The sequence below is a fragment of the Pan paniscus genome, chromosome 6 (assembly GCF_029289425.2).
Source record: "Pan paniscus chromosome 6, NHGRI_mPanPan1-v2.0_pri, whole genome shotgun sequence".
NCBI lineage: Eukaryota > Metazoa > Chordata > Mammalia > Primates > Hominidae > Pan > Pan paniscus.
In genome coordinates, this window is record NC_073255.2 from 37412887 (window position 1) to 37522997 (window position 110111).

General features: G+C 37.7%; 1 protein-coding gene across 1 annotated transcript; it reads right to left on the minus strand.

The window, feature by feature from the left end:
* Positions 1–2050: 2050 nt before the first annotated feature.
* LOC103784145 (protein C-mannosyl-transferase DPY19L1) lies at positions 2051–106450 on the minus strand. Its single transcript, XM_063605678.1, has 13 exons — positions 106353–106450; positions 105565–105675; positions 84126–84184; positions 69961–70098; positions 67757–67877; positions 67229–67322; positions 47276–47333; positions 30594–30685; positions 26625–26724; positions 23777–23854; positions 14528–14594; positions 12172–12231; positions 2051–11643 (listed from the first exon to the last, which is right to left on the minus strand). Exons 4-12 carry the CDS (start codon positions 70033–70035, stop codon positions 12185–12187), a joined length of 732 nt encoding a protein of 243 aa, XP_063461748.1. The 5' UTR covers positions 70036–70098; positions 84126–84184; positions 105565–105675; positions 106353–106450; the 3' UTR covers positions 2051–11643; positions 12172–12184.
* Between the last annotated feature and the right edge of the window lie 3661 nt (positions 106451–110111).

Here is a 110111-nt window from a genome sequence, read left to right on the forward strand (position 1 = left end):
TATTTATTATTTATTTTTGAGACAGAGCTTTGCTCTGTCGCCCAGGCTGGAGTGCAGTGGGGCGATCTCTGCTCACTGCAACCTCCGCCTCCCAGGTTCAAGTGATTCTTGTGCCTCAGCCTCCCAAGTAGCTGGGATTACAGGCACGCGACACCACGCCTGGCCGATTTTTTTTTTTTTTTTTTTTTTGTATTTTTAGTAGAGACAGGGTTTCACCATGTTTGTCAGGCTAGTCTCAAACTCCTGACCTCAGGTGATCCGCCCACCTTGGCCTCCCAAAGTGCTGGGATTACAGGCATGAGCCACCGTGCCTGGCCTCGAGATGTACTGTTTTAGAAAGATCTGTCCTCACAGACGTGTGGAAGAAGCTAGGAACGAGGGAGAGAAGAAATGAGGAGAAACAGGCCTGACTCCTCCCAGGTGAACCTCCTCCCTTGGCCTCCCAGGCCCTCACTCCTTCCGTTCCCCTCATTTACTAGGAGAAGAATTCTGTGTCCAGAGCACCCCAAAACCTGAAGGCAGAATGCAGTCCTGGATTGTTGTGGATCTTGGCTGCGTTTAAAAAGAGACCTTGCTGAGCCTATGTCCTGAATAAAATAAAGGAAATGGGCTCCTGGTTTCCAAATATTTCTTTAGATGGGAGACTCTTTGATCAAACGAAGTCCTGCCCTGATAAAATGAGGAGTATGGCAGCAAGGGGGCACTCCCCCAGCACGTGGAGGTCCAGGCTCCCTCACTGAGGGCTCTGTGACTCAGGGTTTCTAGCACTGTAGCTGGCTCTCCTGCTTCAACCGAGTTCTTTTATGAGTGTATCTGAATATTAAGCTAACACTTGTTTCATTGCTTTGAACAAGGTGTGCTTTTGAGAAGCATGGTCAATACAGCAGGATTGAATGTTTTTATGCCCCTGTAGCTTAATAAGGAGATCATAATTCATTTAAAATGGATTGACTCCCATCCTAAGCCTGACCAGCATTCCATTCTTATATTAAAGAAATAATCCAAAAGGAAAAAGAAAAGTTATAAGCATGAAGTTCTCTGTCACAGCATTTTACATAATAGTGAAAATTGGGAACCACCAACAGAGAACTGAGTTACACACTGAAGCATAATACTAAGTGTGATACTCAGTGTGATGTTGGCCAACTAATAAAACAAGCAATGTGAGGCTGGGTGCAGGGGCTCACACCTGTAATTCCAGCACTTTGGGAGGCCGAGGTGGGTGGATCTACCTGAGGTCAGGAGTTTGAAAACAGCTTGGCCAACATGGTGAAACCCTGTCTCTCCTAAAAATATAAAAATTAGCCAGGCGTGGTTGTGGCCGCCTGTAATCCCAGCTACTCAGGAGGCTGAGGCAGGAGAATTGCTTGAACCAGAGAGGCAGAGGTTGCAGTGAGCTTAGATGGCACCACTGCACTCCAGCCTGGGGGACAGAGTGAGACTATCTAGCTCACACCTGTAATCTCAGCACTCTGGGGGGCCATGGCAGGTGAATCACTGGAGCCCAGGAGTTTGAGACCAGCCTGAGACTCCATCTCTATTCAAAAAAAAAAAAGGCCGATGTGGTGGCTGGCCAGGTGTGGTGGCTCACGCCTGTAATCCCAGCACTTTGGGAGGCCGAGTCAGGTGGATCACCTAAGGTCAGGAGTTCAAGACCAGCCTGACCAACATGGTGAAACCCCATCTCTACTAGATACAAAAAATTAACTGGGTGTGGTGGCGCATGCCTGTAATCCCAGCTATTTGAGAGGCTGAGGCAGGAGAATTGCTTGAACCAGGAGGTGGAGGTTGCAGTGAGCCAAGATTGCAGTATTGCACCCCAGCCTGGGCAGCAAGAGCGAAACAGTCTAAATAAATAAATAAATAAATATTAAAAACAAACCAATCATTGTGAACGCTGGGGGAAGGTGGAAAAGAGAAAAATGCAGAATACAAAATTAGACAAAGGCACGAGGCACCCGGGAGAATAGGAATCGAACTTGCTTCCATCTTCATTTCTTCTCTCTTCTTCCTGTATTTTTTCTCCATTTCTTCCACAAGAACTGTGAGAACACGGGAAATGAGTTGATTTATTAGGGTGATTTACTACAGTGATTTTCTTCTGCTTTTAAGTTGTTACTCTTTGGGAGGGCAGGAGCTTAGAATCCAAGTGCAATAAAAGGTAGAGAAGATGCTGTGTGTGGGTAAAAGCAGCGCGGAGCTTCCTGGGCCATCTCAGCTAGACCAGTGCCTTTTTTTTTCCCACTGGGACCTGAATATATCTCCATCACCTTCCTGAATGCACTGGGGTAACCATCTGGTTTTGTAACAAGCTGTGAGGAGCCTGGCATGTAGTGGGCACTCGATGAATACGGTGAGAATAACAAAGCATTCCTTTGCAATGCAGGACTCAGTTGTTATGGCTTTCAAAGGCGGCAATGTAACTGACATACTGAGATCATTAAACAGCACAGGAACTAAGAAGGCAAAAGAAAGCAGTGCTTTCAACTATTCCTGTTTTACAGAGTACTTGTTGAAACTGTAAAAAGATATTTAGAACCACAAAAACTAGGCCAAGGGTAAGAAAAACTCTTCATACCCAAGAGAATTCAGCTGACCAAATTAAGTCTGATCCAGAATAAACAGCTCTCATCTGGAAATCTAGCAGTTCCAGAAAGTACTGTCCAAGGGGAAAAAGACCCACAACGTTGATCTGCATAATTATATAACCCTTTAACAAAGAGACAAGAAGCGCTATCATGCTGGAGTGCATGGGGAAAATCAAATGTGAGCATGAGCAAAGCTGGGCTCACTTGAGAAAATAACAGGTCTCAGCCCTCAAAGAAGAGGACTTTGTTACTGAAGAGAATCTGGGCTTATGTGCCCTTTCTCATGAACTTGACCAACCTCAGTGTGTTTTCTCTGTGTTCACCCAACATCCAAAACCAAAAACAAGGTTTCTATTACCAACTCCCTCCAGCAGAAATTACTTACAAATAGTCATGTGAGGAGCATTGCACATGAAGGAACACATTGGAAACTAAACTGAAGCTTGGCTATTACAAACAGGTCAAGACTATTCATGTTGGTGTTTTACCAAGAAAAGCATAATCACTATCCCCTTAAAAGCCAATTAAAACATCAAATAAAAACAAAATCTGGCCAGGTGTGGTGGCTCATGCCTGTAATCCCAGCACTTTGGTAGGCCTAGATGGGCGGATCACCTGAGGTCAGGAGTTCGAGACCAGCCTGGCCAACATGGCAAAACCCCGTCTCTACTAAAATATAAAAATTAGCTGGCTGTAGTGGCGTGCGCCTGTAGTCCCAGGTACTCGGGAGGCTGAGGCAGAAAAATTGTTTGAACCCGGGAGGCAGAGGTTGCAGTGAGCCGAGATCATGCCACTGTACTCCAGCCTGGGTGACACAGCGAGACTGTCTCAAAAAACAAACAAACAAAAAACCCCTAAATGCTAGATGGGAAGAGGAACTTAAAACATAACTTTCTTTCTCCAACATATGTAAAAATCCAGGCTTGAAATTGAAAGCGGGGGCTTGAAGAGAGATCTGTACACCCATGTTCACAGAAGCATTTTCCATAGAAGCCAAAGGATGGAAATAACCTAAGCAGCCATTGACAAATGAATGGATAAACACAATGTGGTGTATCCATATGAGAGGGAAATTCTGACCCATGCTACAACATCAATGAAGCTTGAAGACGTATTTCATGAAATAAGCAAGTCACAAAAAGACAAACACTATTATATCTGATTCTGATGTAGAGCAGGTGAGCCCCAAAATTGGGGCTTGCCCCAGGACTAAGGTTCTTGGCTTTGCCCAAGAGAGAATTCAAGGGTGAGCTGGCGGTGTCAGCAACTTTTATTGAAGTGGCAGTGCACAGCAGCAGTAGCAGAGGCACTGCTCCTTGTGGGGCAGGGCTACCCCCATAGGCTGTGTGCCCAGAGTAATAGCTCAGAGGCAGGTCTGCAGTCATATTCATACCCACTTTTAATTATACGCAAATTAAGGGGCAGATTATGCAGAAATTTCTAGAAATAGATTAACTTCTGGGTCATTGGCTCATGCCATGGAAATGGGTGGTAACTTCCAGGTGTTTTCATGGCAATGGTAAGCTGACAATGGGTCTGTCTTATGGAAAGGTGCTTTCGCCTCTTCCCTGTTTCAGCTAGTCTTCAATCTGGTCTGGAGCATGAGCCCTGTCTCTGGAGTCGAGTCCTGCCTCCTACCTCAATTCCACTCCTATGTGGCAACCAGAGTAGTCAAATTCTCAGAGACAGAAAATAGAATGCTGGTTACCAGGAGGTAGAGGGAGCCAGAATGGGAAGTTAGTATTTAATGGGTACAGAATTTCCATCTGGGAAGATAAAAAAGTTCTGGAAATGGATCGTGGTGATGGTTACACAACACTGTGGAGGTACTAATATCAACAAATCGTACGCTTTAAAATGGTTAAGATTGTAAATTTTATGTTATGTGTATTTTACCACAATTTTTTCTTTTTTGAGACAAGGTCTCACTCTGTTGCCTAGGCTGAAGTGCAGCAGTGTGATCACGGCTCACTGCAGCCTTGACCTCTGGGGCTCAAGCAGTCCTCTTGCCTCAGCCTCCCCAGTAGATGGGACCACAGGCTGGCACCTCCATGTTTTTTTTTTTTTTTTTTTGGAGAGATGAGGTGTCACTGTGTTGCCCAGGCTGGTCTTGAACTCCTGGGTTCAAATGATCCTCCCACCTCAGCCTCCCAAAGTGCTAAGATTATAGGCACCAGCCACTGTGCCCGACCTACCACAATTTTTTCTTAAAAAATTCAGGTTTGATTCCACAGAGCCTTTGTTTAACAATGGGAAAGGTTCTAATTTTATGTCTTCTACTTTTCCTGTGGATATTATATGTTATTCTCTACATGTGTTAATTTCTGGTAAAAAAAAATGACTCTGTTACATTCTGCTTACAACAGAGAAATGTCTTCTACTTTTCCTGGGATATTATATGTTATTCTCTGTATGTGTTAATTTCTGGTAAAAAAAATGACTCTGTTACATTCTGTTTAAAAAAGAGAAATATAGGCCAGGCGCGGTGGCTCACGCCTGTAATCCCAGCACTTTGGGAGGCCGAGGCGGGCAGAAAACGAGGTCAAGAGATCGAGACCATCCTGGCTAACACGGTGAAACCCCGTCTCTACTAAAAACACAAAAAAATTAGCTGGGTGTGGTGGCAGATGCCTGTAGTCCCAGCTACTCAGGAGGCTGAGGCAGGAGAATGGTGTGAACCCGGGAGGCGGAGCTTGCAGTGAGCCAAGATCGCGCCACTGCACTCCAGCCTGGGCAACAGAGTGAGACTCCGTCTCAAAAAAAAAAAGAGAGAAATATATATTTCTCAATACATAGGAGTCCACCTAAAAAATTATAAAGAGGTTGTTCTTTCCGTACCCCCCTCTGTGAACCTCTTGTAACACCTCATGACAATAATGAGAGTAGTTATGCAGGTCAAATTCCTTACCGATAATGCTCCATCTTCTAAGCATCAGTGAAAATTAATCTTTTTGTTTCATTCACTCATCCAATAATAAGTTATTACTAACATATATTGAACAATTACTATACTATGTGCCAGGAAATGTGCTAACAACTTTAAATGCATAATAGATATTTAGTTACTCTTAGTAGATAGTTTTCCCAATTTTTGGAGGAAAAACTTGAGCCGAAGTAGAACTCAAATTTAGATCAAGCTGGGCACAGTGGTGTAAGCCTGTAGTCCCAGCTATTCAAAAGGCCTCCAAGGCAGGAGGGCTGCTTGAGGTCAGGAGTTCAAAGCCAGCCTGGGCAACATAGCAAGACCTTGTCTCAAAAAAAAAAAATAGGATCATACCTAACATACATAATTCATCACACTCAAATGGCCATAGAGCTTTAGAGCTGGGAAATACAATTAGCGATCTTCAAGTTCAGATGCCCTCATTATTGTTTACCTTCTTCTATTATGAAAAATTTCAAATATATTCAATAGTAGTCAAAGAGCAAAATAAACTTCTTTTTACACTACAGTAAACCACTCAGTGTCAATAATTATCAATGTACGGCCGATCTTGTTTCATATTTACCCACACTTATTTTCTTCCATCTCATATAACTTTTTTTGCTGTATTTTTTTTAACTTTTTATTTGGAAATAATTTCAAATTTACAAATAAGTTGCAAAGATGGAAATAATAAAAAGAACACCCATTACCATTTACCCAGATTCACCTGTTAACATTTGTACTGCTTATTTGTACATGCTATGTCCCCCTGCACAAACACACACTCACACACACTTTTTTCTGAACTATTTGAGGCTACATTATAAACATCATCATCTTTTACTCCTAAATACTTAATGTGTATTTCCCAAGAAAATGACATTCTCTTATGTACCATGGTACAGTTATCAAATTCAGTAAATGTAAACTAATTCAATCATTTTATTTTTTCTACCATTTCTATTCCAATTTTGTGAATTGACCCAATAATTTTTTTTTTTCTATAGAGATGGGGTTTTGCCATGTTGCCCAGGCTGGTCTTGAACTCTTGGACTCAAGCAATCCATCCACCTTGGCCACTCAAAGTGCTGGGATCACAGATGGGAGCCACTGTGCCCGACCCCAATAATGTTCTTGACAGCATTTCTTTTCCCTCCATTAGAGGATCCAGTTTTAGGTCAGGTATTGCATTCAATTGTCAGATTTTATTATTTTTTTATTTATTTTATTTATTTTTATTTTATTTTATTTATTTTATTTTATTTTATTTTTGGGACAGAGTCTCAACTCTGTTGCCCAGGCTGGAGTGCAGTGGCGTGATCTTGGCTCACTGCAACCTCCACCTCCCAGGTCAAGCGATTCTTCTGCCTCAGCCTCCCAAGTAGCTGGGATTACAGGTGCGTGCCACCATGCCCAGCTAATTTTTGTATTTTTTTGTAGAGACAGGGTTTCGCCATGTTGGCCAGGCTGGTCTTGAACTCCTGACTTCAGGTGGTCCACCAACCTCGGCCTCCAAAAGTGCTGGAATTACAGGCATGAGCCACTGCACCCAGCCTGTCAGTCTCTTTTAATTAAGAAAATTTCGGCCTGGCACAGTGGCTCATGCCTGTAATCCCAGCACTTTGGGAGGCCGAGACGGGCGGATAACGAGGTCAGGAGATCAAGACCATCCTGGCTAACATGGTGAAACCCCATCTCTACTAAAAACACAAAAAAATTAGCCGGGTGTGGTGGCGGGCGCCTGTAGTCCCAGCTACTCAGGAGGCTGAGGGAGGAGAATGGCGTGAACCCGGGAGGCGGAGGTTGCAGTGAGCCGAGATTGCATCACTGCACTCCAGCCTGGGTGACACAGTGAGACTCTGTCTCAAAAAACAAAAACAAAAAAAAAAAAAAAAAGAAAAGAAAATTTCCAGAACCTTTGTCCTTTATGACATAGACTTTTTGGAAAAATAAATTCCTCTTTCTTCTTTTAAGATGTTCCTTGTGTGGAGGTTGTCTGCTGTTTCCTTATGATTAGATTCAAGATGTGCACATCTTGACAAGGTGACTCTAGTCAGTATACTGACTAGGTGATATTGTGTCCTTTTCAGGGTATCACATCTGGAGGCATATGATGGCCAGTGTCAATACTGATCACCAGTTAAGGTTGTTGCCTGATTCATCCCTGTACAATTACTGTTTTTTTCCTTCTTAGAGATAATTAACAGTCTGTGGGGCAACACTTTGAGATCAAGAAATATCCTGCTTATCATCAAAATTTCCCCTAGATTCAGCATCTGTAATTAGTTACCCACTGCTATTATGCCAAATCTTAGTAGCCTAAAACAACAGATACTTATGAACTCAGACAATTCCTATGGGTCAGGAATTTGGCAGTGGCTTGGCTGGGTGGTTCTGGCTCAGGGTCTCTAATGAGGTTGCATTTAAGCGCCAGCCAGAAGCTGCAGTCATCTGAAGGCTTGCCCAGGGCTGGAGAATCTACTTCCAAGATGATTCATTCACATGCCTGGCAAGTTAGTGCTAGAACTGAGAAGGCCTCAGTTCCTTATCACAGGGAACTTTCCATAGGGCTACTTGACTGTCATCATGACATGACAGCTGGCTTCTCCTAGAGAAAGAGATCTCAGAGAGAAAGCAAGGAGAAAGCAGTGCCTCCTGTGACCTACTCTTGGAAGTCATACACTGTCATTTCCACCATATTCATTCTATTTGCCCACTTGATTCAAGGGGAAAATTAAGCATTAACTTTTTTTTTTTTTTTGAGACACAGTCTCACTCTGTCGCCCAGAAAATAACTAGAAATTGCTTTAAAAATTATTTTGATTAGAAATTAAATATCATAAAACTTAACCTTTAAAAAAATCACAAATAGACAATTTATAAGATACATTAAAAAGTACTACATACTTCTAAGAAAAATTTAGCTTTAAAAGCATTGATCAGAAAATAAGAGAGGTGAAAACAACAGAGCTAAGCATTTCCCTTGGGTATCAGAAGAGAGGAAACAAAAAGAAGTGAGAATAAGGACAGGAATTGGTGACAAAGAGAAACACAATAAAACCAAAGAGGACTAAAAAAAGGTATAACTTTAAAAATATTAAAACAATAGACCTCTAGAGCAAGTCTAATGAAGGAAATAAAAGATGCAAACAAAAAGCAAATGAAAAAGGGAGAAATAACTATGGACTCAACATAATTAAAATAAGAAGAGTAGGCTACACAATTTGCTAATAAATTGTAAAACCTAGGTAAAATGGATACATTTCTGGAAAATCATAAAACAACAAAACTGGCACAAAAAGAAATAGAAAACTTGAATAGAACAAAAAGCATTCAAATATCTGAAATAGAAATCAAGTATTTTCCCTCCCAAAAAGCCCTAGAATGAGATGGTTAACATGGATGAGTTATTAAACTTTCAAAAAAATCTTTTCCAAGTTGCCAGAAAGTAGGAAAAATAAAAAAAAAAAAGAACACCAAAAACAGACACAACAGCTCTTAATAGGAGACCAATATTAATTCCAAATCCAAATAAGGAGAAGTCAACCAAAGAACAAAAGATCACTTCGCAAATATGCATATACACAAAAATTCCAGTAAGAATTTTAACTGACTAAATTCAAAAGGCATTATCCATTTGATGACATATATAAAATGGGCAAAATTCCTCTAAGGACATAAACTACCAAAGTTCACTCCAGATGAACTGGAGAGCTTCCTAATGAAATTGAATTTGTAATAAAAAACCTACCCACAAAGAAAGCTCCAGGCCGTGAGGGCTTCACTGCCAAATTCTACCAAACACTTAAGGAAGAGATAATACCAATTCTACACAAAAATCTCTCTGAAAACAGGAGACAGAACACTTGCAAATAATTTTAGGAGATGACATTACCCTGAAACCAAAACCAGACAAAATCATTACGAGAAAAGAAAACTACAACAAATATTCCTCATGAATAATAGACGAAAATCCTTAAAAATATTAGCCAACCAAATACAGCAATATAGAAAAGAAATACTACATTTGAGCAGGTGAGGTTTATCCCAGGATACAAGCTAGATCAACACTCATATATCAAAAAATGTGTCAACTTCCAAATATGGCCAAGTTAAGAAACTGATATCTCCCATTCTCCAAAACAACTTTAAAGTTGGACAAAATTATTTAAAAAAACACTCATATAGGGTTCTAGAAATTAACCAAAAGGAAGCAACAACGTGGGAAGCATTGATTCATAAAAAACTGAGAAACTCTGGGTAAAAACAGTGGGAGTCTGTGGCATTTTTACCTAGTTTGCTCCCATCCACCTCGGCACCACCCCCATCTCCCCCATACTGTTAGTGAAATAGTTCTTTTGAAGGGGGCGGGATGGAGTATGACTAGTCATAAAAATAACCTTTACTACTGGAGCAGGCTGACCTGATTTGGGGCAGACAGCTAAAAACCTATACTCAGAGGCACTATCAGTAAAAGTAGAGAACTCAGTAGGAAATGAAAGGCTGGGTAGCCTTGCCACTCTCTTCCTTTAACCAATGTCAAAATTAAGAATTTATGAGCCAATGCCCTTGATCAAAGTTACGTATTTCTAAAAATACTAAAGTTACAACTAAGTTATTTCTAATTTGCAAATAACATAGCTTATAGCATTTTTTTGGCCCTGGCATAATTTTAGGCTGTGACAGAAAATGACAATAATCGCTTTAACCTGAATTAATACCTTAACTGGTTCATGTTCCCCAGTGAGTAAAACAGATTCCATAAATGCAGGACTAGGGTTATTTCACTTGTCTTCCTGCTCGCACTCTGCATACGGGCTGACTCACCCACCTTTCAGCTCTCATCCTCAGAGCTGACTTCCAGGATCCTTCCCTGATGCTCCTCCTGTGTATTCCTGCAGCACTCTGTACTTCATTTTTTATCATAGCCTTTATTACACTGTATTATAACTGCTAAGAATTGTTTCTATTTTCCGAATTTTCCGCTAGACCATACCTTAATCAGTTTTCTATCTCTAGGATACTTTCTACTATCAGACACACAGGACGTACTGAATGAATGAATGAATGAATGAATACATTTTCAACTATAGTTTTAAAGTTTTAAAAATCCACAGATTGTAGACCACCCATTTCATGGTCCATGTGTTTTCAATCTTTTAAGCAAAAACAACCCTTGTTCTTATGAAAACCTGTATGAAAGAGATTAAGGTTAAACTGCCCTGGGTAAAAGAGAGGCTAGGAGACAGGGGAGTAGACAGCCCTCAGGGAAGAGTCCTGGGAAGTCCTAGGACTTCACATAACCCAGTTTCAAAACCATAGCATTAATCTAGTACAGAAAGAAGAAAATCACCTATAAAAATAAATTATAGGAAAAAAGGTAGTTTATTTTTTCCATGTTGGTTCTTGTGCTGCTTTTTTAAATTAAATCTTTGATAGCCTCCTGACTTAGGATGTGCTGATTAAAACACCAAAATAAAATAGGCAAAGCAATTATGGACAGGGAGAATCCTTAAAATTATAAGACAGACTTCTCCATTTTATCTTCCCTTCTACTCTAATACTAAAAACAAAAATCTTCTTTAAATAAGACTAACTTAGATTAAATTATCTATAAAGGCTTATAAAAGCCTTTTACAAGTAATGACTTGAAAACTGGGGAGAAAAAAGAATGAGACTATAATACGATCTCCAGTTAAGGCTCTAAAGATGGTGTCTTTACCAGTTACAAAGAAGCTAGAGAAAAACGACTGTATAGACCTTAAAATTCGATCTTTAATCTCTAGAGTTTTCCTGCTTTAAAATTTTAAAATTTTAGTGATAAAGAAGGACCAATAAAATAAGAGATTGTTTTAAGAAACTAATTTTGGAGAACAAAAATCTATATACAATTACATTTACTTTCTATTATATTAAATACATAAAATAATAGGTGAACAGACTTCATCCTAGAATTTCATTTAATAGTGATACTTGAATAACTCAGTTTATTCTTAGCTTATTCGATTCTTTTCAAGTCTTTCAAGTTTAAGCAAAAAATGCACTTACGTCATCTGCAATACCAAAAATTTTAGATGTCAAGTATTTAAGTATGACAGTTCCAAATAACCAAAAACATCCTTGAATAACCTAAAAAAAGAAAACAAAAATAACTTTGATGCTTCATATTCCACAGACATAGGCTAGGAAGAAAAAAATAAATGCTTTAATCATACATGAAATACATATTACTATCTACAAGAGAAAATGCTAGAAAATGCATCTCAATTTAAAATCAAGCATTTTGCTCAAAATCAAGGGACAGTAACTAAAAATAAAAATATAATCATACAATCTTATCAAAATTAATATATTTTATAGAAGATTTACACAACCACTGCAGTTAAATTCCCTTTAACAGTTTCTTATACATGCACTGTTTCTCAGATGAAACATGAGTAATAAATAAAACTGGAATTTTTAAACTACATACCCAGGATTAACTTTAACTTGTTTCATAAAAAGGGCAATTTGGTACATTAAAACTGAGCCCTAAAATACTATAAAACTGTTGGATCCCCTGAGTTACACAGATCATTTTCTTAAAAGTAAAACATAAAACCAATGATATATTTTAGAGAAGAAAAAACATAAGCATTAAAATAGATTGATTCTCACCCATAAACTAAGTTCAGATACATTTATTTTCAGGAAATGTGGTTTCATTGCCAGAATACCCTGAGTAGAGAAAAATAACATAGTATACACAGTTAATACTTACAGACATAAATTCAAGTACCAAAAAATTCTTCTAAATAATAAGATTCTCAAGTACCTAAAATTGAGCACACAGTCAACTTTCCACATACCATCCACATGCTCATGTCTATAGTCAGTGACTTCAAGGTACAGCCCTATTATCCAAAGTCAATTAGGTGAAAGCGTGACTTTTTAAAGTTGAAAAAGGAATCACCATATGTAAATGTCTATGACTGATTTGACATATCTGATTTATCTCTGAGCCATGAGGTATATAACATTTTCAGAATTGCATATAGGCATAAGATTTTCCTTTAGCTAAAAATTACTGACTCTTAGGGTAAACAACAAATGAAATGTTAATGGATCAACTAAATACTTCTCTTGTCAAATCTTAAGTATTTTCAGGTAGTAACGCTCCCAAACTGTATTACCCTTGGGGAGCTAAAACTACTTCAAACATGGCAAAAATATGATTAGAGATCACAAAATAAATACTTGAAACCAAATTAAATCTTTTTGGAAGTTTCTGAATACCTGAGAATACAAAATGTGATACAATTCAGGTTTCAAAGTGATTAATTATAAATATATGCAAATATGTTTGTAGTTAAATATGCACAAACATGCTGTACTCCCTGTTATCATTTATTTTTATACACCAAAATATATGGAATATACATAAATATGCTTAATTCATATCTAAGACGCACCTCAGTGTGAAGCATCTGGCAGCATACCTGACATACAGAACTGAAGAGAAATTTCCTACAAAAGGCACTTAAATTAGATTTTATTTATATGTAATATTTGATTCAGTGGTTTCCTTGTCCATAGTACCAAGATTCATGTACTTTATCCTGGGTGATAGCAGTACATGACAAAGTACATATGTAAAATATACAACTGAGTACTTTGTCACTTTGACACAGAACTGAAGAACTACACTTATTAATCCCGAAGTTATGATTTTTCTTGTTGTTGTTGCTGAAAAATACAGCATTATGCTAATTGCTAATTTCTGTAGCTAAGTATACCCAAGGTACAACCTGAAAAGGGTGGTGGCCCAGACTGGGAAGAGGCATATTTTTAAGAAATGGGTTTTTAAATAAATATTATTTGTAAAATAATGAAAATGGAAGTTTCAAATGTAATGGCTTCTAGAAATTAAGAAACCCCAAATGATCTGAGTAACTTAATTACTCAAGAAGTAGAATACATTCCAATTATGACAGTGCAATACGCTTTTAAAGTCATCGGGAAACTAAAGCACATGCACTTTAAACACAAGGAATAACAAGTTTGCAAAACATTTTAATGGAAACCCACCAAAAAAAAAGGCAGTCTTTAAATTTCAGAAAGACTTTTAGACTTACAAAGTCATCCTGCCAGCCGGGCGCAGTGGCTCACACCTATAATCCCAGCACTTTGAGAGGCCAAGGTAGGCAGATCACCTGAGGCCGGGAGTTCGAGACCAGCCTGACCAACATGGAAAAACCCCTCTCTACTAATAATACAAAATTAGCCGGGCATGGTGGCATATGCTTGTAATCCCAGCTACTCAGAAGGCTGAGGCAGGAGAGTCACTTGAACCTGGGAGGCAGAGTGAGCCGAGATTGCACCATTGCACTCCAGTGTAGGCAATGAGAGCAAAACTCCATCTTTAAAAAAAAAAAAAAAACACAACAACAACAACAAAAAAAAACAAAGTCATCCTGCCAAATGTAGCAGAAGGAATTAGATGACCTTCCATCAATTTGTTCTAATTCTGTAAAATAATCTCTCCATAAGCTAAAGCTGTTCTTGGTAGTGATTTAACAATATAAAATTGAATCATCACCTTACTTAAACCTTCTGAATAAGTCCATACAAGTAGACAAGGGGCAAAAAACAAAACAAAACAAAACAAAACAAAAACCCTAAGTAACCAAGGCCTTGATCTTCTGATCACTGTGGAATGAAGAGGGGAGGCTGTTGTAAGACTGCAGTTTGAGGAAAGGGGTTCAAAAAGTGGAGCAGGAGTAGGATAAAAATGGAAAGGAGGAAGGGAGAAGAAAGCATATAAATCTTTCTGAAATGATACTAATTTTTCATTTTTTTTTCCTGTTTTAAAAGTGAGTACTTAAACACCATCACATCTAGAATATTAAGTAAGACACTTAAGATGGTTCCTACAGAAAACCCTCATGAATCCTAAGCCAGTGAAGAAGAAATTGTTAAACCATTAATTTCAAAAACAGCCATATAAGTAAGGAATATTTACCCAAATAATTACCGAAGAAGCAGCATAATAATAACATTGAGTTCCCAAACATCACAACAAAACAAAGTGCAAGAGAAATCTGGAAAAAATCCAAGAAAAAAATATAAGTAATGCACATAAAACAAAAAACCTTTGTTTTTTATTGTGAAAATTGTACATGCCCATAATAAACAGAATTCAAACTGTTCAAAAGGGACTATAAGATTAAAACAGCCCATTATCCATCCCACACTTCAAGCTCCCAGAGATAACCATCAACAGTTTCCTGTGCATCCTTCCAGACAACATGTATAAATTCTAGTTTATATATTTTGTTAAAACACAAACGGACACTTACCCCACAAGCTATACTATTTCTTGCTTTTATTCGTAATATGTTTCAAAGAGCTTTCCATATGCATGCAAGCCAATCTAATACATTCTGCTTAAGAACTGGAAAAAGTATTCTATTCCACAGATGTACCCTAATTTAACTAGTCCTCCAAATACTGCGAAACACTTAAGAGCTTTCCACTTCTATTTTGTTTTGTTTGGATCTTCCTAATAAAAACACTGCTATGATAGACATCCTTATGTGTATACCTTATGTACATGTCAGTACATTTATGAATAAATTACTAGAAGTGAAACTGATGGATCAAGGATATCCACATTTTTAAATTCAATACAAATATTGACAAATTGGCCTACAAAAAGATTGTGCCAATTCCCTTTCCCACCAACTGGGCAGGAGAGTTCCTATGGATATATATTCTGGCAACACTGTATTATTCTTTTAAATATCTGCCAATCCAGTGGGGAAAAAATGTTACCTCATTGTTTCACTTTTCCATTCTTTTAATAGTAGATGAGACACAGCACCTTTTATTCTATTTGCTGGTTATGTTGTCTTGTGTGTATGTGTGAACTGCTTATTCCAACTGCCCATCTGTCTATTGGGCTTTCATTATTTTCCTTAACAGCTCTCTTCATATATTACAGAACATAGCCCCAGTATCCAGAATATAAAAGGGACTTAAACAAATTTACAAGAAAAAAAAAAACAACCCCATCAAAAAGTGGGCGAAGGATACGAACAGACACTTCTCAAAAGAAGACATTTATGTGACCAACAAACATATGAAAAAAAAAAGCTCATTATCACTGGTCATTAGAGAAATGCAAATCAAAACCACAATGAGATACCATCTCACACCAGTTAGAATTGTGATCATTAAAAAGTCAGGAAACAACAGATGCTGGAGAGGATGTGGAGAAATAGGAACACTTTTATACTATTGGTGAGAGTGTAAATTAGTTCAACTATTGTGGAAGATAATGTGGCGATTCCTCAAGGATCTAGAACTAGAAATACCATTTGACCCAGCAATCCCATTGCTGGGTATATACTCAAAGGATTATAAATCATTCTACTATAAAGATACATGCACACATATGTTTATTGCAGCACTATTCACAATAGCAAAGACTTGGAACAAACCCAAATGCCCATCAATGATAGACCAGATAAAGAAAATGTGGCACATATACATTATGGAATACTATGCAGCTATAAAAAAAGGATGAGTTCATGTCCTTTGCAGGGACATGGATGAAGCTGGAAACCATCATTGTCAGCAAAGTAACACAGGAACAGAAAACCAAACACTGTATGTCCTCACTCATAAGTGTCAGTTGAACAATGAGAACACATGGACACAGGGAGGGGAACATCACATACTGGGGCCTGTTGGGGGTGGGGGGCTAGGGGAGGGATAGCATTAGGAGAAATACCTAATGTAGATGACAGGTTGATGGGTGCAGCAAACCACCATGACACGTGTATACCTATGTAACAAACCTCCACTTGCTGCACGTGTATTCCAGAACTTAAAAGTATATGTGTGTGTGTATATATATATATACACACACATATATATACACACACACATATATATAAAGAACACAGCTCCTTATCAAGTAAACATATTGTAAATATTTTTCTCAGTTCATTTTTGACCTTTGTGGTATTTTTTGTATTATGGTTATTTTCTAAATATTTATGTTAGCAAATGTATCTTTCATTTCCTTTAGGTCTTTGGATTAAATGTATCTGTCATTTAAAAAGGCACTAAAAATAAAATAATCCATATTTTCTTCTAGAAGTTTTATTTTTGATCCATATATATCAATTTCAATGTGAATTTCAGAATCAGCTTAAGTTTCAAAAACTAAAATTTTTATTAAAATTGCTTTATTCAATAACATATGTTGTTTATAGTTATATCTGTTCAACATTGAATCTTTAGATCCCAAAGCAATACATGTTCCTTCCATTTCTTTAAATCTTCTTTTACATGCATTAGCAAGTACGGTTTTCTTTATACAGATCCTGCATATTTTCTTGAGTTTATTCTAAAGCATATTATTTTTGCTGCTGTTGTATCAAGAATCTTCATATTTTCTGATTGTTTGTATATAGAAAAATTATATTAAATATGCATCAATGAATATGATTTCATTGTTTCTAGTAGTTTATTTGGATTTCTCAAGTATTCAAAACGATATCAACTACAGACAATGATATTTTTACATCTTCCTTTGAATTATTTTTTAGTCAATTGTATTAGCTGACATTTCTGCAACAATATTAAGTAATAAGAGAGGCAGTAGGCATATTTACCATGCTTCTGGCATTAATGGAAATAGGAAATTGTTCTATGGCTTCATCATTTTATGTGATACTAGTTTTTCTTTTGAGGTGTGGGTATCTTAAATTTCAATGAAATATCCATCTATTTTTACTTGATTATGGTCTTAAACACCAAAAATTGATGTTGACTTTTATCAAATACCTTTACAGTATCAAAGGTATTATTATATTATGGATTTTTTTTTTTTTTTTTGAGACAGAGTCTTGCTCTGTCACCAAGGCTGGAGTACAGTGGCGCGATCTTGGCTCACTGCAAGCTCCGCCTCCCGGGTTCACGCCATTCTCCTGCCTCAGCCTCCCAAGTAGCTGGGACTACAGGTGCCCACCACCACACCCGGCTAATTTTTTGTATTTCTAGTAGAGACAGGGTTTCACTGTGTTAGCCAGGATGGTCTCCATCTCCTGACCTCATGATCCACCCACCTGGGCCTCCCAAAGTGCTGGGATTACAGGCGTGAGCCACCGTGCCCAGTCTATTATGGATTTTTTCAAACTTCTCAATGTGATAAATCATATTAATAGAATTTCTAATATCAACACATTCCTGAATTCCTGGAATGAGGCACTTAGATACAAATTTAACTATGTAAAAAATCTGAGCAAAACTACAAAACTTCAATGAAAGTAATCAAATAACTTTATAAATACATGAAGTTATTCCACGTATAGGAAGATTCCATATTGTCAAGATGCCAGTTCTTCCCAACTTGATCTATAGATTCAGCACAATCCCAATCATGAGCCTAGCAAGTTACCAATAAAGTGATTCTGAAGTTTATATGGAGATATAAACAACCCAGTATAGAGCCAACTCAGTACTGAAGAGCAAAGTCAGAGGACTGACACTACCCCACTTCAAGACTTACTATAAAGTTACTGTAATCAAGACAGTGTGGTATTTGTGAAAGAAGACACGAACAGATCAAGGGAACAAAACATAGAGCCCAGAAATAGACTCACATATATAGTCAAGTGATATTTGACAAAGGAGCAAAGGCAATACAGTGGAGCAAAAATTGTCCTTTCAACAAACGGTGCTGGAACAATTAGAGATCCACATACAAAAAAATAAATCTAGACATAGACTTTACACCCTTCATGAAAACTAACTCAAAACAGACAACAGATCTACATGCACATTGCAAAACTATAAAGCTCCTAGAAGATAACACTGGAGGAAACCTAGATGACCTTAGGTATGATGATGACTTCTTAGATAAAACAAAAAGGTACAATTCATGAAAGAAATGATTGATAAGCTGAACTTCATTAAAATTAAAAACTTCTGCTCTTTGAAAGATAGGACATGATTGAGAGAAGATATCTGCAAAAGACACATCTGATAAGGGATTGTTATAAAAAACATACAAAGAATTCTTAAAACTCGACAAAAAGAAAATGAACCACCCAAGGAAAAATAAGCAAAAGATCTGAACAGACACTGCACCAAAAAAGATACACAGATGGCAAAAAAAAAAGCATAATAAAAGATGTTGAACCAAATTAAAACAATGAGATACCATTACACATTTATTAAAATGGCCATAATCCACCATGACACCACCAAATGCTGACAAGGATATGGAGCAGCAGGAACTCTCATTTATTGCTGGTGGTAATGCAAAATGGTATGGCCACTTTGGAAGACAGTTTGGCAATTTCCTAAAAACTAAGCATACTCTCACCATACCATCCAAATATCACTCTCCTTGGTATTTACTCAAATGAACTGAAACATCCATGTAAAAACCTGCATACAGATGTTTATGGCAGCTTTACTCATAATTGCCCAAACTTGGAGTTAACCAACAAGTTATTCAATAGGCGAATAAATAAACAGTGGTACATCCATATAATGTTAATAAAATGTTAATAATAATCAAGATCGAAATGAGCTATCAAGCCATGAAAAGACTTGGAGGAAACTTATTTGCTTTTTACTAAGTGAAAGAAGCCAGTATGAAAAGGCTACATACTGTATGGTTCCAAACACATGACACTACACAAAAGGCAAAACTATGGAAACAGTAATAAGATCAGTGGCTGCCATGGGTTAGGGGGAAGGAGGGATGAATAGGTAGAGCACAGAGGAACTTTATGGCTGTGAAACTGTTCTACAAGATACTACATGGTTGACACGTCATTATACATTTGTCAAAATCCAGGCTGATTGTGGTGGCTCACATCTGCAATCCTAGCACTTTGGGAGGCCAAGGCAGAAGGATCCCTTGAGCCCAGGAGGTCAAGGCTGTGGTGAGCCATGTTTACACCACTGAACTCCAGCCTGGGCAACACGGCAAGACCCTGTCTCAAAAAACAAAACAAAACACAACAACCACCCATAGAAAAGTGAGGCCTAACGTAAACTACGGACTTTGGGTGATTCTGATGTGTGATGTAGGTTTATCAACTGTAACAAATGTACCACTCTGGTGCGGGATGTCAATAGAGGGGTAGGTTGTGCATGGTTGGGGGCAGGGGGTATATGGGAACTCTGTACTTTCTGCTTAATTTTGCTATAAACCTGGCTGGGTGCAGTGGCTCATGCCTGTAATCCCAGCACTTTGGGAGGCCGAGGTGGGCAGATCACATGAGGTCAGGAGTTCAAGACCAGCCTGGCCAACATGGTGAAATCCCATCTCTATTAAAAATACAAAAATTAGCTGAGTGTGGTGGCACGTGCCTCTAATCCCAGCTACTCGGAAGGCTGAGGCAGGAGAATCACTTGAACCTGGGAGGCAGAGGTTCCAGTGGGCCAAGATCGTGCCACTGCACCCCAGCATGGGTGACAGAGCGAGATCCGTCTCAAAAAAAAAAAATTGCTATAAACCTAAAACTTCTCTGAAAAATAAAGATTTTTAATTAAGAAACAAAAACCACAGTGAGATATCACCTTATACCTATTAGGATGGCTACCATCACAAAAGCAGAAAATAAATGTTGGTGATTACATGGAGAAAATAGAACCTCATGCACTGTTTATAGGAATGTAAAACGTACAGCTACTATGGAAAAGTTTGGCAGTTCCTTAAAAAATAGATTTACCATATGATCAATCCAGCAATTCCACTTTTGGGTACATACTCAAAATAATTGAAAACAAGATCTCAAAAAATATTTGTTCATAGCAGCATTATTTACTATAGCTGAAACATCGAAGTAACCCAAGTATCCGTGGACAGACTGAATAGATAAGCAAAATCGTGTGTGTGTGTGTGTGTGTGTGTGTGTACACACAATGGAATCCAAGTATCCATGGACAGATTGAATGGATAAGCAAAATCGTGTGTGTGTGTGTGTGTGTGTGTGTGTGTGTGTGTACACACAATGGAATCCAAGTATCCATGGACAGATTGAATGGATAAGCAAAATCGTGTGTGTGTGTGTGTGTGTGTGTGTGTGTGTGTGTACACACAATGGACTATTATTTAGCTTTAAAAGGAAGGAAATTCTGACATGCTTCAACATAGAAGAAACTTGGGGACAGTAGGCTAATTGAAATAGGCCAGTAACAAAAAGACAAATACTGTATGATTTCACTTACATGACATACATAAAGTAGTCAAAATCACAAAGACAGAAAGTAGAATGGTGGTTTCCAGGGGCTGGGAAGATGGAAGAATATGGACTTTAATGGGTATAGAGTTTCAGTTTTGCAAGATGAAAAATGTTCTGGAAATAGATGGTGGTGATGGTTGTAAAACAATGTGAATGTACTTCATATCACTGAACTGTATAATTAAAAATGCTTAAGGTGGTAAATTTTAAGTTACATGTATTTTACCACAATAAAAAATGGAAAAATAATTTTTTGGGAATAATTCTATATATTTTTTCTTTTTATAACTATAAGAATTTAGAAATTTATAAAACGATAATGGAAGAAGATAGAAAATAGTAAGTCATATAATAAAGTATGTATCATTTACCCAAGGTAGGTTTTACTGCTAACTACGCTGTGTAATTTTATAATTTTATAACTAAAACTTTGAGTCAAGGCCCTCAGCCATAGTTGTCTATGTGACCAGCCAACTCTGAAGGCTTAACATTTAATCTGATTTATACTATAAAATAAAAAACTATTTTAAATAGTTTGGGAAAAAATAAGCCACATCTAAAAAATGCATAATTACTGTCTAACACATTCATGAACAAGGATGTAAAAATCCTATCAAAATGACAGCAAACTGAATCCAGCGACATGCAAAAATTGTGTTTAGCCCAGAAAAGCAAGTTTATTTAACGCTAGAAAATTAATTAATGTTAATTTATTACAGTAACAGATTAAAGTGGGGGAAATACACAGAATCATGTAAACAGATGTATGAAAGCATTTCATGAAATTTAACATTTATTAATTTCTTTTTAAAAGTGCTCAAAGCATGATGAGGACATGTTAAAAAGAAAGAGAAGTCAGCTTGAATAGTTGGACAAGTGTGGAACAATTGGAGCATCAACATAAGTAACAAAAATAATGGATTACACTGCACTGACTAAAATAGATGTCATTTTCTTTTGGACACAAGACAAACTGGTAAAAGATCTGAATTGGAATTTACAACAGTGGAAACATGAAGGGCGTATAAACAAACCAAAAGATGCTCAGCTTCATTATGAATCAGAGAAAATGCAAATTAAGGTTACAAGATACCATTTTACATGAACCAGATTAATAAAATAAAAAAGGATGCAGAATAATATAAGCTGCTATATATTGCTGTTGGAAGTAGTCCAATCGTTTTAGAAAAACAATTTGGTATTTATAAAGTTGAACATGTACATAATTTACCACCCAACAAGTTTACTACTAGGTAAACACCCTAGAGAAACTCTCAACATAGGTGCCCTAGGAGATATGTGAAGAATGTACGGCATTATTTATAACTAAAATAAGAAGTTGGGGAGAGAGGAGAGAACCTAAATGTCCTTCAACAAGAAAATGAATAAATGAATTACGCTTTATTTATATGATGGAAAATATAAAGCAGTGAAAATATTTGAATTCTAGTTACATATAAGTAGCAGAAATCTGAGTGAAAAAATAGTACTTATAAAATGCCATTTGTATAAACCTTACAAAGAATGTGAACATTTAATAATAAAAATTTATACTATTTAGTAATCCACATATGGTAAAGTTATAAAGAAAAGCAAATTGATTACGATTCAAAAAGTCAGAATAGTGGTTACCTCTAGGAGCAGTGAGGGGATGAGCTCAGGGCATACAGGACTTAAAAGTAACGATAAGGTTCTATTTTCCATTTGGAGAGTAGGCTCCCGGTTGTTTATTTTATGACTGTGTTTATAACTTCCTTGCACATTATAAATGTTCTTTTATATGTATAAATTGTTAAGAAAATGAAAATGGGATATTATGACAGTTGTAAAATTATCAGGAAAAGAAAACATCAATATAAAAACAAATGAGAGAGAAGACAAATGTTTGTTTTTAAAGGATAACCATTCAAGAACATCAACCAATCGGCTTTAGGGTCTTTATTCTAGCTGTTCCACCAACCTAGGTATCAGTTTCTTTGATATCTACTTGGCTAACTCGTTCTCCTTCTTCCAATCTTTGTTCTACTCCCCCTTTTCAAGAAGACCTGCCCTGACCACCTCATTTGATTTTTCCATCTCCTACCCCCTGATCTTGGTGCTCCTGATCTGTCTTACCCTTAACTTTTCTTTCTTCTAAAATCTTTTTTTGTAATTTTTTATAGAGATGGGGGTCTCACCCAGGCTGGTCTTAAACTCCTGGGCTCAAATGTCCTCTTGCCTCAGCCTCCCCAGGCCACCATACCTGGCCTAAAATCCTTATCACCTTCTAACACCCTACAAAATTTACCCATTTACTATGTTTATTATTTATCTTCTGTCTTCCCTCCTTCCCCCACTCTGTTAGAATGTAGTAATATGAATGCTGGTGTATTCCATATGCCTGAATAGTTGACACTCAGCAAATGAACTTTTTTTCTTTTTTGTAGAGACATGGTCTTGCTATGTTGCCCAGGCTGGAGTGCAGTGGCATGATCATAGCTCACTGCAGTCTCAACCTCCCGGGCTAATGCGATCCTCCCACATCAGCTTCCTAAATAGCTAGTACTACAGGCATGCATCACCATGCTAGGCTAATTTTATTTTATTTTAGTAGAGATGAGGTCTGGCTCTTGTTGCCCAGGCTGGTTTCAAACTTCTGGTCTCAAGTGAACCCCACCTTGGCCTCTCGAAAGTGTTGGGATTACAGGCATAAGCCACCATGTCACGCCCTTCTACTTCATTTTAACAGACAGCTCCTGGATAATATATCAGTCCCATGTTTCCGTTTCATAAATTATTTCTTTCACTGATAATGCATAAGTTGGGAACAACTTCAATCAGATAATATGACCCAAATTAAATTTTTGTGAGTAGTCTATCAAAACAAGGTCTGTTGATTATATCACAATGTTTGAACAACATTTGTTTTAGTTATGAAATTGTTACAACTAGTTTCAACCATGAACAAATCAAATATTAATCAGGAGTTTAAGGGCAAACTAAATGGAAAAGAACAATAAAAATATTATTACCATGTGTATATAAATGATCTTCCATAATTTACATAGATAAATGTATCCAACAACGTACACTGCAAATAATGATGCAATCTGAAATTTAAAAAGAAATTAGAAGTAAAAAAGATGAAATGAATAGCTACAAGAATGAAGAATATATTTATTGTTGTTTCAACTGATTTATATCTACACACAGAGTGAGTTCTTTTGTTTTCCTTTTATCTGCCAATTTATTATTAAATATAGTCAATATATTAGTATAGAAAATATTGGTTGATTTTTCTCTCTGACACACAGCTCTCTCAATCATGTGAATTGTCTACTTTGTTGATTGTCCAAAACAATAATCATTTTAATTTCAGGTCAACCCTACTGTCAACACGTACAATTAAAAAGTGCCTTGTCCAATCAAAAAAGATGAAAATGTAATTATAACATGACAACTAATACATAATTGGGGAAGGTACATTTAACTGAAAAATAATTATGCAATGCATGTGTGCATAAAAATACGTTAATTTCTGCTTGCTAGTCACTCTTTACAAGTATCTCCATTAGCGTTCTTTCGTTAATACAAATATTCAAGAGTTAGTTATAATCAAATTGATCAATTTCAAATTAAGAGTACTTTCGCTGCTAAGGTATTTTTAACTTTCTTTTCCATTTGGAAGAAAATTATATGTTATATATCAATAATTCTAAGAGTACTGGAATTAGATGAATTGATTAAATGATGATACAGTATCTCTTACATGGAGGTAATATGTCAGACAATGCCTCTACACCCTTCCTCATAGAGAAAGCAATTCAAATTAAATTCTTCCTATCTTACTACAAAAGCATAGCATAAACAGACTGCAAAATAGCTGAATACTTAAACTATAACTTGTTTCATTCATCAAGTTTTTTTATCTCTAAAGCAATCTACAACAAATTTTTTCATTAGTGAGAAAAACAACTAAGTTTCCCTTTATTCAGAGTTACCCATGGAGAACACTGCATTTCTTAGGGTGCCTGATATGACATAACAACTGTGGGGAAGTGTGTGTTATTATTCAATGTAAGCCCCACAGGGAGACAAAATACCTCCCCTGACCCTCACCTCCACAAAAAAGCAGGCAGTCTCCACTATCAGGAAGCAATGAGAATGCTCCCTTTTCACCCCAAGGGCTAAGCAACACACAGTACATTTACAGGGTAGAATTTTCAAGAGCGAATCTCAGAGACAATTTTAAACCAGAAACTGATTGAAAATGTCATCAAACTAAGTTAGACAAAGGAGTCTACAAGACAAGATCAAAGTAAAAAGTAAGTACAAATAGAGCCTATTTTAAAAAATAATGATAAAACCAACTAACCTTACTGACACCTACTAAGTACCAGGTACTGTGTTAAGAATCATATACATTACTTCATCTGGTCCTATCCGCAACCCAATAAAGTAGGTTCTTTTATTATCTGTATTTCAGAAATGAGAAAACCTAAACTAAGAAAAGTTAACTACTTTATCCAAGTTAAGAGGCTACTGAATAGAATTAGGACTCAAATCCAAGTCTAACTTCATTTCTCAAGCAAGACGTTCTAAAAAATATTAAAAAGCGGCCAGGCGCGGTGGCTCACGCCTGTAATCCCAGCACGTTGGGAGGCTGAAGCTGGCAGATCACGAGATCAGGAGATCGAGACCATCCTAGCTAACAAGGTGAAACCCCATCTCTACTAAAAATACAAATAATTAGCCAGGCATGGTGGCACGCGTCTGTAGTCCCAGCCACTTGGGAGGCTGAGGCAGAAGAATCACTTGAACCTGAGAGGTGGGGGTTGCAGTGAGCCGAGACTGCGCCACTGCACTTAAGACTGGGCAACAGAGCAAGACTCCATCTCAGGAAGAAAAAAAAAAAAAAGCAACTCTTCAACTGCTTTATACAAATATACCAGTACAATAAAAAAAATAGGCAGGGGAAAAAAATGAGTATGTAACTCATTTTTTTTTTGAGAGTATGTAACCCTCTCTCAACAAACTATCTCCATTTACAGTGGGCATGAGTACATGGAAAGGCAACAGATAAATTTCCAGACTGGTAGAGAGAATTTTATAAGAGATGAACTGGTTAGCTATTTATCCTCTAATCCTATGTGTCTGTATTCTACATGCAAGAATGTACACAACTATTCATAAAAGAAACATTTTACGTAAGAGAAATACTATTGTTAACTTAAGAGAAATACCTGAAGTTATAGCACTAGTCCTCTTTTCAGCACTTAACGATACTGAATAACAAAGATAAGCATTCTTACAAATTTGAGTTCAATAAATGCATTATGTTAGGAAGTAAATAATTAACAATCATTTATAAATAATCCTACATATTTCTCTACCCTGAACTTTCTTTTGTTCAACATTCCTAAAAAATGTTTTAGAAAAACATTTTTCCTGTTCCTGTTTTAGAAAAACATTTTTCCTAGAAAATGCTTTAGAAAAACATTTTTCCTAGAAAATGCTTTAGAAAAACATTTTTCCTAGAAAATGCTTTAGAAAAACAGTTTTCCTAGAAAATGCTTTAGAAAAACATTTTTCCTAGAAAATGCTTTAGAAAAACATTTTTCCTAGAAAATGCTTTAGAAAAACATTTTTCCTAGAAAATGCTTTAGAAAAACATTTTTCCTAGAAAATGCTTTAGAAAAACATTTTTCCTAGAAAATGCTTTAGAAAATCATTTTTCCTAGAAAATGCTTTAGAAAAACATTTTTCCTAGAAAATGTTTTAGGGCTTAGAATCATAGAACATCTCAGTTATAATTTTATGCAAATAAGTTCATAGTCAAACATGCTAAGCTTAAAACAGCTTAAAATATAATCACCTCACCTGAGTAAGAAGTACAAACTGAGCAAACTGCCAAGGAAGCATGAAAAATACATTGGAAATGCAGAGTGCAATCAAACTTCCTCTATAAAGTTTTGTAGCCCTTGAAAAGATAAAATAAGTGTTAGTAAGTTTAAACACGAAATAGTCTAGCATGGCTCCAAACTGCTGCAAATTAGAATCTCGAAATATATATGATCTGGTTATAACACAACCTAAACATAAAATGCACCAATGGGTTAGAAATTATACCTCCTGATACTCAATTACAACAATTTTCTTTGAAAGGTAAATACCCATTATTGCTAACAATAACACAGAGAGAAGGAGGGTGGCTGGGTCAGTATATCCATGAACATTTTTTTCAAATTATATTTTGGTGAATCCAAGACTGAATATTTAAAAATACTGATTCAACAGATTCATTAGTTAGAAAGGCAGAAGATGCCTATGAAAAGATGATAGCAGCATATTCTAAGTGCTAAGTATTATGCAGATAACTACTGCAAGAATGCAGAATAAGAGCTAAGCGGCTGAGATTTTATAAGCATGTGAGATAAAAAGTTGGGTCTGGCACAGGTAGGATAACACAGAAAACTTAAGTGGAGGAAAAGATATGGGGGCCACTCTGAAGCAATCTTTAGAGATCTCATTTTGGTACTGACTTGTAATTTAGGAGATTTTTAGGAGGGTAAGATGATTTTATCCTCTAAATCTGCGAGCCAACGCAAAGCTCCCACACATGTCCATCTTCACAGAAGTGGAGTGTGCATGTTAATATACTGAGGTGATGAAGTGTAGGCAGCTCGGATACAGTAAAGACATCCTGGTTAGATAAACCTACCTGGAGCATAGAGCACCATTATGAAATGCCTTTCTTCACTTCCCCAAGTATCCCTTCTCTAAAGGACATACCTCTCTGCTATTTTAATCCAACAAAAGTACTTTTAAACTCCAGATAACCTTTTAATGAGTTATGAAATCAACTTATGGAATAAAATTCAGCATTTAAAAATGGAGATCAGCAGAGTGAAACAGAATATATATGACTATATCCTATTTACGAGGGGTTCTATTCTGTAAAACTTTTGTTTCAGTTGTGTGCATACATGTATGTGTATACTAAGCCACAGTGTAAAACATATTTCTTATTTCTTATAGATCATAGTCCAAAAGTTTGAAAGCCGCTGTCTAAAATAAAGTACTTCTCTACTGCTTTTGAATACTAAATATGATTTTCATTTTATGGGTAACAAGAGACATTAAGATTCCTGAGCAGAATTTAATACCAATCTGGCAGTTGGGTAAAGAATGCACAGGAATGAACAGAAAACAAAGAAAATCCAGTTGGTGATCAAAATAGCTCTGACCCAAGAAAACAGAATCAGAAACATAAATATTGCCAAGAATAATAAAAAAAGGCTAAGAACAATCAAGAAAAAGCTAAGCTCTGCTAGTATTAGGTGACTATATAAACTAAATTTCTAAAAATGCTCAAAATTCAAAACTGGACAAAACCAATTTGTTAAAATATACCACTAACCTTATTTATAAATGATTCCTAGCATTAAGGAATAGTCTCTTTTCCGGTTTTATAACAGTATCCTCAGCACTGCAGCCTGCATCAACACTGCTCAGCTTCTTCTTGGCTCCCCCAAGCCATCACCACCCACCACCTCCCTCTAATGTCATAATATGTCAACTACAGGTAGAACTCAAGAACTAAAGGAAATGGCTGCTCTTCCAAAGGAGGCAATGGCAGTAATAAGGATGAAATATCAGAAGATGAAGATGGCCAATAGAGAGAAGGTTACTATCCTTCAGAAAAAAGACAAGATGTCTGCCAAAGCTTCAAGAAAGGAAGTTTAGCAGGTTTTCCCTCCAAAAAAGACTGCAGTGTCCAAGAAAGCAAAATGAAAGCCCACACTTCCAAGCAACCAGTCATAGCCACAGCAGGCAAGCAGGGAGCCATGACAACTAAGGGGCATAACCAGGAAAGCCATCGCAATCAGAACTGATAAGCTGCCAATGAAGATGGCGAGGAAGATCAAGACGAGATGGATCTGAACCAGGAGTGGTGAAAGCAACAGCTGATTCAGCTTCAGATGGCCAGGAATATGAGAAAGGAAATGTCAACTAGAATATGAACAGAGACAATGAAAAAGGCTCTAAAGAAAAGAAAGTTCTCTAAAACTTTTCAGCAAAAAGTAAAGACAGGTATGAAGAGGTGGGTAAGTCTGAAAATGACAATGATAAGAGGCTAAAGAAGACATAAAAAGCTTCCCACAGAAGCACCTGGAGCCAAAAACAGAGAAGGACCCAATAGAAGGCAGCCCTTGAAGGCAGGAAACAGCAACTGGAGAGGCCCCATCCTGGTAGGCAGAATAATGGCCTCCAAAAACATGTGTCCTAATCCCTGGAACCTGTGAACATGTCATGTCACTTTTATGTACCACCACAGGATACATAAAAGTGGAAGAGAGGCTGAAGAGAAGGTTGGAGTGAACTGACAAAGAAGGACCCAATCCAGCATTGCTGGTTTTGAAGATGAAGAAGCCACAAGCCAAGAAATGCAGGCAGTCTCCCAAGAAATGAAGGCAGCCTCCCAAGAAATGCAGGCAGCCTCTAAAAGCTAGAAAAGGCAAGAAAATTGATTCTCTCCCCTCCCACTCTGTGCCTTCAGGAAGAGTGTAGTACCTCCAATACCTTGATTTTAAAACTAAGGAGCTAGAAAACTTCAAGGTAGTAGATCCCAGTTTGTGGTGACTGGTACACAGCAACAGGAAACTAACACTACCTTCTCTGGTACAGATGGACTAAAAGAAGCAGCACTCAGTCCCCGGAGCAGCATCCCCATGCCCACTTAGGGACAGATCGGATCAGTGAGTGAAAGAAGAATCAAAGGTTTGCCTTCGCTGGATTTAAGACAGGAGCAGAGGTAGAAAAGCAGGAAGGAACTAGAGACTGATGGGCAGTCTGCTGTCTGCACTATACTAGAGAAAAAAGCCACGGTAAGAATGTGAATGTGGAAAAACAGCATCTGTAGTGGTGAATCAAAGACTCCTACAGCACAACACTTCTTACAGAGATGTTTGAGAAGGGACCGTTGCTCAAGGTGCCTCAGAACCAACAGGGCAGAGCTAAAGGTTATGAATTCATAGAGGTTCACCTTATTTGAAGGTGCTAAAGAAGCTTTAAACCCTATAAAAGAGGAGTTTAAGGGACAGCAATAAAGCTGGAGCTACACCGACTTTAAAAAGCTAATGCAAAAACATTACCCATCCCATGTTCTATGAAGGGTCTGTCTAAAGACACTACTACATAGGAGACTAAAAGCCATGTGACGGTTCTATACTTGCTGTAACAATCAGAGGGAAATAGATTGCCCAAAGGGTTTGGCATAACAGACTTCATCAAAGTTCTTCCAAATTCGGAGGATCACTGAAAAGAGTTATCAGTCTGAGTCATCTTCAGATTTTTATCATGCTTTGTTCCATTTTTCCATAGCCCCCATTTTGTTTCATTTTTACCCTCTGGAGCAAGGCAGCTATATTCAATATTTGTCAGCAGAAAGGGAGAGAAGTGTGAATTCTGTGAATTACACTTTGCCCCAAAGGATTGTATCTTACAGGATACACTATAGCATAACCAGCCTTCACCTTCTTTCTACTCATTTTCAGGAAGTTATAGTGGTAACAGAAGAAGACTTGAGAAAGTGGAAATGACAGAAGTGAAAGCAATTTGTTCCTTCTCAAGCAGTCACTGTGGACCACCAAGAAAAAGGAAGAGGAACAGAAGGCTGATGGAGGAAATGTTTTTGGTACTATTTTTAAGTTATACTCTTAAATATTTTTACTAATAATGGCATCATACTGGTAAATTATTTTATTATGTTGACTTTATTATGGAAGCTTAAGAAATTCTAGTTTAAATTATTTAATGCCAAAAGAAATAAGGTTAAGTCAAAGTTACCTGAGAATATGAGTCACAAGCAACATTTGAAGAACAAGAAATGGATATGAGAAGCTTTTGCGGAGAGGTGGTGTCCACATTACACAGGTACACTGAAAAAAAAATTTGTAGTATAGTATACTTGCTAAATTTACTAAGACAGACATTCCAAGTAAAAATTGCTATTTATAAATAAAATTATTTTTAACAAATAATTTAAATGGTATGTTGTAAAACAAACTACTGGACTTTATCCCATAAACAGCAAAACTAGCATGTGAGAAATATTACTGACAGAGACACATGTGGCTTAAGATCATGTAAAGCATTAATATTATGAATTGTCAACAAGAAAATACCAAAAAAGATGCAACTACATCTTAAAAGGAAAGGGAGGAAAGTACCAGCAAAAAAAAGTTCTGTCAAATTTCAGAATATTTTGAGTTGATTATTTATCTATTGTTTGTCTTCTTTCCCATGAATTTCAGCAAAACTATCCATAACCAGCACTTGAGAATTCTTGTAGTCATCAATTTTAGTATTTTCATTCACAGTGCTGCTACAAAGGAATATTCCATTTTTGGTTTTACTTCTTTGCCTAAGCTACCCTGGGTGGCAAAATATTTAAAAGTAGGCGGTGGAATCAAATTAAGTAATGAAAGTCCTAAAATTGTGAAGTATAAACCTTTCTGAAAAGCTCACTTTGGACATAATTAAGCAATGTACTATCGCAGTTGTAATAATGTCATTTTTCTGTATATATAATAAATACATTAGTAAGTTCATCCTTCCATCGACAGAAAACCGCATAGAATTAAATGCAAGCAATCTGATATTATTAAGTCACACTAAAATAAATTATGTCTTTCAGTGCAAGCAGGGGTACCTAAAAGACTCCACAGAATGACAAAGACCATGTCAGAAATAAGTGTTTCCTATATTTTAGCTCTACCTCAGACGACTGAATATTTCTAGTACTGCTATAGAAAGACTGAGTCAATTTACTCCTCTTTTCTACCGAGCCCACCATCCTCTATGAAACTGACATACATATCTATTTATGAATGAACTACTCATACAAGGGAATGCTGAAAAGATCTGATGGATACTCTTGTTACTGAATATTACTGAATGTCTGTTGATAATGTATACTGTTGTTACCAGAATGCAATTTTTAAAAGCTGTTAGTTTATTAGATTAACTGGAGAGTTCAGTAGGATTGACAGTAAGATACATGGGCAAACCACGTTTCATTGCCCTTTACTATGCTTCACAGATAAGGTCTGTCACAAACTGAAGGTTTGTGGCAACCCTGCATCAAGCAAGTCTATCAGTGCCATTTTTCCAATAGCATGTGGTCACTTCATGTCTCTTTGTCACGTTTTGGTGATTTTCATGATATTTCAACCTTTTCTTTTTTTTTTCTTTTTGAGACAGAGTCTCGCTCTGTCACCTAGGCTGGAGTGCAGTGGCACGATCTCGGCTCACTGCAAGCTCTGCCTCCCAGGTTCACGCCATTCTCCTGCCTCAGCCTCCTGAGTAGCTGGGGCTACAGGTGCCTGCCCCACGCCCGGCTAATTTTTTTTTTGTATATATTTTTTAGTAGAGACAGGGTTTCACTGTGTTAGCCAGGATGGTCTTGATCTCCTGACCTCGTGATCCGCCCGCCTCAGCCTCTCAAAGTGCCGGGATTACAAGCGTGAGCCACTGTGCCTGGCCTATTTCAACCTTTTTCATTATTACTATATCTGCTATGGTGATCTGTGATCAGTATTCTCTGATATTACTATTGTAATTGCTTTAGGTGCCTTGAACCATGACCAATAAGATGGCAAACTTAATGGATAAATGTGTGTGTTCTAACTGCTCCACCGATCAGCCACTCTCCCATCTCTCTCCCTCCCATCAGGCCTCCAAATTCCCTGAGACACAACAATATTAAAATTAGGAAAATTAATAAGCTTACAAGGGCCTCTAAGTGTTCAATTAATAGAAAGAGTTGTTCATCTCTCACTTTAAGTCAAAGGCTAGAAATGATTAAACTTAGTGAAGAAGGCATGTAAAAAGCTGAGAGAGGCCAAAAGCTAGGCCTCTTATGCCTAACAGTCAGAAATGCAAAAGAAAAATTATTGAAGGAAATTAAAAGTGAAACAACCTTATTGCTGATATGCAGACAGTTTTAATATTCTGGATGGAAGATCAAACCAGCCACATTTCCTTAAGTCAAAGCCTAATCCAGAACAAAATCCTAACTCTCTTCAATTCTACGAAGGCTGAGAGAGGTAAGGAAGTTGCAGAAAAGTTTGAACTAGCAAAGGTTGGTTCATGAGGTTTAAGGAAAGAAGCCATCTCCGTAAGATAAAAGTACAAGGTAAAACAGCAATGCTGATGTAGAAGTTGCAAGTTATCCAGAAGATCTAGCTAACATAACTGAGGCAGGTGGCTGCACTAAACAACAGATTTTCAGTGCAGATGAAAAAGCCTTCTACTGGAAGAAGATGTCATGTAGGACTTTCCCAGTTAGAGAGAAGTCAATGGCTGGCTTCAAAACATCAAAGGACAGGATGACTCTCTTGTTAGGACCTAATGCAACCAATGACTAACTTGAAGCCAATATTCATTGACCATCCTAAAAATCCTAGGACCCTTAAGAATTACACTAAATCTACTCCGCACATGATCTACAAATGGAGCAACAAAGCCTAGGTAAGAGCACATCTGTTTTAGCATGATTGACTGGATATTTTAAGCCCATTCTTGAGACCTACTGCTCAGAAAAAAATATTCATTTCAAAATATTATTGCTCATTGACAGTGCACTTGGTTACACAAGTGCTCGGGTGGAGATGGATGAGGTGATTAATGTTGCCTTCATGCCTGCTAACACAGCATCTATTCTGCAGCCCATGAAGCAAGGAGTCATTTCAACTTTCAAGTCTTATTATTTAAGAGATATCTTTCATAAGGCTCTAGCTGCCATAGTGATTCCTCTGATGAGTCTGGACAAATGAAATTTAAATCTTCTGGAATGGATTAACTATTTCAGATACCATTAAAATCATTCTAATTCATGAGAGGAGGTCAAAATGTCATCATTAATAGGACTTTGGAAGAAGTTTATTTCAACCCTCATGGGAGACTTAGATGGGCTCAAGACTTCCATGGAGGAAGTAACTGCAGATGTGATGGAAATGGCAAGATAACTAGAAATGGAGACTGAAGATGTGACTGAACTGCTGTAATCTCATGATAAAACTTAAAGGATAAGGAGTTGCTTCTTAAATGAGCAAAGGGAGTGGTTTCTTGAAATGGGATCTACTACTGGTGAAGATACTGTAAACATTGTTGAAATGACAACAAAGGATTTAGAACATGACATAAACTTAGTTGCTAAAGCAGTGGCAGGGTTTGGGAGGACTGACTCCAATTTTGAAAGCTCTACTGTGGGTAAAATGCTATCAAACAGCATCACATGCTACAGGGGAATCTTTCATGAAAGAAGAAATCAATCGATGCAGCAAATTTCATCGTTACCTTAAGAAATTGCCACAGCTATCCCAATCTTCAGCAACCCCTCTGTCAGCAGTTGTCAACATCAAGGCAAGACCCTCCATCTGAACAACTTGCTGAAGGTTCAGATGATCACTGGCAGTTTGTTTGTTTGTTTATTTTGAGATGGAGTTTCATTCTGCCGCCCAGGCTGGAGTGCAGCTGTGCAATTTCAGCTCACTGCAGCCTCTGCCTCCTGGGTTCAAGCGATTCTCCTGCCTCAACCTCCCAAGTAGCTAGGACTATAGGCACCCGCCACCACACTTGGCTAATTTTTTTTTTGTATTTTTAATAGAGAAAGTGTTTCACCATGTTGACCAGGCTGGTCTCAAACTCCTGACCTCAGGCGATCCGCCTGCCTCAGCCTCCCAAAATGCTGGGATTAGCAACTTATTTTTAAATTAAGGTATGTACATTGTTTTTTAGACATAATGCTATTTCACACTTAATAGACTATAGTACAGTGTAAACATAACTTTGATATGCACTGGAAAACCAAAAAATTTGTTATGACTTGATTTATTACGATATTCACTTTACAATATCTCTGAAGTATGCCTGTATGATCAAAATTTGCAAAGTCATCAGTCTCTGTACAAAAACAAGTATTCAAACAAGCAAGTATTCAAACTATGCAATGTACAATTTGAGAATTTTCTTCATACGGACGGTTCCCCCACATTTGTCACCCACATTCAATGACGTTATCATTCCTCCGAAATTCGTTGCATTTAATAGCTGAAGTCACTCAGTTCAACAAAACTGAATTACATCCTCTGAAAGTAGGGACAAGAAAACCCAATTACAGGACTGTAATGAAGGGCAAGGTCTTCTCCCTCCAAAGTTCTGAGTACATGAATTCAAATGTCCATGAAAGTGCTTTCTATTGTTTCTCCAATAACACAATGTGTTTTACTAGATCTGGTACAAACATAATTGCCATTCCAGATAATCTCATATAATCTGAAAACAGTGAAGAGATTTGGTTTAGTCATGCCTTACGTTTCAACAAATAAATATTTTTTCTTTATCTCTAATTTTAAATGTAAAATAAAAAGTGTGACAGTTTAAAATGCCAATGCTTTTTAAAGGCATTATTTTGAAATTTGAGAATTAAAGGAAATATACATGTGAACTGCTTCAAAAAAGGGTTATACAAATGTATGTTGTCTCTAAGTACAAGAAATCCATTTATTGTGAAAATAAATTCAATAAAAATCTCATGTTTCAAACTGCTAACATCTAGTATATAATTTTTATCACACATTTCATAACACTGATTATATTGCAACATAATACTGTGTAGATATTAACAAGAGGCTTTTCTTTTCTGCTTAATAATTTTTAATCATTCACTCAAGAATCAATAACTAAGGAATCTCAAAAATAGCTTAATTTTCCAATCTCTATTTTCAAACTATTAACTTATAATATTGGAAATACAGCATGATCTAATTGATTTATCTTCATAACTTCAAAATAAATAGAACAACTGACTAGTGAGTTATAAATTGTGGTTAATAATAGTATCAAACAGATCATGTTTAAGATTTATTCCAAGAGTTTTTACTAGAGTTGCTATTTGCTGGATCAATCCTAACTTGTTACTATAATGTTTAGGTTTAAAACAAATTACCCACCTCTGACTGCTGCTTTTCTATATTGATTACACTATTGCTCCACATTGCTTAATATTAACTATAATAAGGCTTTAAACACTATATTTATAAGTGCTTCCTTAAAAGACTGCTGGCACCATGAAGGTTATGCTACCTCTCTTCAGAGAATGTTACAGGTGTTAAGAATCCTGCTATCCACATAGTAACCATAAGAATGCTAGGTTTAAGAGACATGGCTTGAATATCTCCTGCTTGATGCTACTTAGGGCAGTCCCATTATTTAGGAAGACCCTTAGTTTGGAGTAGGCTTTGTGCATCTCAGGGCACTGTATCTTGATAACAGGTAAGCCTGGTTGCTTTCTTGGAGTTTTGGTCTATTTTTGTACCATACACAGGTTGAGTATTTCTCATCCAAAATGCTGGGACTAGAAGTGTTTTAGATTTCAGAGTTTTTCAAATTTTGGAATATTTGCATTTTACTTACTAACTGAGCATCTCTAGTCCAAAAAACCAAAATCTGAAATGCTTCAGTGAGAATTTCCTTTGAGAGTCACGTTGGCGTTCAAAAAGTTTTGGACTTTTCAAGTATTTCAGACTTCAGATTTTCAGATTACAGATGCACAGCCTGTACTGATAAGCTGCTCAATTAACCAGTTACATATTTCAATCTGAACTTATAATACAATTTTGGCTCACACAGGGTTTAATGTGTCAGTGATACGTAAATGCTATTTTAAACTTTACTATCTTTATAAAGAATTTCAGCTGGTTGTATGACAGAAAACATTGATCTTTTTGTCTCTGAAAATCTAAGATATCAGTATATCCTATCCTAAATTTACAAAAAACCTCTGTGAAAGCAGTCAACTTTGTTGAAAAAGCGGTGAGTACACCTACATGTTTCCATCCATTGTTGCAATGACTCGAACTTGACCATTGCTTATTCATCTAAAATAGAAAATATATCTGGCAAGATGTTATCAGTATCAACTCTACCACCTTTATCATGTGGTTATAAACTACACTGCTCAAGGTTATCAACATAACCAAAATTCTGACTACAAAATGAAAGCATTAGCCAAGATATAAAGGCAATATAAATAGAAACAGAAACAAATGATTCAAATTGCACTATCAAAATGATAATACAATGTGGAGAAATAAAAACAATTCAGGTTGCTTCTAAATTGTTTAACTTTTATATTCTGACTATACCTCCTTAGTAGAATATACTATTAGGAGAAAAATAAGTAGAGAAATACTGAACCATACTTTGTAGGATTGTTATTGGTAATGACATTAGTGTAGTAACTCTGAAACTATTTTGTGTGTATTACAGAATAATTTGTTTCTGGGACCTTTTTGTGTTTGAAAGGAAGTGTTTGTCTGAACACAATGAGATATATCAAAAGGGCAGAAAATAGTGCCAAAATCATAAAATATCTAGAGATTAATAAAATATGTGCAAAACATAAAACATTGCTAAGAGAAATTAAAGGAGACGAATATAAATCTATGTTTATGGATTGGAAGATTTAGTATGTTCAGCAATGTCCATTCTAAATTAACCTAGAGATCTAATACACAACCAGCAGGTTGTGTATGTGTTGAAAGAGAGGGGAGTAGTGACAAGCTGATTCTAAAATTTATATGGAAACACAAAGGACCGGGAACAGCTATGGCAATATTGACGAAAAACAAGGTTAGAGATCTTCATTATCAGATATCGAACTTATAAACTACAATATTTAAGGCAGTGTGGTACTGGCTTGAAGATAAACGGACAAATAGAACATAATGGAGAGTGTAGAAATAAATCCAAAAATATATAGTCACTTTATTTATGACACAAGGCCCACTACAATTCAGCGGGGAAAGAATTTTCTTTTTAACAAGTGGTACTAGGTTAACTGGACATCCTATTTGGGGTGGGGTAGGGGAGGAAGAAATCTGGAACTTATTTCATACTGTATACAAGATTCTAGACAGATTATAAACCAAAATGTGAAAGCTACACCAAGATTTTCCCTTATATTTTCTTCAAGCTTCTAAAAGAAAATACGAGAAAATCTTTATGACCTACAGTAGGCAAAGACTTTTTAATCAGACACAAAAAAGACTAAACATAAGAGATTGCTAAATGGAACTTCATGAAAATTAAGAACTTCATCAAAAAACCTCAAAAAGATCTGTGTACAAAAAGATAATCACAAAATCCAAAAAGATGAAAAGGCAGGTCCTAAGTGGTGAGAAGGTACTTGTAGAACATATATTCTACAAACAACTCCATGGAATTGACAAAGAGTTCCCATATATGAATAAAATAACCCAAATATTTGTTAATGGGTGAAGACTCAGATAGGTATTAAAGAAAAGAGAATATCTAAATCAGATAAGCCATATTAAGAGGTACTCAATATCATTACTCATCAGGAAAATGCAAACTAAACCCATAATAAGGTACCATTTCACTCATCAGAATGACTATAATTAAGAGGACTGCCAATGCCAAGCACTGACAAGGATATACTGATAGAAGAAACTGGAATTCTCATACATTGCCAATGGGAGTGAACACTGGTACAAGCACTTTGGAAAACAATGTGGATATATATCACAGACATATGTTGAGAGAAAGACATCGGACATAAGAAAATATGATTCCACTATATGAAACCACCAAATAGGCAAAACTAATCAATAGTGATAGAGATAGAAGAGTGGCTACCTCTTTTGAAGGATGGAGAAGGATACAGATTGGACAGGAACAGAGGTGAGCCTGCTTGGGAGCTGGAAATAGTCTATACATTGATCTAGTTCCTGGATACAAGACTGTATACATATGTAAAGATCCACTGAACAGTTAAAATATGCAAATCTTAATGTATGAAAATTATATATAATTAAAATGTGGGGAGACTACTACCGGCCAAATGTGTGACAATGAGAACATCAAAAAGATTTGCAACAGATTATAAAACACTGAATAAATTTAAAAAAAAACCTATGCATATATAGTAAAAGAAAATGGCAGGACAGGGGATTTGTCTTTACAGAACACCATTAAATGTAGATTAAATGGCAGAATTAGAAAATTACCATTTGCAATGGCTAATGTAATAACTAATTCAGGCAATTATCATCAATGGATGCATAATCAGTTGGTAAATGTTATAGAGGAAGAGGGTATTGGTGTCTCAAAGTATCATCCGACATTTCACTTATTAAAAGGAAAAAGGGCATTTTTATAATAGAGAAATATGACACCAACACCTTAACTGTGTGATTTAACTTAGTAAATTCAATTATGGGACAAATTGGTTTTATGTGCCTCCAGATGTAATGCAAAGAAAAGGACACAACATCATATGTGCCATATTCTTCATTAAAATGTCCAATCTGGCTGGACATAATGGCTTACGCCTGTAATCCCAACACTTTGGGAGGCCGAGGCAGGCAGATTATTTGAGGCCAGGAGTTCAAGACCAGCCTGGCCAACATGGTGAAACCGTGTCTCTAATCAAAGTATAAAAATTAGCTGGGTGTGGTGGCACATGCCTGTAATCCCAGCTACTCGGGAGGCTGAGGCACAAGAATCGCTTGAACCAGGGAGGGAGAGGCTACAGTGAGCCAAAACTGTGCCACTGCACTCCAGCCTGAGCAACAGAGTGAGACCCTACCTCAAAATAAAATAAAATAAAATGGTCTAATCCGAATCTATTAATGAAGAAACGATCAGGCAAGTCCAAAATGTCAGACCTCTACAAAATAATTAGTTCAGACTCCTCAAAAATGTTAATGCCATGAAAAAAAAAGAGACTGAGATAAACTTTTCTAAATAAAATGACAACTAAATGCAATGTACAATCCTTAATCAGACTCTGGATCCAAAATAAAAGCATCAAAGAATTTATAGGACTAAACTATGTAAATAAGAATATGGGCTGTATTAAGATATTATTATATAATTATTAGTGTGAAATTTCTCAAGTATGATAACAGTATTGTGATTATGTAGGAGAATGTCTTGCTTTTAGGCAATATATACTGAAGTATTTAGGGGTGAGATCTCATCATATCTGTAGCTCATTTTCAAACGGATTAGAAAAATGTCTGTGTCGGTGTTTGTATAAGAGATACAGCAAATGTGTCAAAATATTAAAACTGGTAAATGAAACTGAATCTAGAGCATTTCTGTAAGTTTCAATTTGTTCAAAATAAAAAGCTGGAGAAAAAACAGTAGAGAAAAATGTACTTTTCTTGTACTGCCTTTTTAGTACAAGATTTACAGTGGAACTAGACATAGCCCAGGTGAAGATAATAAAACAGTTGTTGGCTCTACCTTCACACCTGAGAACAACTGTGTAATTTATGTAAGGATCTGCCACAGGCAGAGAGTCTTTGCTGGAACCAAACAACTTCTAACAATATAAACAAGAATCTGAAAAAGCTACAAACACAAAAATGAAAATTTTTTGTGACAGCCACCCCTCCCCCAACCTGGGACACACATAAACATACACACACATGAATCTGGCAGATAAAGAGGAGTGGGGGAGAGTCAGAACTCTGTGAGATCACAATCTCACACAGCGCTTAGGTTCCAGGGTCTTGCCACGGCTGAATCTGGAGATGGATTAAAATTAACTAAAAAGCTGAAAACTAACCCCTTCCCAGTTTAAAGAGTGGTAAGATCAAAGGAATCCCAAGTTGAGCATCTGGAAAGTTGGAGACTGAGACAAAGAAAAAAGAGATCACTGTAGTTCATTTGAAACTGGAAGTAAACTAAAACAAATTAAAACTATACTACTGCCCTGCTTGGCAGGGCTTCATGTGGGATCCAAATTCTCAGTCTCTCTTCCTAGGTGCTTGACATAAAAGAAGATGTTCCCTTTCTAGGGAAATTGAGGCAAAAATGATTATCCAGTTCAACCTTTATTATTCTTTTACAGAAGTCGTCTTGCATAAAATAAAAAGCTATGAGACATGCAAAGTAGCAGGAAAACATGATCCACAATCGAGAGAAAAAAACAGTCAATGGAGTTAAATTCCCAGATAATGTATGTGTTGGCATTAGAAGACAGACTTTAAAATAACTATAATAATTAGATTTTTAAATGTATAGAAAAATATTAGTGAGATGAATGAAGAGATAGGAAATTTCAACAGAAAAATGGAGGCTCTAGGAAAAAAATGGAAATTCTAAGTAACGAAGGAAGAAAGGGAAAGAGAGGGAGGGAGGGAAGGAGGGAAGAAAGGACGGCAAGAAGGGAGGAAGGCAGAGAGGGAGGGAGGGAATTTACCAGAGAGTGATAATAGCAGACTGCATGCATCAGAATAAAGCATCCATCAACTCCTAGACATGGCAAGAGAAAATACCCAAAGCGAGGAATAGAGAGAAAAAAAATGGGGGAAAAAAAAAAGTGTCAAAAATCTGTGATAGTATTTTTAAAAAGTTGAACATACATGTAATTAGAATCCCCAAAGAAGAAGAGAGAAAGAATGGGGAAAATAAAGTATTTAAAAAGAAGATCTTGGCTAGAAATTTTCCAAAACTGATTAAAAATAAAAACTAACCCACAAAACAAAAGCGTTCAATGAACAAAGCACATCTAGGTTCACCACCATCAACCAATAAAAAACAAATATATAATGAAAATTCTCAAACAACAGAGAAAAGACACATTACATTCAGAGGAACAACAACAAAAATTATAGCTGACTTCTTATAAAACGGTAGAAACCAGAAGATAATGGAATGGCATCTTTAAAGTGCTGAAAGGTAAAGCTATCAACCTATAATTCTTATGCAGCAAACATATACTTCAAAAATGAAGGCAAGATAACATTTTTAGACAGACAAAAACTAAGGGACTTATTGGGATATCTTTATCACAATGCTAAATAAAATTCTTAAAACTAAAGAGAAATTATGTCAGATGGAAATCCAGATCTGCAGGAAGAAATTAAGAACACCATTGAGATGCAAACTGAAATGCTCAGTTGTGAAGGATGACCGGGAGTTAATTAGGCACAGGTCAAGATGAGGGGCACAGAGGCATATACAAAGCATAGGAAACAGCATGTGCAAAGGCCCCGAGGAAGGAAAAGGAATAGTCCTTTCCAGGAACTGGAGAAAGAAGGGCCAATAGGGCTGAAGCAAAACAATAAAAAACAGCCTGAAGAGTGATGTGAGACAAAACCAGAAATCCAGCTGGGCAAGGTCATAAAAGATGTTGTAGGCTACTTTTCTATTGTAGACTGCTTTTCAAATTTACATCAGCAGATATGCTGCTAAGATTAACACATTCTATTTTTATTGAACTTTTGCAGTTACTGTAAGTTTAATATAATAAGTTCACAAATCCACAGACATACCAGTGAATAGCCTTCATAAAACTATACATCTTGTACTTACACTGTTTCCCAAATTCATGTAAAACATAATTTAAAACATGTCACTCTACTAGTCATCATCCTCTAGTGGCATTCCATCCACTCCAAATAGACCCTATAATGACCTTCAGAAATCTGCTCCCACTCTATCCTACCTCCAATTATTAACTGTCTGACCTTATCTGCTATCACTCTCTGCTCCTCCTTGCTACTGCCCAAATAAGCCAGTTATTCTCCTGCTTTAAGGCAGAAGATAATCCCACATTCACATGATTGTCCACAAGGATAGAAGTCTTTGTTTTACTTATACATCTCAAGCATCAAAAAGTACCTGGAGTACAGCAGGCCAAAACCTTACCAACACTGGAAAGAAAGGAAGAAAGAATGAAAGAAAAACGAAGAGGTCCACAAACTGGTAAGAAAAGGTCTCTGCACCTTTCATTTGTAAAAGATAAATTATAGTGATGTCTTATTTGAAATGCTACTCCCTTAACTAAGAATTTCACGTTTGGAGAGATTAATGGGAGAATCAGGAAACTTGTAATCCTCTCTCTGCAAAAAGATCCACAATATTGATCTGGGCAATGATTTCTTGGATAAGACTGCAAAAGCGCAGGCAAGGAAAGCAAAAATAGCCAAATAGGATTGTGTCAAACTAAAATGCTTCTGCACAACAAAGGAAATAATTAACAGTATAGAGTCAACCCGAGGATTGGGAGAAAATATCTGCAAACCATACCTCTGATAAGGGGCCAATATTTAAAATATATAAGGTACTCAAATAACTCAATAGCAACAAAACAACTCAATTTTTAAAATGGGCAAAGAATCTGAAGTCATTTCTCAAAAGGAAAGATACAAATGGCCAACAGATATATGAAAAAGAAAATGCTCAGCTTCTCAAATCATAGGGGAAATTCAAATTAAAACCACAATGAGATATCAATGTACACCTGTTAGAATGGCTATTATCAAAACAGACAAATGATAAGTGTTGGAGAGGATGTGGAGAAAAGGGAACTCTTGCACACTGTTGGTGGGAATGTAAATTCATACAGTCATTCTAGAAAGCCATGTAAGTTTCCTCAAAAACACTATAAATAGAACTCGCAATCCCACTTCAGAGTATATATACAAAGGAACTGAAATCAGTACATCAGAGATGTCTGCACTCCCATGTTCATTTCAGCATTATTCACAATAGCCAAGATACAGAAGCAACCCTAAGTGTCCATAAAGAGATTAATAAGGAAAATGTGCTATACATACCCAATGGAATATGACACAGCCTTAAAAAAAGAAGGAAATTATGTCATTTGAGACACTATGAATGGAACTGAAAGATACTACACTAAGTGAAATAAGCCAAGCACAGGAAGGCAAATACTGTATGATCTCAATTACATGTGGAATCTAAGAGTCATTCTCATAGAAACAGAGAACAGAAAGGTAGTTACCAGGGGCTCAGGGGAGAGATGGGTAATGGGGAGATGATCCAAGGATATAAAGTTTCAGTTGGGCAGGAGGAATAAGTTTTAATGATCTATTGCTCCGCTTGGCGACTACAGTTAATAATAATGTACTGCATATTTGGAAATTGCTAAAAGAATAGATTTTTAGCATTCTCACCACAAAAAATGCTAAGTTGGTGAAGGAATAGATACGTTAATTTGCTTGATTGACTCCTTCTACAATGTATACATAAATCAAAACATCACATTGTAGCCCATTAATATCTACAATTATTATTTGTAAGTTAAAATAAATAATTTTTTAAAAATATAAATAAATAAAATCATCTCCCTGCTGGGTAACCTTGAGCCAATCTCTTAATGTTTTAGTGCTTCCATTTTTATGATATTGGGATATTTACTACGTATCTACCATATAAGAATATTATAAGAATGAGATTGATTTCAAAGTGTTCTAAGAATTCTTTTCCAAATCTTATATAAATGGCATAACTATGTCAATAAGTAATTAGGAACATGTATGTTTATAGTTTAATCTCAGTTCAGTGCAAAAATAGTTAAGAAATATGGGTCAGAAATATGTTGTGGGTCATAAAAATGGGTTAATTAGATATGAACCCCAAGGCAATCTTTCATTTACTTTGAATTACTTTTTTAAAAAGTATTTATTTCTAAAAAACACAAAGTAAGGAATTTCCTCTTCATATGTGCACATCTTTACATATGCGATTATGTTTTACATAAAACAGAATCAATCATGCTTGGTAATAGTTTTTTTTTTTAATCTTACCATGAAAAAGCTAAACAATCTTATTTCACAAAAAATAATTTCTAACAATAAAAAAATTGGAGAAAAATACTGTATTCAGGTTTTTCTGAATACACATTCATGTGCTTTTCTATCAGCATGCCAAAACCCTGCACCATCAACACATGTTGCGTGCATCTTGTAAAAGAAAACATTTTAAAGGCAAAACAAAATTGCTAGCTTTCGTCTTTGCACAAATTCTCAGTTGTGACAGAATGAAATTTACTAAAGAAGCTTGATCAATGAGAACATCTGCATAGTTTTTATTATAGAATGTATAACCTCAACATTACTGATCATTATTACAAACCCTTTTATTGCATTTCACAAGTTTCGGATTTGAAGGTTTTAAATGTGTTTTAAATAATTTATTTAATAATCGATTAAGCTATTCATGCTACACATTTTATAACTATTTTGTTCAGGCAAAATTTTTCCCTTGTAAAACCATATGAGGAAAAAGAAAATTTGAAAAAAGTAAACCTATGCTATCTTAGCATCTAGTGCAGAGCAAACTAAATAATGGAAATAGAACTTAAATGCAAGTAACAATTCAGGACTATTCTTTGCAACATAAACCAATCACTCATGTGATCAAAGTAACTCTCCTAAGAAAGTAAGGTACCAATTAGTAACCCACTAGCATTTCCAGTGAGCAATGCTCTACAAAAGCTCACTAAATACATAAATAGGTACTACCAGAGTGAATATTTCTGTCCATAGAAAAAGTATACACTTAAAAATCTGAAAAACATAGGGTCTGAAAATCTCATTAACTAAAACCAAAATATGTTGAGTTCTCACCAATATTTTACCCAAAACTGCAGTTTATGCTCTCAATTTTAATGCCATTACCTGTATTTTCACATGTAATTTTACATGTAAGTAAAATTATCTACTTGACTATTTCAGTAAAACTGAAATTCTAATTCTAATGATATTCGGTTTACCTTTTCCTAAAAAAGTGATGTCTAAGCATGCTTTTCAGCTACACCAAGTAGCTGAAAAGTATCAAAAAGACAATTCATCAGCCTGAAAAGCCACCTGAATAGTCTGAATTCCATTGTTAAAATTTAAGAAAACTTTGTAAGGAATGATGTTCATGCCACATGAGTATCAAACTTATAAGAAAACGTAAGACGAAGAATTAAAAACCATAGTATACACTGAGGGTAGCACGATAGACCTTTGCACTTTACAAACAGTGGTCTTCCTGGTGGTCTAGGTTCCAAAATTTTGAATAACCTCTTTCCTCTGACACCTTATTGTTAACACACAATGCTTCTTTCTTCCATTATTAAATGGTTATTTCCCTGTTTCTTAGGTCATTCCCTCAGAATCTGTGGCTCAAAGTGCTTCATGGTCCACACTATCACAATGTGCAGGATCCACAGTCAGGAAAAGCCAAATCTTTTTTTTTTTTCTTTTTAAACACATACTATACCAATTAACTGATGTCATGTTGCAACCACTTGTCAAATACTCTAGCTTTACATTTCTGTGATTCTAAATACTAAGAACATATTAGCTAAGTATCCATTAGTAACTCGCTGACTAAAAAGAAGTCCAGCACTGACTCTGCATTATGTTTGGAGATGATTACTGTTATAGCACATGTTAAAACATGTGCATATTCAAATACAGCAGGCACTGAGTGTATAAAATGCATGGAAGGACAAAGTCACTTCACACAAAGCAAGCTGACCTTTATTCTTTTCTCCCTCATACAAAATTTATCATGAAAGAAATCTAGACAGAGGTGTATTAGAAATTCATTTACAACTATGATTAATCTAGAAACGTTGACATTCTGAATTTATAGTAGAATTTAAACTAAGTTAATTAGTCAATAACAGTAATAATACAAGCTAACAATTACATAGCAGCTACCAAGTGCCAAACACTGTTCTAGGCATTTACACATATGAATTCACTTAGTCTCTGCAATAATCCTATGAGGTGGGTAACATCATTATGCCCATTTACAAAGAGGAAACTAAGGCAAAGAGAGATTAAATGACTTGCTCAGATCACAGAGCCACTAAATAGCAGTCAGGATTTGAACCCAGGCAACCTGGATCCAGAGTCTATATTTTTTACAATACTGTTCTCTTTAGAAAGCCCTTGAACACTCAAATATTTCGCAAAAAGTACTTAAAAGAATATCAAATGTTAATACATTAAAATAAGAATACACTGTGTAGCTCCTACAACAAAAAGTTATCCCTACAAAAGAAAGTTATATCGATTACTGCCTACTTCTATTATAACTAAAATATGAGTTTCACAGTTTTTAAATTATACAAACAATTGATACTTGAGGGCAGGCGTAATGGCTTATACCTGTAATCCCAACACTTTGGGAGACCAAGGCAGGAGGATTGCTTGAGGCCAGGAATTCGAGACCAGCCTGGGCAACACAGAAAGATTCCATGTCTATAAAAAATTTAAAAAATTAGCTGACTGTGGTGATGAATGCCTGTAGTCCCAGCTACTCTGGAAGCTGATTCTGAGGCAGAAGGATCACCTGACCCCAGGAGTTTGAGGCTGCAGTGAGCTATGATCTACCACTGCACTCCAGACTGGGCAACAAAAAGAGACACTGCCTCAAAAAAAAAAAAAAAAAAAAAAAAAGAATTGATACAGTCGATACAGACCCACTATTTCATCAAGTTACTAAGCCTTATATCACATAAGAAGTATAATGGTCATGAAAAGTTAACTTAAATGAATGCTAGTGTTTAAATTTTGAATCAAAATAATAAGATCAAACATTTAAAGAATGCCATTATAGATTAAATTTAAAGAAGAAAACTGCATTTCCAGGAGTAATTCTGAGAATAGTTTTTGATTACCTACCTCTCCATGTCCGAAAAAGAAGCACAACACTGTAATCAGGCCTCCTAATCGGCTGCCACTGGAAAAGAAGAAAACATAAATAACAAAAATCCAGGTCAATCCTAAGAAAAATGTTAAAATGGCATAACATCATAACCTCTGGTATTATAAAAGATTTTAGTCACACTAGAACTCTCCTATGCTTATTTATAAAATAGTGTATTTCCTCCAAAGTATCATTAGTCAAAATAATCTTTTTTCATTTTTAAAAAATCATTTGCTATCTTCAATATGTATAGACTCAGAAAAGCACGCAAACTGAAAGGGAATAAAAATCCTTACTAGTCACATTGCTGTACATCATGCAACCTGATTCTTCTTTTTATTTTCTTTATAACCTCATATTTATTTATGTCCTTCAACATTTCTCAAACTGCTTTCCTTGGGACAGATGACATACATTAGGAAAAAGGGTGAGAAAGACGTGCAAGGAAAGGGATCCACGGTCATGAGGATGGAAAACCCCACACTGCCTACCTGCTCCTAGAAATTCACAAGGCACTTCCACACATTAAAGATTTAATTTCATATTTCCCAAATCCCATCCCCAAGCTACTTTTCTGCAGAATACACTTGAGGAATACCAGTTTATGAAGTTTTATGTTTCATTTGTTTTCAAAAACTGGAATAGAACACAAATATCAAAGTATGACAATCAGGCTTATAACTCTAGATAAGAAATTACAATGGTGCAATCTAGTAGTTCTAACAATTAACCTTCATTTGCTCAGGTAAGAGTGAAATATGTTCCCTACTGTCCCCCAGGTCTGGGTAGGGGACATAAGGCTATGTTTAGGTTTATTTCATCATGTTCTGCATCTTTACTCTTGAAGTCTTCTTACTCATTTTAGCTCATGCTGCTTTCTTATTATTCTACCCAAATATCCTTCCTTCTTTTTCTCTATCTACCTTCCTTCTATTTCTCTATCTATAAGTATACCACAGAGAGGTCAGAGAGGAAACAAAGAACCAGATGGTATAGGCATCAAAGGCCTTGTATTTACTCTTGTGATGTATGAATGAGGAAAAGAGGAAGAGATGCAATGGCCAGCAGGGATAATCCACGTAGGGAGTATCCAGGAGACAGGTAGGGCTGGGACCCCAGCACAGGTGGCCTGTTTGCCTTGGCAAAAGAGGAGGAAGACTGCATGTTTAGTGGCAAGTACTTTGTGGAGTTTCCATGTTCCCCACAGAGCAGAAGACACAGCCACTCGCTGCTAGAGTGAAACGATGGCAGCATTAAACGTTTGAGGAAAGACAGAAATGTCTGAAACACCACTCACATTTCAGGAGAGTGGTAACTGGGGAAAACACAGTGCTGCTGGGATATCTTAGGGGAACAACTGAGGCTGCAGAACACAAATCTATAGGGTCACTAATCATAAGATTGTGTGATTTTTGCCTACCAATTATCAGCCTAGAAAGCACAAATGAAATATAAAGGGGCAAAGAAACTGAGGACATTGGCCAGAAAGTGTCTGAAGTGATGGATCACTGAAATGAGAGCATCAGATAGAGGAGCTTAGAAAGCAGTACAGGCTAGGAAGTGGACGCCAGGGTTCTCTCCTGAAAGGTGTACCACATCTTCTTCAAAAGAGAAGCACACAGGCTAGGCCCAGGCTTCATCACAAGTGATTAGACATTAGAAAGGTTAAGACAGAGTTAATGGTTTAGAAAACAAATAAATACATTTTAGTGTTTTGAACTTACTCTAACAAGACAAAAAATATAGTTTATAGGGAAAAAAATGTGATTTTCTCTTGCTACCCTCTCCCAATCCTATTCACCTAAGAACATTTTAGTACGTGTCTATTCTTCCAAATCTCTCTCTCTAACCACACAAACATATATTTTCTGTGTGATCATATTAACATCTAAAATTTGTTCCTTTTCTAATTATTCAGCATAAAGATTATTCCTAATCAATATATGTAAACTTAAAGGGATTCTTTTTATAGATGGCAAATACTGTATAGTACAAATTATTTAGCCCATTCCATATTACTGGGCATATAAATATTTTTCAATTTCTTGCTATAATAAAAAATGGTGAAAGTAAACATCCTCGTATGTGTAAATGCTGGCGCATTTGTTTCAGGAGGGATCTAACTGTGAGACACATGAGTCAAAGGATGTGAGCTGTGCCCGGAGGCACTGCAGCAGTCCACACCCTCGTCACAGGGTATGCAGGAGGTCATTTCTCCACCCCTCGTGCAGCACCTCATGTGTTTTTCAAAATTTTGTCCTTAGACAGGTGAAAACCCTTTTCTCACTGCCTACTTGTATGCAGCATCATTTTAGTGTTTTGTTTTGACAACATGTATTTTCTCTTCCGTGAACTGCTTATTCATATTCTTGTCTATTTTTCTATTAGACTATTTCCCTACTTAAAAATTAAGGTTATCAAACCTTTGACTGTCAAATGTGAAAATAACATTTAAAAGCTGTCCAAAAAAACAACCACTTTAAGCCTTCAGAAAGATGTAACTGTGATCTGAGTCACATATGGTTACAACTTCCATTCTCAGATTACAGATTAACTTGCTTTCTTATTTTTCTTGTTCAGTACAATGACTACAGAATTAAACACTGTCAGGCACAAAAACTTCCTGCCTTTTTTTTTTTTCCCAGAGACCGGGTCTCACTTTGTCACCCAAGCTAGGGTAGAGTGGCACAATCATGGCTCACTGCAGCCTCGAACTCATGGAATCCAGCAATCCTCCTGCCTCAGCCTCCAGAGTAGCTGAAACTACAGGTGTGAGCCTGCCTTCGTAGTTAATAACCCCTGTTAAAGATTAACTTTCCCTGTGTTGTTTTACTTTGCTTAGATCAGACTATAGAAAACCCGTCATTATTATATCCTGTTTAAAAAAAAAAGTTAAATGTACCCTTCCCCAAAAGAAATACCACCTATAACCAATCAAACTGCTGTGACTATGTGCCAATCCGTATGAATAATGTCGTATTCCTGCTAAAAATGTCTCTGTCTCTGCCTATATAAATGAAACCTGAATTTCCCTACTTCCAAAGGCTGACTTCATTCCTTTGGAGTTGGTGTTCCTGAGTGGTCCACCCTCACACTTTGTGCTTGAATAAACACTATTTAGATTCTGATCCTTTTGATTAAGTTAACACATATGTGTGACAAAGTATTTTGATATAATTTGTGGTGTATTCTGTCAGAAAGAATTTTTAAACTTTTATGTATTTAAATATGTTGATATTTTCCTTTATTTCTTCTGCACTTTCTGTCTTGTCTCTGAAGGTCTTCCACACCTCAAAACTATAGTCTCCTAAAATTTCTTCTAATATTATTAACTGCATTTTCCACTTAGCTCTTCCACCCTAATTTTGTTCTTTGAAATACCCAATTATATTAAAATCATTTATCACGTAAACATCTTTTACCAGTGAAATGAAATTCAGCCTTTATCTTATATTAATTCCTTACAATGATAGACTCTGTTCTATTTCATTCAACTGACTGAATTCTGTATTTTTTTGTATCACACTATTTTTATTACTGTAGCATTATGGTAATTTTAACACATGATTTTAAAAAGCTCCCCACCCCCAACTACTCTTATTTTAAGATTTTTTAGGTAATTCCTACCAACTTATTCTTACATATAACATCTGAACCAGTCTCCCAACCCTGCTCCCCAACCCAAGAAAAAATTGTCAGGCTTCTGATCAGAATGACATTAAACTTATATACAATTTGGGTTGGGAAGGGCTGTCATTTATATGATGGTCATTCAGTTGCACAGTATATTTCTTTCCATTTACTCAATTCTAATTGTATTCCTTTAAATAAAAATTTTTGGGGCCAGCCACGGTGGCTCATGCCTATACTGTAATCTCAGCACTTTGGGAGGCCAAGTCAGGTGGATCACTTGAGGCCAGGAGTTCGAGACCAGCCTGCCCAACATGATGAAACACTGTCGCTACAAAAAAAAAAAAAAATTAGCCACGTGGTGGCACATGACTGTAGTCCTAGCTACTCAGGAGGCTGAGAGTCAAGAATCGTTTGAACCAGGAAGGCGGAGGCTACAATAAGCTGAGATTGCGCCACGGCACTCCAGCCCAGGTGACAGAGTGAAACTGTCTCAAAAAATAATAAATTTTTTTTTGGACAACCAATGTAAGAGTCAAGTACCAAGTTAAAACTTCTAGAAATACAAAGAGAACATGATAAAATCTGATCACAGTGGAAAATTTTAATTCTTTCATAATCTAACAGGTCAAGTAAGCTAAAGGAAACATATTAGGGATCTGAAGGAGATAATCAACAAGCTCAATATTGTGACTATACAGAGATTACACATCATTTTCTTATGTCACTGGGACATCTAGTTGCAAAGGCACCTCATTCTCTGATAGAAGCTAAAACAACCTAAAACACAACAAAGATGAGTTTTTTAAAAAATGAAACAGGGAATTTAATGTAAAATTTCCTTTTAAAAATTCTCTGGAACGAGGAATAAAAATGGAAATTTAATAACTTTAATTTTCTAAATGGCAGAGTAAAGGCAGAGAAAGAACAAAAGACTCACAAATCCAATTCCCTGACCAAATCTCAGGATGAGGTTTGCCTAAGAAGTCGCATACCCTCACTCAGCTGCCATACAACCTGGGAGGCTCTGAGGTTGGACAATTTCCTGAGGGCAGAGCCACTGTAACTACATTTCTTTTTCACCAAATTACTAAAATACAGGTTATGGTCCAACATCTTCCATGAATATGGGCTCAGCTTTGCTTAACTAACAAAAGAGGCAGATTTTTTCTAGTACACTTTTGAGAACTGCAAAGCTAGAGGAGGAGAATAAAATGTGTTTATCTACAAGGAATGTTCTGAGTTAGAATCACTGTGAAATGATATGACTTGAAACAAATCTAAACTCGTGTTCTCGACGTCCACCCTCTCACCCCAATGCATAGAGGCTACTAAGTAAGTCCTGTAATTTTGCTAAACAGAAAAGATGCAGCAATCAGAATACCTAAAATTAAAAAAAAAAAATTCCCATTATAGTTGATCAGTTGATATTTCAGCATTCCCTAGTGGTTAAAAAAAAAAAAAAGTCTCTTCTGCAATATTACCACCAACTGTCAGAAAATATGAAAGCTCCTATTGTGCAAATTTTAAAACATTCTAAGCTTGCTAAACATTTACCACATTTACTCATACATCTCATTCACCTAAACCTTGATTTTTCTTAGACATAAAATGAGGGGATAATAAAAAATAAAGCTAAAAAGGACCTAAAAATACTTTCCAGTTCTAAAATTTAAGAATTCTATAATTCTCTTCTTTCCTACCTACTACAGTTGTATAGATTTAAATCAATTATCAAGTTTTGATAGGTTTCATTAATCATTGAGATTTGTATCTCTATTTACAAAAATGATGAACCATCCAAAGTTAAACTTTTGAAGAGAAAAAAGTAATCAGAGTTCATTCAAAACTATATTAAATAACTCTTACGAGTTAAGTTTTCTTACTGTTGTATAAATGCTTAAGAAAGAGAAAATGGAGAAAAATTTGGAAATAACCAAATTAAGATAATTTCCAATCTTAAGTTGGAGATTGAAGGCTTGAGCACCTTCCTAGCCCAATGAAGAAATGCCAAGCAGGCCTGGTTCAGAGCTGAGAACCTTCCCCTATACTTATAGTGGCACGGGGAGGGGGGATTCACTGGTTACTAAGGAAAGAGATAGGAAAGAAAGATGAGGAATAAGGATAAGAATCAGGAAGGGTGAGAAAAATTCTCAGCTTGGTCGTTTCCAGTCTGTTTCAAGCAAGTGATTAACGCCTTTAATTTAACTCTCTATCTGCCAGTTCTAACAGAAGTTTTCATTTATTAGATTGTGAACTCCTCAATTCACCCATGGTGCCAAGGACCAAGCCTTGTCCATGAAAGAGAGTGAAAGGGTACCTGAAAACAGAACTGTTCAATCAAAAGACTGCTGGCATTCCTTTTTTGAAAGCTTGTAGCCAAATACACCACACCTCATGTCACACCAGGCAGGGCCATGTGTTCAGGTGAGCCTCCGCTCTGACCCAACCACCACACGCCTCAACTCCTATGCAGACCTCTCCACTGTGTGCTCCAGGCCCTTCATTCCATGGTGAACAACTACCTATCCAACACCCGCAGCCTCTTCCCAGATGCTTCCTCCTTCTCCTGCCTGGAAATATCACTCTCCTCTGAACAAATGCTTCCCCTGGAGCCTCCCTCCTAGTATCCCAGAGTCTGTCCACTTCCCTCCATCCCACCACCATCATACCAGCTCAGGCTCCCATCCTCTTCCCCTGGGCTGCTACAGCCTCCGACACCCCCTACCCAAAGCCTGCTCCCTCTATGCTGCAGAGTGTGTTGTCTTTAACAATGAATGGACCTAATCCCACTCCATCCACACAGCCCTTCAATGGCATCCCACTGCCCAAAAGGTCAAATCCAAACACCAAAACATATCTGAAATGCCTCACAGGATCTGGCCCCTGCATACACCTCAACTCCTTTCACTATTCTTCGTACTACCCATACTCTGCTCTCCAGCTGCACTGCCCTCATCACAGTTCCTCAAATGATAAGACCACACTGACAACAGTGTGAAGAGCAGCCTGGGAGCAAGACTGGTGGGGAGCAGAGCCACAAGAACTGATGCAGAGTCATCCCAGGGGGATGGGCTGGCAGAGAAGTGGAAGGACGCCAGAGATACTCTGAAGTAGGACAGTAATAATAGGATTTTGTGACTCCTTGGATTACAGAGGAAAGAGGAAAGTCATGGCTATCTTTTAGAGGTCAGACTGGGCATTAGAGTAGACAGAAGTGTCATTTGCTGAGAGAGTGAAGGCATAAAAAGGGGAAGGTTTTGGAGAAAAGATGCCAATATTGCCAACCAATAACTTTCATCAATTTATGCATACTAAATAAAATTACTTATCTTTTAAATATTCATATACAACTGTTAGACCAAATGGATTTGATTAAAGATGTGTTAGCAGGCCAAGTTAATAGTACATTTAAAAAAAAATGTAGCTGGAAAAGTTTGAGATGGTAGAATTCACAGCCTATTTAAGACGTGTTTTTAGCCAAAAATCCAGGCTGTATAAGCAGTAAATGCTTGATTTTTTGAAAATAAATAATAAGAAAATATCATGTAAAACAATGGAAGCAAAACTGGCATAAAATTTAAGAAATTCAACTTTTCCTTAAAACAGGTGGAGGGCAGTGGAAGAGTGGAAAATTAATACAAAACACTATTCCATTCTGCTACAGAGCCTAAGAATACCTCATAGGCAACTTGGTTGGATCATGGGAAGAGAAGGTAGGAAGATTAACTGTGTTAATCATGACTATTCACTCCAGATGTAAAGGGGGACATCAAGCAAAATTAAAAAGGGCTTTGACATACAGACTAATCATCCAGGCCCTCAGGGCTTCTGGAACATATCTAGAAATAAAGGAGCTTAAAAAAAATCTCTCAGGTATCAAAGAAACCACTCTGAATCTCCAATGACCAAAGAAGATAACAGAGAACAGAAAATCGGAAGATGAAGTATTGTCCTCTGACTAGCCAGTTCCTTATGTGGAAGAAAAGGGATTTTCTGCTGACTACTTATGTCTACAAAAGGACATCCAGGCTTTTCTCACAAAAGCTCAGAAACAATGGAGAACTGGGTAGAGACAAGGGCAAATATTCAAAAGTAGGGGAGAAGATCAGGAACAGATCAACAGAGGGGCCACAGGGACTCTGGGCAGCCCACATTAAATATAGAGAAGTTCATGAAAAAGATCATTTAAAAGTTCTGTTCAAAAAGTGACCTCATTGCCAGAGAGGGGGTGGAAGTGAGGAAAAGGGAACACTGACCCTGCCTCAGTGAGTGTGCGCTCAGCCCTCATGCATAAGTGTCTGCATATGACCAGGGGTGAGGGGGAGGAGTAGTCAATGGCACTGGGTGTCACTTCTGCACTGACGTGAAGAATCAGATATGTCTCCTGGACTCTGGCCACAGGCAGAAGCAGCTGAGGCTGGTAAATTAAAAAGCAACAAGATGAAAGGAGCCTGAGTCTCCCTAAACAAAGCAGTTTACACCCTCATCATGCTGTAATAAAAGCAACTAGTCAGTTAAGACCCATCCACTTTGCAATCTTCCAACCAGCTCCTAATTCTTAGATACAAATGTCAAGCTAGGAATCAGCAGGCTGTTGGGAATGGAAGCTTCCAATGTGAAAAATAGAAACTAATACAAATTGAAGGGGGACCTAGAGGTAACAAAGACAATGCAACAGGCAGAGAAATTTTCAAACTCAAGATTCTTTAAGTTGGAAATCTAACAGAAATGACAATAAAATGTAAAAATAAAATAAGGGAGAAAAACCCTGAGAAAATTCGACTTCAAGAAGTCCAATATCCAATCACTAACTTTCAAGAAAACAGGAAAAAAGAAATGGAGAAGAGAAAGTCATTAGGGAAATAATACTAAAAAAAGTTTTCCTCCAAAGTGAAGAAAGTAAGTGCCCAGATAGAGCGCACAAAGTATGCGATGAGAAGGATGAAATATCTACCACATCATGACCTTTTTGGGGACTAAAGAGAGAAAGATGAACCCAAAAGCTGCCAGAGGAAAACAACTAGCCACACACAAAAGGAACTAATGGTAGAACAGCACCAGACTTTTGAAAAGCTACACTCCATCTTAGAAGACAGTCGAACAAAGCCTTTAAAAGTCTGAGGAAAAATAAAAATCAACAACCAGGCAAACCAGTAATTGAATATAAAAATAAAAAAGGAAATGTTCAAACATGCCAGACAAATGTATTTTAAAACTATCTCTGTGACTCTCTTGGAAATTACCTGAGGATATGATCCTCAAAAGGATGAAACAGACCAGAAAGAGACCAACCTGGGGTCCAAAACACAATGAATCCAATGCAAGAGAGGAAAGGGGAATTCTCAGGATGGTGGTAAACAAAACTCCAAGGGAATCGCTATACGGAAGCCCAGGGAAGGACGGGTCTAGGATGGAACCAGAGACAGAGGCTCCAGGAGGGAGGCCCCAGGGGATAGGAGTGGGAGAATTGAAATAATGGATTTTATACATTTGACAAAGTATAAAATAAGCGTTTACAGTTCAGTTGTAGATCTGGAGAGCAATTAATCAGCATACAGAACACCAAGGAAAACAAAATATTAGCAATAATTAACCACAGGAAAAATTTTAAGTTACCAAATAAACAATTATTTATACTACTTAATTCAGCAGTAAGCAATATTTTTACAGTCATAATAATGTAACTGTGGACTATTGTTTTACGTATCAGAATTGCTGAGATTTCAAAGATCTGAAAGTGGCTTTCCCTAGACAAAGGGATAGATGGGGTGGGGAAGACAGATGGGGCAAGGGACCACTGACGTACTTGATGATAAAAAGTTGAATAATGCCAAAAGATATGCATGTATATACAAAGCAGTGAAAATTCAGTTTAAAAACATACTAATAAGTAATATACCCATTGTAGAGCACATTAATAGAAAGAAATTTGTTCAATTACTTATTTGGAGACCTCTTAATATTTGTCAAAAAATACTTATAAGGAAGAAATCATAAAAATGTTCCAGATAACATTAAAATACATGTTCGTATTCACCACCAAAAGAAATAATACAGTATATTTTAACCTTGGCTTGAAAACATTAAAGAAAAACCTTCCAAAAAAAAAGAGAAATTTTCCATACTGAAATTACCAACTACAAACTACCAGACCATGCGAAGGTATGGAGTTACAGTCATCTTACCTGGAGAATGAGGAGTCGGGGAAATGTGTAATCCAAAAGCAGACATTTAAGAATCCGCCCCCCAACACGCTGTATGTTACCTTTCCCTCCAATGTGTCGTTAGTTCAATAAATGAGTCTAAGTAAAATTAACTGAGGAAACTATTAGAATAATTATAAAATTACATGTATGACAGCTAAAAATGGAGCAAAATAGGATCCTGAAAAATGACAATATTAGAAAGAGTAAACTTCCACCTATCAAACCAAAACAATGCATACAGAAATATCAGCTGAAGAACAGCAAAATCCTGGGACCTCAGAATCCTTCAGAAATGAATTATTACAGAACAGTAATATTCTGGAACATGAGAACAGAAAAGAGAATGGAAAGTCTAGATCCTTCTTAGTGTCATGTATCTTTAAAACATTTTAAGTAAAACTTTTTATGAAATATAAATACTACTCACTTTGGAAATGGAATAAACACTTTTTTCTTAATTATGCAGGATCTTTAAACAAAAATTAACTAAAGCTGCAGACAATTTAATTGCTGTGGAAAGAACACTTTAAATGTATTCTCAAAGACAGTAGGCCAGGCGTTGTGGCTCACGCCTGTAATCCCAGCACTCTGGGAGGCCAAGGCAGGTAGATCACGAGGTCAGGAGATCAAGACCATCCTGGCTAACATGGTGAAACCCCGTCTCTACTAAAAATACAAAAAATTAGCCGGGATTGGTGGCGGGCACCTGTAGTCCCAGCTACTCGGGAGGCTGAGGCAGGAGAATGGCATAAGTAAACCCAGGAGGCGGAGCTTGCAGTGAGCCTAGATCATACCACTGCACTCCAGCCTGGGCGACAGAGCAAGACTCCATCTCAAAAAAAAAAAAAAAAGACAGTAGAGCACACACTTTGGAGCCATTGTCAGTACTCAAATCCCTACTCTGCCAATGACTAGCCCTATGACCTTGGCAAAGCTATTTAATATCCTTGTATCTCAGTTTCCTCATCTATAAAGTGGTTTACCTATCTCATCTGGTAACCATATGGATTGAATGAGTTTCTGATTGTAAAGAGCTTAGACTACAGTCTCACACATAAGCGTTATACATGTACTGAATTTCTCCAATCAACAACAGTCTTCAAGGAAGATTGGAATCTGCAGAGGGAAAGCTTCAGAATGAGTCCACTGGAAAAATACTTCCTAAATTGGTAAATGCTAGTAAAGCTTATGTGACAGATAATATATTTTTATTGTACCTTTCATATATGGCAACCATAAGCTAAGTTTTTCTTTCAATATTTTATTAATTATGAATTTATTCAATCAAAAAATATTTTGGAAGGCAAGCATTCTTCTGGGTCCTTTGCAAACACTACCTTATTCCATTCTCACATAGAAGACAGAGTCTCTTAAACTCATTTAGGTGTTCTCCCCTCTACTCAAGCACTTCTTTAAAAATTGTCTATAATCTTCAATTTTAGTTAACCTAATAAAACACTGCACCTCCCTTTTACAACCCTAAAAGACCTCTGTTACTTTATATTTTCTTTTACATCTAAAGGCAAACCAAAGAACTGGCAGTCACTCTAAGTTCTGCTCACATCATTTATTCAAACTATATAAAAACTAAACCTTAATAGATTCCACCCACAATTTAGAGCTTCTATACAGCTTTTTTCGGTCTTCTAGCCTTAATCATGACAGCCTAAGTTTGCCAGACATCTAAGGAAAGCACCTAACATGGAAGGTAGAGACCAAAAGATGTTTGAAAAAACAAGCTAGGCTGGGCACGGTGGCTCAGACCTGTAATCCCAGCACTTTGGGAGGCTGAGGCGAGTGGATCAACAGGTCAAGAGACTGAGACAATCCTGGCCAACATGGTGAAACCCCATCTCAACTAAAAAATACAAAAATTGGCTGGGTGTGGTGGCACGTGCCTGTAGTCCCAGCTACTTGGGAGGCTGAGGCAAGAGAAAATTGCTTGAACCCAGGGGGTGAAGGTTGCAGTGAGCCGAGATCATGCGATTGCACTCCAGCCTGGTAACAGAGCAAGACTCCGGCTCAAAACAAACAAACAAACAAACAAAAAACACAAGCTAGAAGATGCCAAGATTATTCTGGGAGGGTAAAAACATCATTAATACCCTTAGAGAGAAAATGTGTTGAATCCATGAAACAAAAATAAAATACTATTTTTTAGAAAGGAATGTTTATAGAACAAACAAAACTACTTGGAAATTAAAAGCATGATAATGAAAAATAAAAACTCATTAGAACAGTTGGAAAAAATAAGGCTGATAAAATGTTCTAGAATGTAAAACAAAGCCAAAGAGCTTAAAAATGGGAGGAAAAAAAGAAAATAAAATAAAATTAGAGGACTGGGAACTATGAACATCCAAACAATAAAAGTTCTGAATCAGAAAACAAAGGGAATGAAATAAGTATAGAAATAATTCAAGAAAATTCCCAGAAATCAAAGGCATGAGTTACAAGATTGAAACAACCCATCAAGTGTCTAAGAGAACACATAAAAGCAGATCTACACTGAGATGGTATTGCTCTGAAATTTCAGAACCATAGAGACAAAGATATTCTACAATCTTCCAGAGAGAGGAAGGGGAAGCAAAGGTCACATACAAAGGTTTAGAAATCCAAATAACTTCGGAACATCTGAATAGCACCATCTGAAGCAAACGACAATGTTTTCAAATCTAGAGTTCAATACTTGGCCAAACAGTGAACCAAATACGAAAGCAAATAAAGACATTTTCAAATATGCAAAGTTTCATAAATGTTTACCTCCCAGCTATCTACTCTCAAGACCTACTTACTAGAAGATGAGGTCTACCAAAGTGAGAAAATAAACCAAGAAAGAAGAACAAACAGGATAAGGGCACAAGAGATCCAACAGGGGAGAGCAGTCAAGGAAATCCCAATGGGATGCCAAGAGGACAGATGTACACAAACCATGGAAGGTAGCCAGTCCAGAACCAAGTACTTACTGACTCATGCCCAAAATCTCCCCATTTTATTTGTGTGAGCCTGGATGAGCCTGGACCAGATTCTTGTCTGTATTTTATCTTGGCTCCACATGCTTTACCGCTGGCATCAGTTAAAGACACTTACGTCACTCACAGAAGTTGTTCTGCTTTGATATGCTCCAGAGAGCCAGGGTAAACAGTGGTAAATTTAGAAAGAGGGAACAGCTCTTCCCCTCATGATATTTCTGCTGGATATTCAGTACCTGGCTACTATATTTCTGCCAGATGTCCCTACCGACTGAGTCCCACATTTATCCCAGGACTAGCTCATGACCTTGCCTACTGATGTCCTTAGGAATCAGGCTGCTGGTTGAAAATCTACATGGGATTTCTCAGGCCTGGCCATATGCAAGGCCTTGCCTGGCAGGCCTCACAGGGAAAAGAAGACCTTCACACACCAGGCTTGGTGCAGAGCCAGTGTACTGTAGTCTCTCAGGGGAGTTGCAGTCAACGACTCAGCCATTTCTGGGTGATAAAGCTCTTCTTATATTTGCCTTCCTAGCCCAGGCACCTTTATTTCCTGGTCCCATTCTCTGCTGGCAGAGAGGGGCTCCTTGAAGAGGCTGCTCCCCACTCTGACTCAGACTCTGCACTCTTTGGCTCCTGGCCCTTCTCCTTTGCCCCACCACCTCAAGAACCATAAACTGCAGGAGCCTTTTGTTCCCTTTTGATGGGGGTGAGACATCCTGATCGTCACATCTCACTTATACCATTACAGTAAATGATTAAAGGCTTAACTCTCACTTTTGCCTTGTCGCTTTAACCAGCCACTCCAATACCTGGCAGCTCAGCTCCCTCCCCTAGCTCAGCTGAGCTCCTGACAGCCTCAGAAAGTTCCCTCAGGTAACCTAAAGACCATGACTCAGAAATTCTCTTCTTCTGGGAACTTTCATCTAACAAGGGCAATAGTGTCCTCCCCTTAAGCAGCTAGGTTTGTGCCTGATACTCAGTTTTTCAAAACTAAACACACCATATTTAATATATACACGAGTGGCATAATCATAAAGAAAAACAAGGAAAACATTGGTCCAAAAGTTAGGATGCCATTTCCTCTGAGGGTTGAGGGAAGGAAAGAGAATGCATTAAGAAGGAATTTTAAGGGTATGAAAGCTCTGATAATTTATTTATTTTTTTAATCTGTGTCATGGGTATGTAAGTATTCATTTTACTAATCTTTAAAAATGTATATAAAGATTTTACACAATTCCATAGTCCTAACATTTTACACATAAAAAAGTATTTTTTTTACTAGTTTTTTATTTACTGGGTCACAGATAATACACTCATATGATAACAATGCATAAAATAAAGTAAGGAATTTCACACAGCTGTTTCTGACAAGAGCCTCAACATAAACTGAAGGGATAATTTAAAAGTAAAGTTCCAGTAAAAGTATTGCATGGGGTACAATAAACCAAAGTCCAAGTAGGCAGCAGTGACTGGGCAGCTGTCAGTCAATAATGAGACACTCCGCAGGGGCATTGTTCTGTCTGCCCCAGGATGACTCATCAGCCACACTCACTGCCCACTGTTTTCTCCAGAAGACCTCCTCTGACGGCACTTGATCTAGATGGAATCAAAGGCCGAAGAGTCTAAAAAGCTAATGGGGTATTTTGGGGGCAACCTCGGATAGGATACTGAATGGGAAAGAACTCAAAGATTCTAACATAAGATCTAAAAATCAACTTAAGTACTTTTATAATTCTACCGTATTTCTCTTACCTTAGGCAAAGGAATTTTTGTCTATCCTTCAGCTCCAGTTTTAAGGAGAGTAGTAGGAACTCTGAAGACAGAGGCAGCAGTAATCAGGGGAGAACGCTACAAAGAAAATGAAGCTCAAAAAGACAGCACCAGAGTCCTCTCTGGCCAGTCACAGCCCTGGTCTGTGAAAACCCTGTGTGGTTTCATGCATCATTTCACCATCCTAAGATTCAAAACAAATCAAGCAATCAAAGACAGGGCTGCTAAGTAAGCAGCTGCACAAGCAGAGCAGTGGGAGAGGTGAATGGGACCAGGGCCTCGCTGCTGGGGAGAGGAGGAAGGGGTGGGAGACTAGATGGGAATAGCAAAGGGACCCAAGGGAAGTCCAATTAAAAAGTTTTGTTGGCCAGGCGCAGTGGCTCACGCCTGTAATCCCAACATTTTGCGAGGCCGAGGTGGGTGGATCACCTAAGGTCAAGAGTTTGAGACCAGCCTGACCAAAATGGTAAAACCCTGCCTCTACTAAAAAAAAAAAAAAAAAATACAAAAATTAGCTGGGTGTGGTGGTGCGCGCCTGTAATCCCAGATACTCAGGAGGCTGAGACAAGAGAATTGCTTGAACCCGGGAAGCGGAAAATGCAGTAAGCCATGATCGCACCATTGCACTCCAGCCTGGGCAACAGAGCGAGACTTCGTATCCAAAAAAAAAAAAAAAAAAGTTTTGTCTTAATTTTGTCATGTGAGAGGGGAGGTAAGGGATGAACACATTCTGAGGCAGATGGGAAGGAACCAGGAAAGCAAGCCTGAAGGACAGCGACGGGCAAAGAAGAACTGGCAGCCAGTAGGGATAAATCTAACACCTACAAAGGAATGAGCCTTAAACAAAGGCACTTTTTTCGATGTTTCTCTGATCCCACCAGGCCTCTGTATCCCAGTATTGTACTCCCTCTTTTATTTCAGCTAGTCAGTATTTCTGGCACCTTTTTCAAAAGGGAAAGAAAAAAACTCCTGCTCAGAAACCCTGTTATTGTTTGTACTCATCCTTACATAGCAGTAAAATTTATAATACACAAATTTATAACATATAAACTTTATATACATATGTATTTTTCCAGAGAACTGTTAAACAGATACATTATTTAACAGCTTAATACACTATCCAATCTATTCTTCCTCAACAATGCACCATAACCTAGCTAACCCCGAATTCCAAAATAATACCAAAATCACACTAAAGTACAAAGAAAAGCTTTAGAATCACCTGCTTGGTATCTGCCTTAGAGTCCAACACCAAAAGTTTTTTATATTTATCAATAAGAGAACCTTAAGCATATATGAAATTCCTCCAGAAGAAACTATGGGGAAAGTTCGAACTGCCCAACAACCAATGCTCCTTCTTACTTGCAGAACAGAGATTTCTACACATTGGGTCTTAAGAAACTGGCCTTCAGAAACTGTTAGTCTGTGGCTAAGAAATATCAGGGTATCTTATGAAATAAATAACGGTAAGTATAAATCAATACAGCTTCAAAAAATAATTAACAATGAGTATTTAAAAAAAAATACTAAAATACTGAGAATTCCAGAAAAAGAATTATACCATGAGTAGGCTGTGTTTGCAAAACAGATCTCACTTCATCTTCTCAAGTTAGAGCTTGGCAGCCCGGCTCCATTCATCATTTGGCTGTTTTCTATTTTCCCTTCTTCTATTTCTGGTGAAATGGACTGGCTTACCTGGCTTCTAAAAACTTATATGTATATTATTTCAAAACAAATATACTTCTGAATTTAAGATGTCACAGTTAATCTGCCCGCAAATTTCTAATCTGCTAGACAAATCTCAACTTTTATTTCTCAGTACATAATACAATTTATTTTTTTAATCCTAAAAACAACTTTAGATATCCTCCTCTTTATTTTTAACCCATATTTTAAGAAGTCTGCAGCTTTATCCCTCTCATAAAATTACAAGGGTGACTAACCATCAAGGAAGAAAACATTAAGAACTAACTAGTAATTTGAAACCTCTAAATGTACTTCAGGTCAAAAAACATACAAAAATGCAATGAAAAACACTGATAGAAAAGAAGTGATAAGAGACTGTATTCAAAATAATACACATCAGGATCAATTGTGTGAAGAACCTTCAGTTTAGGATGCCTTTGAATGGAGCTAAAGAGACGGTTCCAGGTTAAGAAAAAGCCCACAAACAGCAAAAGGAAAGCTGGAAAAATGAAAACATGTGCTGCTAGTGCAGACCACCATGGGGTCCAAGAGTTGGGTAACACAGAAGGGGCCAGCTAAAGCACAAAGCAGTCAAATGGGCAGAGTGAAACAAGCTATAGCCACTGACATTGGAAGAACCAGAGACAGCCATCTGGAAAGACCCAAATGCTCTAAGGTAAAAGCTGCCCTCATGCCACCTTAAGCAGTAGTCTACAGACTTTTTTACACCAAAACCACAGTAAGAAGGCTTTACACAACTCAGCACACATACGTGTGTGTGTGTGTGTGTGGGTATATATATATACACACACACAGCAAATGGAAGTTTCTCTAAGTAGTATCTATCCTTACTAGTGTGGTAGATGATATTATTTACTTTGTAGTATTTTTTTTCTCATCTAAAATGAAATGGGCTCAACCCACTGAATCAATTTTAAAACTCTCAAATAAGTGATGCCCTGCAATTTGACAAACACTGTGCTGAAGAGTAGTCACTGCTTGACTTTGAGGACTGGGGAAAGTCAAGTGTTCCATGAGATCATACTTCAGCTTGAATCCTGTTCTTATACTGGTCAATTTTTGTATTTATTTCACTTGCTTTGGAATAGGTTTCAACTCAGTCAGTTACCAAGGCCTTTCATCATCCAGCACAACCACTGTTCCAATCTGAATCCCCCACAACACTCCCTGAAGAACATGCTTACTGATCTGCTTACTACCTGCTTTCCACATACTAGATTTTGGCCTTTGCCTCTCCCTGGTATGCTTTTATCCTCATGGTTTATTTCCACCTACCCAAATACCTCTGATTCTACAAGGTCACACTAAAGTAGCCCCTCCATGCAGAACAAATTTCTCCTGCCTCTGGAGTTCTAAGCACTTTATTTTTCCTTCCTTTCTATCTTCCATTCACACACACCCTGCCGCACTCCCATGCTCTCAGAGCCCAAACAGTCTTAAGAAACTACTTGGTATGAATTGTTTGTGTTGACTGAACAACTGAATACAAAAAACTGCCTACCAGGCACCACAGGGGTTAAACACTGAGAAACATCAGGTCAGGGCCAAAACCACCAAAAACCCCTCAATCGAAACCAGAACCTTCTATTCTCCTCAGTAGATGTTTTGCCTTCTGTTGAAAAAACAGTTACAACAAGCATTACAAGAAAATATGAATGCTTTCTTTAACAGATGTTTACAAATTCTTCTTTCAATTAAAAAAGTAGCCAGGCATGGTGGCACACACTTGTAGTTCCAGCTACTTGGGAGGCTGAGGCAGGAGGACTGCTTGAAGCCAGTGGTTTGAGGCTATAGTGCACTGTGACCACATCTGTGAATAGTCACTGGACTCCAGTCTGGGCAACAATATAGCAAGACCCCATATTTTTTTTAAAAAAGGTAGCATAAGTGCAGATTAGCAGCTTAGCAATAATGCCATGTTTCATATTTTAACTTCTCTTATTTAAAATCTAATCTCCCAAATGTAATAAAGCTACCCATAGACAGATGGGCAGTACTCAGCAAAATGAATAGACACCACCAAGTTTCTCTCCCTCTGGCTCATTACGATGCAAGCACACAGGCCCACTTTCCCTCAAGTCAGCCTCCTTTTCTCATTACCATATTCTTTTGGTTTAACTTATTTCCCTGCATCTTGTTTCAAAAACAAAATCTTTCACATCATCTTTTAATCATGCATTTTTATTTTAGTCTGCCCAATTACACAAAAGAATTTTCTTAGACCTAAGTCAGAAACATTAACTTCAAAGTGTCTTAAATCTATATACAAATATATTTTACATCAATCTTCTAACAGCTTCCTCATTTGATAAATGCTTATCAAGTAACTGCTAGATACTCAAATGGTGGGCTAGAAACAACACATCTTTGAGGTACTAAACTGAAAATGCCACACTTCCAAAGGAAAGGAGATAATGGGATAATAGCAAATTCAAACTCATTATCCCGAATTGAAAATCATATACAATTCTCATAATTCTGTACTACAAAGAATCAATAAGCAGCAAGGAAGAAAATTCTAAAGATAATCTCAAGGCAAAATACTTCAAACATACATACAATATAATAAATTGGCAAAACAAATAAGAAAGAAGAAAAGTAAACATAAAAAGCCTGAAAAAATTAGTCTTTTAGTTTTAGGAATGCTGCTCAACTGTAAAGTAAATCAGGTCAGATATTAAATATTGCATAGCAGACACTTCTAAATATTACATAGAAGATACTTCTATTTTAACATTAGTAAAGAGCTATTAATATCATTTGATAATGAGTGGTCTTTTCCCTTATATTTTATGTAAACAATATATACTGGATGGAGCTGAAACAATCTACAGCCATTGACATTGGAAGAAGAACCAGAGACAGCCATCTGGAAAGACCCAAATGCTCTAAGGTAAAAGCTGCTCCCTCATGCTACCTTAAGCAGTAGTCTACAGACTTTTTTTACACCAAAACTACAGTAAGAAGTAAGACTTCACACATCTCAGCACACACACATACACACGTACATACAACAAATGGATTATATTGTTCCATAACAATATATTAGATATTCCATAACAATATATGGAATATATATTGCTTATGTTCAAATGCCTATGAATATTTAAAATTTATGCCAGGCACTGTGGCTCATGCCTGTAATCCCAGCACTTTGGGAGGCTGAGATGGGCAGATCACTCAAGCCCAGGAAATTGAGACTAGTCTGGGCAACATAGCAAAACCCTGTCTCTACAAAAAATACAAAAAATTAGCTGAGTTTGGTGGCATGCACCTATAGTCCCAGCTACTCAGGAGGCTGAAATGGGAGGATCGCTTGAACCCAAGAGGTGGAGGTTGCAGTGAGCAGAGATCACACTACTGCACTCCAGCCTGGGTGACAGAGTGAGACCCTGTCTCAAAAAAAATAGTAATTAAATTTATCAAGTATTCCCAATTCTATTTACATCTCTAAAACTATCTTAAGTGTGATGGGCCATGGCAGTGGTGAAATCATGCAAATAATGAATGATTTTATGATAATAAGATATTTTAGGATATTTTCATAAAACTGAACTATAAATTAATCAATGATTAACTATTAACTAATCAACTATTTTATTTTAGTATATCTTATAAACACATACTAAAATATTCTTACCTTAAATATGTGCCATATATGAAGAATAATGCCATCATTAGTCTATTTAAAATAAAAATTACAGCAACATAAAAGCAAGCAAGATCTCCCAATCCTTTAAAAATAAACAAAACATATGTTCTAATCACATTAACCCAAATTACCTTATGTGTCTAGCAATTTATATTAAATTGTGTTCATTTTGAAAACGGTTGCCAGATACATTAAATAGTTGCCTTGGTTCCCACATGAAAACCCAACACTATTGCAGAACACAGATGAGATCAGGGTAATTAGCAATGATGGTTTTAAAACAGGGCTGCAAATTCACGGATACGTCTCCTCTGGAGGTATGGGGTCTACAGCCCCCATTTTTGAGTTTCAGTGGGCTTGTGACTCAACTGCAAAAATTCTGGACTTGCAGAATCCATATGCATAATAAAATGGGTGTTGCTTACACCACTAAGTTTACAGTGTTAAGTTTATTATGCTGGATAAGTTTATTACGTGACAACAGATAACTGGACAATATTACAGAACGAAACTTACCTTCACAGCTTTCAGTAGGACTGAGTCCTTCTCCTCTGGTAACCGTCCAACATATCTTGGTTTGAATAGCAATCAAGTCCATTATTTTGGTATAAATCTGGTACCAGCTGGCCAAAATTACCTATTTTTAAAAAATATAGTGGCATCTTAAGAAAATATACTAAACAATTTTCATTACTAGAATACTTTAGAGATATTGTGACAATTGCCATATTTTCCCTTTCTATACCGTCCACTTGGCTCCCTTTAAATCTAGTAAAACGAGGCTCAGAATCTCCTAGGCAGATTCTTCACTGGTCAGTTTTCAATTGTTCATCCATGGGTAAGGACAAAATATGGGCCAAAAAAAAGTGCTAAGTTTATGTTTTTCAAAAACTATACAACTCTACTAAGAGACACAAAAGAGGATTTGCTCAAGTAAAAGATACTGGGTCTACTGGAATAGACCGAATTATTTAAGATTTGAATTCTCCCTCAAATTAATTCATAAACATAAAATAATTCTAATCAAAATTCCAAGTGCCTAAAATGTATCTAGAAAACTAACAAGAAAACTAAAGGGAATGTTTTAACAGATATTAAGTCTTATCACCTTTAATAATTAAAATAGTGCGATACTGGCACAAGAATGGCTAGACAGATCAATGTAGCCATAGTACAGGTGGTGATAAGCCACCCCAGATGCCCTCTTTCAGGCTGAGGCACTCATCCCTCCAGCTAGTTGGAAGACTGGTGCCTGAGAGCTCGAAGCTGTGTCCCTCCCTGGGAAGAAACTAAATTCACTCAAAGTGACACCCCCTACCCAAGGGCAATCTGCATCCAGTGACGGACTAGTCAATAGGGAAAGATACCAGGGGCCCTTATGTCAAGGTAGGACAACTCTGCAAGGCCATCCCAGATCCAGAGCTGCCCAGGGACTGGATGAGGCCTTCACAGTGACTGCATCAAAGCTGTTCTCTTCCTCCTGCCTATTCTGCTTCATTCATCCCTCTTCAAGTGTTGACCCTAAGGACACTCCCTCAACTACTTCCTGCATGCAAATCTCCATCTCAAAGTCCACTTCCCATGACCTCAACCTAAGAAATACTGAGCACAAAATCCAGAAACACATGAAAGCATGTATGTATAACAATTTTGCACATAAAGAAGAAAGCTTACTTCAAATCAGTGGAGAGAGGATGGACACCTCATCAGTGTTAGGTTACACAGAATATTATTTTCAAAGAAAAATTCAAGGTTAGATTCCTACCCCACACTATGCATCAAAACCAATTCCAGATAAATTAAAAATGTAAATTTAAAAAAAGTTATAATTATAAAAATAAGTTTTTTACATGTATGTATAAAAGACAAAAAGATTCATAGATATATTTCTGTATAAAAAAATACACAGACATCATACACAAAGCTAAAGGGCAAACAACTGGGGAAAATGTTTTATTATATAGCATTATATTAATATCCAGTATATAAAATTTTAATAGAAATATAGATAAAAGGCATGAATTGGTAATTAATTTTAAAAGTAAAAATGCATTATATGTATATGTATGTGTGTTATATATACATATATAAAGAACACTGAAATATATCTATAATCAATAAATGAAATACATCATGTGACTTCAATTTCTTTGTCTATCCAATTAACAAAGATGCAGGTAAATAAATAGTTTCGAAAACACTCCTGGTGGATAGTTGAATATCTATCCGGAAGGTCTTCTGACAAAATCATTAAAGTATATATTCTACTGAACTAGAGTTCCACATCAACAAATTTATAGTTTTGCAAGGAGGATAAAGGAAAGGCCAAATGTCATCTCCACTTGCTGGATTGGGCTCACCTTCCCTCCACTCCCACTCAAGAAAGTGCACTCAATTAAATGAGGATAAGGAAGAAAACATTTAACAAATGACATATAAAAGTAACAGAGCTCCCTTAGTATAATCCTTGTAAGCACACCAAATCTAGTTTTTGTATTTTTTAAACAATGCAGTCACAACAACAGTTCCCCACAGAATTAAAGCCCCCTCCTCAAAATCAGTAATGATCTTTTTTACATATTCCTCCCCAAGATACATATTTTCTTTTAAAAAATTAAATACAATTTAATATATTGAATTATACCTTAGATTTAGAATCAGCATTTAATACAAAAAAGTTTTACAGAAGTGAAAAATCACAATTGGAAAAAGTACCTTACCTCAGGGTAAAGACTGAATCTTTTTAATGTATTAATGACAAGGGGGTATTCAGTCAGTTTATCATTCATAATCATCCATACTCCATTCAAAAATGAGGGTGCTTCCACAATAGTCTTGAAATAGGAATAATATAGTCCCTGAAATAAGGATATGCTCAGTTAAAATAACAAAAGGTACATAATTATGATGCCTCTTCGAAGTAAATATACTGTTTTTGAAAAACAAAGCAATTAAGCAACTAATAGCTATTAAGACAATGAATTTCACAGGTTTCTGACCATTGATAAATCCTAAAGTTGCGACAAAACTACGTATTTTCACATAAACTTGTCTTAATTGAAATAACTGAATGCAAAATAGCTCAACAATAGTTTCAGCATTTAAAAATAATATGACTCAGCATACTTCAACTTAGAAAATCCTATTACCCACACTAATATAACTGTTAGAAAATGCTATCTTATGAATAGAGTGAGTGGTTTCTTATGGAACTAAAATTTATCATTAACCAAGAAATCTTAAGCCAAAAATGCTCCTCTAACTGCTTATTTTAATCCCCAAAATGACACTATCAGTCATTTTTCCTCCGGATTTACATGCAAAAATGCAAATGTGTTGAGAAGGCTACTCATTGATGTATTATTACATATGAATTTCACTTGGGTGCCACCTAATTTTGCAGATTATTTTCCCTCCTATCAAGTCAGCATAAGGTAAGAACCCTGCAGGACTGGGGATGAGGGTGGGGAGTGGTCCTATTTTGAAGAAAAAAGATAGTTTTTTAGCTTGGCACACTGCTTTGGAAAGATAGCAAGGGTGGAAAATTACGTGAGACAAAAAAAACAAGAAAACACTAGAAGCCTAACGTGGAGTCTAAGTGGCAGTATGAGGGAAGACAGAGAAACACAAGATAAATCTACGTCTTGTATTTGCATCTTCAGTTTTGCCTGGAGCTGCCCTGGTAGCCAGTACCAGTAGCTGCCAAAGTTTAAACCGGGTTTAAGACTCACAAATACAAAAGTGAGATGCCTACTCAGAAATTTACTGAAAAAGAAAAAAATGGTCTTGATACTCTGATGTATTAGCTCTGATATCACTATTTTTAAAATTATGTTTATTTGTAAACTGATTTGGATAGTGTCCCCTAAAATTTCATGTCCACCAGACCCTGTGGAGTGATCTTATTTGGAAAGAGGATTCTTGCAGACGTGATCAAGATGAGGTCATATTGGATTAAGGTGGACTCTAAACCCAACACAACTGGTCAATCTAAATAAAGAGGAATATTTGGCCTCAAAGCTACAGGCACACAGGGGAAAAGGCCGTGTGAACATGGATCAGAGATTGGGGTGAGGCACCAGCATGCCAAGGAATTCCAAGGATGGCCAGCAGCCACCAGAGGCTGAGAGGAGGCAAGGAAGGACTCTCTCCTCCAGCCTTCAGAGACAAGATGCCCATCAACACCTTAACGTCCCACTGCAAGTCTCTGGAACTGTGAGAGAATACATTTCTGCTGTTTTAAGCCACCTAGCTTGTTGTACTTCTTTATGACAGCCCTAGGACACTATACCTTCCTTCTTTTGTAGGTTTGCTTTTGGAAACATATCAAAAATTTAAAAATCCCTAAATATCAAAATAAAAATGAAAGAAAGGAATGAACTATTTATCAACTAGGGAGAAGATTTCAAATAACATTAAGATATTGTAATTTTACTGTATATCCCTAGTGGACTATATCCTAAGGTTAAAATGGAGCCCAGGAATCTGGCAGGACTGGTTTCACAAGTTACAGGTCACAAAGACCCTGCTGATAATACAGGATGTGGTAAAGAAGCCGGCCAAAACCCGCCAAAACCAAGATGACAACTAAAGTGACCTCTGGTCATCCTTATTGCTCATTATAATATATTAGCACACTAAAGGAAACTCCCACCAGCAGCATGACAGTTTACAAATGCCATAGCAACCTCTGGAAGTTACCCTATATGGTTTGAAAGAAGGAGACACCCTCAGTTCCAGGAATTCCCCTCCCTGTTCCCAGAAAACTCATGAATAATCCACCTCTTATTTAGCATATGATGAAGAAATAACCTTAAAAACAATCAACCAGCAGCCCTCACAGCTGCTCTGCCTGTGGAGTAGCCACCCTTTCATCCCTTTACTTTCTTAAGGTAAACTTCTTTTCACTTCACTCTGTTGGAGCATTCTTGAATTCCTTCCTGCCCAAAGCCAAGAACCCACATGGCCTCCTGGGCTCAGCCCCAATTCTGGGGGTTGCCCTGTGAAGAACCAAACTGCAAGAAAATCTTAAACTCTTTTCAGTAATCACATAAATGATGGCTATTATTATTATTTTTAGTAGTATTTGACTATCCATTTATTCCATGACCATTGCCCGGGTTTCCAATGCTCTTCAGACTTATTTTTCTTTGATCACACATCAGTGAGTCCATGGCCAAAATGAGTCTATCTTTGGCCCAACTCTCACATTCAGATATATTCTATACTTTCACCTGAACTTGGGGATCCTCCATGGATTACTGGTCCTACCTCAATTATTTTTCCTGCTTGTTCTCTGCCTTATTTGTCCTTCTACTTCCTGAGCCCCTAATTTATTCATGTGAAAAAGAAAAATTGCGCAATGTAAATTCTGTGAGAACAGCTTCACTCTAAGGTAAATTATAATGTCTTGTATTATTCAGGAAATGACTGGATGTTGATGTTCATATATATCATCTACTAAAATGATAGAATGAATGCTTTAGACACTCTAGAAATAGACTGTTCTATTTTCCTCTACTTGACTGATGATTTCTTGGGATTAGAACAGATATTCACAATATTAAAACCATAGTAAATGGTTTTATGGTTGAAACCAATGACAAATAATTTTTTGTCTTTGAATCTGATGTCCTCCACATCTACTCTCTGGGATGGAAATTTCTTTAGTGGTACTGCCAAAAGAAGCATCAGAGAGATATTAGACAGAGATGACCTTTCCATGAATTTTAAGAGGAAGACTCCGATATGGTTTGGCTTTGTGTCCCCACTGAAATCTCATCTTGAATTGTAATCCTCAGGTGTCAAGGGAAGAACCTGGTGGGAGGTGATTGGATCACGGGGGCGGTTTCCCCCATGCTATTCTCATGATAGTGAGTGAGTTCTCACGAGAGCTGATGGTTTTAAAGTGTTGTACTTTCTGGTGCTCTCTCTCTCTGTTGCCTGCCCCATGTAAGAAGTGCCTTGCTTCCCCTTCACCTTCCACCATGATTGTAAGTTTCCTGAGGCCTCCCCAGCCATGCAGAACTATGAGTCAATTAAACCTCCTTTCTTTATAAATACTCAGTCTCTGGTGGTATTCTTCATAGCAGTGTGAAAACAGACTAATACAGAGAATTGGTACCGAGGTAGTGGGGCACTGCTATAAGAATGTGGAAGCAACTTTGGAACTGGGTAACAGGCAGAGGGTGGAACAGTTTGGAAGGCTCACATGAATACAAGAGGATGAATGAAAGTTTGGAACTTCCTAGAGACTTGTTGAATGGTTTCGACCAAAATGCTGATAGTGATATAAACAATGAAGTCCAGGCTGAGATGGTCTCAGATGGAGATGAGTAACCTATTGGGAACTGGAGTAAAGGTCACTCTTACTATGCTTTAGCAAAGAGACTGGCAGCATTTTGCACCTGCTCTAGAGACCTGTGGAACTTTGAAATAATATGGTTTGTCTCTGTGTCCCCACCAAAATCTCATCTCGAATTGTAATCCTCAGGTGTCAAGGGAGGAACCTGATGGGAAGTGATTGCATCATGGAGGTGGTTTCCCCCATGCGGTTCTCATGATAGTGAGTGAGTTCTCATGAGAGCTGATGGTTTTAAAGTGTGGCACTTCCTGGTTCGTTCTCTCTCTCTGTCTCTCTGTCTCACCTGCTGCTATGTAAGATGTGCCTTGCTTCCCTTTTGTCTTCCACAATGATTGTGAATTTCCTGAGGTCTCCCCAGCCATGCAGAACTGTGAGTCAATTAAACCTCCTTTCTTTATAAATTACCCAGTCTCTGGTGGTATTTTTTTTTTTTTTTTTTGAGATAGAGTCTCGCTCTGTCGCCCAGGCTGGAGTGTAGTGGCGCAATCTCAGTTCACTGCAAGCCCCGCCTCCTGGATTCACGCCATTCTCCTGCCTCAGCCTCCCGAGTAGCTGGGACTACAGGCGCCTGCCACCATGCCTGGCTAATTTTTTTGTTATTTTTAGTAGAGATGGGGTTTCACTGTGTTAGCCAGGATGGTCTCGATCTCCTGACCTCGTGATCCGCCCGCCTCGGCCTCCCAAAGTGCTGGGATTACAGGCGTGAGCCACTGCGCCTGGCCTAATGGTATTCTTTATAGCAGTGTGAAAACGGACTAATACAGACTCCTTCCCTAGACACTAGAACCATGATGGCATTAGGGATGGAGTTATTAACGCATAATAGCAGAAAGCTCTTTACCTCAACATTATAAAGATAATAAAGGTATAGTTAACAATGATTGGACACACACTGTAGAAAAAGAAATGCGTGAATTCCATTACAGTATTAAATTGAGCAATAGTGTTTGCAGCAAACTATGAGCATTATTCTTTAATTTCCACTCCCATTAAAGGAGAGGGTGGTCTCTTTTCAGGTAAGGATTGTTCATCTCTTTCTTCTGCATGCCCCATGCAGTTGTAAGCTAGATGGCATTCTGTATGTCAGGACCATTTTTCATTACTGCAAAATACTCAAACTAAGTTTTAAAGAAAAGAATTTCTATCACTATGCATTGCTATAAGGCTTTTTATTCCAACATATGGTATTAAATAGGAGTTTTGTGCTCAATTGTGAATTTATATGAAAAGGAGATTAGGACACAACAGGCACAGAGGAAAGATCATGTGAAGACACAGGGAGAAAACACTCATCTGCAGATCAAGAAGAAAGATCCCAGAAGAAACTAACAGAGGCCCAAGAGTGGCCTTTGTGTTTCACTTCAGTGCTCTATGTTCTGGCCAATTGTCTGTCATCTTCCTTTCTGCGTGAATGAGTCCCCTGTGGGCAAAAGCAGAGATCACCCTTGGGGGCATACCTAGATGGGTGGCAGGCAGACAGCCACTATCTGTCATCTACCCAACCCCCACTTATGTCCTTTTCCCTCCACATCCCTCATCTTTCACCATCCCTCCCCTCCTACTCACCTTCTTCAGGTAGCAGGAGTGGGAGGTAGGAAAAAGCAATAAACTTATTAATATTAAAGATCCAAGCCACAAACCTTTGCCTCTGTTTAGCTTTTTGGTTTCAGACTCTTTTTCAAGGCAAAATTTTCTCAAAATCAAAATTTTCTCAAAATTATCTGCTACAAAAACAGGAATTCAGAGAAACATTTACAAACTCTAAAAGTAGACAGATACCACCACCTTCCCCATCCTCCACCCAACCAGGCTGTGACAGTAGGTAAAATCTGTACACCAAACACCAATTCCCTTGATGGTATTTGGATCCATTTCCAATTGAGAAGCAGTCATCTATCCTTTTTCATTAGCTTTGCCTTCACTGGTGAGAAGTTAGTGGGAAGTAAAGACTCTGGAGGCCTGGAGTTGTTGGGTTTTAAAATTTTATGCCTGGAGGGTAAGTCCACTGTAGTAAATGCAAAGTTATTTTTAAACTTAAAGCCATGGAATACCACTACATTATAGTAACCAGCTATTTTGTAGTATAACCTACATTCATTCATGTATTGTTTGTATGAATGTTCTGTTTCCAGCATAATGGCTTTTAAAAATTAAAGATATAAATTAGCTATTATTAGAGAAACAGCATGATAGTAAAACTCCCCTAAATTGGCCTAACAAAATATTACTAATAGACTCTAGAGGGGACAGACAGTCTCTAAAGAATAAACAAACCATTGAGTAGAGAACAGAAATCCCACCCAACCAGTAAGTGCTCTATGCTGATCTTCAAACAATGAGTTCCTGGGTCTTAGCAATAACCACAAAAACAACTCACCACTAACCGAGTGCTTACTGAATCTCATATGCTTTACATGTACTACTTTATTTTTTTCTTCCAAATGTCACTTTTGAAGAAGATACCTTTAATATTTCCACTTTACAGATGATGAAATTTTAAAATGTTAAATTGCCCAGCTAGTAAATGGTAGAGCAGGGATTCAAACCCACTCTTAATATATATACTATTATTTTGATCCCCAGAGCATTCAATATAGTGTTGGGTACTTTAAAAAGAATTAATAAAATATTGAGCCATATGGGGGATGATTCAGCCATATTGTAGGGACAGAAAGCAGTAAAAGTGACCCAAATACCCTATCTTTAAAATTTTTGTATATTTTAACCATTTATTTTCCACCTTATTCTTTGGTGCAATGTTTGCTGAGCATCTGCTATGTTCCAGGTACTGTGTCGGGTGGAAAACAGGAATAAATAATATACAAACCCTTTTATTAAGTAATTCAGACTTCAATAAAAGACTTCAAAGGAAAACAGATCATTTTTAAATGATCAAACTGTGTGACAGGTGGAGTGGCATTAGCAGATCACAGAGGGGATGTTCAGGACTGGCTGCTGGCAGGAGGGGACATCTGACCAGGTGAGAGGCAGAGGTGTGGGAGGAAGACAGGTAAGACCTTAACAGGCAAGGGGACAGTGTGAGCACTGGCAGGAAAAAGAGTTGCTGGAAATTTCCAGCAATTTATTGTTGTTGAAGCAAAAGGTGTGATGTCGGGTGGGTCCCTGATCCTGGAGCAGAGGTGGGATGCAAAGCATGGAGACCCTTTTAAGGCACCAGAGGAGGGAGAGAGATTGAACAAATAGGAGAGGTGGGTGGGTGAGGGAGAGAAGAGCCACTGAGATCATCACAACTCAAACAAAACTAAAACAAGTGTAATACATGTCCTTGAGTTCTCTTGCTTTCTCCCACTTTCTATTAAAACATGTGCAAACTAGCACCTTAACACTTTTTGTAATTTCATGACAAATGCTATCACATTTCATAGCCAGCAGATGGCACTAAGTATACATAAAATGAACATTTTGCACACTGTCACTTTTTTTTTTTTCTCTTCAGACAGTCTCACTCTGCTGCCGACGCTGCAGTGCAGTGGCGCAATCATGTCTCTCTGCATCCTGGGCTCAAGCGATCCTCCTGCCTCAGCTTCCCGAGTAGCTGGGACCACAGGCGCCTACCTCCTACTTATTTTAAAAGAGTTCAATCCAGGCTCTACTGTTCTCAAGGGACTTTTCTCCATACTAGGAACTCTAAAATCTGACAATGGTCTGGATCTGTGAGATAGGGAAGGCATCTTGTAGGTACAGGGTCCTCTCTTCTGCCAGGGGCTACTGTGCTGTAGTCTCAGAGGGATTTCATCAGGGGATCCCAGTAAGGTTGTAAAATGAATAATGATCTTGGTGGCACCATCTCTGTGTACTGAGGAAAACTTACGTAAAACTGGAACGGGTAAAGGGGTGAAACTAGGAAGGTGTCATAGCTGTTAGAGGAGGGGGAACAGGATTGGGTGGGTAAAGCCTTCAGCTGTGAGGCCTGTTGACATCTATGAAAGAGGAAGAAAGCAAGAGAGCCTCCAGCTGCAAAGGACAGCTGACCAGGGCTTGGCTTGCTCAGTGAGCAGCTTCAGAGCAAAGATTACCTGAGGAAGCAGTTCAGCATTGGGCCAAAACAGCCAGGCCCTACAGTACCCTTCTCATCTGGTTTGGCTCTGTACCCACCCAAAATCTCATCTTGAATAGTAATCCCCATAATCCCCACAAGTCAAGGGAGAGACCAGGTGGATGTAATTGAATCATGGGGGTGTTTTCTCCCATACTGTTCGCCTGATAGTGAGTTCTCATGAGAGCTGATGATTTTGTTAAGTGTTTGGTAGTTTCTCCTGCATTCATTTCTCCTTCCTGCCACCTTGTGAAGAAGGTGGCTTGCTTCCCCTTAACCTTTTGCCATGATTGTAAGTTTCCTGAGGCCTCCCCAGTCATGCTGAACTGTGAGTCAATTAAGCCTCTTTCCTTTATAAATTACCCAGTCTTGGGTATTTCCTTATAGCAATGTGAGAACAGACTAGTTTATCTTCCTTGCTCAGTCATTGGCTGGGGGTTGCCTAGGAAGAATGTGGTCCAGCGTGAATGCCATGCAGATGCTGATGGCTCTACAGTTGAAGGCTGTCAGTTAACTCTGCTCCCTGCAGCTGGGCAGCAGGTTCTCAGAGGAATACCCTAGAGGTGGTATACTTTTGTGGCTGCCACACCATCCTTATTAAAGAAATAACTCTCATGTGTATGATCCCCATTGTATTTCTTAGGTCTGTGTGAAGCTGTGTAAACAGGCTTGCTCTTTTCAATAGCTGAGGTGCTTTTTAAATAAAATTCATACGTTCTTGGATATGATTCAATCCAGTATATTCCATGAACTGGCTTTGCAGCTTCAGCTGAATAATCTCAATATTTATGTATGAGTTATATGTATCTCTTGGATGAAAATTTTAAAAGTAAAGGCCATTATCTATATGTGCTCAAAGGATATAAAAGAATTTTAATCTCAGAAAAGCAGAATAAGGAAGTCAGTATATATTTTAATCTCAGGCAAGCATACTAAGGAAGTCAGTAGCTGCAAAAGCTCCTCAAAAAATTATTCAAAGTCAAATATAAATAATCCTATTGCTCTTTTGGATTATGAATACATCATAGCTTTTTTATTAACATCCAGTTCAAAGTTGGTCTATTGTCTGGTGGTATTAAAATGGATCACATGTGTAGCCCTTAATAATGCACATTGACTTGGAACACCTTGCTTGATCCTCATAATTCTATGAGGTAGTTATTATCACCTATGTACAGATGAAGAAACACATCCTGAGAGATGTGAATTTTAATGCAATTTCTATGAATGACACCTTTTTTCAAAACACTATGAAACACAATCCAGTAATTTTTAAGAAGCTATACCACTCGTTCCTTACACAATATACAAAAATCAACTCAAGATGGATGAAAGACTTGAAAACTATAAAAAACCTAGAAGAAAATAGGAAAGGCCATAGACATAGGCCTTGGCAAAGACTCCATGATGAAAATGCCAAAAGCAATTGCAGCAAAAACAAAAATTGACAAATGGGATCTAACAAAACTAAGAGGTTCTGCACAGTAAAAGAAACTATCAACACAGTAAACACACAGCCTACAGAATGGGGTAAAACACCTGCAAACTACACATCTGACAAAGGTCTAATATCCAGTACCTATAAGGAACTTAAATCAACAAGCAAAAACAAACGGCCTCATTAAAAATGGGCAAAAAATGTGAACAGACATTTCTCAAAAGGAGACATGCATGTAGGCAACAAGCACATGAAAAAATGTTCACCATCACTAATCATTAGAGAAATGCAATTCAAAACCACAGTAAGATGCCATCTCACACCAGTCAGAATGGCTATGATGAAAAAGTTTAAAAAAAAAAAAGATGCTGAGAGACTGTGTCACCACCAGGCCTGCCCTAAAAGAGCTCCTGAAGGAAGCACTAAACATGGAAAGGAACAACCGGTAATAGCTGCTGCAAAATCATGCCAAATTCTAAAGACCATCAAGGCTAGGAAGAAACTGCATCAACTAACGAGCAAAATAACCAGCTAACATCATAATGACAGGATCAAATTCACACATAACAATATTAACTTTAAATGTAAATGGACTAAATGCTCCAATTAAAAGACACAGACTGGCAAATTGGATAAAGAGTCAAGACCCATCAGTGTGCTATATTCAGGAAACCCATCTCACGTGCAGAGACACACATAGGCTCAAAATAAAAGGATGGAGGAAGATCTACCAAGCAAATGGAAAACAAAAAAAGGCAGGGGTTGCAATCCTAGTCTCTGATAAAACAGACTTTAAACCAACAAAGATCAAAAGAGACAAAGAAGGCCATTACATAATGGTAAAGGGATCAATACAACACGAAGAGCTAACTATCCTAAATATATATGCACCCAATACAGGAGCACCCAGATTCATAAAGCAAGTCCTCAGTGACCTACAAAGAGACTTAGACTCCCACACAATAATAATGGGAGACTTTAACACACCACTGTCAACATTAGACAGATCAACAAGACAGAAAGTCAACAAGGATACCCAGGAATTGAACTCAGCTCTGCACCAAGCGGACCTAATAGATATCTACAGAACTCTCCACCCCAAATCAACAGAATATACATTTTTTTTCAGCACCACACCACACCTATTCCAAAATTGACCACATAGTTGGAAGTAAAGCTCTCCTCAGCAAATGTAAAAGAACAGAAATGATAACAAACTGTCTCTCAGACCACAGTGCAATCAAACTAGAACTCAGGGTTAAGAAACTCACTCAAAACCACCCAACTACATGGAAACTGAACAACCTGCTCCTGAATGACTACTGGGTACATAACGAAATGAAGGCAGAAATAAAGATGTTCTTTGAAACCAACGAGAACAAAGACACAACATACCAGAATCTCTGGGACACATTCAAAGCAGTGTGTAGAGGGAAATTTATAGCACTAAATGCCCACAAGAGAAAGCAGGAAAGATCCAAAATTGACACCCTAACATCACAATTAAAAGAACTAGAAAAGCAAGAGCAAACACATTCAAAAGCAGAAGGCAAGAAATAACTAAAATCGGAGCAGAAATGAAGGAAATAGAGACACAAAAAACCCTTCAAAAAATTAATGAATCCAGGAGCTGCTTTTTGAAAGGATCAACAAAATTGATAGACTGCTAGCAAGACTAATAAAGAAGAAAAGAGAGAAGAATCAAATAGACGCAATAAAAAATGATAAAGGGGATATCACCACCAATCCCACGGAAATACAAACTACCATCAGAGAATACTACAAACATCTACACAAATAAACTAGAAAATCTAGAAGAAATGGATAAATTCCTTGACACATACACCCTCCCAAGACTAAACCAGGAAGAAGTTGAATCTCTGAATAGACCAATAACAGGCTCTGAAATTGTGGCAATAATCAATAGCTTACCAACCAAAAAGAGTCCAGGACCAGATGGATTCACAGCCAAATTCTACCAGAGGTACAAGGAGGAACTGGTACCATTCCTTCTGAAACTATTCCAATCAATAGAAAAAGAGGGAATCCTCCCTAACTCATTTTATGAGGCCAGCATCATGCTGATACCAAAGCCGGGCAGAGACACAACCAAAAAAGAGAATTTTAGACCAATATCCTTGATGAACATTGATGCAAAAATCCTCAATAAAATACTGGCAAACCGATCCAGCAGCACATCAAAAAGCCTATCCACCATGATCAAGTGGGCTTCATCCCTGGGATGCAAGGCTGGTTCAATATACTCAAATCAATAAATGTAATCAAGCATATAAACAGAACCAAAGACAAAAACCACACGATTATCTCAATAGATGCAGAAAAGGCCTTTGACAAAATTCAACAACCCTTCATACTAAAAACTCTCAATAAATTAGGTATTGATGGGACGTATCTCAAAATAATAAGAGCTATCTATGACAAACCCACAGCCAATATCATACTGAATGGGCAAAAACTGGAAGCATTCCCTTTGAAAACTGGCACAAGACAGGGATGCCCTCTCTCACCACTCCTATTCAACATAGTGTTGGAAGTTCTGGCCAGGGCAATTAGGCAGGAGAAGGAAATAACGGGTATTCAATTAGGAAAACATGAAATCAAATTGTCCCTGTTTGCAGATGGCATGATTGTATACCTAGAAAACCCCATTGTCTCAGCCCAAAACCTCCTTAAGCTGATAAGCAACTTCAGCAAAGTCTCAGGATACAAAATCAATGTACAAAAATCACAAGCATTCTTATACACCAATAACAGACAAACAGAGAGCCAAATCATGAGTGAACTCCCATTCACAACTGCTTCTAAGAGAATAAAATACCTAGGAATCCAAGTTACAAGGGATGTGAAGGACCTCTTCAAGCAGAACTACAAACCACTTCTCAATGAAATAAAAGAGGATACAAAGAAATGGAAGAACATTCCATGCTCATGGGTAGGAAGAATCTATATCGTGAAAATGGCCATACTGCCCAAGGTAATTTATAGATTCAATGCCATCCCCATCAAGCTACCAATGACTTTCTTCACAGAATTGGAAAAAACTACTTTAAAGTTCATATGGAACCAAAAAAGAGCCTGCATCGCCAGGCTCTTAAGTCAATCTTAAGCCAAAAGAACAAAGCTGGAGGCATCACACTACCTGACTTCAAACTATACTATAAGGATACAGTAACCAAAACAGCATGGTACTGGTACCAAAACAGAGATACAGATCAATGGATCAGAACAGAGCCCTCAGAAATAATGCTGCATATCTACAACTATCTGATCTTTGACAAACCTGAGAAAAACAAGCAATGGGGAAAGGATTCCCTATTTAATAAATGGTGCTGGGAAAACTGGCTAGCCATATGTAGAAAGCTGAAACTGGATCCCTTCCTTACACCTTATACAAAAATTAATTCAAGATGGATTAAAGACTTAAATGTTAGACCCAAAACCATAAAAACCCTAGAAGAAAACCTAGGCATTACCATTCAGAACACAGGCATGGGCAAGGACTTCACGTCTAAAACACTAAAAGCAATGGCAACAAAAGACAAAATTGACAAATGGGATCTAATTAAACTAAAGAGCTTCTGCACAGCAAAAGAAACTACCATCAGAGTGAACAGGCAACCTACAAAATGGGAGAAAATTTTTGCAACCTACTCATCTGACAAAGGGCTAATATCCAGAATCTACAATGAACTCAAACAAATTTACGAGAAAAAAACAACCCCATCAAAAAGTGGGCAAAGGACGTGAACAGACACTTCCCAAAAGAAGACATTTATGCAGCCAAAAAACACATGAAAAAATGCTCACCATCACTGGCCATCAGACAAATGCAAATCAAAACCACAATGAGATACCATCTCACACCAGTTAGAATGGCAATCATTAAGAAGTCAGGAAACAACAGGGGCTGGAGAGGATGTGGAGAAATAGGAACACTTTTACACTGTTGGTGGGACTGTAAACTAGTTCAACCATTGTGGAAGTCAGTGTGGCGATTCCTCAGGGATCTAGAACTTGAAATACCATTTGACCCAGCCATCCCATTACTGGGTATATACCTAAAGGACTATAAATCATGCTGCTATAGACACATGCACACGTATGTTTAGTGTGGCACTATTCACAATAGCAAAAACTTGGAACCAACCCAAATGTCCAAGAATGATAGACTTGATTAAGAAAATGTGGCACATATACACCATGGAATACTATGCAGCCATAAAAAAGGATGAGTTCATGTCCTTTGTAGGGACATGGATGAAATTGGAAATCATCACCCTCAGTAAACTATCGCAAGGACAAAAAACCAAACACCGCATGTTCTCACTCATAGGTGGGAATTGAACAATGAGAACACATGGACACAGGAAGGGGAACGTCACACTCTGGGGACTGTTGTGGGGTGGGGGGAGGGGGGGAGGGATAGCATTAGGAGATATACCTAACGCTAAATGACGAGTTAATGGGTGCAGCACCCCAGCATGGCACATGTATACATATGTAACCTGCACATTGTGCACATGTACCCTAAAACTTAAAGTATAACAATAATAAGATAAAATAAAATAAATAAATAAATTTGGAAGCAGAAGGAAAAAGAGACAGATGATGGATAGATGCAGAGGAAAGAAAAGGAGAAAGCTGGAAAGAAACTACAAACTTGAGTTATGTTGAAGGGAAGGTTAATTGAAGCTAAAGAGAGAAACTCAAGACAAACAAATTTTAAAAAGCAAGGCTGTATGGATATAGCAGAATGAAACATAGCGGAAGAGTGGCCTGAAAGTTAGTTGTGAAATATGTGAGCTAACTTCTTGAAAATGATTTCTAGTATTTGCTAAGGACTATTCCCTTACATATCTATCTACCTTAGATAGTAGCTATTTTTAAGACAGTAGCTATTTATTAAATATAAGTCATTAGCATTTTAAAGCATATTAACTGTGTTTAGTTTATAGAAATAAAAAGTAGAATTTAAATAAACTGCATTAAAAACACTGAATCTTACCCAAAAGTTGAGATCTGATACTCCCAGTTTTTAGACTTTATTTCCTTTAGAATTATTGCCTAAAATACACATAAGGGAAAATGAAACAATTCAATTCAATTAACATTTATATTTTGTATAAATGGTACATTCCAAAAATTAGTCACCCTGTTCCATCTCAGCTATCACCAGCCATTTTCCTCCTTAACTGTTTATTTTTCAAATTCTGGACATGGCAAATTTCCTTGAGGTGAGAATTAAATGGTTTATGTGTCAAAAAGCTGCCTCTTGAATCAAGTTATTTCCTCACTTAGACAAATAGCCATTTTCTGCAGGATAATTCCTCTACAAAGGTAAATGGTATGTGAGCAGATGAGAGCATCCCTTCAAGTCTGTACGTGAGTTATCCAGCAACATTAGTGAACTAAACTAACACGAAAATCCTTCCTCTCCAAACTGCCAAATAAAATATTTAAACATGTTTAAAAAATGTATACTCATGTGAAAGAGAAGGAACTTCTGATGCTAGAAAAAAGGTGAATTTTTAAAAATACAATATTCATTAGCAGAGAGCCACCACCCCTGGCAGTCTTTATAAGTGCCTGTAGAATAAGGTCACAACTATAGGCTTGTATTGTAAAGGGAGGGCAGCAGAAGAGGCCTTGGGTCTACACAAGGTAAGAAGTTGGAATTGAGACTAATACATAAAGCTAGGGTCCTCAAAAACTATACCTGCAGTGCTATGGACTGAGTATTTGTGTCCACCTCAAATTCATAGACTGAATCTTTAATCCCCAGTCTGATGGTGTTTGGAGGGTGGGCCTCTGGGAAGTAATTAAGTCATGAGGGTGAAACCCTCATGAATGGGATTAGTGTGTCCATATTACAAGAGACTAGAGAGTTGATGTCTCTCTCTACCATGTCAGGACACAGTAAAAAGGCTTCTGTCTGCAAACCACAAAAAGGGCTTTCACCAAGAACCAAATCAGCTGGGACCTTGATTTTGAACAGCTCAGCCTCCAGAACTGTGAGAAATAAATTCCTGTTGTTTAAGCCACCCTGTCTGTGGTACTTCTGTTATAACAGCCCAAACTGACTAAGACACACAGTGACTAAGAATACTTCACCTACTATCTCTACAAGTTGATAGGTTATTTGTTTATTCCCAAGTTTGTGGTGAATATAGTGCTCACATGAGAAACTGAATTCTTGGACTTGTATATTATTTAGACTTGGATTCAAATTTTGTATCATTTAGTTGGTATAGAAATTCCCAAAGTGCTCTCCCTCTCCCTCTCCCTCTCCCCTCTTTCCACGGTCTCCCTCTGATGCCGAGCCGAGGCTGGACTGTGCTGCTGCCATCTCGGCTCACTGCAACCTCCCTGCCTGATTCTCCTGCCTCAGCCTGCCGAGTGCCTGCAATTGCAGGCGCGCGCCGCCACGCCTGACTGGTTTTCGTATTTTTTTGGTGGAGACGGGGTTTCGATGTGTCGGCCGGGCTGGTCTCCAGCTCCTAACCGCGAGTGATCTGCCAGCCTAGGCCTCCCGAGGTGCCGGGATTGCAGACGGAGTCTCGTTAACTCAGTGCTCAATGGCGCCCAGGCTGGAGTGCAGTGGCGTGAACTCGGCTCGCTACAACCACCTCCCAGCCGCCTGCCTTGGCCTCCCTAAGTGCCGAGATTGCAGCCTCTGCCTGGCAGCCACCCCGTCTGGGAAGTGAGGAGCATCTCCGCCTGACCGCCCATCGTCTGGGATGTGAGGAGCCCCTCTGCCTGGCTGCCCAGTCTGGAAAGTGAGGAGCGTCTCTGCCCGGCCGCCATCCCATCTAAGAAGTGAGGAGCGCCTCTTCCCGGCCGCCATCACATCTGGGAAGTGAGGAGCGTCTCTGCCCGGCCGCCCATCGTCTGAGATGTGGGGAGCACCTCTGCCCTGCCGCCCCGTCCGGGATGTGAGGAGCGTCTCTGCCCGGCCGCCCCGTCTGAGAAGTGAGGAGACCCTCTGCCTGGCAACCGCCCCGTCTGAGAAGTGAGGAGCCCCTCCGCCCGGCAGCCACCCCGTCTGAGAAGTGAGGAGCGTCCTCCCTCCTCATCCGGGAGGGAGGTGGGGGGGTCAGCCCCCCGCCCGGCCAGCCGCCCTGTCCGGGAGGTGAGGGGCGCCTCTGCCCGGCTGCCCCTACTGGGAAGTGAGGAGCCCCTCTGCCCGGCCAGCCACTCCGTCCGGGAGGGAGGTGGGGGGTTCAGCCCCCCGCCCGGCCAGCCGCCCCGTCTGGGAGGTGAGGGGCGCCTCTGCCCGGCCGCCCCTACCGAGAAGTGAGGAGCCCCTCTGCCCGGCCAGCCGCCCCATCCGGGAGGGAGGTGGGGGGGTCAGCCCCCCGCCTGGCCAGCCACCCCATCCGGGAGGGAGGTGGGGGGGTCAGCCCCCCGCCCGGCCAGCCGCCCCGTCCGGGAGGGAGGTGGGGGGATCAGCCCCCCGCCTGGCCAGCCGCCCCGTCCGGGAGGGAGGTGTGGGGATCAGCCCCCCGCCCGGCCAGCCGCCCTGTCTGGGAGGTGGGGGGCGCCTCTGCCCAGCCGCCCCTACTGGGAGGTGAGGAGCCCCTCTGCCCGGCCAGCCGCTCTGTCTGGGAGGGAGGTGGGGGGGTCAGCCCCCCACCCGGCCAGCCGCCCCGTCCGGGAGGGAGGTGGGGGGGTTAGCCCCCCGCCTGGCCAGCCGTCCCGTCTGGGAGGTGAGGGGCGCCTCTGCCCAGCCGCCCCTACTGGGAAGTGAGGAGCCCCTCTGCCCGGCCAGCCACCCCATCCGGGAGGGAGGTGGGGGGGTCAGCCCCCCACCCGGCCAGCCGCCCCGTCCGGGAGGGAGGTGGGGGGGTCAGCCCCCCGCCCGGCCAGCCGCCCCGTCCGGGAGGGAGGTGGGGGGGTCAGCCCCCCGCCTGGCCAGCTGCCCCGTCCGGGAGGGAGGTGGGGGGGTCAGCCCCCCGCCTGGCCAGCTGCCCCGTCCGGGAGGGAGGTGGGGGGATCAGCCCCCCGCCCGGCCAGCCGCCCTGTCCGGGAGGTGAGGGGCGCCTCTGCCCGGCCGCCCCTACCGGGAAGTGAGGCGCCCCTCTGCCCGGCCAGCCGCCCCGTCCGGAAGGGAGGTGGGGGGGTCAGCCCCCCGCCGGGCCAGCCGCCCCGTCGGGGAAGTGAGGGGCGCCTCTGCCCGGCCGCCCCTACTGGGAAGTGAGGAGCCCCTCTGCCCGGCCAGCCGCCCTGTCCGGGAGGGAGGTGGGGGGTCAGCCCCCCGCCCGGCCAGCCGCCCCGTCTGGGAGGGAGGTGGGGGGGTCAGCCCCCCGCCCGGCCAGCCGCCCCGTCCGGGAGGGAGGTGGGGGGGTCAGCCCCCTGCCCGGCCAGCTGCCCCGTCCGGGAGGGAGGTGGGGGGGTCAGCCCCCCGCCTGGCCAGCTGCCCCGTCCGGGAGGGAGGTGGGGGGATCAGCCCCCCACCTGGCCAGCCGCCCTGTCCGGGAAGTGAGGGGCGCCTCTGCCCGGCCGCCCCTACCGGGAAGTGAGGAGCCCCTCTGCCCGGCCAGCCGCCCCGTCCGGAAGGGAGGTGGGGGGGTCAGCCCCCCGCCGGGCCAGCCGCCCCGTCGGGGAAGTGAGGGGCGCCTCTGCCCGGCCGCCCCTACTGGGAAGTGAGGAGCCCCTCTGCCCGGCCAGCCGCCCTGTCCGGGAGGGAGGTGGGGGGTCAGCCCCCCACCCGGCCAGCCGCCCCATCTGGGAGGGAGGTGGGGGGGTCAGCCCCCCGCCCGGCCAGCCGCCCCGTCCGGGAGGTGAGGGGCGTTTCTGCCCGGCCGCCCCTACTGGGAAGTGAGGAGCTCCTCTGCCCGGCCACCACCCCATCTGGGAGGTGTACTCAACAGCTCATTGAGAACGGGCCATGAAGACAATGGCGGTTTTGTGGAATAGAAAGGGGGGAAAGGTGGGGAAAAGATTGAGAAATCGGATGGTTGCCATGTCTGTGTAGAAAGAGGTAGACATGGGAGACTTTTCATTTTGTTCTGTACTAAGAAAAATTCTTCTGCCTTGGGATCCTGTTGATCTGTGACCTTACCCCCAACCCTGTGCTCTCTGAAACATGTGCTGTATCCACTCAGGGTTGAATGGATTAAGGGCGGTGCAAGATGTGCTCTGTTAAACAGATGCTTGAAGGCAGCATGTTCGTTAAGAGTCATCACCACTCCCTAATCTCAAGTACCCAGGGACACAAACACTGCGGAAGGCCGCAGGGCCCTCTGCCTAGGAAAACCAGAGAACTTTGTTCACTTGTTTATCTGCTGACCTTCCCTCCACTATTGTCCTGTGACCCTGCCAAATCCCCCTCTGCGAGAAACACCCAAGAATGATCAATAAAAAATAAAAAATTAAAAAAAAATTAAAAAAAAAAAAAAAGAAATTCCCAAAGTGAGCCAGGATTACTAAACTTCCAATAGGAAAATATAAATGTATCAGATTATTCATTGCAACATTGTTTGTAAATGCAAAATTTAGGAAACAACCTAAATGCCCAGACATAGGTGAGTGACTGAATTACAGTAAATCCAAAGCAGAACACTAGGAAACTACCAGAAAGAATGAGGAAAATCTCTACGAACTGATATCCAGAATAGGTTGTTAAATGAAAAAAAAAAGTGCAAAAGACTATCTTTAATACAAGGAGATATAAAAAATATATATGTAACATTTATTAGTACTCAAAAAAGCCCAACTAAATGGGTCAACCAGAAAACTAGGAAGATTTCTTACCTACAGGGAATAGGCAGTAACAGGGTGAAAAGAAAGGTGGAGAGAATGGGCTGGAAGGAATAGTGGGGATTATTTTCTGAGTATAATTTTATATATATACATATATATTTCTTAGTGGGGAATATTTTCTGAGCATAATTTATATATATATATTTCTTCCTCATTGAAACATGGTAATGTTTCACCCAAAGTAACTAAAATCAATCAGAATGAAACTTCAGCTTCTGTCCAAGTTTGTGTAACAGGAACCACATTTACTTTCTCACCCTAAAAAACTAAAATACCAAGCAAAATAGATTATAGAGATAGCTATGAAGAATTATATGCCAACAAATTAGATAATTTATAAGAAATAAATTTCTAGAAACATACAACCTACCAAGAGTAAATTACGAAAACACAAAAAAATCTCAACAGACCTATAACTAATGAGATTAAATCAGTAATAAAAATGTTCTCAACAAAAGAAAACCTCAAACCAGATGGCTTCACTGGAGAATTCTATGAAACATTTAAATAAGAATTCACACCAATCCTTCTCAAGCTCTTCCAAAAAACTGAAGAGAACACTTCTATACACATTTTATGAGGCCCATTACTCTGATACCAAATCCAGAAAAAGATACTATAAGAAAACTACAGGCCAGTATCTCTGATGAATATAGCAAAAAATATATATATATATATTTCTATTAAAAATGAGCAAAGGACTTGAAATAAACATTTCCCCAAAGAATAAATACAAATGTCCAACAGGTATTTAAAATGATGTTCAACATCACCTATCATCAGGGAAATGTAAATCAAAACCACAATGAGATACCACCTCAAACCTGTTAGGATGGCCATTATAAAACAAAACAAACCAAAACTAAACCAGAAGTGACAAGTCTTGGCAAAAATGTAGAAAAATTGGAATGCTTATGCACTGTTCGTGGGAATATAAAATAGTGCAGCCAAAGGGCACATCAGGTAGTCTACACAGAAGAGTTTGTTTCAGAGTGCAGCAATATTAGACATAAACTAACCACTACTTTAATTCCAGCTAACAGATCTTAAAAGCAAGACCCGAAAAGATCAGCCTATGTTCAAGCAACTGCATCACAGAAAAAAGCGCAAGAATATCTATAGGAATAAGAAAATATCCAGCAGCTAAGAAGGTAAAATTCACAAAGCCTGGCATCCAAGTGAACATTGTCAAGCATGCAAACACTCAAGAAAACACAACCCCTATATGAGGAGAAGAAACAATTAATTGAAACTGACACAGATGACAGAATTAGCAGGTGGAGGCACTGGGGCAGTTAGTATAACTGTATTACACATGGTGAAGAAGTAACAGAGAGAGAACAAGTTAACTAGAGACAAAAAATACTTCAAAGATACAAAATGAACTTTTAAATATGAAAACTACAATGACTTAAATGAGAAATACACTGGATGTGATTAACAGGTTAGATACTGCAGAAAAACAACCAGTGAACTCTTGAAGACACAGCAATAGTAAGTATCCAAAATTAAATAAAGAACAAAAATGAACATAGGCTCCATGAACCACTGAACATTTTCAAGCAGCTCAATATGCATGTAATGAGAGTCCCTAAATGAAAGTGAGGTGGGGAGGTAGAAAAATATTTGAAGAAATAATGGCCAAAATTTTGCAAATTTGATAAAAATTGTAAACCTAAAGATCTAATGATTTAGGATTCATTTCAATGAATCCTAAATACAAGAAACATAAAGAAAGCTATAGTAAGGCACATTATATAAACCAACTGCTCAAAATCAGTGGTAAACAGAAAATCTTATCTCTAGGTGGGAACAGCTAGAGAAGAAACATATTATTTACAGACAAAAGCATAGGGATGTCAACAGATTTCATAAGAAAAAAATGCAAACAACAAGACAAGTCAAGCAGCATCTTTTAAATTCTTAAAGAAAATTGCTGTTAACCTGCAATTCTACACCCAGGAAACATACCTTTCAAAAATGAAGGCAAAATAAAGACTTCATGACCAGGTGATTTGCACTAAAAGAAATGTTAAAGGAGGTCTTTCAGACAGCAGGAATACAGTAGGTCAATCTGGCTGTACACAAGTAAAAGGCACTGAAAATGGTAACTATGGGGTAAACATATAACATTTAAAAATTTTTAAATATTTTTAAAAGGTAATTTATTGTTTAAATAAAAACAAAAATTTATTGAGATTTCTATATCATATGTTTAAGTAAAATGTATGACAATAACATGGAATAAATTTAAAAATGCACTTTATCAAAATATGTGGGATGCTGATAAAGTAGTACTTTGAGAAAAGTTTATAGCACTAAACACCTCTGTTTAAAAAAAAAAAAAAACAAGAAAGGTCTCAAGTCAATGACTTTGCTTTATACCTTTTTAAAAAAAACCTAGAAAAAAAGATCAAAACCCAAGGTAAGCAGAAGAAATGACGTAATAAAGATCGAGTAGAAATCAATGAAACAGAAAACAAAAACAAGTAGAGCAAATCAATGAAACCAAAAATTGGTTCCCTGAGAAAATTAATAAAATTGATATACCTCTAACCAGACTGATCAGAAAAAAAAAAATAGAAAACAAACATCTAATACCAGGAATGAAAGAGGAACTATCACTACAGATACTATAGATACATAAAGAAAGAAAATATTATGCCTTTGACATCATAAATAAAATTTAAAAATTCCTTGAAAGATACAACCAAAGTTCACTCAAGAGGAAATGGATAACACAAATAGCCTTATATCTTATTAATGAAATGGAATGAAGCTTTACTAACTTTTTATGTTTTTAAGGAAGCTATATTTGGGACCTAAGCCAAAAACAAAATTGCAAGAATATAAAATTTCAGTTAGAGTGTCATATTCAGGCAAAATGCTAAAAATCTCAGGTCTGAGAAAGAAAAGGCAGTTTTAAAAGTAGAAAGTAGTAATAAGTAAAACGTAAAAACAAAAGTTTTAGCCAGTAAAACACATATACAGTCTAGTTGAAAGTACAATCTGTTATAATATGACATCTATAATATACATTTCCAGTTTTCCTTCTGGATATTACCAATACCATATGTATTAAATATTACCAAAGAGGAGGTACCCTATAAAACAGAATCACTTCGATTTTATAAACTCTGAGAACTTATTTTAATATTTGACTTATATAAATTAAAAATGTTACCATGTTCAGATAAATGATCTTCCGAAATTTGCCTGGTTTAATGTATCCCACAACATACATGGGAAATAATGATGCTATCTGAAATAATATAAAAAAGCAAAAGTGAAAAAAAGTATAGAAAACTAACACTTTACTATTCACAGGCAAAGTAAATATAAGAGGAGGGCTACAGTTCTAATAATGGTAAACAAAGGAATTTGAACCAACCTTCCCACTAAGAACTAGAATGGCTAGGAAAAATATAAATATATAAATAAAAATATTTTAAAAATATGTATAAAAGCCACAGATTATTAACAAAACAAATGAGGAATTTAAAAGATAGATGGCAATCTATACCGATGAGCATGACATTTTGGGCCACTTTTCTCCCAGAGGTATCTGCCAATTTCAACAGAGGCAGATACCTGCCAGCTGAGAGGCAGTTGGGAGACCAACAAGCTGAGCAGGCATTTCAGCAGATTCAGCAGTCAGAGTGCACCAAGAAGGGTGCTTTAGTTTGGAGTTTCAAAAGGCCATACTATAATAGTGAACCAGAAATCAAGCAGCCCTGAGAAAGACTGAAACCCATCTGCGGATCATCTCAATCTGATTGCATGAAGGTGGTTCAAGATTTATTAGTGCTTTTTACTCGCCTCTCCAATTTTTCATGTATAATGTCCAGCACCAAATCAAAAATAACCCAGCATAGATGGAGATAAGACACTATCACTAACACAATAGAAATAGATCCACAAAAGATTTAGATCAGGGATCAGCACATTTGTTATATAAAAGGCCAGATAATAAATATGTTATGCTTTGTTGGTCACACACAGTCTCTTGTATATTCTTTTTCTATTTTTGTTCTATAACCCTTTAAATATATAAAAACTATTCTTAGCTTGGAGATCACTCAAACACTTGTCTGGCATAATCAGATATGTCTTTAGTTTTGCTTCAAATGTTCAAGGAAATAACTGATAGGATTGAAAATTCCAGGAAAGCACAGAAGTCATAAAAAAAAATTGGGCCAGGCATGGTGGCTCACGCCTATAATCCCAGCATTTTGGGTGGCCAAGATAGGAGGACTGCTTGAACCCAGGAGTTCAAGAGCAGCCTGGGCAAGATGGTGATACCTCATCTCTACAAAAAATTAAAAAATTAGCCAGGTGTGGTGGCACAATGAACTAATTTTAACCTTAATCTATGAAAAACACAATTAAGAATAAAATCTTAAAGTACTCCCAGAAAATAACAAATAACATTGAATTATTCCTCTGTAAGCATGAAATGCACACATACAAACACAACTATATACATTAGTAAAGAAAAAAAAAAGCCTAGTATATATGCAGAGAATGGCTAGAAAATCATCACAGCAATATCAAACTTACCCAATAGCTTCTTCTTCTTCTTTTTTTTTTTTTTAACTGAGTCTCGCTCTGTCACCTAGGCTGGAGTGCAGTGGTGCGATCTCGGTTCACTGCAACCTCCGCCTCCCCCTGGGTTCAAGCAATTCTCTGCCTCAGTCTCCCGAGTAGCTGAGATTACAGGCACCCGCCACCATGCCCGGCTAATTTTTTTATATTTTTAGTAAAGACAGGGTTTCACCATCTTGGCCAGGCTGGCCTTGAACTCCTGACCTTGTGATCCACCCGCCTCAGCCTCCCAAAGTGCAAGAATTACAGGCATGAGCCATCGAGCCTGACCCCAAAGAGCTCCTTAGTTTCATCAGTACCACTGGATTAATAAATTTGCTTGCAATGAAGTGACGCTCATTAAAAATCTATTCTACTCTGTTGGCATGTGCAAATAATGAAAACCATAGAAAAATGTCCATGTTATAACCTGAAAGGGGCCAACTATCATGAAGTAAAACAGAGGGAATACTTTAAACATGCAGCACCAATTGAGCTGGGGTTATAATTTCATTCTTTGTAGGCTATTGGCAGCATGAGACTTCTTGGCAGACTTTCTCACTTCCAATATAGAATATTATTATTATCATCAGTATTTGTTATGCAGGCAGGAGCTCTGATGGAAAATCTTAGTATCATGAAATTTCATCAAAATTCTCCATTTACTCTCTGCTTCCCCAATTCAGTTTCTTGGTACTAGTTACGTAGTTGCTTTGGAAACAGGATGTAGGCTCAGCTCACATAAGGAATGATGAGCTTTATGATTAAAACTCACAGAAATGGTGCCAGGAAAAATTCTGCTCCACAGACAAAACAGCCAACATTTAGCTGGATTAGCAGCAGAACATCCTGCTGTGAAGAGTAGGATTGGCCCTTAGCATGCTGTGTAGCTTGGCACCCAGAATGATTCTCAGGACAAAAGGAAAATCTATAGGTAGATATATACAGATATTATCTCAAACACCAAAAATAACATTTGTGAATAAAAATAATAGAAAAAGTCTTTCACATGTCGAGCCTTAAAATCTGTCAAACTAATCAATACAGTAAAAGAATGTGGAATTATATTATTTCATAAAAATCATACCTTTAAGTAAACTTTATTCCCTATTTTGAAAATCTTTTAGGGCATAAATGTAACCATATTTAAAAATTTCTATGGAAACAACCAAGTACATCTTGCATTCAACTTAATTAATATACACAAAGGAATATAAATCATTCTATTACCAAGATACATGCACCCATGTGTTCACTGCAGCACTATTCATAATAGCAAAGACATGGAATTAACCCCAATGCCTATCAGTGACAGACTGGATAAAGAAAATGTGATACATATACACCATGGAATATTACACAGCCATAAAAAGGAATGAGATCAGGTCCTTTGCAGGGACATGGATGGAGCTGGAGGCCATTATCCTCAGCAACAGGAACAGAAAACCAAACACCACATGTTCTCACTTATAAGTGGTTGCTGAACAATGAGAATACATGGACACAGGGAGGGGAACAACACACACTGGGGCCTGTCGGGGGATGGGGTGGGGAGAACATTAGGAAAAATAGCTAATGCATGCTGGGCTTCATACCTAGGTGATGGGTTGATAGGTGCAAAAACCACCATGACATACATTTACCTACATAACAAAGCTGTACATCCTGCACATATACCCCAGAACTTAAAATAAAAATAAAAATTAATTTAAAAAATCATCTTACCTGTGTAAAAAGTATAAACTGAGCAAACTGCCAGGGAAGCATAAAGCAACATTGGAAAGACAGAGTGCAATGAAGGGCCTTCTATCATTGCTCGAGGTCCTTAATAGAAAGAAGTGATACCAATAAGTTTCACCTTAAAAATAGTCTGTCACTGAAAAGAAAGACTAATTGCAAAATGATAAAATCTAAATTATTCCATTACCTTTACTATAATACAACAAAATATAGTTAACTTTTTAAAGTATACTAAAAAGAAATTGCAATATTTCATGGCTTGCATGAAGCAATCAAAATTAGAGTTTTAAAAATAACATTGTACCAAAAAAGAGCCTGCATTGCCAAGTCAATCCTAAGCCAAAAGAACAAAGCTGGAGGCATCACGCTACCTGACTTCAAACTATACTATAAGGATACAGTAACCAAAGCAGCATGGTACTGGTACCAAAACAGAGATATAGATCAATGGAACAGAACAGAGCCCTCAGAAATAACGCCACATATCTACAACTATCTGATCTTTGACAAACCTGAGAAAAACAAGCAATGGGGAAAGGATTCCCTATTTAATAAATGGTGCTGGGAAAACTGGCTAGCCATATGTAGAAAGCTGAAACTGGATCCCTTCCCTACACCTTACACAAAAATTAATTCAAGATGGATTAAAGGCTTAAACGTTAGACCCAAAACCATAAAAACCCTAGAAGAAAACCTAGGCATTACCATTCAGGACATAGGCATGGGCAAGGACTTCATGTCTAAAACACCAAAAGCAATGGCAACAAAAGCCAAAATTGACAAATGGGATCTAATTAAACTAAAGAGCTTCTGCACAGCAAAAGAAACTACCATCAGAGTGAACAGGCAACCTACAAAATGGGAGAAAATTTTTGCAACCTACTCATCTGACAAAGGGCTAATATCCAGAATCTACAATGAACTCCAACAAATTTACAAGAAAAAAACAACCCCATCAAAAAGTGGGCAAAGGACATGAACAGACACTTCTCAAAAGAAGACATTTATGCAGCCAAAAGACACATGAAAAAATGCTCATCATCACTGGCCATCAGACAAATGCAAATCAAAACCACAATGAGATACCATCTCACACCAGTTAGAATGGCAATCATTAAAAAGTCAGGAAACAACAGGTGCTGGAGAGGATGTGGAGAAATAGGAACACTTTTACACTGTTGGTGGGACTGTAAACTAGTTCAACCATTGTGGAAGTCAGTGTGGCGATTGCTCAGGGATCTAGAACTGGAAATACCATTTGACCCAGCCATCCCATTACTGGGTATATACCCAAAGGACTATAAATCATGCTGCTCTAAAGACCCATGCACACGTATGTTTATTGCAGCACTATTCACAATAGCAAAGACTTGGAACCAACCCAAATGTCCAACAATGATAGACTGGATTAAGAAAATGTGGCACATATACACCATGGAATACTATGCAGCCATAAAAAATGATGAGTTCATGTCTTTTGTAGGGACATGGATGAAAATGGAAATCATCATGCTCAGTAAACTATCGAAAGGACAAAAAACCAAACACCGCATGTTCTCACTCATAGATAGGAATTGAACAATGAGAACACATGGACACAGGAAGGGGAACATCACACTCTGGGGACTGTTGTGGGGTGGGGGGAGTGGGGAGGGATGGCATTAGGAGATATACCTAATGCTACATGACGAGTTAATGGGTTCAGCACACCAGCATGGCACAGGTATACATATGTAACTAACCTGCACGTTGTGCACATGTACCCTAAAACTTAAAAGTATAATAATAATAAAAAATAAAAAAATAAAAATGTTACTGTTACATGAAAAGAAAATAACATTGTAATTTACCATTAAATATTCTAAATACAAAAGCTCATTTTCCTCTACATCTGCATGACATTAGAAATTTAATACTCCAGCAAGGAGGTCAGAAAATAGGACACGGCGCTGCCCCTGCACACCTCAGCATGCTTCTCCTGTATGTGTAGCAACAACTTTTATATACCACCACTTTTCTGTTTCAAAAAACATTGAAGAGAAATGTAAGTGCTGATAAAGTAATAAGTTAACAACTATGGGAAAAATTTAAGGAAAAAGAATCTTAAAAAATTAAAAAACATTCTAGAATTCAGCTGAAGCATGTGGAAGTTTAAATTGTCCATTCTGCATTACTGAGATGTATTGGGAACCAATACCTTCTACCACAGAGAATTATAGTAACTTTTAGATAAGAAAGAAGAAACACAAACATTTTACCTAAATAATAAAACTGTAACTGCTCCTTTTATAAATGCTGTATTGGATTTTGATGAATCTTTGTACAATCGTATATAAATTTTCAAAAACAAAATTCTAAATGTTCATATTGTTTATTAATGTTATCATAAAATACTCATTATGTACTTTGTAATCTTACATTTTTCAAACAAAAATTAGTTCTGACTAAGATACAGAGTATAGCACATGCACTCAATGATACAACCCTAAATGTTCTCATTAAGACATTTTATTCCATGAAAGCCCTGACTGACCAGACTGATATCACCTCAAAAAAATAAAAATAACCCACCTTCCTAGGAATTAAACTGGGAATGAATAGCAAGGGGTGATGAAGAATGGTCAGCTTCCATCACCTAATCTTTGAGAGAAGGCAAAGTGTAGAGCAAAGATACAGAAATCTGAATGAGGAGGAGGTTCCTAAATCCAAATTCAACCCCAGAATATACTTGTCAGGTTGGTAAGAAATCAGAAGTTAGCCTGCTCCATTCTCAAGGCTTGTGCCACTCCAGTACACTACTATTTACCACTCTTCAATTAGCTTTATCTGAGTGCCACAAATATTTGCATGGACGTGTGCAGTGTTCTGTGGTTAAAGAGATAAATATGGCATGGTCCCTGTTTCCAGTGGTACTTTTAAATACATATAATTGGCTAGGCACAGTGGCTCACGCCTGTAATCCCAACACTTTGGGAGGCCAAAGAGGGCGGATCACTTGAGGTCAGGAGTTCAAGACCAGCCTGGACAACATGGCAAAACCCTGCCTCTACCAAAAATACATAAACTAGCTGGGGGTGGTGGTGTGCACCTGTAATCCCAGCTACTTGGGAGGCTGAGGCAGGAGAATCGCTTGAACCCGGGAAGCAGAGGTTGCAGTGAGCCGATCGTGCCACTGCACTCCAGCCTGGGTGACAGAGCAAGACTTCATCTCTAAAGAAATAAATAAATAAAAATTTGTGTATGTGTGGATCATTCATAAATTTACTGTTTCAAAAAACAAGGAAGAAAAACAAAATGATTTTTATATAAGGCAGAATCTGCCAGGGACTAGAAGGTGAAGAATGGGGTCCTCTGGGAGTTTGGAGGAGATAGTGATCATTATTTCATTCAGTGAGAGTTCTCATTAGTATTCTATTAAATTTATTTCTCTGATAAGGCTATTTATACTATTCTACCACATATGGTTTTTTTTGTTCATTTCTCAGACCTCTTATATATCTAAAATGCTTATAAATGTAATCCCCACAAAAAAAGTGTATCCAAAAAAAAAAGTTTGAAATGAAACTGGTTGTTCTGTTAGAAACATTAGTTGTTCAGAAATGCTTCATAAATATGTGAATATATGTACTCTTTATCCATCTAACTCCGCATTTCCCAAATTCGTTTGCACACAGAACACTTTTTTCATGGCACATTCATCAAAACCACAGGTTAGAAAACAATGTCAGAGTACCTAAACTTTGAAGAGAAAATGTAATTGTTTCTCAAAAACTTCTGAATCTTGGCAAACTATATACAAACACATACCTTTTGGTTTATTAAAATATAATGTAGTTATCTAAAACCTGTAGCCTACACTCTGAAATGGAGAGCAATTTTTACGTAGCAATTTTGAATTATTTTCTTAACTCTATACTCAATTTACTTTTAAAATAACTAAAAAATGGTCAATTTGGTAATTACAACTTCATAGGTTGAAGTATATATATATAATATATATATTTACATATTTTTTTTTAGAGGGAGTCTCGCTCTGTTGCCCACGCTGGAGTGTAGTGGCACAATCTTGGCTCACTGCAACCTGTGCCTCCCGGGTTCAAGCAATTCTCCTGCCTCAGCCTCCCAAGTAGCTGGGATTACAGATGCACACCACCATGCCTGGCTAACTTTTGTATTTTAGAAGAGACAAGGTTTCACCATGTTGGCCAGGCTGGTCTCAAACTCCTGACCTCAAGTGATCCGCCCACCTCAGCCTCCCAAAGTGCTGAACTGAAGCATATTTTAAGACACTTAAATTATAATTTATTTGCCTTTGTTTTATAAAACAAAGTTACCTGAGAATCAAAGTTAAAATATACATCTGAAGTACAAGGAATGGATAGGAAAAACTTTCACGGAGAGGTTGTGTCCACATCACATGGGTGACCTGAAATCAACAAAATGCCCACTTTACATCATGTTTACTACAACAAACATTTAAAAACCAGGGGTGAGTTTTTTTTTAGTAATTTCAATACTAGGCACACTAGATCCCATTTCTGAGTGTCTGGCATAGCTTTCTCAGTTTTTGAAGCTCTCTTAACGCATGAGGCCATTAAGTAGAGAGCAATTAACTACCATGTCCAGAAACCAGCAACAGATATATCAGACCGAGCAAAATGAAACCCAAGGGACAAACAAGATTGTATGTATAAGAGTTGTGAGAATTCTGGGACCTGACCAACTAGATCCATAGTCCAGCCCTGCAGTATGATCCTGGCACATGATCCTGGCATCCGAGGCTTTGGGATATATGCATGCCGAGACAAACACCTAAACAAATGTCACCTAGGTCATTCGCAAGCACCATGAGAGTTTCTACGTAACAAGTATGAACGAATATAAATACACACTTTGAATAGCTAAGATTGCCTCAGATTTTGTAAAATGTACCTTAAAAAAGTTAAGTATATATTTTAAAAACAACTAGAAGTATTTTGGAACTACAAATGTGATGCACGTAACGAAAAGTATTAAATTTTCACGCAAACTTTAAAATTACTTCTAAGACATATGGGTCAGAGTATTAGAAAAATTTTCCATCAAAAATTCTGAAATTCTAGAAAGAATGTGAACTCTTATTACTTTGCAAGAGTCTTAGAAGTTATTGCTCCTCTTCCAAGATACCAAAATTGTAAATGTTGGAAGACGAATTATGATACATAAAACAAAGTCAACTTATACCAGCAGTTGTCTGGCACACTCAAAGAAAAAGCTTTGTCTTTAAATCAGCACATTGTTGAATGTCAATGCATTTGTTTGCTTTAAAATAATATATATGGCTTTTATGTATAATTTTTATGATTCCTTTATCTAACTGATTTTTAAAAATTAACCCAACAGCAATGGATAAAAGTACTTCTACCCCGGCCGGGCGTGGTGGCTCACGCCTGTAATCCCCAGTACTTTGGGAGGCCAAGGCGGGTGGATCACGAGGTCAGGAGTTCGAGACCAGCCTGGCCAACATGGTGAAACCCCATCTCCACTAAAAATACAAAAATTTAGCTGAGCATGGTGGCACTTGCCTGTAATCCCAGCTACTCAGGAGGCTGAGGCAGGAGAACTGCTTGAACCCGTGAGGCAGAGGTTGCAGTGAGCCAAGATCACGCCACGGCACTCCAGCCTGGGCGGCAGAGCAAGACTCCATCTTGAAAAAAAAATACTTCTACCCTATGAAACCTGTGTCATAACATATTAAATATTTTGCTCCCAAGAGCTAGGAGTCAGAATCTCTCTCTTTTTCATTGCCATATCGTCAGCATCTAACAGAGTATGGACATGGTATATACCAATATTTTGTTGAATGTATCCATCGTATTTGAAATAAGCTTCTATGAGCTCTTTTTTAGGTGGACTATGTTTCATTGGGCTGAATTAGTAAGTTAATGTCTATTTTGAATTCAGCATTTTGCATTACTGAACAGACAGCATGATGTAACACAAAGAAGTGAGGGAGCAGGTGGCAGTGTCTTAACCGTGTCCCTGCTGTCAGGCCTGAGGCCTCTTTCATTGTTGTTAAGGGGAGTGCAATGCATACAAAGTTTCAGTTAGGCAAGATAAATAAGTTCTAGAGATCTGCTATACAACATTGTGTTAACACCGTATTGTACACTTACAAATATGTTAAGAGGGCAGATCCCATGTTACTTATTCTTACCACAATAAAAAAGTTGAATATATATGTTATACATATAAAATATATAAAAGTTTTTATAAAATATAACTATAATTTTATAATTAATAAAATATAAAATAATATATATGTGAGGTTTTAAATGGCAGACAGACATAGAATGGGAAATCCAGCTTCATCATGTAGTAAATGTGGAATGTGGATAAGTAACTTAATTTTCTCTAAATTTAAATTTCATAACTTGTATGGTGAGGCTACCACCACCCACAAAAAAACTTTAGTGGGAATAAATCAGATAATGTGCATGACGTGATTCAACTCAACAAGTACAGTATTTCCTTTTCTCTACAGAATATATGTATATGTATATATTTACTAAAAATAAGGCAAGAGATTTCATGTTTGAAATTCTAGCTATTTAAACATTTCGATCAGCATGATTAAAATATCAACTTATAACACAAGGGTCTTTAAAATATTGTGAAGTCATAAGTAGTATACAATTATATATTGTTTCGATGAGTATATTTCTTTGTTCCTCTATAACCCCTTCTATTTCTTAAAAATTGCTTTCTAGAAAACAAACCTCTCCATGGTTGAAAAAGCAGCACAGTACTGTAATAAGACCTCCTAGTTGAGTCCCACTGTAAAAAATAATAATAATAACAAAGTATACAATCAAAATTCATGTAAAATATAGTGAGTTTTTCACAAAATTATCTCAGAATTTTAAACCATAGTTTAAATCATATTTAAAACATAATAGTACTAAACCATACCTACGTGGTTGATGTTTAAATCCTGAATGTACAATCGTAAAAAGTGTACATATAAATTAATCTCAATTTTATAATTTATCATAGCTAAAATACTTTCCAAATAAAATACATAAGGTGTGAACATAAATTTTTTTTGAGATGGGGTCTTGCTCTGTCGCACAGGCTGGAGTGCAGTGGCGAAATCTCGACTCACTGCAACCTCCACCTCCTGGGTTCCAAATATTCTCCTGCCTCAGGTTCCCAAGGAGCTGGGATTACAAGCGTGTGCCACTATGCCCGGCTAATTTTTTTACTTTTAGTAGAGATGGGGATTCACCATGTTGGCCAAGCTGGTCTCAAACTCCTGACCTCGTGATCCACTCGCCTCGGCCTCCCAAAGTGCTGGGATTACAGGCATGAGCCACCGCGCCCCACCGCATAAAGTAATTTTTAAGAAACAGGCTAGTACTTTAGAGTCTAGATCACATCCTTTGAATAACCTGAATAAAGGCAAATTTTTATTTTTGAAATTGGATTTAAGGGATTGAGAAATGAAGACAAGATTCAAACAGTTTCATGTAGCATTAACTTAGAACTGTCTAAACTACTGCAAATATTCTTTACTTGAGTCCCAGACAAGCAATAATGCAGAATACAAAAATCAGATGAAAGATAAAAACCATTTCTTTTGTTGTTGTCTTTTTGTTTTTTTGTTTGTTTGAGAAGGAGTCTCGCTCTGTCACGCAGGCTGGAGTGCAGTGGAGCGATCTCGGCTCACTGCAACCTCTGCCTCCCCAGTTCAAGCCGACTCTTCTGCCTCAGCCTCCCGAGTAGCTGGGATTACAGGTGCCTGCCACCATGCCCGGCTAATTTTTTTTTTTTTTTTTGTATTTTTAGTAGAGACGGGGTTTCACCATGTTAGCCAGGATGGTCTCGATCTCCTGACCTCATGATCCGCCCGCCTCGGCCTCCCAAAGTGCTGGGATTACAGGCGTGAGCCACTGCACCTGGCCCAAAAACAGAACTTTTTTAAAAAAAATAGAACATTTTTAAACCTGCCCAAACAATCTCAAAGCAATCCTTTTCCCTCGAAGTACTTTAATGAGCTTATATTTTTCTACACGGCATACAGAAAAGTGCATAAAATTTCTAGATTATAGAACTGTAAAGGGAACGTCCATGTAGTCACCATATAATTAATTGAAATAGAGAAATGATTATACTCAGTCTTCACTTGCCAGCCTCCAAGATAAGAATCAGCTACTGACCTGATTTTTGAGATTATCAACATAACTCTTTCTATACACATATCAAACTATGATTTACTTTAATCTGTTTTTAAACAACATACAAATGGAAGAATGCAGCATTTTTTTAAATTTTGTACCTGGATTCACTCATTCAAAATTATATTTGTAAGATTCAACCATGTTGTGTGTAGCTGCATAGTTCATTCATTCTCATTATTGTATACTGTTCCACCATGTTAATAAACCAAAATGTATTCATTTCTCTGTTAATGGATATTTGGGTTCTTTCCAGTTTGAAGCTATTGCAAATAATGCTACCATATTATTGTATGTACTTCCTAGTACACATGTGCAATACTTTTTTGGGAATATGTATGTTAAATTAGAATTGCTGAGTTATAAGGTATCTATACCTTCAACTTTACCAGATAATATACACTGTTTACCAAAATAGTTGTACCAATTTATATGTCCACCTGTGGTGGATGAAAGCTCCTTTATCAATCTATTAGATGTGAGTTGGTATTTCACTGTGGTTTGAATTTATATTTTCTTTATAACAAATGATGGTGGTCAACTTTACATATGTTTATTGACCATTTGGTGTTCTTTTGGGAAATATCAGTTCATAAACATTTTGTCCATTTTTCTATCAAGTTGTCTTTCTTCTTTGTCTTTATCTTCCCACTCTAATATAAACTTCACAAGGACAGAGATTTCTCTTCTGTATTCCAAGCACCTAGAACAGTGCTCCTGGTCACAACAGGCTTTCAATAAATATTTATCAAATTAATGAACGGAATTTCTGGATAGTAGGTGGGGCATACACTTTGTAAATGTCTTCACTCACTTTCAGGTTTTTTTAATCCTACAGTTCTTTTGAGGTAAAATTGATAAACTCATCAAATTTATCAGTTTCTCTTCATGGCTGGATTTTTGTATCTTGTTTATCATTTCTTATTCCAAGTGATTTTTCTATATTATATGCTGAACACTTGTATAAACCTGTCTTTCATATTTGAGTGTTTAATCCAGCTTGGAGTAGTATTTATATAGTTCCAAGTTCTCTTTGTTCCATATGATCTCCCAAGTATTCCAGCACTATTTTTTAAAATGCCTGTCCTTACCCACCAATCTGCAATACCCGCTCTTCCATATATCAAATGCCTTTAAATGTACATTTCTGCTTCTGGGCTGTACTCTATTTCGGTTATCTATTTGTCTATTCCTGTGCCAATATCACAGCGTCTTTTTACATTAGCTTTATAATATAGCAACAGTTGATAGTGCAAATCCTCCTTTTTCAAGAATACCTTGACTGTATTTGGCGCTTTGCATTTCTGAGTAACTTTTAAATCAGCTCATCAAAGTCAACAAAAAATGTTGGAATTTTGACTGGTAGAGCATTGAATCTACAAATCTTTTTAATATCAAGTCTTCAGTCAATCAATGTGGAATATCTCTCCACTTAGATTTTCCTAGACATATCTCAGGAATGTTTTAATCATTTTCCCATAGCTATCATATATATTTTTTGTTGGATTTATTCTGAGGAACGTCATGCTTTTAATGCTATTCTAAACAGCATCCTTTCAAAATTTCATTTTCTATTTGATCCTAAAGTATAAAATTTATAATTTTGAATTTTAATATTAATGTTTACATCTAGTAACATTGTATATTTTCTTATTGCAAATACTGTATCCATAAACTTGTAAAATTTTTCTAGATATACGATGTAATCTACTTTCAAGAACACTTATTTCTTTTTTTTCAAGTTTTCCAATCCTTATACTTATTACTAATTTTCTTTTTACGTACCATGCTGGATAGTATCCCTGGTACAACACTGACTATGTCACTAGTTTTCATTGATTCTATGCTAGTCTTTTTTATGCTGAAAACTTCCTAAAACAAAGAGTGGGTATATTTACTAATCTCTATATTGACATAAGCCCTATGAAAACTCAACAAATATTTGTTGAAAGAGTAAAGCTATTAATTAATTTTAATTTTAATTTTAAATGTTTTACACGACAAGAATAACATTGTAAAGAAATCTGATGATTCAGCTACGAATATGTTCCACTGAAAGAAACAGAAAACCTAACAAAAGTAGCTTACACAATATGGATGTTGTTTACTATATCATTCAACAAGAAAATGAAAGATAAGTACCTGTTGGCATTGGTTCCGCAGCAGAAGGATGGTAGGCCAGATATATCTGCTATTTTTATGGCCTTTCCCTTATGGTCACAAGATGACCGCTACAGCTCTGGGCATGACATCCTAGTGTAATAAAAGCAGGAGGAAACAGAGAAGGGGCAGCTAAGTCTGTCCTTTCGTGAGAAAGGCAGATACTTTCCTAGATGTAACCAAAACTGACTTCACCTTAGTTTTCATTGACAAAAACTCGCTGATTTGGCTATCTCAGGGAGCAATTAAGTGTGGGAGCAAAACATATGACCGTTGAAATTAATTTCAACTTATCACCTGAGACCGGTCTCACTGCTTCTTCATCGTGGTACTCTTATCAAGATAGGCAGGCTAGTAGATGTAAGTGCCTGCCACATGTGATACAGTTTTTCCTACTGCTTTCTTAATTTCATCCTTAGAGAATACAATTAGAAATAAGCTGCTGTTACTGCTAACCAAAGATCTCCTCCAATGTTTTATTAATTTTACACATGAACTAGGAGATATTCCATTAAAGCCTTTGTTAGGAAATCTTAATTAGTCAAAAAAAAAATCCTTAAGGGATAAAAGGGATGCCTTTGAGATAGAATTTTAGTGACATCTCCAGTTTCTGGTTACATATTGGTTAAGCTTCTGAAAAAATCAAATAAATCCACAAACTTTCCTGATATGAATCTAATCTCGTTAATTTTCCTTTTCATTCAATCAAAAAATATCAGCCAGTCTGTATAAGCCCACTGAAAGGTCTCTTAATTCAGTAGTAGTCTTACCTCAGGTTATGCTCCATACACGAAGAACAATCTCATCATTAGTCCATTCAAAATAAAGACTACACCAACATAAAAGCAAGCAGGATCTCCCAATCCTTTGAAAAGATACAGATAATCAGTGTTTAATGAATATATGACTCGAAAGCAATTGGGCATAATTATCTCAGTGCTTTGCAATCAAGAGCTTATGAATTTGCTGAAAGCATTTGCTTTCCAGATTGCCGCTGTGTTTAATTCTTTACCCTTATAAGAGTTTGTGTGTGTGTGTGTGTATGCAAACACATATATGTATGTGTGTATATATGTGTATATATACACATACACATATGTAAGCTCACCCTTAATGAGGTATTATATAGTTACACTTTATACTTTTTATAATTGCATTTGTACTTTCATCTAATGAATTACTATTATACTGTAATGATTTGTTGGGGATTCACATTTATTTAGGTGATGCTGCTAGTGTTCAGTGTCTGGAACTGTCTGTAGAACCACTTAATGAATACAAAAGAAAATCCATTGCATTATTTTTATCTTTTGCTAGGCTCTAGGAAGAGTTAAGATATGGTTTTGACTTCAGGGTACAGCTTTAGTCTATATGAAATGATCCAGTCATTTGATCCATTATTATGTATAGCTAGAATCTTAGTATATTCCATATAGAAGATCGTGCGTGTGTGTGGCAATATGTACTTTACAATCATCCCACATTTTTCTCAGAACAAGTTTATGATATTAGCTGATATAAAAATACTTTTCTTATGATTAAGAAAACAGAACATCGAATATTCAACTTGTCAAAGGTTATTTCACTTTAACTGGCTGGAGCCAAAGTCTGAAGGCTGGCCTTCTGATTCCCCCTGCCTCTCTGGTCACTCCTTTCAATCAGTTCCAGTAATTTCTCTTGTTTTATGTACCACTCTTTAATACTGGACCACCTTAGGCTCTGTCATATGCCCCCTTCATTTCTCCATCTGCACATTCTCCATAAAGAAATTCTTCCACATCCATGGCTCCAATGATCTATATACAGATGACTCCAACTCTACATTTAATCCAGAACTTTCTCCTTATTCTTATACCCAGATAGCCACTTGATGTCCCCACTCTGAGGTCTCTCAAGTACCTCAAATTCATGAATACACAATTAAACATAACAATACAAACCTGCTGCTGTTCAAATGTTTCCTACCATTCAAAGGAGCTCAGTTACTTAAGCTAGAAACCAAACTGTTTCACATGATTTTTCACTCACCTTCCCCTCTCTTACCAAACAATTACCAAGTCTTGTCCATTCTACTTCCAAAATCTCTCTCAAACCCACATTATCCACATTATCTTTCCTGCATATCCACATTATCTTTCCTGCAATCACTTGCTGAGAATATAATAGTCTCCTACCTGGCCTCCCTGAACCTACTTTTGTCCCTTTACTAATATTCTTTCCATACCATTGATTAAATAATGTTTTAAAATGAAACTCTGTTAAAATTCTTCAATGGATAAAGTATAAAATCCTTCACCAGTGCACGCCTTTCATGATCTGATCCTTGCTTATATTCCCAGCACCATTTCACATCATTTTTCTTCTCCATCATTTCCAGGAATTCTAGCCTTCTTTCAGTTCCCTCTTGCTTCAGGATATTTGAATATGTTATTCCCTATTCTTAAAATACTTATCCTCTTACTCCTAATGTCGGTAATCTTGTTTTCTTATTTGTAGTATCCCTCACAGTTGTAACTGCTAACAGACCCCTTACAGCATAAACTCTATGAGGGTAAGGCCCCATGTCTAGCTGGTTCATCTCTGTGTCCCAAGTGCCAAACAGTAACTTATCACTTATTGGGAATGTAATTAATACCATATTTAGGTGATCATTTTCACCACTCAGACAGGGTCACACCTTCTAGCTGATTGAATCATTGCAAAGTATCTCATTTTATGAGGCATTTTCTCCAATCCTTTACATTGTACACAAAAAAGTATAATTGTCCCTCAAACATCCTCATCAATTCTATTTTTACTAAGGGAATCAGTAAAAAATGTAAGGAAAATAGATTTAGTTTATATTCCAACAGTTGAATGTTGTTACAAACAAGTCTAAAAATTTATTCATAAAATATAATAAGTCATGCTGTTAAGAATTTGAAGAAATGCAGAAAAAACAACAGTGTTAGCGTTATAAAAAGAGATACATGTGGCTCTCAACAAGTCTCAAGGGACAGCACCATATTTGAATTATAAAAGTGCTGAAATGCAAACATCTTAAATGGAAGTGACCCCTATGTATCCTGGAAAGCTGTTGGATGACTCCAAAAGTGGTTCTTTGACAAAGAAACCAATGTGGAAGATAAATAGGAAGAGTTTTATTAATACTACTCACGGATTATGAGCATATATAAAAAAGTAATGTTTCTAAATCAATCTATTATTGCATATCCGATTTTTAAATATGTATGCATAATTAAATTTATACATTAGCTATTACAAATAGATATTTGACTGTTTAATCTATCCTCAAAATTTATATATTGAAGCTACCCCAAAAAACATCTTTCTGTATCTTCGCATTCTGAAATAGAAGACTAACTTATAGTCAAGATTGCCTTACAATGGGATATGTTAATACTCAAATTCCAAAATTTATACTCAAATTTGTAAGTACACAGCCTTCTCAGAAAACTACTTTAAAATGTAACTCATTGAGGTGAGCCAGTTCCAATTTTTTTTAAATCAACAACAGTATTTTACAATAATTCTTAAAAGTGAATCATAGTATTATTAAATGTTTATGAATGTTTACAAATGACAGCATTTTTGGAAGAAACATGCCTTCACAGCTTTGAACTTCATTAAGAGGTTCTATTCTGGTGACATTCCAGCAGGTCTTAGTTTCTAGTCCAAATAAATTCATTATTCCCATGGATGTGCGACACCAGGAGGCTATGATTACCTTTAAAAAGATAAAAACAAAGAGATAATGGAGGAAAATATATTCTCTTCATAATAATAATCTTTCCAAAATACCATTTTGTGATGGTTGCCTTAGACATTCTAAATTCTGACAAATTTATTTAGATCATTTCACTTAGGAATCAGTCACTTCAAAATTATACATTATGCCTCTATATAGAAAAATATTATATATGTGATAACCAATTTTGCAATATAAATAATAGTAAGTCAATATAAAAGTATATAATTAAAATATGGTGATTAATAGAAAAATACAAAGATTTATAGAAACATTTCATAATTCACTTCATTTAGATCCTTGAATTTATTCCTTCATAAAATATATAAAATATATTGTAAAAACTGGAACAGAATGGAATAATAGCACCTGTACCCATTACAATTTTAACCAAGCAGAAGATTTAATTGACCAATTGTTTCCAAACTGCAAGCTATTTTTAAAAGTTCAAAGACAAAGAAAAAATAACAACAGAAAAAAATTTCCAACAGAATGTTCATGTCTCAGAGGTTTTTTAAAAATAACACTATACATTCTGGGAAACTAATGTGCAATCACTGGGGGGAAAATGTCAAAAAATAAAGAGTTGAAAAGAGAAAGTAAGCACCTCTTAGAGCTAACCATTTTTAATATTTTGGTGATTGGTGCGGTGGCTCACGCCTGTAATCCCAGCACTTTGGGAGGCCAAGGCGGGCGGATCATGACGTCAGGAGTTCGAGACCAGCCTGGCCAACATAGTGAAACCCCATCTCTACTAAAAATACAAAAATTAGCTGGGCGT

Excerpts from the sequence above, each read along its gene's own strand:
- LOC103784145 (XM_063605678.1), bottom strand. The coding sequence starts at position 70,035 with ATGATTATGAATGATAAACTGACTGAATACCCCCTTGTCATTAATACA. Across the intron at positions 26,725-30,593 it reads CTTGTGACTCATATTCTCAG|GGCTACAAAACTTTATAGAG; the intron begins GTAACTTTGACT and ends TATCTTTTCAAG. Across the intron at positions 12,232-14,527 it reads ATTATTATGCTGCTTCTTCG|GGTATTCTGGCAATGAAACC; the intron begins GTAATTATTTGG and ends TTCTCTACTCAG.